Consider the following 118569-nt stretch of genomic DNA (forward strand, 5'->3'; position numbering starts at 1 on the left):
GCCGGTCACCGGCCGGACCACCAGTCTCTCAACCGGGGGCTTCGCTGGCGCGCTGGGGCCGCTTTGCCAAAGGGTGCGAGCCACGTGCAAACGTTTTCATCCACACGGGGGCGGGGTTCATCTGACACACCTGACCGCTTCCCTTCACTCTTCTCAAACTCAGGGGAGCAGAAGAATTTAGAAAATCTGAAGCAGTTAACAGTAGGCAGAAATCTGCTGCAACTAAGCAGCCCCAAAACGACTTTTAAACTAGTAAATACACCGGCAGGGGGAAGGGCCACACTAATCAAGGGACAGAGGTATAGAGATAAAGCTACCTGTTTCTCATTTAAGGGGGCACCTGGGTGGCTCAGTCGGTTAGGTATCCGACCTTGGCTCAGGTCATGATTTCACTGTTTGTGAGTTCAAGCCCCGCATCGGGATCTATTCTGATCGCTCAGAGCCTGGAGCCTGCTTCAGATTCTGTCTTCCTCGCTCTCTGCCCCTGCCGTGTTCACACTGTCTCTCTCTCTCACAAAAATAAACTCAAAAAAAAAAATTTTTTTTAAGAGGAAAAAAACCCACATGGGCACATGACGGGGTAGGTTAAGCCTGGGAAACTTAAGCTATTACCTAGTTAGATCAGCAATTGTTAAGACAGTGGCGGAGCCAGAAAGACCGAGAAATTTCATGAAAATGGGGCTCTGTTTTTTCTCTTCAACACCTTGGCCAGTATAGTTCTGTTATGTTTATTTCTTTTGGTTTTTAATTTTCTTTACTGTGAGATAATCATACATAGAGAAAAAAGTATAAAACATATATACAGTGTCATGAGCAAGCTATAAAGATACAAACACGAGTTGTGTTTTTCCACAATGTCAGCTTTATTCAGTCATAAAACAAGATTAACATAATTATAAAACAAGTTCAGGATTCTGAACTCAATGACATTTCACCACGTGATTAACTGGGGTTTACAAGTCACACAACAAAAGATAACACAGCCAGTAGGAAGTTAACAAACCAAACCAGAAGTCTGTGGGTGTGCAGTTGAGATAAAGCCTCAGTCTTGTTGGGTCACCTCTTAGCATTTACATATTATGTTCAAGCACTGAAGGATCTCAGTTTTGTTCTGAGATCCATCAGGCAGAGCCTTCAGCAGCAGCTGCCTTTTTGAAGTGTTCACAGAGGGGTGTCTGAGGTGTCTTGACAGTTTGCTAAAATATCCTCCCTTTTTTTATTTAATGTTTTTATTTATTTTTGACAGACCAAGCATGAGTGGGGGAGGGGTAGAGGGAGGAAGACACAGAATCCCAAGCAGGTTCCAGGCTCTGACCTGTCAGCACAGAGCCGGACTTGGGGCTCAGACTCAGCCAAAGTCAGATGCTTAACCGACTGAGCCATGCGGATGCCCCTTTTTAATTTTTTAAAAATGTTTATTTTTGCGAGTGCACAAGCAGGGGAGGGGCAGAGAGAGAAGGACAGAGGGTCCAAAGCGAGCTCCACACTGACAGCAGAGAGCCCCATCCAGGGCTGGAACTTGTGAACCACAGTATCATGACCTGAGCTGAAGTCAGATGCTTAACCAACCGAGCCACCCAGGTGGCCCAATCCTCCCTTTTTTAAAGGAATTTAATCAGTCTTCGGCTCCTGCAGAGCTCCTCTGCTTCTGCTTGTTATCAGACTTGTACTGGGGTACAGTCAGCAGGTGCTGGTCTCCTCAAATATCTGATTGCTGCAGTACCCTTAACTGCTTGGTTATTGCTGGACATAAGTGACTCGCTCTCTACAAGTTTAAAGAATCATTATAAAATGAACAGCTGGGTGACTACCACCAGATCAGTGAGCACAGGATGGACCCATTCACCATTCACCTAGCCACCATTCATCATCCCCCTAGGTAAATACTATTCTGGCTTTTATGAGAATCATTTCCTTGCTTTGCTGTTTCTACCATGCAAATATGTGCCCCTAAACCAAGTAGTTTATTTTTCCTGTTTGTAAGCTTTTCACAAATGGAGTAACATGAATTTTATTACACTTCTTTTGTTCAACATCAATCATGTCCAAGTTCCAGGTTGTAGGGTTTCCAGGTTGTATGATATATATCCTTATGCCAATGTGCAAGAGAGTCAGTAGGGCATACCGTTAAGAATAGGGGGGCGCATAGGTGGCTCAGCTGGTTAAGCATCTGACTCTTGATTTTGGCTCAGGTCATGATTTCACAGTTTATGAGTATGGCTGGTGAGTTTGAGCCCCGCTCTGCACACACTCTCTCAAAATAAATAAGGTATACCTTTCTTTAAATTTAATGACAAACTTGGGGAGTCTGGGTGGCTCAGTTAGTTAAGCATCCGACTCTTGATTTTGGCTCAGGTCATGATTTCACAGTTTATGAGTATGGCTGGTGAGTTTGAGCCCCGCTCTGCACACACTCTCTCAAAATAAATAAGGTATACCTTTCTTTAAATTTAATGACAAACTTGGGGAGTCTGGGTGGCTCAGTTAGTTAAGCATCCGACTCTTGATTTTGGCTCAGGTCATGATCTTGGGGTTTGTGAGTTCAAGCTCCACCTCTGCTGTCAGTGCAGAGCCCACTTGGGATTCTCTCTCTCCCTAACCCACTCATGTATGTGTACATACTCTCTCTCAAAAATAAATAAGCTTAAAAAATTAAAAAAAAAAAATTCACTGGGGCACCTGGATGGCTCAGTTAAGCTTCTGACTTTGGCTGAGGTCACGATCTCACGGTTCATGAGATTGAGCCCCGCATCAGGCTCTGTGCTGACAGCTCAGAACCTGGAGCCTGCTTTGGATTCTGTGTCTTCCTCCCTCTCTGCTCCTCCCCCACTCGTGCTCTAGGTCTCTCAAAACATAAATAAACATTAAAAAAAATTTACTGACAAACTTTTTAAAACTTTTCTCAAAATGTATCAGCAGTTTGGTTTTTCTGTTGCTCTATGTTCGTTCTAATGCTTAGAATTGTGAGAATTTCTTTTCTGGCCAATCTTCTAGGTAAGCGATTGTATGATGGGTCTATTTTGTATGTATCTCATTATTTTACTGATGATACTGAGCACTTCCCCCATGTTTAATATTTGGAGTTTATCCTTTGCAAAGAAACTGTTCAGGTCTTTAGCCAATTTTTCTTTTGCCCTTTTTCTTATTGGCCTGTACATGTTGCTTAATATTCTACATACTAGTTTGGTGTCAATTATGTGTTGTCATTTTCTAATATTTTCACTGTATAGAGACTTTGATAAATATAAATTCTTACTGTTCTTGTAGTTGAATTTATGGTTTATGCTTTACTGTCTTAAGAAATCCTCCCCACCTCAAGGTCATGAAGAGTTACATAGCTTTTAAGAGTTACATAGCTTCATCTTTCATGTTTAGGCCTGTTGTTGCACCAGAATTGATTTTAGTGAATGGTGTGAAACAGGATCAAATTTCACTTTTTCCTTATGTGTAGACAACTATTCCATTATCCTTTCACCACTGATCTTCCATGCCCCCTCTATTATTAGTGTGCATGTAATTATACATCAGTTCCTAGGCCAGAGTCTTTTTCATTTTCAAAACCACTCTATGAGGATAGAATTAGCTCCATTTTGCAGATGAAACTAAACTCTGAAAGGTTAAATAGCTTGCCTCTCTTTTCAGAGAACTAAGGGACAGAACCAGAATTTGAGCCAATACAAATTGGCTTGATTTTCATATATCAAGATACAGGAAGTTTTTAGTGTTCCGAGGAGTCTAAAACTCATTACAAGTCTAACCCCTTCTATCTTGCTATTAAATATTGAAATATGACTGACTTGGTTCATTTTTCTTCTCTCCAAGTGATGGGTAAAGAAGGAAGTATTTGTATTCTAAGTGCATTTGAGAAAGCATATAAAATTAAGTATTTATTTTATAGAACCATGAAAACAAAGGAAAAGAGCTTTATTTCCTAGGTTGCTTTTCCCCCAGGGACTTTATAGGTGACAAGTAGGAAAGATATTTAATTCAGCAATAGACCAGTTTTATTTAAAGCAAGCAAATAAATTCTCCCTTTGAGATAGATATTCTTAAGCTCCAAAATATACATTTGCTGGGTATTCTAGTCCCCTTGTGTTGAAAAGAATTGGAATTTAGTGTCCATGTTTAAAATTTTTTTTTTAATTTATTTTTGAGACAGAGAGAGACAGAGCATGAGCGGGGAAGGGACAGAGAGAGAGGGAGACACAGAATCGGAAGCAGGCTCCAGGCTCCGAGCTGTCAGCACAGAGCCCGACATGGGGCTTGAACTCACAGACTGCAAGATCATGACCTGAGCTGAAGTCGGACGCTCAACTGACTGAGCCACCCAGGCGCCCCTAGTGTCTATGTTTAAACTAAATTAACAGGATTAAAGTAGAATATTAATCTATTCTAAGCCCTTGATTTACTAAAGCTAACAATCTAGGTTTTTAAGCTTACTAATATCATCATATAACAAAAATACTATTTTTTAAAAGCTCATCACTGGGCACCTGGGTGGCTCAGTTGCTTGAGCATCCAACTTCGGCTCAGGCCATGATCTCATGGTTCGTGAGTTCGAGCCCCATGTTGGGCTCTGCATGGACAGCCCAGAGACTGCCCATCTCCCTCTCTCTCTGCCCCATTCCCGCTGATGCATGCACACACATTCTCTCTCAAAAATACATATTTTTAAAAAATAATAAAAATTTAAAAAATTAAAAAGCTCATCACATACTGAAGTATAGCAGTGAAATTAGATGACATCTAGAATTTGCTTTAAAACATCTCAGGCAAAGGAGAAAAAGAATATTGAAAATATTGCAGCAAAATCTTCCATTACATATGGGTGATGGGTATATTACATATGGGTGATGAGTATATATATATATACAGGAGTTTACTGTTCTACTTTTGTGTCTTTTTTTTTTTTTTTTTTGAGAGAGAGAGAGAGAGCGAGCGAGCAGGGGAGAGGAGCAGAGGGAAAAAGGGAGAGAATCTTAAGCAGTCTCCATGCCCAGTGCAGAGTCCGACAGGGATTGATCCCACAACCCTTGGATCACGACCTAAACCGAAATCAAGAGCCGGATGCTCAACTGACCGAGCCACTCCAGCACCCCTTTTGTGTCTTTTTTTATATGTGATATACCCTAATATTTTCCACTCTTTTCCTTTAAAGGCAAAGCTGGTTGTAACCTATTAAAATTGCTTTCATGTGCCAGTATTGGGAATCATGGTCTGTAATCCATGGTCTCTAATACTTCCTTGTATGTTTCTTTTAACTATACTAAACTATTTTTGCTGTTGCCTATACATTTCTTTTCCTTTTCCCATTTGTTGTACCCTCTATCTAGATTTGTCTACAATTTATGCAATTCTACCCAGTCTTTACCAGACTTTAATAAGATACCTTCTCCAAAAAGCCTTTTCTTTCCCTGCCAAAAGAATGGTTTCCATTTTTGTGCTACAGAAGTATTTATATACAGCTTTACAACATTATCAACATTTCACTTGTTACTACCTGAAAAAATGCTGGGCAACCCTGAACTTAATTAGTAATCAGGATTAATAATTGACATACTAAGGTCTAACAGTAGAAAACAATTTATTTAATAAAAAACTTCAAGTAATTTTTAAGGAACATGTGAGGTGAGGTAGAAGCAACAATTTTAACACATTTAACATTCATTAAAAAAAAAAAAATACAACCTTGAGAGAGATATCCTCCCACAGAAGATGGATACAGTAAAGTTAAAATTGATCACCATTTACTTAACTTAAGCATTTTGAGGCAATTATTTTACAAAAATATCTTTATTCCCAAGAAAAAAAAGAGAGAGAGAGAAAGAGAGAGAGAGAGAGAGAAACTAAGTAGTGTTTCAAAACAAAGGGTCATATGAACAATAGGTGAAAATAAACTTTTTATCATCAATTCAGCAAACAAAACTTCTCAAAAGAATTATTTTCTTTTATATCAAAATCTACTGAAAATAACAAGTGGGAGATTAAGGGGCAATCAGGAATTAGGGAGAAATAATAAATTTATAATTAATAGTTTAAAAGACTAGATTTAAAGTAAAAATATACCTTATACCAAAAAGCAATAGTCAGGGGAAAAATCCTGAAAAATGGTCTTTGGATCAGAGATCTCAAAACACAGAAAAGAATCACACCTGTGTCCTCATCATCATAAGGATGTGCTTAGGTAATAAAAACAAATAATTTTCTTTCCCTAATCTCTTAAAGAATGAGCAAAATATGATAAAAACCTATAAAATCAAATGAGTATTGAAATTTTAGTCTTAAAGTTTCTCAGATCCTAGAGTTAATCCATCAATAAAGCTGGTAAAAATTTGTCAAACTCTTTCTAGGTCACACAAAAACATACTTATAGTACGTATAAACATACTTTTCAGTTTTGGGTACACTTATACTGAAACAATACTGTGTTAAATTCTGCATAGTGATAGAACTTTATGTTTAAAAGATTATACCAAACAAATAAATAAATAAACAAAAAACTGGAACTCTGAGCAGAGTACATTTTACATTATTTCATATCCTTGGGATAAAAGTGATCTTCACAGTCTAACCAGACACTTTTCACAGCATATCCAAATTACAAATAACAGGTAATATTTAGAGAAGATCACTATGCCAGTGAAAGAAAAGCAAGGAAAACAGTGCTTTATCTTCTTTGAAAACCACCTAATACATGACAAAGACTTTCATGTTCCTCTGATGGAAGATCCATGATGTAAAATAAATTAAGGAAGATATACTTAACACAAAATGGAATTGCAGGAAGACATTTATGACATTATTCAACATTTTGTAATTTGGTTTAAAGAAGTGCTAAATGGATAATAATGTACCTAAGCAATAAGGTTTATATATCATAGCCTAAGACCTTCATATAATTTTTTAAAAGATGATTTATCTTAATAACCCATAATATGACTAGGAATAATTCTCCATTTTTTAATTCTTTTAATTTAATTTTTCCACACGAGAGCACGAGCAGGGGAGGGGCAAAAAGAGGGGACTGACTCAGAGCTCAGTCTCACAGATTGGATCTCATAATCGTGAGATCATGAACTAAGTCAAAATCAAGAATCCAGATGCTTAACTGACTGAGCCATGCAGGCACCCCTTTTTGTTTATATTAATGTTCTGTTCCAGATTAAAGAAAAATAATTATAAATTATTGTGAGAGGATCCAGAAGGGATAAGAAACATGCATTCTGCTCCTAGGGCAGCAGATCAAGTCCCTTTTCTTCCCTTTCTCCCTTCACAAATCATCCTTCTCCATCACCTTCATTATTTCAGTTTTTGCTTAAAATTACTTCCTGTGACAGGGCACCTGGGTGGCTCAATTAAGTGTCCAAACCTGATCTGAACTCAGGTCTTGATCTCAGGGTTGTGAGTTCAAGCCCCATGTTGGAGTCCACACTGGGCATGGAGCCTACTTAAAAAAATGATAAAGTAAAATAAAATAGGGGTGCCTGGGTGGCTCAGTCAGTTAAGCCTCTGATTCATGGTTTCGGCTCAGGTTACGATCTCACAGTTTGTGAGTTTGAACATCACGTTGGGCTCTGTTGGGCTCTGTGTGCATGGACAGTGCAGACCCTGCTTGGGATTCTTTCTCTCTGTCTCTGCACCCTCCCTGCTCCCTCTCTCTGTCTCTCTCTCAAAATAAATAAACTAAACTAAACTAAACTAAAATAAAATAAAATAAATAAAAATAAAATAAAAATAAAATAAAATAAAATAATAAAGTAAAATAAAATAACTTCCTGACAATTGTTTTCTCTCTTTCCTTTGTAAAATCAGGTCTTTGAAATATGCCCATAGAAAACACAGGACACTAAGTTTTAATTATACAAGTACATAAAATACTCACAAAGCACAAATGTGACCATATACAAAACAAAAAGGATATTAATTTTTCTGAGTTTAGATGATGAAGTAACTTCCCCAAAGGAGGATAGCGGTTTAGTGAGGGTACACATCCCAGAAGAATCAGTTTATGTTTGGCTCTGGTTATAGCAACATTAAGACGTCGCCAATCTCTCAGGAGTTCACCAAGCTGAAAGAAGTAATTTTCAATTTATTTGAGTTTTCTTATATATTTAAGTTTGTTATAGCAAAGAACAGTTTGTTGTGAACTATTTTCCTACTTTAAGCATATAGTGCAGAAAAGATTCACCAACACATTTAAAATTCTATAGGCAGTTGGAAAAACTTGTTCACAACACCAACTTACAAATATTTTATCTTGGGTGCAATATCCTAGCTATAATTTAAGGAACTGAAGCTATATCCACTCATTATAACATTGTTGGTTACAGCAATAAAAACTTGTAATAGCAGAAGACTCAGAGGAATGATTAAACTGACTGGGTAGCTTCGTCGGTTAAGGATCCAACTTCAGCTCAGGTCATGATCTTGTGGTTCGTAAGTTCAAGCCCTGCATCTGGCTGTCTGCTTTTTCCACAGTGGCTACACCAGTTTGCATTCCTACCAACAGTGCATGAGGGTTCCTTTTTCCCCACATTCTCACCAACACCTGTTGTTCCTTGTGTTTTTGATTTTAGCCATTCTGACAGGTGTGAGGTGATAACTCATTGTGATTTTGATTTTGATTTCCTTGATAATTAATGTTCTTTTCATGTGTCTATTGGCCATCTGCATGTCTTTGGAGAAATGTCTATTCCTGTTTTCTGCCCATTTTTTAGTTGGATTGGTTTTTTTGGTGTTGAGTTGTATACAATTTGGGTTTTTTTTTGGTAACCTATAATTCCTTTATGCAAACAGATATGAATCAGTATTCATATTTCCTTTTTTTTACACAGAAGGTAATGTATATACTCTAATGGACTTTCCTTTGTTCACTTAAAAAATAGCTTACAGATCTTTCCATGTCGATACACAGAAAGAGACTTCATTCTGTTCTTACAATTGCATAGTTTCTTATTGTATATAAGTGTCATGGTTTGTGTGTATGTGTATATCTATCAAAATATCTATCTATATAGATATATGTATATGTTTTCATGTATATGTGTTTTTAGTGTTTATTTTTGAGAGAGGGAGAGAGAGAGAGCATGAGTAGGGGAGGGGCAGAGAGAGGGGGCAGACAGAGGATCCGAATCAGTCTCTGTGCTCACCAGAATGGAGGTTCCTCAAAAAATTAAAAATAGAATTACCATATGATCCAGTAATTTCACTACTTACTAGGTATTTAACCAAAGAATACAAAAACACTAATTTGTATGTACCCTAATGATTATTAAGCATTATTTACAACAGCCAAATTATGGAAACAGCCCAAGTACCCACTGATAGATCAATGGATTGGTATATATACATATGGAATACTTGTGAGCCATAAAAAAGAAAGAAATCTTGCCATTTGCAACAGCATGGATGGATCTACAGGGTCTAATGTCAAGTGAAATAAGTCACAGAAAGACAAATACTATATTATTTCACTCATATGTGGAATTTAAGAAACAAAACAAATATACAAAGAAATAAGACAAACAAAAAACCAGACTGTTAACTCTTAAAAAACAAACTGGTGGTTACCAGAGGGGAGGTGGGTAGAGGGATATATGAAATAGGTAAAGGGAAGTAGGAGTACATGATCACCATGGGCACTGAGTAATGTATAGAATTGTTGAATCACTGTATCACAAACGTGAAACTAATATAACACTGTATGTTAACTATACTGAAATTAAAATTAAAAAATAAAAAACAGGGGCACTTGGGTGGCTCGGCTGGTTGAGCATCTGACTTCAGCTTGGGTCCATGATCTCATGGTTCATGGGTCCAAGCTCCATATCAGGCTCTGCGCTCACAGCATGGAGGTTGTTTGGGATTCTCTCTCTCTGCCCTTCCCCAACCACCACACATGTGCATGCATGCTCTCTATCTCTCTCTCAAAATAAATAAACAAACATTAAAAAAAATTCTGATTATCTGTAAAGGTGAGAACTGAGTGGAAGAGGAACTGGTAGAAAGGAGACTTTTTACTACATATATTTTTAGAACCTTATGAAGGTATCTCATATAATCTAGAAACAGGAATCAAAAGAGGTAAAAATGCAAAAAACAAAACAAAACAAACAAACAAACCCTGGAATTATATATAAAATTAAGAGTATATCGAAGGAAGCCTCTATGTTTAAAATGCCCCAAACACAACAGCCAAAAGATGGAAGCAACCCAAATATTCACTGATGGATGAGCAGACAAACAAAAGGTGCCCTTTCCATGCAATGCAATATTATTCAGCCTTAAAAAGGGACAAACTTCTGACATACTACAGTGGATGAACCTCGAAAATACCACACCGAATGAAACAAGCCAAGTACAAAAGGACAAATACTGTACAAGTCCACTTAAATGAGGTGACTATGGCAGTCAAATTCAGAGACAGAAAGCAGAATGATGGTTACCAGAGACTGGAGGGACAAAGAATTGGAAGGGTATTATTCATGGGTATAGAGTTTCAATTTCTCAAAATGAAAAAGTTCTGGAGATCTGTTGCAAAACACTATGAATAAACTTAACACCACTGAACTATATATTGAAAAATGGTGATGATTTAAAATTTTACATTACATTTTTACCACAACCTAAAAAAAAGAAAAGAAAAAAATGTCCCAAACAAATCAGAAGAAAATACAATGAACTCACAGGTCCATCTTTATTACTTCTAACAAAAGTTACTAGAATGATACTTTTGTCTCTTCCTTGGTATTTGTCTACGGTGTTAACTTCAACCATTCCAATAGAAGAATGGGACAATAAATCATTGATGATCTTTAACTGCTGCCTGTATGGTGCAATAATACCAATATCAGAGGGTTTACATCCAGCCTAAACAGAAAAAAAACACAATGAAAATGAAAATCCTGATTTCTGTTAAAGCTTTACTAAACTTATTAAATGTGTGCCCAATTAATGTTTATAACAGATCCTCTTGTTGCAAGGAGTAAATACAATTGCTAAATTTGCTCTAAATCTATATCTGTATTTCCTGAGATTAAATAATTTCCTCAGGGCGCCTGGGTGGTTCAGTCGGTTAAAGGATCCAACTTCGGCTCAGGTCATGATCTCACAGTTCATGTGAGTTTGAGCCCCACATTGGGTTCTGTGCTGACAGCTCAGAGCCTGGAGGCTGCTTCAGATTCTGTCTCCCTCTTTCCCTGCCTCACCCCTGCTTGTGCTCTGTGTCTCTTAATGAATAAACATTAAACAAAATTTTTAAGTAATTTCCTCAAACATGGCTCCCTTGATTTTTATTGATTCATGGCAGTATAATGGTTTGCATGCCACTACAACAGTGCTGCCATTTAAAAAAAAAGTACAAAAAATACATTACACCCTGCTATCCCTTACATTGAAGTTTCCAATCCCCAACCATACTGATCATACTGACTACAACCCTACATGACACAATCAGAATTATCTGATGTTACAAAAAATTAACCTAAATGGAAACCCAAATTACCATTATAAAAAATTATATCCTAGATAGTTTTCTCAAAACAGAACAAAAGCAATCAGGCTGCATCTTAATGAACAAGGATTAACGTTAATTCTTACGTTCCTTGCATTCTAACATTATACTGCATTTCACTTTAATATTAATTAGCCCTCAAAATTAAAATTTAAATTACCTTAATAAACATTGAGGTCAGGAAAACTATTAGTTTGGCTTCTGTTATATTGCTCACACCACCCTTTTCAACTTGTTCTGGTGCTGGAACCTAAAAAGAAAAATAGGTTAAGAGTACTGTCAGTACACAGGTAGCCATAGAGACTAAGCAACCAGTTGTGGAGACCAGTGAAAAATATTGTCATTTTAAAAACTGAAGGTAAAAGATGGGGTGCTTGGGTAGCTCAGTTGGTTAAGCACCCAACTCTTGATTTCAGCTCAGGTCATGATGCCAGGGGTCCTGGGATTGAGACTCATGCTCAGCATGGAGCCTGTTTGGGATTCTCTCTCCTTCTCCCCCTCTCCCCCACTCACTCTAGCTCTCTAAAAAAAATTAAAAATAAAAGTTGAAGGTAAAAGAATAACAATGAATGACATTAGCCACTTTCAGAAAGTCACCCAGAGGCAGCCCATCTTAAACATCCTACAGTTCAGATTAAAATCTCTGTGAAAGCTGACCACACATTGGGCTTCACATAACTTCCTTTGTTATCTCCCAGTTTGTAAGCATCAGAAGCTAGAAAAGATAAGTAACTTGCCCAAGACTTCACAATAAATCATAGCACTAGGATTCAAACCTAGATCTGACCCTAATATCTGTTCTCTTTCCATATTCTTGTTGCCTTTTATTTTTTACTTTTATAATTTACTTATTTTTAAATTTACATCCAAATTAGTTAGCATATAGTGCAACAATGATTTCAGGAGTAGATTCCTTAGTGCCCTTACCCATTTAGCCCATCCCTCCTCCCACAACCCCTCCAACAACCCTGTTTCTTCTCTATATTTAAGACTCTCTTATGTTTTGCCCCCCTCCCTGTTTTTATATTCTTTTTGCTTCCCTTCCCTTATGTTCATCTGTTTTGTATCTTACAGTCCTCATATGGGTGAAGTCATATGATATTTGCCTTTCTCCAACTGACTAATTTCGCTTTGCATAATACCCTCTAGTTCCATTCACGTAGTGGCAAATGGCAAGAGTTCATTCTTTCTGATTGCCGAGTAACACTCCATTGTATATAGATATACACCACATCTTCTTTATCCATTCATGAGATGACGGACATTTGGGCTTTTTCCATACTTTGGCTATTGTTGATAGTGCTGCTATAAACACTGGGGTGTGCATGCCCCTTTGAAACAGCGTACCTGCATCTCTTGGATAAATACCTAGTAGTGCAATTGCTGGGTTGTAGGGTAGTTCTATTTTTAATTTTTTGAGGAACCTCCATACTGTTTTCCAGAGTGGCGGCACCAGCTTGCATTCCCACCAGCAATGCAAAAGAGATCCTCTTTCTCCGCATCCTCGCCAGCATCTGTTGTTGCCTGAGTTGTTAATGTTAACCATTCTGACAGGGGTGAGGTGATATCTCACTGTGGTTTTGATTTGTATTTTCCTGATGATGAGTGATGTGGAGCATCTTCTCATGTCAGCTGGCCATCTGGATGTCTTCTTTGGAGAAGTGTCTATTCATGTATTTTGCCCATTTCTTCACTGGATTATTTGTTTTTTGGGGTGTTGAGTTTGGGAAGTTCTTTACAGATTTTGGATACTAACCCTTTATTGGATAATGTTATTTGTAAATATCTTCTCCCATTCCGTCGCTTGTCTTTTAGTTTTGCTGATTGTTTCCCTCGCTGTGTAGGAGCTTTTTATTTTGATGAGGTCCCAGTAGTTCATTTTTGCTTTTGTTTCCCTTGCCTCCAGAGACGTGCTGAGTAAGAAGTTTCTGCGGCCGAGGTCAAAGAGGTTTTTGCCTGAATTTTCCTCTAGGATTTTGATGGCTTCCTGTCTTACATTTAGGTCTTTCATCCTTTTTTGAGTTTATTTTTGTGTATGGTGTAACAAAGTGGTCCAGGTCCATTTTTCTGCATATCACTGTCTAGTTTTCCCAGTACCATTTGCTGGAGACCGTCTTTATTCCATTGGATATTCTTTCCTGCTTTGTCAAAGATTAGTTGGCCATACATTTATGGGTGCATTTCTGGGTTCTCTATTCTGTTCCATTGATCTGAGTGTCTATTTTTGTACCATCTTGTTGCCTTTTATACAAATAATGAAGCCCATCGTTCCCCAGGTTCTACCATCCCTGGTAAAACTCTCCAAGGACTATTTTGTTCCTACATAATTCTTAAGTAATCTTGATGACGTTGATTATACATTATTATTATTATTATTATTATTATTATTAATTACAGTAGGCCCCATTGCCCAACACGGGGCTTGAACTTAGGACCCTGAGATCAAAAGTTACATGCTCAGGGCACCTGGGTGGCTTAGTCAGTTGATCATCCAACTTCAGCTCAGGTCATGATCTCATGGTTCCTCAGTTTGAGCCCCTCATGGGGCTCACTGCTGTCAGTACAGAGCCTACTTTGGATCCTCTGTCTCCTTCTCTCTCTGCCCCTCCCTGGCTTGTACTCTCTCTCTCAAAAGTAAATAAACCTTAAAAAAAAAAAAAAAAAAGAGTTACATGCTGTGCTGACTAAGTCAGCCAGGCAACCAAATCTTGATTATTTTTTACTTACTTTTTTGCATTTTTTTAAAAGTTTATTTGAGAGAGAGAGAGAGAGAGAAGAAAGCATGCATACACATGGGGGGAGGGGCAGAGAGAGAGGGAAGAGAGAGAATTCTGCACTGACAATGTACAGCCCGATGCTGGGCTCAAACCCACAAACCATGAGATCATGACCTGAGGTGAAGTCGGATGCTTAATGGACTGAGAGACCCAAATGCCCCAATCTTGATTATTTTTAATACATTTTATTTGGATTCTTGATGCTAAGAAAGAAAAAAACTGAGTAGCAAAAACAAAAAATGATTGGTGAGGAAAATAATTGTAAATTATAACTAAAAAATTGGAATTGAGGTTTCTAAATGTAATCATTTGTGAAATCAGTTTACTGAAAAAATTTCCCAGAGCCCACTTGCCCCTATTTATTACTCCTTGAACCTGAAATGTTAAGGGCAATATCCAAGAGAATGAAAATTCCATCATGGTACACAGTGGGGTCCTATTTTTATTCTTATTTATTAAAAAAAATTTTTTTTTAATGTTTATTTCTTTTTCAGACAGAGAGACAGAGAGAGAGATAGAGCACGAACAGGGGAGGAGCAGAGAGAGAGGGAGACACAGAATCTGAAACAGGCTCCAGGCTCTGAGCTGTCAGCACAGAGCCTGATGCGGGGCTCGAATTCACAAACCATGAGATGACCTGAGCCGAAGCTAGACGCTCAACCGACTGAGCCACCCAGGCGCCCCTCTTACTTACTTACTTACTTATTTTTAAAGTAAACTCTATGCCCAATGTGGGGCTCAAACTCATGACCCTGAGATCAAGGGCTGCATGCTCTACAGACTGAGACAGCCAGGCTCCCCTGCAAGAGGGGCCCTATTTTTAACAAAGCTGACTCCACTGATCATAATAACAAAAGATACAATTATTTTATACTATATGCATACATACAATTGATAACTATTCTTATCTGAAGTCATATAAAGACTTCCAAATCAAGTGCTGAGAAGCACTACATAAAACACACTATTGAAGTACAAGGTTAAAACTTTTTCTTAGTCCCTAGAAGTAAGAATCAAGTCATTTAAAGTCCTTGTGAAGATTTTCGTTTAATGACAAGTTTGTAAAGAGGTATTTATGTGCATATGTGGAGGCAAGAGGTGGTATTTGGGAAATATCTGTACTGTCAAGCTCAATTTTGCTGTGAACCCAAAACTCCTCTAAAAAAATAAAGTCTCCATTTGTAAACCCAGCCCTTTGATAACATCAATGCCAATTTCTTTTCTAAGAAATGTAATTATACACTTGAGTTCACTTTCTTTTTTCTTTCTTTCTTTTTTTTTTCTTTTCTTTTTTTTTTTGGTTAACTTTCTAGCTTTCCTACTTTAAAAGTCAATTTTGACATCTATTAATTCCCAGAATAAAGTGCCTTCCAAAGATACTGGGTCAATAGAAAGAAGATTCTTTTGTGTTGAAGTAAAAGAAATACACTAGTTTTAACTGGTAAGTTCTATTAAAGCATTCACTATTAAAAACTCAAGAATTTAAATAACAGGACTTGAGGTGCCTGAGTGGCTCTGTCAGGTAAGCGTCATACTTCAGCTCAGGTCATGATCTTACAGCTCATGGGTTTAAGCCCTGTATTAGGGTCTGTGCGGACAGCTCAGAGCCTGGAGCCTGCTTCCCATTCTGTGTCTCCCTCTCTCTCTGTCCCTCCCCCCACTGATTCTCCGTTTCTCTCAAAAATACATAAAACGTTAAAAACAGTTTTTTAATGTTATAAACAAACAAACAATAGGACAAAAGGAGAAAAACCAAAGAAAATACTTAGGTTTTGTTGTTGTTTTTACCTTATCTGTATTAAGAAAACAAACAGGATTGTTTGGCTCAAATACTCCAATCATCCAAGGATTTTCAGAATAATCAGCATAAAATTCCAGTTCCAGCTTTACAGCTTTAAAGTTAGGTAGGTTTATCACTGCATTGGCCACTTTGTCTGATCCACACTCCAGCTTTCCTTCATATGTCAGTTTATTACTTAAGGACATAATTTTACTAAGGGAATTACAAAAATAATTTTAGTCCTGGTAGATGAACACGAACATAAAAATCACTCATAGCTGACACTCTTAGAAATACCTGTTCATTCTGTACTGCACAGTTAATTGTACAACAGCATTCTTATTCTGTTCCAGCCTCTTGAATAAGCTTTCACTCATGCCAAGAGCTCTGTCAACAAATCAAATTCAGGCTTATCAGTATACTGAAATGGTTCCTTAGGAAGAATCTAATTTAAAATTAAAATGTCAATGTCTGCTTACCTTGCTTCATGGTTTAGCACCAAGGGAGGAAGCTGCTGATGATCCCCCACCAACACAAATCTTTGCGAAAAAAAAAGTGGCCCTAGGCAGACTGGTTGGCTAATTTGAGAGGCTTCATCCACAATACAAAAATCAAAAGTTTTACGAGAAAATATTGGATGGTTTATTCCCATACATGTTGTTGCAACTATACGCTAAAAACAAAGAAAATAGATCAGTTATCTAATATATATAAGAAACATAACTTGCTTTTCCCATTTTTTAAATTTTTTTTTTTTCAACGTTTACTTATTTTTGGGACAGAGAGAGACAGAGCATGAATGGGGGAGGGGCAGAGAGAGAGGGAGACACAGAATCGGAAGCAGGCTCCAGGCTCCGAGCCATCAGCCCAGAGCCTGACGCGGGGCTCGAACTCACGGAGCGTGAGATCGTGACCTGGCTGAAGTCGGACGCTTAAACGACTGCGCCACCCAGGCGCCCCTCCCATTTTTTAAATTAAAGGCTCAAAAAGAAGATTTTTGTCCCAAACAACAGGAATCCCGCAATATTATTTAATTCTGAAACATTTACAGTATGCAAGAAAAATTTAATTTTTTACTACAAATTGAAAAATCAAGTAAATTTTCTGGACACTATAACAGTGCTCAAATTGGCATATTTCCCAACGAAAATCTGAAACATTCAAGAGGCAGTAAGTTCATTTTTTTAAAGTTTTTATTTATTTAGTTAAGTAATCTCTACACCCAATGTGGGGGGCTCTAACTCACAACTCAAAGATCAAGAGTTGCATGCTCTTCCAACTGAGCCAGGCAGGCACCCTGATAATTTTTTTAAATGTGAACCAGGAGTTCACTTCTGGGAAGCTGGAGTACTTTTCCTCCGTCCTCCCACAAAGCACACAACTAAAAATTCTAAAACATTATATATAAAACAAACATAAGGACTCTGAAAGGTGGAGTAAAGGTAGACCAGTTGGACACCTTGGGACCCAAGGAACAGCACAGAAGTTTGTTCCCTGGATTTTCTTTTGGCCTCACATATCCCAGCTTTGGAGCTGAAGAAGCTAGTGACCCAGGAGCGCCAATGGGTGCAGACAAAAAAACCTCAAACAAAAGCCAAAGGAACAGGAAAGACAAAGCCATGTATGCAGAAAACTCGTATACAGCCACTCTATCCTAGCCAAATACCACAGAAAACACTGTGATCTTACATAACCCCCACCGATGCCAGCAAAGGCACCCCAATATCCTACTGAGGTAGTAACAGAGAAGCCAAGCAGAGAGACGGGACTTTCATCCCTGCTAGTTGATAATAAGTGCTCACCATAAAATGTCAGTGGAGACCATGTGGGGAACCTAGACATCCACCCCATCCAGCAGGAACGAGGAGCCCCCACCCCATGTGTTAATAGAGGCTGAATGGTAACCTGCATTTCAGCTCTCACCTGGCAGCAATGAGGTGGCATACACTCCTGCCCTATCAGAGTAGTGTCAGAGGAAAGTCAGCTTAAACAGAAGTTTTAAATAATATAATATAAAAGTGTTCTGGTTTCATCAAAACTAGGAAATCTAGGAAAATCTCAAACTGAATGAAAAAAAGACAGTTAATAGATGCCAACTCCAAGGATGAAACAGATGTTAGAATTGTATAACAAAGATTTTTTTAAATTTTTTAATGTTTTTTTATTTTTATTTTTTATGTTTATTTATTTTTGAGAGTGAGAGAGACAGAGCACAAGCAGGGGAGGGGGAGAGAGACAGGGAGACACAGAATCTGAAGCAGGCTCCAGGCTCTGAGCTGTCAGCACGAAGCCCTACACAGGGCTCAAACCCGGAACCGTAAGATCATGACCTGCACCGAAACCTGACGCTTAACCAACTGAGTCACCCAGGTGCTCCAAAAGTTTCTTTTTTTAAGTTTATTTTCAAATTTTTTAGTAATCTCTACACCCAATGTGGGGCTTGAAATCACGACCCCAACCAAGATCAAGAGTATATGACAAGGATTTTAAAGCAGCCATGATAAAAATGTTTCACTGAAAAGCTATGAACATACTTGAATCAAATAAAAAAATACAAAGTCTCAACAAAGAAATAGAAGATGAAAGCAAAAGCAAATGGAAATTTTAGAACTAAAAACACAATAACTGAAATTTTAAAATCATGGGGTGCCTGGGGTTCAGTCGATTAAGCGTCTGACTTTTGATTTCAGCTCAGGTCACGATCTCATGGTTCTTGAGTTCAAGCCCAATATAGGGCTTCAAGCTGCCTATGTGGCGCCTGCTTGGAATTCTCTCTCTCTCTCTCTCTCTCTCTCTCTCTCCCCATCTCTCTCTGTCCCTTCCCTGCTCGCTCGCTCTCTCTCTCAAAATAAATAAACTTTAAAAAAAATTTAAAAATCATGGAATAGACTCAATAGCAGGGGACAGGGGAAAAATACAGTGAACCAAGAGACAGAAAAACAGAAATTATACAGGCCAAATAACAGAAAGAAAACAGACTGAGGGAAAAAAAATGAATCTAGTGGAACTATCAAAAAATCCAACATTTGTGTCTTCACAGTCCTACAGGGAGAAAATAAAAAGGAAAGAGCTGAAAAGCACTAGAAGAAATCATGGCTGAAAAAGCAATCCTGTCTGAAAATGTCCCAAGTTTGACAAGAGACATTAAATCTATATTAAATCTATAGGTTCAATAAGCTGCGAAAACGTCAAACGTGATAAATAGAAAAGAAAAAACACTACAGTACACACCATTATTAAAATTCTAAAAACTAAAAGAAAAAAATCTGGAAAGGAGTCCAAAAAAATAACAACTTGCTATAGGGGAAAATATTCTAATTCAAATGTCAGCATATTTCTCATTAGAAATCACAGAATACTTAAAAAAAAAAAATCATGGAATCCTTAAAAAAGTGGTAGAATATTTTTCCAGTACTAAAGAAAACAAATTATTTACCCAGAATCCTATAAGTAGCAAAATAATCCTTCAGAGATGAAGACATTCTCACAAGGAAGGAAAACTAAGAGAATTTGTTGCCAATAGACCCACTACCCTAAAAGAATGGATAAAGGAAGATCTTTTTTTTTTTTTTAATTTTTTTTTTCAACGTTTTATTTATTTTTGGGACAGAGAGAGACAGAGCATGAACGGGGGAGGGGCAGAGAGAGAGGGAGACACAGAATCGGAAACAGCCTCCAGGCTCTGAGCCATCAGCCCAGAGCCTGACGCGGGGCTCGAACTCCCGGACCGCGAGATCGTGACCTGGCTGGAGTCGGACGCTTAACCGACTGCGCCACCCAGGCGCCCCAAGGAAGATCTTTAAACAGAAAGGAAATAATAAAAGAATGCAAATTTGGAGGGAACATCAGGAGAGAAGAACATAGTAAACAAAAATATGGATAAATACAATAGGTTTTTCATTTCTTCCAAATTATGTTTCATGGTTGAAGCAAAAATTAGAACACAGTCTGACACAGTCTATGTAGGAGGAATATTTTTTTTTAATTTTTTTTTTCAATGTTTATTTATTTTTGGGACAGAGAGAGACAGAGCATGAACGGGGGAGGGGCAGAGAGGGAGGGAGACACAGAATCGGAAACAGGCTCCAGGCTCTGAGCCATCAGCCCAGAGCCCGACGCGGGGCTCGAACTCACGGACCGCGAGATCGTGACCTGGCTGAAGTCGGACGCTTAACCGACTGCGCCACCCAGGCGCCCCTGTAGGAGGAATATTTAAGACAATCATAAACAGGAGAAGGTAAGGGACATAAATGGAAGTAAGGTTTCAAACTTCACTAGCACTAGTAAAATGACATAATCAATGGACTGACTATACGTTATGTATATACAATGTAATGCTTAGATCAACAGAGCATCCACTAAAAGCTATTCAAAGTGATACACACAAAAACACTATAGAGAAATCAAAATAGAATTCTAAAAAGTGTTCAAGTAACCCATAAGGCAGGAAAAACAAAACAGAATCAAAAAAGAGAGAGAAGCACCCAGCTGGCTCAGTCAGTAGAGTGTGTGACTCTTAATTTCTGGGTTATGAGTTCAAGCCCCATGTTGGGCAAAAGGATTACTTAAAAACAAAAACAGAAACAAAAACAAACCACTAAACATACAACTACCAAATGATCCAGAAATTGCACTCCTGGGCATTTATCCAATAGACTTAGGTTCACACAAAACCCTGTACGTGATTGTCTCCAGCAGTTTTATTCATAATAGCCAAAAACTATCCAGATGTTTTCAGTGATTGAATGGTTAAACAAACTGTGGTACATCCATACAATGGAACAATACTCCCCAGTAAAAAAACCCAACTATTGACACATTCAACAATCTGAATCTCCAGGGCATTAGACTAAGTGAAAAACACCAACCCCAGAAGATTACATATTATACGATCTCATTTATATAACATTCTTGAAATGACAAAATTGCAGAAATGGAGAAGAGACAAGTGGTTATTAGGGGTTAAGGAGGGGGTGGGGCAAAAACGAAATGGGTGTAGTTGTAAAAGTGCAACACAAGTAATCCTTGTGGTAAAGGAGCTATTCTGAAGGAGCTATTCTGTATCCAGACAGTATCAATGTCAATACCCTAGTTCTTTACTAGTTTTGTAAAATGGTGCCATTGGGCAAAGGATATACATGATGTCTATTATTTCTTACTACTGCATGCAAATCTATAGTTATCTCAAATACTAAGTTTAACTTTTAAAAAGTCAATCAGATATACATCTTAGCCACTTCAAAATTTTTCAATAACTGCTATAGACATTTGAAAAAGGACTTGAAGGAACAGTCTATTACATTTACTTTAAGAGATTTTTTTTCAGACAAAAATATCAGTTAATTCCAGAGGGGCACCTGGCTGGCTCAGTAAATAAAGCATGTGACTCTTGATCATGGGGGTTGAGTTCGAGCCCCATCTTAGGGGTGGAGATTACTTAAAAATAAAATCTTTAAAAAAAAACAAAAAACAGGGGCGCCTGGGTGGCGCAGTCGGTTAAGCGTCCGACTTCAGCCAGGTCACGATCTCGCCGTCCGTGAGTTCGAGCCCCGTGTCAGGCTCTGGGCTGATGGCTCAGAGCCTGGAGCCTGTTTCCGATTCTGTGTCTCCCTCTCTCTCTGCCCCTCCCCCGTTCATGCTCTGTCTCTCTCTGTCCCAAAAATAAATAAACGTTGAAAAAAAAAATTAAAAAAAAAAAAAACAAAAAACAAAAAACAAAAACACTTCCCAGAAAAATATATACAAAACATTAAATAATAAAATAAAAGCTAGGTTCTATATCAAAGTCTGGAAATACCTATAACAAGTCTGTTCATGTACCATTGCTTTGAATTTGAACTTGCTAAAAAATCCCGATTATTAGTAATACAACAACATGTAATATAATAATGTGTTTGGTGTTCCTCTGGGTTTCTGGCACAGAGCTCCTAAAACCCTTGGAATTTCCTGAGTGCAAGGAGTGAGAGGAATATCTTTTGTTATTCATAATAAATCCCTTTCAACCACACCTCAGTTTATGCTAATGAGGTGGGAGTTGGTTGCCAGAGGAAGAAACCTAGAGATTAAAGAGTCAAAACTTTCAGCTCCACCCCCTCCCCTCTACCTCAGGGAAGGGGAGAGGGGTGGGGATTGAGCTAATCACCAACCACCAATGATTTAATCAATCAAGCCTACATGATGGAATCTTCATAAAAACCCTAAACAAAGGGGTTTGAAGAGCTTTTGGTTTGATGAACACCTGGTGTTGGGAAGGTGGTTCATCTGCAGAGGGCATAGAGCTCCATGCCCCTCTCCACATTCCTTACCCTATGCATCTCTTACATCTGGCTGTTCCTGAATTGTACCCTACATAATACATCCAGTAATATAGTAAGTAAAGCACTTACTTGAACTCTGTGAGCCATTCTAGCAAATTCTCGACCCAAGGAGGGGGTCATGGGAACCGCAATTTATGCCTGGTTATGCAGATAACACAGAAGGCCCAGATTTACAACTGAGAACTGAAAGGGGTAGTACAATCTTATTGGGACTGAGCCCTAACCTGTGGAATATGCACTAACTCCAGGTAGTTAGTGTCAGAAGTGTTTTTGAGTAGAGAGCAACAAGTTTTCCTTTATTAGGATATTTTAATCTAGAAGATGGGAGCCCTGAATAAGAAACCAGAAACCTCGTCTCAGTTCAAAAGCAAACAGTAAATTATAAATTAATAAATTGGTCAATGTGACTGAATTTCCCAGAATGCCATTACTCCAATCACTCTAGCTGCAAAAATTACTGTTGGCATTATCATGCAATAATTGTACTTACATGACTATTGTAGAGTTCTTCTAGAAGAGCTAAGGATGTAATGGACTTGGATCGGCAAACTTCCTCCTCTGTGAATTTCTGGATGTCTAGATGTACCTTCTGAGTCTGACCCAAACGCAAAAATCCTATTTTAAACTTTGCTAACTTCAAAAGAATATTGTCAACAGCAGAGTGTGTATAGCTGGTCAACAAAACACTAAAACCACAGGCATAGAGAATTCTTACCTAATAGTGAATAAAAGAAAGGAAAATAGCATTATTTTTAATTCCAGATAATTTTTAACATGCTTATATTTTTCAAACAGAATCAGAAAATTTAATAGTTAGGAAGCATATCTTAAGAGCTGAGACAAGGTAACTTTTTATTAAGTTAAAGTGTTTTATGACAAACAATCACATGGCATTATTGTTATTAAGGATATGTTAATAACATATTATTAGTGATAATAAAATTGAATACATATGAACTTTGAATAGTGCCTTGCACACAGTATTAATCGATAAATATTTGTTGCCATCATTTTGGTTATTCTAAGATTAGCACAGAAATTTACTGACATGGAGGGAGAATACCAGAAAAATCTATTTCAACCACTTCTATATAATTTATCATTTTTATTTACTTTATTGTTTAATGTTTATTATTAAATATTTATATTTATATATTTATATATATTCTATAAATAATTATATTTATATAAATATTAGATTTATAAATATTTTATATTTACACATATATTTTAAAATTTTTAAATTTTTTTTTTTCAACGTTTATTTATTTTTGGGACAGAGAGAGACAGAGCATGAACGGGGGAGGGGCAGAGAGGGAGGGAGACACAGAATTGGAAACAGGCTCCAGGCTCTGAGCCATCAGCCCAGAGCCCGACACGGGGCTCGAACTCACGGACCGCGAGATCGTGACCTGGCTGAAGTCGGACGCTTAACCGACTGCGCCACCCAGGCACCCCAAAATTTTTAAATATTTTTAAAAATTTAAAAATATTTAAAAATGTATAAATATAACATTATATTTATAATATATAAACATATATAATATTTAAATATATATAAATATTTATATTTATATATATTAAATATTTATTATTTTTGAGAGACAGGAAAAAAGTGTGCACACATGCACGCACATGCAAGCAAGGGAGAGGCAGAGATAGGGAGACAGAGGATCTGAAGCAGTCTCTGTGCTGACAGCAGAGAGCCTGATGTGAAGCTTGAACTCACAAACCACGAGATCATGACCTGGGCCCAAGTCAGATGCTTAGCCGACTGAGCCACCAGGCATTTTTTAAAGGGAAGGAAAACATACAATGACATACATGCCATCAACAGAAAGAGATCTCAGACAATCCTAAATGCAGGAAACCTACAACATGATTACAATTTTTTGTGACTTAGTTTTTCTATTTCTCCTGTCATTCTAAAAGGTTAATTTGAAATGAAGACTTGATTTAAAATTCAGCCCTTTTGATAGCAGACATCACACTGTCTGAACTGAGAAGCTGATTTAAATACTTAGTTTCTAAGCAGAAGAATAATAACCTTACGAGAGTACATATGGTAGTTGTTTTTCCTGTTCCAGGCATGCCCACGATGAGTGTGTAGTCTTTTGAAAGAAGTACCTTTTTCATTGCTTGCCTCTGAGGTTTATTCAAACCTGCATTTAAATTTTAAAATAATGGGAAAAAGAATGTTGGATTTCAGTGAGCAAATTAACTAGAAGAAAAGTAGCCTTGGGGTGACTGGGTGGCTCAATCCATTAAGCCCCGTCTACGGCTTAGGTCATAATCTCACAGTTTATGAGTTCAAGCCCCACATCGGGCTCTGTGCTGACAGTGCAGCCTGGAGCCTGCTTCAGATTCTGTGTCTCCCTCTCTCTGCCTCTGCCCTGCTCACACTCTGTGTGTCTCTCTCTCTCTCTCTCTCTCTCTCTCTCAGAAAAGAAAGCAGCCTCTATTCAAGTCTGTTCTTGAATACATCTGTTTGTCTGTCTTTCTTTCTTTCTTTCTTTCTTTCTTTCTTTCTTTCTTTCTCTTTCTTTTCTTTCTTCCCTCCCTCCTTCCTTCCTTCCTTCCTTCCTTTGTTCCTTCCTTCCTTCCTTCCTTCCTTCCTTCCTTCCTTTTTTATTTTTTTTTTTTCAACTTTTTTTTTTTTTTTTATTTATTTTGGGGACAGAGAGAGACAGAGCATGAACGGGGGAGGGGCAGAGAGAGAGGGAGACACAGAATCGGAAACAGGCTCCAGGCTCCGAGCCATCAGCCCAGAGCCTGACGCGGGGCTCGAACTCACGGACCGCGAGATCGTGACCTGGCTGAAGTCGGCCGCTTAACCGACTGCGCCACCCAGGCGCCCCCTTCCTTCCTTTTTTAAATGTTTATGCATTTTTGAGAGAGAGATATAAAGCACAAAGAGAGGAAGGGCAGAGAGAAAGGGAGACACAGAATCTGAAGCAGGCTCCAGGCTCTAAGCTGTCAGCACAGAGCCCTATGAGGGGCTTTAACTCAGGAACTGTGAGATCATGACCTGAGCTGAAGGTAGATGCTTAACCGACTGAGCCACCTAGGCGCCCCTAATAGGTCTTTTCAAAATAAGAAAATGTGACAGTGATGTTAAAGTGTATATGTAAACTGTTTCCTAAGAGAATCTGTCCAAAAATTATAACTGCAAGTTAAATAAATAACACGACAGACTGTGACATACATTACATTATAAATACAACCAAGAACAATGGTAGAAGACATGCTCATTATCACATACCTTTCAGAATGCAGGCAACTGTATCCTTTGCATCATGTGGAAGAACAGAACTGAGGTAGGATATAAACTGAGGTTCACGAAAGTCAATGATCAAATCTCGAAGTTTCTGACTGACAAGGAAAAAAAATGCTTTTAGTAATATTCCTTAGGAAAGTGGGGTAAATTTCAGATTTATTCATTGTTACAAACCTGACACGAGTATTTTCCATCAATTTAGAAAGATTTCCTAATGGGGTATCTATATCACAATTCTTTTCTTCCTGGTCCAATCTGAACAAAGTTGATTCTGGGAGTACTGACAAGTTCCTACAACAGCAAAACACATGTACGTAAATGTTTTTCATTTAACACGGTCAGTCTATGTAAGAAATACACTGCTGTTTGCTAAGAGTAAATGGGCCAGAATAGCTATTAAAAATGGCTACTAGGCCCTAAAATTCATACTTGCCAATCAAAGACAATAGAAGAAGGGTGGACTGGCAGGAAAAGAGAGAAAAGTAGGGTACAAGACACTAAGGTCAAAGCAGTTAATCAGGAACCTACATCTGCTGAAATTCACTAGGCCTTGGTTTACAGTCTAGCCTGGGCTCACCACCCCCAGAAGGATCCTGAACACATGGCCCCTCTCTCTCTTCTAGCCTGGAGCACAGGTCTCTTTCCTGATGCCTTCTCCCACTCTTCCTCCAGCTCCTCAAACCCTAGGGTTCCTTCCATGGTCCTGTATACTGCTCTTCCTTGGAATTTCCCTTTGGTTCCAAGCCCTTATGTGGCTCTGACCTCATATTCCTCTTCCAACTGGTTGCTCACCCAAGCTTCAGGTTTGGATATCCAGCAGGCAGCAGTATCTTTCCACGTGGCCAAACCAAGGCTATGAAACTGAATATATTCAAAACTGAACAAATCTTCATCCCTGCTGAACCTGATCCTCATTCTGTGGTTCTGATCCCAGTTAATAGCACTTGCTTCTATACCACTGCTTTATTCTTCCCTCTCCCTTAACCTCACCCTCTTCCCAACCTGCATATTCAACCAGCATACATTGTAAAAGGAGATAATGAAATGGTGAGAGCTCAGAATAAGCTTCATAGCTGACAAAGGGGGTCTAGCCTGCCTGCCATTCATGTGGTTGTGAGAACTAGATCAGATTATGTCCACATAAGCATTATAAAACAGAACATGCTAGATAAATGTTTGGCAGTTTGGTAGCTCCTCAAAATATTAAACTCAAAATAGTGCATAGCCCAGCAATACCACTGGTAGGTACCTACAAAGGAAGATAAAAAATATATTCACATATGGGGCGCCTGGGTGGCTCAGTCAGTTGAGCATCCGACTAGCTCAGATCATGATCTCACGGTTTGTGAGTTCAGGCCCTTCATCGGGCTCTGTGCTGACAGCTCAGAGTCTGGAGCCTGCTTCAGATTCTGTGTCTCCCTCTTTCTCTCTGCCCCTCAAAAATAAAGAAAACTAATAAAAAAATATTTAAAATATATATATATTCACATAAAAATTTGTATGTGTATATTTATAGCAACACTAGCTATAACACCCAAAATGTGAAAACAAGTCAAATGTCAATCAGCTGATAAATGGAGGAGCAAAATGTGGCCTATCCACATAACAGAATATTATTCAGACATACAGAAATAAGGTACTGGTAAATGCCAAAACTTAGATGAACCTCATAAACATTATACCAAGTAAAAGAAGCTAGGCAATAAATAACAACAACACATATTTTGATTCTATTTATATGAAATATCCAGACTAGATGCATCCATAGAGACAGAAAACAGAATAGTTGTTGCCAGGAACTGAGGGGAGATAGACTGTTTAATGGGAATGTTTCCTTTCAGGGTGATGAAAATACTAGATAGAAGTGACAGTTACACAATATACTGTGAATGTATTAAAGGTCACTGAACTGTATGTTTTTAAATGGCTAGTGGTTAATTTTGTGTTATGTGAATTTTACATTTTTTTTAAGAAAAGGGAATGAAGTGGGGCACCTGGCTGGGTCAGTCGGCGGAGCATGCAACTCTTGACCTAGAGGTGGAGAGTTCAAGCCCTAGGTTGGGCATAGGGATTAGTTAAAAAAAAAAAAAAAGGAAGGAGTTGGAGAATGAAGTATTGACATGTGTTACTCCATGAAGATGAATCTCAGTAACAGTATGCTACGTGAAAAATGCCAGTCACAAAAGACCACATATTGCATAATCCCATTTATAGGAAATGTTCAGAACAGGCACATTTAGAGAGACAGAAAAGAAACTGGTGACTCCCTAGTGTAGGGGGTGTGAATACCAAAGGGTACAAGGGTTCTTTCTGGAGTAATGAAAATATGCTAAAACTGACTTTGGTGATGGCTGCACAACTCTAAGGATATACTAAAAGCCATGGAATTGTATACTTTAAACGAATGACTAGTATAGTATGTAATTTACATATCAATAAAGCTGTTACCCACCCCCTCCAACGGAACTTTTCATTACCTGTCTAATAAACAGGTTACTGATGTCATGTTAATCTCCTTCACATATCCCCTAGACAAAGCAAACAGTGTTCTCTCTTCTCCACTTAAAATAACTCTATCACCTGCCATTAGATTTGTGATAGGCATGGCACCATTTTTACGTTGAAAATTATGTAAATATTGCCCATCACAAACTGTCTTTACACGTTCTGTTCTAATCAGGTTTCCAATGCAGTTGCCACTCTCTTCCCTATGAAACAGAGAGAAAGAGAAAAAGCTTCCATTTACATCATATATATAAATACTGTATTTGCATTTTTCCACAATTTACTTGTTCCTCTGACCCCTGGAAGTTATAATGGTAACAATGAGTCCATCATTTTTACATTTTCTACAATCTACATTGAAGTGTTAGAAATGCTAAGGAAACATTCTGTTAGTTTTAAAATAATCTCTCACCAAACCATCCCTAGACAAGTGCTAGGAAGCACATCCCTTGTTGTACCCACAGGCTGGTTTCTCTGAACAACATGTATCAGCACTTTGAACTCTGAACAATACCTCAACTTCATATGCTGATACATGTAACATTACAGAAAGCAAATGGTAATAACGTTTCCTGAACCTGATGTGAAGAAAATAGTGCCTATTTCTTTAGTATTTATAAAAGGATTTGTAATTATTCTTATTAAAATAATGGCAAGCAAACTGATAATTCCACTGTTTCTAAGAGATAAGTATTAAGCATTTACAATCTCTCAGGCACTACTATTAAATACTATACAACTTCAGAAGCTTGTTGGCATGTACACTTGACACATTCACTATACTTATGGAGTCTATCAAAAGCTACTTACACTTTATCCACTGTAATGACTCCTTGTGTTAAAATTTACTATTAAGAAAATGATTCAATTATTTCTAAAGTCACATTAAAATCAATATTCATTCTCAAAAGTTATAAACAAGTAGATCAAAAGCAACTAAATACTAAAGAAAAATACTATGTAAAGATAACAAAATTACTTATTTATAAGCAACTTGTAAAAAAAATAGATATCACAAAATGACTAACCAACTTTAGAAAATTTGAATCCATATTTATAAGCAACTTGTAAAAAAACAGATCTCACAAAATGAAAGATGGACCAACTTTAGAAAATTTGAATCTGTATCAGAACTTACTAAATATATAAACTTTATAAAATACTAAGTGAAACTTCATTAACTTGTACTCTACTAGGATGCTAAAATTCACCTTATGATATATTAAACTTTATACTCTTTTCAATGATAAACAAGGACTTACCAATAATTTTTAAAATAAGATTTCTCAAGTCATATTTAACCTACTAAAAGTAACAATTGTGCTCTACTTAGAAATAATTCCTTCATAGCCATCTAGAGTTGGCATGAATATATGAAACTGCACATCTCTGAAATGTTATTACATATCCTGACATTTTTCCAAATGTCATCCCATTAGCTAATATAAGTTACTGACGTTTTACTGTATTAAATGGACCACTCACATTTCTGAAGCAGGCATTAACCATATATGTTGGTGATTCTTTTTATTATCCTTTGATTGTGACTCCAGGGTTAACATTAGACACCAAAGGCTGAAATACTCCAAGTGTGAAAGCTTCAGATGTTGGGTTTCTTCTTTTATTTTGGGCAGCATGCCAATTGGGACTGAACTGTCATCCATCTGTTGTTCAACTGCTCTAAAGATATAGCTCCAAGTCAGAGATGTATATAAAATATTAGACTGGCTAGCTATAAAAATGAGGCTATTTCTAAAATAAGCACATGTATATGATGATCACCATAGCTTATAACCAAAGCTCCTAATTTTCGTTAAAAATCATTTCAACATGTTATAAGCAAAATGGCTTTTTATAAAACAAAATGCATAAGAAACCCAGTACTGCATTATTTTGCTTTTAAGGACTATCACCCTAACTTAAGTTTGGGATACTCTAGTTTTCATTCCTATATGTAGCAAATCTTGGCTTTTTATACAATTGCATTTCTCAAAATCACAATATTGTACATCCAGCTCTGTATCATAAGAATGTCAACATAAAAACATGGAGAATTGTATGGAATATAAATTCTGCTTAATACTAATTTTGGGATTATTGTATAGAAATAAATGTTATAGAGGCATAAAAAACATAAAGAATAAAATAAGATTTCTTCTGCCTTTAAGAGATCATTTATTTGATAAAATACTTTTAAAAGTCCTTTATGGGGACCTGGGTGGCTCAGCTGGTTAAGTGTCTGACTTCAGCTCAGGTCATGATCTCAAGGTTCGTGGGCAGCCTGGAGCCTACCTCTGATCTGTGTTTCCCTCTCTCTGCCCCTCCCCCGCTCACACTCCGTCTCTCCCTCTCAAAAATAATAATAATAAACATTAAAAAAATTAAAAAGTAAATAAATAAAAGTGCTTTATGTGGGAACGCTTGGGTGGCTCGGTTGTGTCCAACTTCGGCTTAGGTCATGATCTCATGGTTCGTGGGTTCGAGCCCTGCAAACAGTTCTGTGCTGACAGCTCAGAGCCAAGAGCCTGCTTTGGATTCTGTGTCTCCCTCTCTCTGGCCCTCCCCTGGTCACGCTCTGTGTCTCTCTCAAAAATAAATAAACATTAAAAAAATAAGTCCTTTATGTGAATAGACTGAATTAGAACTTTGGACTTAAACAAAAGAACTTTGGTCTTGCTTTGATATTGTTTCCTACTCTGTATTTACATCTAACTACTTTTTTGTGTCCTTCAAGATTTCCACTGGCCTACGAAGGTCCATAAGACACCTAATAAACTCCCCATACATAGAAAAATACACATATAGGCACCTGGCTAGCTTAGTCAGTAAAGCATGCAACTCTTTATCTCAAGACTGGAAGTTAGAGCCCCATGCTGGGTATAGAGATCACCTAAAAAAAAAAAAAAAAATCTTAAAAAAAGAAAAGAAAAATAGACATCTATAAACAAAACAAGTCTGTTGAATCATACTAAAAGAAACAATTTCCCTGTTTTTAACTAGACAAGGCATGAAATTAAAATAGCAACTAAGAACTGGAAGATTTCTTAAATATCATTTAAGAAAAGTTACTTAGAATTCCTATACTAATTCCCTTTTTCTCTTTTTAAGATTTTTTTTTTTTATTTATTTATTTATTTATTTTTTTCAACGTTTATTTATTTTTGGGACAGAGAGAGACAGAGCATGAACGGGGGAGGGGCAGAGAGAGAGGGAGACACAGAATCGGAAACAGGCTCCAGGCTCTGAGCCATCAGCCCAGAGCCCGACGCGGGGCTCGAACTCACGGACCGCGAGATCGTGACCTGGCTGAAGTCGGACGCTTAACCGACTGCGCCACCCAGGCGCCCCTAAGATTTTTTATTTTGGGGTACCTGGGTGGCTCAGTCGGTTGAGCGTCTGACTTCGGCTCAGGTCATGATCTCACGGTTCGTGAGTTTGAGCCCTGCATTGGGCTCTGTGCTGACAGCTCAGAACCTGGAGCCTGCTTCAAATGCTGTGTCTCCCTCTCTCTCTCCCCCTCCACTGCTTGCACTCTCTCTCTCTCAAAAATAAATAAACATTAAATTTTTTTTTTAATTTTTTAAATTTAAATTATTATTTTTTTTAATGTTTATTTGAGAAAAAGAGAGAGAAAGAGAGAGGACATCAGTAGGGGAGGGGCAGAGAGAGAGGGAGAAAGAGAATCCCAAGGAGGCTCCACTGTCAGTGCAAAGCCCGATGTAGGGCTCAACTCCACCAACAATGAGATCATGACCTGAGATGAAATCAAGAGTCAGACGCCCAACCAACTGAGCCGCCCACGTGCTCCAAAGATTTTTTATTTTTAAGTAATCTCTACACTCTACATGGGGTTCAAACTTACAACTCCGAGATCAATTCGCATGTTGAGCCAGCCAGACCAGTTGAGCCAGCCAGACGTCCCTTAACCAGATTCCATTAAGTCCTAAAATTATTTCATTTCCCCAGAAACTATTTGCAGCAAAAATAAGTAACCACTTTTGGAAAAAGCTTAGAATGCATTCTATTATTCCCCAAGGAAAAAGGCTGCTTACAAAATATGAACTGTACTTTTATTCCCCCTACTCTCTTCATTTTAGGAATACTACCCACAAAGAAAAATAACTAAAATGAAATCATCAATGCCAGACCATACAACAAAGTTAAATCCTTTTAACTGGAACGAATACTTTTGGAAGGCAATGTTTTTACCTGCTATAAAGAGCACAGTTGCCAACATGTGAACAGTATTTACAAGTTTGCTCTTCCTCAATTATTTGTGGCAAAGGAGCAAGGTTTGTCTTCTCCTTTCCAACAGAAGATTTGCTAATACGGTTAGACAAAGAGAATGCCATCTGGTTTCTTAGCCTTAATAATTCTATGGGGGAAAAAGGGGGGTAGTTTAAGAATTAAGTAAAGCTTATTACATATCCTTCTCACATAAAGCTTTCAGATTTAAAAACATAAAATAAACAACATTCGTATTTCCCATTACACTAGAATAACCACTGTTAACAAATTGGCATATATTTCCTTCAACTGTTGCTCACTTGATAAGTTCTTTTAAACAACCATATATCTCATAAACAGTAAATATTGTGAAGTTGGTATTTATAATTAAATTTTAAGGATGAATACAGCTATCTAGAATGTCTCAAATATAAGACAGGAAGCTTAAAATAAATTTTTGAATAATAAAACTTTAAAAGGTTAATGTTTTCATCTATACAGTATATTGTTCAAATTCTTTTAAAAATATACCACAATCAATCAATCAATCAATCAATCCACAACTACACATTACAACCTGTATTAGGCCTAGCAAATATAGTGGATACTGCCAGGTATATACACAGATTGCCAAAGGTTAAAGGAAAAAAACAAACAAACAAAACCCAGGGAAGTGAATTGAGAGAGAACAGCTCAACCTCTTTTATCAAGATGTTTGGCGGGCACAGGGTACATGTGGCCAGTCTTGAGGTAAAGGAGCAGACCGGCCTCTGGATCAGCTCTCCTCTCTTGACTTAGCAGTGTGTACAGAACAAGCTGTGAAAAAACATTGTACATTTTGTCAAATAAAACTTGAGCTCTCATATTTCCATGCATGTTTAGCAATCAACACATATTGTAATTTTAAAATCAAAAGGTCAATGAAGTTATTTCCATTTTGAAAACAATACAAGGCAAATTAGTAGAGGTAACAGGATAATTCAATGACAAATATTTAATTTCCACAACATGACCACTGTTTATACTTCTCAGTTTTACACCAAAAAGAGATACATAGAATTTTTCTTAGTAAATATTTAGATTTCCAATAAATTAAAGAGGGAAATTAACCAAACTATATTTCACATTCTGAAGTTAACAGACTTTAGACACTATTTTCCCTGTTTAAAATAAGTGAACTAAATAAAATAAAATAAGTGAACTAAACACAAAAATGCGTGTTACTTATGTCATAGTTACTGGGACAACTAAGTGAGACTAACTCTACAGCGTTCACTGCTTTTTGCAGAGCATGAGTCATTATTAACTGCGTTAAATTTATGTGGTGCTCTCCTGGGAAACCATCTAAGACAAGTTAGAAACAGCTAGTTTACAGTTCGTGAAAACACCTTAGCAGTAATGGCAAGTCATTCAGTCACAGACACCCTACTAACAAGTTAGCTTGTTTTCCAAGAGATTTCCAAGATGAAAATGTTGAATGATTTGTCTTTAAATCATTCTAAAATACCAACACCAGTCATTGTAATTAACATGCCTACATACGTCAAATTATAATTACATTCTTGTTTTCTAAGCTATATTTAAAATATAATGGGGCACCTGGCTGGCTCAGTCAGTAGAGCATAAGACTCTTGATCTTGGGCTTGAGTTGGAGCCCCCCATTGCATGCAAAGATTACTTAAAAATAAAATATATTATTTTAAATTTTATTTATTTTGACAGAGAGAGCATGCACACAAAAGCTGGGGAGGGGCAGAGAAACAGAGAGAGAGAGAAAGAGAGAGAGAGAGAGAGAGAGAGAGAGAATCCCAAGCAGGCTCCTGGCTGTCAACACAGAACCTGATGTGGTGCTTGATCCCAAATCAAGATGCCCTTACATAATATCCTGATGAAGGGCTGTTGCTTCAATATTTGAGCCTATGAAGCATGTTTTGGGAGGCAGTTTTACAAACATACTACTCGTGTTCGTGTTCCCTGATACAGCATAGGTACCAAATAAAACTTTTGAAAAACTTTTTTAAATTAAAATGAATCCATAAGTGACAGGGTAGAGCCTTGGGGCTGTAGACCAAGGGAGTCATCTGAAATTGTTTCTTTCTGTGCTATTTTTCCCTCCAAAGGAACTGAGGCAGAAGGAAGGAATATAAAGAACTCTGATGCTGGAACTTATTAGAAGGGAAAAGTATCTGAAATGACATTTTCTTATATTGTAACAAAAGGAAATTGGGTTGAAATTTTACAGTATTATTATAATTCAACTGTATCACAAGTTAAACAGGTTCTTTTTTTTTTGGTTTAGATATCATAGCTCCATATAATATTTTTCCTTTAAAAAATGTGTTTTGGGTGCCTGGGTGGCTCAGTCAGTTAGGCATCTGACTTTGGCTCAGGTCATGATCTCATGGTTTGTGAGTTTGAGCCCTGCATCAGGCTCTGTGTGGACAGCTCAGAGCCTGGAGCCTGCTTTGGATTCTATGTCTTCTCTCTCTTATGCCCGCCCCCCCACCTTGCCCCCATTCATGCTCTGTCTCCATCTCTCTCTCAAAAATAAATAAACATTACAAACATTTTTTTTTTAAATGTGTTTTAGGGGTGCCTGGCTGGCTCAGTCAGCAGAGCATGTGACTCTTCATGTCAAGGTTGGGAATTCAAACCCCATGCTGAGAGCTTACTTTAAAAAAATAACAAAATTGGGGCTCCTGGATGGCTAAGTTGGTTAAGCATCTGACTGGCTCAGGCCATGATCTCATGATTCATGGGTTTGAGTCTCACATCAGACTCTGCACTGTCAGCACAAAGCCTGTGTGGGATTCTCTCTCTCCTTCTTTCTCTGCCCCTTCCCTGCTCTTTCTCTCTCTCAAATAAATAAACTTAAAAAAAAAAAAAGACAAAAAAATAACAAAATTTAGGGGGGGCCTGGGGAGCTCAGTTGTTTGAGCATCTGACTCTTGATTTCTGCTCAGGTCATGATCTCATGGTCCATGAGATCAACCCCACGTGGGGCTCCGTGCTGAGTGTGAAGCCTTCTTGGGATTCTCTTTTCCCTCTCTCTCTGCCCCTTCCCCACGTGCTCTCTCCTGCTCTCAATAAACAAACAGAAAAAAAAAAGAAAAAAGACATGAGTTTTGGTAACATTATCCATTTATAAAGACATTCCTTAAATTAAGTTAGTCTATAACATGAGCTTTTTCTGCATTACCAAAGTGAAACAGTCAGATCTTCTAAGAAGGGATATATATGTCTTTCCTCATCCCCAATACCTATATAACTCAATGGTTTACTGTAATTTCTTCAATGTCTCTTTTTTACGTTTTGTTGTTGTTGTTAATTTTAGAGAGAGAGAGAGGGAGAGAGAGAGAGAACGCACACGCATGACTAGGGGAAAGTGGCAGAGGGAGAGAGAATCATAAGCAGGCTCCATCTTCTACCTAGAGCCCAACCTGGGGCTCAATCCCACGACCCTGGGGTCATGACCTGAGCGGAAATTAAGAGTCAGATTCTCAACCCACTGGGCCACCCAGGTGCCCCTCCTTCATTCTTGAATAGTGAATATGCAATATAAATTCCAATATTTAAAAAAAAAAAATTTTTTTTTAATGTTTATTTATTTTTGAGACAGAGAGAGACAGAGCATGAATGGGGGAGGGTCAGAGAGAGGGAGACACAGAATCTGAAACAGGCTTCAGTCTCCGAGCTGTCAGCACAGAGCCCGACGCGGGGCTCGAACCCACAGACTGCGAGATCATGACCTGAGCCGAAGTCGGCCGCCCAACCGACTGAGCCACCCAGGCGCCCCATAAATTCCAATATTTTTGTTTGAGCCTTGCTCTAATCATTTTCCTCGTGTTTTAATACAAGAAATACTCTATTATTCTTAAAATTCTTCTTGTAGCTTCTCTTCTTGCAAAGATAAAAGTTTCAACTGACTAAAATTAATTACAATTAATATTCTTTGTATACAGTAATATTCTTGAAGGCAGAGTCAGAATGGCAACCTTAGAATGTCTTTGAATCTTGACAACTTTAGATGCTAAAATGCTTTTATATTTCTCTTTCTTTTAGCAATCAAAAGTGATTTCAATCAAACTTGTCATTAAAAAAATAAAATTTTCGGTCACATGTACATAGAACACTATTTTTCAAATCTTTGACTTCAAAAACAGCTTTTCTTATATCTTGGCATGATTTTCCTTCCTCAAGAGAGCTTTAATCTTTAATTAATTTAATCTTTAATTCATTATTTTAGCCATTCCTGTATTGCCAAAGTGAAAAGTTCAAGTCTTCTAATAGCAGAAATCTATTTTTTCCTCTACCTCCAATATCTGTAAAACCCAATAAGGGGTGAAACACCAATTCCCAAATGGAAAAGCTTGCATGGGAACATTTGGTGATGGGTATACAATTAAGAATGGTGAGACAGATTTAATGAGAAAAAGTCCCTTTAATTGCTAATTAAGTATTTTGAATCCGAACAGTACTTTATATAAAATCTGTTGAAACTAAAATAAATAAATAAATAAATAAATCTGCTGAAATATCATGTAAAATTCCAAGGGCAAAAGGAAATTTAAGTTATATTACAAATGCTATGTTATATTATTTATTCCCATAATATATATTATACCATAAAAATACAATAATAGTACTATCGTTTAGTTTTACCTTTGTTGGTATAAAACTGTCTAGAACATAAATAAACTTAAAAAAATATTTGGGGCATCTGGGCTCAGTCAGTTAAGCATCCAACTCTTGATTTTGGCTCGGGGCATCATCTTGCAGTTGGTGGGTTCAAGCCCCACATTGGGCTCTGCACTGATAGTATGGAGCCTGCCTAGGATTCTCTCTCCCCTTGTCTCTCTCTCTGCTCCTCCTCCACATGTGCGCTCTCTCTCTCTCAAAATAAATAAATAAGCTTAAAAAAAAAAAAAAAAAAAACAACTGTTTAGAATATGCCACAGACTTCCAATGTGGAGGTGGGCAGAGGGAATGAAAATAATGAGAAAATTGGGAGGGGGGGATGGGCTGAATAGGTAAGGGGCATTAAGGAATCTACTGAAATCACTGTTGTACTATATGACAACTAACTTGAATGTAAATTTTAAAAAATAAATTAAATGAAAAATAAAAAAATTTTTTAAAAGAAAATAATTAGAAAACAAAATAAAATTTCATGTTAATTGCTTTAAGTCATTATAAATAATATAAATTCCAGATCGTTTTGGAAGACAATAAAAGACTGTTAGGTTTATACATACCTAATACAAATCCATATTACTTTAAGATTTCTCAGAAACTTTAATACACTAACATGCATCATTACATCTTCAAATATACTTGGTTTCTGCAACTTTTATCACCAAAGAATTATTTTTTTAGGAGTATCTGTTTCATAGTTTGGCAGCATAAACTTGGCAACACTGGCCTACAAATTCAGCTATCATATTTCTTTGCTGGGGAAAACTTTCTGCTATAGCTATGTATACATTTATAAACAAATTGAGTACTCTGGGTACGTCCCAAATTGAAAAGGACTGAGGGGCTCCTGGCTGGCTCAGTTAGAAGAGCATATGACTCTTGATTTAGGAGTCATGAGTTTGAGCCCCATGTTGGGTGTAGAGATTATTTAAAAAAAAAAAAAAAAAGTACTATATGAAACTTAAATAACAATTATACAAATTGAACCAAAATATGTAAGCAGACCTACATTTTTTTCAGACCTATTTTTTTTTCATTGTTTTAATGTTTTATTTATTTTTGAGAGCGAGAAAGAGAGGGAGACAGAGTATGAGCGGGGAAGAGGCAGGGAGAGAGGGAGACACAAAATCCGAAGCAGGCTCGAGGTTCTGAACTGCCAACACAGGGCCCGCATGGGACTAGCACCCACAAACCATGAGATCATGACTTAAGCTAAAGTCAGACGCTTAACCGACTGAGCCACCCAGGCGCCCCAAATATATATATTTTTTAAATGTGTATTTATTTTGAGAGAGAGTGCAAGTGGAGAAGGGGTAGAGAGAAAGAATCTCAAGCACGACACACGACTTGATCTACAAACCATGAGATGACTTGAGCCAAAATCAAGAATCAGACACTTAACCAACTGACCCACCCAGAAACTCCCAATTTTCTTATTAAGACTTATACCCACCTGACTACGATGTTCAATAGAATTTAATTCTTTGCCAGTTTTAAGTTCCAAAGGCATTATCTTATATTTCGTTTTATATCCTCGATGTATTTTCACACCAACTGTGACATCTATTTTGCCTTTCAATCCAAACCTAGGGGACCAAATGCTTTCTTCAATATCCAATGAATTTATGACTTCAATATTACACGTTGAATTATTGTTACTACCATCACTTGGCCTAAAAAACAAAACACAAAAATACTTAATTAGAACACTTAGCTCGTTTCTCATATGCTGGCATTAACTTCATTTTACAACAGAGAATGTAGGGATGGGAAACCATCCACATACCTTTATAGCAGTGATTCTCAAAGTGTGGCTCCTAGACTGGCAGCATCAGCATCACCTGGGAACTTGTTATAAAAGCAAATTCTCAGGCTCCACTCCAGACCTACTCAATCAGAAACTCTCTGGGTGAAGCTGAGCAATTTGTTTCACAAACTCTGCAAGTGATCCTGATGCATGCTCAAGTTTGAGAACTGCTATCCTATAGCCTCTAACTAATGTAATTTAAATTTTCTTAATGTTTATCATCTATCCTTTTCAGTTCATTTCTACTACAATCTTCCTAACTTGGGCCTTTAAATTCCCCAGTCCTAGATTACTAGAGAAGTCTATTTAGACTATGGAAGCCACAATACCAATCTGAATATTCTGGTATACAATTATTACACTGATTAATATAAAATGGCTTGAATATGGTTGCACCCAGGGTAGCAAAGGTGTGTTCTTCATTAACACCATATTAAACTGTGTATGAGCTACCTTTCCCCATCACCTATGCAGTGTGTGTCTTGATTATCCAACACTTCACCGCTATACTCCCCACAACTATCTTCAAAAGGACCTCATGTGCTCCTACATTTCCTCATTGTTTTCTTTACTTAATCATTAAATGAATCCATCTCTGTCACTATCAATATTTAAAACTAAGTACTCAGCATTGTTGTTTGTATTACAAGAGGTTCTGAGTTTAATATCTTAACTGTTAAGAAAGCCAAGAGCACAGGAAGGAGGAAAAAAAAATCTATAAACATCAAAGGAATTAGGGGATGAAAATAACTTTCCAAGCCTCTTATACTTTTCTTAGATCTAAGATTTATTTTCAGAGCAGTAAGTTATTCTTCAGGAGAAAAGTCAGATAAGCACTAACTTTTATTAATCCTATTTCAGACTCAAAGCCAAATAAGATATTAAATCTAATGGAAATCTTACATGAAAAGGAAAATTTTTCTAGTAATAAAATGTAGTTTAAGGGCACCTGGGTGACTCAATCAGTTAAGCAGTCTTAATTTCGGCTTGGGTCATGATCTCACGGTTCGTGGGTTTGGGTCCCACATGTGGCTCTGCAATGATGGTGCAGAGCCTGCTTGGCATTCTCTCTCTCCCTCTCTCTCTGCCCCTTCCTGGTTCACAGGCTCACTCTCTCTCAAAAAAAAAAATTTTTTTTTAAGTATTTTATGACATATAAAAATTGAGATTTATTATAACCATCAGAATACATGATTTAGTTGACTCTGGTTTACTAATTTTATGTTATTTATTTATATCAGCAGCTATTTCTTTTTTTAAATTTTTTTTTTTTCAACGTTTTTTTATTTATTTTTGGGACAGACAGAGACAGAGCATGAACGGGGGAGGGGCAGAGAGAGAGGGAGACACAGAATCGGAAACAGGCTCCAGGCTCCGAGCCATCAGCCCAGAGCCTGACGCGGGGCTCGAACTCACGGACCGCGAGATAGTGACCTGGCTGAAGTCGGACGCTTAACCGACTGCGCCACCCAGGCGCCCCTATCAGCAGCTATTTCTTAACAAATGAGAATATTTTTTAAGAGAAAAATTGCCACCTTCAGTCACTTTTTTTTTTTAATTTTTTTTAACGTTTATTTTTGAGACAGAGAGAGACAGAGAATGAACAGGGGAGGAGCAGAGAGAGAGGGAGACACAGAATCCGAAACAGGCTCCAGACTCAGCTGTCAGCACAGAGCCCGACGCGGGGCTCGAACTCACGGAACGTGAGACCTTGACCTGAGCCGAAGTCGGATGCTTAACCAACCGAGCCACCCAGGCGCCCCCTTCAGTCACTTTTTTAGCTGTTTCAGGATGCTTCAAATATAATCTTCAGGTATGTATGAAATTCAAGAAAGCTACAACTTATCTGAAATTTCTTAAATATTATTGTTTTCTCTATCCAAATGTTATCTAATTGTGTTATATATTCAAATATGCAGTGAAATAACACAAACTTTATTATTCACAAAATGTTACATATATACTTAATAGAAGATAGGTAATGAAACTGTTAATGTTGCTAATAAAATTCATTCCCCTAGAAAAAAGAGTAATGTGATTTTACACCTAGATCTGTGGAATAAATGACAGTATTTGAATTCAACTACTATGATTTTAATCAACATAATGCTATAAAACTCCTTCAAGAAGGACCTGATGGAGAATAGATTATCATGAAAATGAAGAAAATATACATTTACCACCAATTGATGAGAAAGTTGTCTCTTTAAAAGGCTTTTAAAGGTCTCATTCTTGGGATGCCTGGGTGACTTAGTTGGTTAAGCATCTGACTTTGGCACAGGTCATGATCTCACGGCTTGTGAGTTTGAGCCCTGCATTGGGTTCTGTACTGATAGCTCAGAGCCTGGAGCCTGATTCAGATTCTGTGTCTCTTTCTCTCTCTGCTCCTCCCCCGCTCACAGTCTCTCTCTCTCTCTCTTTCTCAAAATAAAGATTAAAAAATTAAAAAATAAATAAAGGACGCATTCTCTGTGCTATATACTAAATTTTTTGTTGTCGTTGGTTTTGTTTTGTTTTGTTTTTTTAAAGACTGGCTATAAACTGCTGGGAAAAGGGCACAAGCTAAAATACAGAGGAGCGCCTTCTTCCCAGACATATAAGATTCCATTAGAAATAACTGAGACAAAGAAAAATCTTATACCAAAACACAGAGATGAGAACACTGAGCTGGGAATCTTGGTTCCTACTATAGACTCAACTCCATCACTGTTTTCATATAAAACCTAAACAAGTCACACTACATTTCAAGTCAAAAACAACTCTGAATCCCACCTTTTCCCCAGCTTCCTGATATACTTCTTCCAGCCTACCAAATCCCTTATTGATCCATCCTAATCCCTCAGCCTCCTTTGATGGAGTCTACTCATCTCCCCCTCTGTCCTTACATAGCACACCCTTACCTCCCAGAGTTCTGTGCCTCTTCTGTTGCCCTGCATGTTTTCTTTGAGCAATGCCCTCCACTCCTATGTTTTCAACTACCAGCAACAGAGTTTTTGGAGAGAATTAGTCTCCCTGTAACACTAGTACCTAGCATAATCCTGAGCACAGACACAGCATATGGAATACATGTTTGCTGAATAGGTTAAGTCCATGAGTCTATGAGAAAATGCAGCTTATGACTGCAAAAACAATAAGTTTTAACCAAAAGAAAAAACATGGAGACAAAATGCTAAAACAATTAAAGAGTAAAAGAAAAGCTAATATCTGAAACAACCATGAAAATGGATATTCACTACAATTTTAACTTTCAAGCAAATTTAAAGAACTCCAAAATAAACAAGAAAGGAAAAGAAAGGCGTGTAGTGAGGGAGGGTAAATAAGGATAAAGAAACAATTAGGAACAAGAGAAATAAAAAATTCAGCTTGTAATTATTACAGAAAATCAATAGAGACCAGAATGACAGAAATACTACAAAACAATGCAAGGAATCAAGAAAAGAATGACTACTTAATAAACACTTAGTTGTTTATCACAATGAAGACTAAAGTACCAAGATCCATGCCCCATCCTAGACACAGGCAATCTGCTCCAAAGAAATAACAAAGAATGAAGCATTTATAAATTTATAAAAAACACTACAAGAGGCTGGGGGTTGGGTGGGGGACACCTGGGTGTTGGACTTTGGCTCAGGTCATGATCTCACGGTTCTCAAGTTCGAGTCTCACATCAGTCTCGCTGCTGTCAGCACAGAGCCCACTTTGGATCCTCTGTCCCCTTCTCTCTGCTGCTGCCCAGCTTGCATGCGCTCTCTTTCTCAAAAATAAATAAACATTGAAAAAAACCAAAACACTACAAGGGGGCACCTAGGTGGCTCAGTCAGTTAAGCATCCTACTCTTGATTTCAGCTCAGGTCATCATCCCAGGGTCGTGGGATTGAGCCCTGGAGTCTGCTTAAGATTTTCTCATTTCTTCTGCCCCCCTCCCTGCTCAAGTGTTCTCTCTCTCTAAAAAAAATTAAATTAAATTTAGTTTATTTTTAAAGTTTAATTTATAAATAAATATGTATTTCAAAATCAAAAAAATAATAAATAAAATAATATAAAAATCTAAATCCTGGCAAACTGATTGTGGTAATGGTGCACAACTCTACAAATATACTGAGAGTCACTGAACTGTAAATAATAATAATAAAATAAATAAAAATAATTAAAATCCTGCTGGCAGATATAGGATTTCTTAAATTATCATTTTTTTAAAGCTTATTTATTTATTTTTGAGAGACAAAGAAAGTGAGCAAGGGAGGGGGCAGAGAAAGGGAGGGAGAGAATCCCAAGCAGGCTCCAGCACAGAGCCCAATGCAGGGGGAAGAGCAGAGAGACAGAGAGGAAGAGAGAATCCCAAGAAACTTCTGCGCTGCCTGACTTGGGGCTGGATCTCACAACTGTGAGATCAAAACCTGAGCCAAAATCAAGAGTCTGACACTTAACCGACTGAGCCACCCAGGCACCCCAGACACAGGACATTAAACATTACTAGCAACCTTCTAAAATGATTACAAAATTCTCAGAGAATTCTAGCAATATGTAAAAGGTTGTAAAATTTCTAAATATCTTTGATGAAATAGTCCACTTCTGAGATTTCAATGCCAGGAAATAAGTGTTCTCATAGTCAACCCTTCCACTAGTGTACCCTCATTCCTTCTCCATACTCAAGACATAACTGAACTCTCCCATCTCTCAGGATGAATTCTGCCTTCTCTGTGGAACTCTCCCTGTCAGCATATGAACATGTCATACTTCCCATCTTCAAAACAACAGCAAATCTCTCTTAACCCCACATGAGCCTCTGCCTACCATTCCATAGAACAACCTCTCAGTATGGTTGTCTAACTCCCTGTCTCCAAATCCTCCTCTACCAGTCTCTCTTGATGCCCTTCTAAACACACCTGCTCCCCTAGAATCACTGCTGACTATTCTTTCCCTCTTACTCCACATCCAATCCAAAATCTATCAGTTCCACCTCTCAAGTCTGACCAAAATCCAACTGATTCTCATCACTTCCACAACTCTCACTGTGGTCTAAGCCACCGGCTTCTCTTACTTGGATTCTTGAAAGAGCCTCCAAATTGGTCTACCTCTGCCCTTATCCTACATCATAGTCCCAAAAAAGCAGCCAGAATGAGCCTTTTAAAAGTAAATCTGAGCAATGCATAAACTAGTACAGGGGTTAAATCACACAGCTAAATTGTGGCAAAACTGGGATTCACATCTGGTCTCAGTATCTCCTTTTTTCTTTATTAAAAAAAAAATTTTTTTTTAATGTTTATTTTTGAGAGATAGAGTGCAAGAGGGGGAGGGGCAGAGAGAGAAGGAGACACAGAATCTGAAGCAGGATCCAGGCTTAGAGCTGTCAGCAGTGCCTGATGCAGGGCTTGAATCCATAGAGATGCAAGATCATGATGTGAATCTAAGTCAGACACTTAACCAACTAAGCCAACCCAGTCACTGCTGTCCTTTGAACCAGGGAACCTCAGACAACAAATTGATCAAAGGAACTGATGGTTCCCAAGATTTCTGTTGCACAAGTCTTAAACAAGTTATTCAGATCACAAAATGTCCTGAGATAAAATACTAAGAATATTGAAAACAAATATTAAGAATATTAAGAAAAAGTTAAGAATATTTACATGAATGGAAGCCGTGCCTATTCAAAAAAAAAAAAGAAAAAGAAAATGTTGCTCATTTAAAAAAAAAAAAAAGTTAAATCAAAACCCTCTGTGCAAACTCTCCAGTGGCTTCTTATCTAATCAGAACAGCAGCCAAAGTCCTGACATGGCTTCTTCCAAGGCCCCAAGAAAGCTACTTCTGCTCCTTCCTGTCTCACTCTGCTCCGGCCACCCTGGCAAGTGTGCATCACCCAGGGCTTTTACCTGGAACGTTCTTCCTGGAGACAGCTGCACGGTTACCTCCTTGATTTCCTTCAGGCTTCACCTCAACACCAGCTTATTACAGAGGCCTTTCACAACCATTCAGTGGAAACATGTCCCACCACCACCACTACCAACTCCACTTTCCTTCTCACATTATTCCACACTGCATTTATCCAGTGCAATCCAGCCCCCTGTTATTTACTTGTTCAGTAGTCTAGAAGCACCTTGAAGTCAGCTGCTTTTTTTTCATATGATAATCCCAGCACATAGAACATCATTACTTGGCACATATTAAGCATTCAATAAATATTTCTTGAATGAGTAAATAATGAAAGAGAAAAAAAAAGTATTACCTATTATCAATGCTACTTTAAGGGGGAAAACAATAAAATCCCAATGCCAAACAGCATTAAATGGTTAAATGCAGGATTTAAACATAAAGCACAAATCCACAGGACAATCAACAGATGACATAGTCCATATATGATAGTAATAGAAATATATATGAAATTAGGACCCCCACAATATTTACAAATTGGCTATTTAAAAAACATACTGACATACAAAAATCAGAAGAGTTTATTATAGTGAAAATAGAATTTTTATTCACTAGATTATTTTTGGTTTTGGAAAGACACTCAGAACTGTAATTTATAAAATAAGCAAACAAAAGCTAGTTGTAATAACTTGACCTTTTAAAAAGCTTTAATTCAACATACAGAATAAAATCCTAATCTGAACATATGAACACCATATAAACAAAATGAGTTTCTTACAGAGAGAGCTGCATCTGAGGGAAGTCAGTTGAAATATATTTATGCATGAAATCTCCGGCCCATTTAGAAAATGAAGGAAGATACTCCTCTACTTCTTGTTTTATCTCATCTTGATTCAAATTTAAGCGATACCTGCCAAAATAAGAGATTAAACATGAAAGCATGAATATGAAAAAAGTAAGTAAGGACAAAAATATCCAAATAAGCAACTTAAGTTACTCAGCAACTAATTAACGGATATATAGCGCGGTGTATACATGGGGCACTTGGCTGGCTCAATCATAGAACATATAACTCTTGATCTCAGGGTCATGAGTTCAAGCCCCACATTGGGGATAGAGTTTACTTAAAAAATAAATAAATAAAATCTTCTGTGGGGGTGCCTGGATAGCTCGGTCAGTTAAGTGCCTGACTTCAGCTCAGGTCATGATCTCATGGTTGGTGGGTTCAAGCCCCATTCGGGGCTCGCTGCTGTTAGCACAGAGCCCGCTTCGGATCCTCTGTCCTCCCTGCTCTCTGCCCCTTCCCTGCTCATGCACTCTCTCTCAATAATAAACAGACATTTTTAAAAAAATCTTTTTTTTAATGTGGTACATATGTACAATGGAATATTATTCAACCTTAAAAATAAAGAGAGCAGAACCCTCTGAGCCCTCCAAAAGAACTGGTTCAGCAGGGAAGACAAAATTAGCAACCCTAGCTCTGCCAAGATTGTGTCTCCTGGGCATAGCAGCAACCTCAAGCTGAAAGAGAAGCTGAAATTCCTCAAGCCAGAGAGCAACTGCTAATACCAAAATACCCCAAATGATCATACATTCAGAATACCAGAGGCAAAGGTTATCCTTACAAAAGGCTGCTTCAAATCTGGCAACTTCCAGTTGATAAAAGAAGACGTAAGCGAGAATGCGGGAAAACAAGGATTCATGTAAACTAGTACAATGCCTATAGAGAACAATTTGGCAATAATTATCAAAAATGTTATTTATTTTTGGGGCGCCTGGGTGGCTCAGTCGGTTAAGCATCCAATTTCAGTTCAGGTCATGACCTCACAGCTCATGAGTTCAAGCCCCATATTGGGCTCTGTGCTGACAGTTCAGAGCCTGGAGCCTGCTTCAGATTCTGTGTCTCCGTCTCTCTCTGCCACTACCCTGCTCATGCTCTCTTTCCTTCAAAAATAAATATTTCAATAAATATTTTTTTAATGTTTATTTATTTAAATAATCTCTACACTCAACATGGGGCTCAAACTCACAACCCCAAGATCAAGAGTCACATGCTATTCCAACTGAGTCAGCCAACCTCAGTATTCAAAATACTAGATGTACCCAGACTAGATCCTGTCCTGGAGGGGAAAAGATGGTATGAAGGAAGGACATTATTGGACAAAAATGTGGACAGATCAGACAAAAGTATTTTACCAATATTAAATTTCCTGACGTTGAAACCATATTGTGATTACATAAAAGAAAAGCCTAATCTTAGGAAACACACACTATACATTATGATTTACTTCAGGGGCATAAGCCCTGAGCCCATCTAGCTCATCATTAGTGACAACGAGCCATGAGCAAAGTCCTTGGCTAGCAGCAAGCTGCCTCATCAAGCACTTAGGCCCCTCACCCAGCCATCAAACATCACCACGTGCCTGGCCCCAACCACAGAGAGTATGGGGAGTAAAGGCCTGAAGGCAAGGTGAGCAAGATCAGTTCTTCCCATTGCAGTAAGCATCCTGAGCCCACAGGGCACCCCAGAATGTCCAGGGCCCTGCTCAATCTGTTCTATGGCTAGCATCTTCATGGTATACAGCCCATTGTGTATACCAGATGTATACTACACAACCTTAGGGGAAAAAATCTATACACACGCACACACACATTTAGCAGATGAATCTGAGTAAACAGTACATGAGTGTTGACTGCACTAATCTTGCAACTTTTCTTTAAATTTGAAATTATTTCCAAATAAAAACATTTTTTAAATGTTTTAAGTGTACATATTCTGTGGCCCAACAATTCCACTTCTAAGTATTTAACCCAATATATGCCTCACAGGTGTGAAATAAAAGATGTATAAAGGTATTTCTTAGGGGCGCCTTACTTAGTACAGCATACAACTCTTGATCTCAGGGTCGTGAGTTCAAGCTCTGCATTGGGTATGGAGCCTACTTTAAAAAAAGTCTTGGGGCACCTTGGTTGAGCATCTGACTTTGGCTCAGAACCCACAGTTCATGGGTTCAAGTGCCATATCAGGTTTTGCGTTGACAGTACAGAGCCTGCTTCGGATTCTGTCTCCCTCTCTCTCTGCCCCTCACCTGTTCAAGCTCTCTCTCTCTCAGAAATAAACATTAAAGAAAATGTTTTTAAATCTTTAAAAAAAAAAGTTATCTCTTATAGGATTGCTAATAAAAGCAAAGATTGAAATGCCAAGGAGATACTTAAATAAATTACAGTACATCCATACAATGAAACATTATGTCATTATTAATTAAAAATGAGACAGCTTGATGAGTACTGATATGGAATGATCAGCAAGATTTAATCTTTTTTTTTTTTTAATTAACGTTTATTTATTTTTGAGACAGAGAGAGACTGAGCATGAATGGGGGAGGGGCAGAGAGAGAGGGAGACACAGAATCGGAAGCAGGCTCTAGGCTCTGAGCCATCAGCCCAGAGCCCGACGTGGGGCTCGAACTCACGGACCACGAGATCGTGACCTGAGCCGAAGTCGGACGCTTAACCGACTGAGCCACCCAGGCGCCCCAAGATTTAATCTTTAACGTGAACTTAAATCTTTAAGTGAACAATAATATACATGGTATTCTACAATTTACCTAATGAAAAATATATAGGTGTGTGTGTGTATATGTGTGTGTAGGTGTGGATGTGTGTATACACACACACACACACACACACACATATACACACACACATACATTGTCACACATAAATGTTTGAAATCTCTGTGAAAGGATATATAAGAAACTGATAGCAACGGTTGTCTTTAGGGAAAGGAACTAGGTAACAAGTAGGATACAGGGAGAAAGGACTTACTTTTTTACCATATACCTCCTTGTACTATTACAATATGGTAAACACAAATTTATAATCTGTTTAAAAATAATAACATTATTTAAAAAATACCTGCACAATTGGGTACTCATTTCCTTTTTTTATTATTAATTTTTTTAATCTTTATTTTTGAGAGAAAGAGAGAGAATACAAGTGAGGAAGGAGCAGAGAGAGAGGGAAACACAGAATCCAAAGCAGGCTCCAGTCTCAAGCTGTCAGCACAAAGCCCAATGTGGGGCTCACTCATGAACCATGAGATCATGACCTGAGCCAAAGTCAGATGCTTAACAGACTGAGCCACCCAGGCACCCTGGGTAATCTTTTCCTAAATAACTTTCTCTAACCATCATGGAGCCATTCTTTACTGTCATAATCTCCTTAGGCAGATTCTTCCAAGTGTTTTATTTCTTACAGAGCAGGACTCTATTTAAAATCTCCAAACCAGTTCATACTCATTATTTAATGTCTTCTGCATTTAAATTCTCCCTTTATACCAAAAACCATAAAATACCTAGGAATAAACCTAACCAAAGAGATGAAAAACTATTCACTGAAAACTACAGAAAGCTTATGAAAGAAATTGAAGAAAACACAAAAAAAATGGAAAAACAGTCCATGCTCGTGGATTAGAAGAACAAATACTGTTCAAATGTCAATACTACCCAAACCAATCTACATATTCAATGCAATCCCTTTCAAAATAACACTGGCATTCTTCACAGAGATAGAACAAACTATCCTGTATGGAACCAGAAAAGACCCTGAGTAAGCCAAAACAATCCTGAAAAAGAAAACCACAAAGCCAGAGGCATCACAATTCCGCACTTCAAGCCGTATTACAAAGCTATAGTCATCAAGACAGTATGGTACTGGCACATGAACAGACACATAGATCAAGGGAACAGAATAGAGAACCCAGAAATAGACCACAAACATATGGCCAACTAATCTTTGACAAAGCAGGACAGAATATCCAATGGAAAAAAGACAGTCTCGGTACACCTGGGTGGCTCAGTTGGTTAAGCTTCCGACTTCAGCTCAGGTCATGATCTCACGGTTTGTGAGTTCGAGCCCTATGTCGGACTCTGTGCTGACAGCTCAGAGCCTGGAGCCTGCTTTGGATTCTGTGTCTCATTCTCTGTCTGCCCCTCCCCAACTTGTGCTCTGTGTCTCTATATCTCTCAAAAATAAATGTAAAAAAAAAAAATTTTTTTTTAAAAGTCTCTTCAGCAAATGTTGTTGGGAAAACTGGACAGCGACATGCAGAAGAATGAACCTGGACCACTTTCTTACACCATACACAAAAATAAACTCAAAATGGATGAAAGACCTAAACATAAAACAGGAAGCCATCAAACTCCTATAGGAGAAAACAGGCAACAACAACAACCTCTTTGACCTCAGCTGCAGCAACTTCTTACTTGACATGTCTCTAGAGGTAAGGGCAACAAAACAAAAATGAACTACTGGGACCTCATCAACATAAAAACCTTCTGGGGGTCCCTGGGTGGCTTAGTCGGTTAAGCTTCCAACTTTGGCTTAGGTCATGATCTCACGGTTTGTGGGTTTAAGACCCGCTTCGGGCTCTGTACTGACAGCTCAGAGCCTGGAGCCTGCTTCAGATATTCTCTCTCTCAAAAATAAACTTAAAAAGAAGTTTACTAAGAAACTTTAAAGAAAATTAAACATCAAAAGCTTCTGCACAGCAAAGGAAACAATCAGCAAAACTAAAAGGCAACTGATGGAATGGGAGAACATATTTGCAAATAACATATCAGATAAAGTGTTAGGACCCAAAATCTATAAAGAACTTACCAACTCAATACCCAAAATACAAATAATCCAGTGAAGAAATGGGCAAAAGACATGAATAGACACGTTCCCAAAGAGGACATCCGGATGGCTAACAGACACATGAAAAGATGCTCAACATCACTCATCACCAGGGACATACAAAAAAAAAAAAAAAAAAAGGCACTATGGTTTCCTGCTTGCTCACTTCCTTAAACGATTTAATCTGAAGTAGCACCTGCCATGTTGTGAGAACACATTAGACAGCGCTACAGAGAGGCTCACGTGGCAACAAAATGAGGCCTCATGACTACAACAGCCAGCTAGGAATTCAGGCCTCATGACAACAGCCATGTGAATGCATCATCATGGAAGCAGATCCTCCCTTCTAATGACCAGCTCCACAAGGGAGACCCCATGGGAGACCCTGAGCCGGTACCTTCCAGCTAAACCACCTCTGAATTCCTAACCTAACATAGTTTGCTAACAGAAACTATGAGGTAATAGATTAGACACGAGTCATTTAAAGCTACTAAGTTTTGATGTGATTTATTTCGGGGGAATAATCAATACAACATGCAACAGATAAGGCATCACTGTATGTTGACTAGGATATGACCAAAAAAAAGTTAAAACTCTGAAATGCAAAAAACAAGTGTTGGCAAAGATGTGGAAAAACAAAAAACAAAAAAAAACCCCAAAAAACCCCTCTGTTGCACTGTTGGTGGGAATGCAAACTGGTACAGCCACTGTGGAAAACAGTATGGAGGTTCCTTTAAAAATTAAAAATAGAACTACTCTTTGATCCAGTAATCACACTACTGGGTATTTACCCCAAGAATACAAAAACACTAATTTGAAAGGATTTATGCACTGCCTATGTTTATAGCAGCATTATTTACAATAGCCAAATTATAGAAGCAGTCCAAGTGTCCATCGATAGATGAATGGATAAAGAAGATGTGATACACACACATACACACATGCGCACACATCCATGTATAATGGAATATTACTCAGCCATAAAAAAGAATGAAATCTTGCCATTTGCAACAACATGGATGGTTCTAGAGAGTATAATACTAAGTAAAATAAGTCTGTTAGAGAAAGACAAACACCATATGATTTCATGCATATGTGGAATTTAAGAAACAAACCAAATGAACAAAAAACAAAGAAAAGAGACAAACCAAAAAAGACTCTTAACTATAGACAACAGAGGGTTACCAATGGAGGTGAGTGGTGGAATGGTGAAATAGGTGAAAGGGATTAAGTGGTACACTTATGATGAGCACAGAGTAATATACAGAATTGCTGAATCACTATACTGTACACCTGAAACTAATATAACACTGTATGTTAACTATAGTGGAATTAAAATTTTAAACTTAATTTAAAAAATAAGTTTCTAATTCTAAAAAATTTTCAAATTTCTAATTACAAAAAAGAAAAATGGGGTGCTGTGTGGCTCAGTTAACTGTCCCACTGTGGATTTCGGCTCAGGTCATGATCTCAGTTTGTGAGTTAGAAACTTGATCAGATTCTGCATTGAGAGCATAGAACCTGCTTGGGATTCTCAGTCTCTCTCTCCCTGCCCCTCCCCTGCTCATGCACACACACATGCTCTCTCCCTCTCAAAATAAATGAATAAACTTTAAAAAATAAAAATAAAAAGGCAAAATGTAAATAACAGCTGTGTTTTACTGAAATGCAAAGTGGCAAATAAGGCAATAAGTAGAACTCTTTAAAGCAAAAGCTTTATGAAATCTACTCATATTCTGAATGTCATGCTATGTAGTCATGACCAAAGGACAGCTTCTGTGTGTTTCAGTTTCTTTCGGTTGCTATGAGATTATATAAGATGTCTAAAAGCACTGAACACAATGCCTGACACATGTCAGGGATCTAAAATGTTTTTAGGACAATAGGTCATATGACATTAGTAAATAAGTTGTGTGGCATTTTGGAACACACTTTTTCCATATAAACAGCGAAACAGAATTACATCTGGGAAAAGCAGATTTATGTCAACTAGTCTGGAAATCAAAATTACCACTAATAAAAATACTTCTGTGAAAAAAAGACAGTCTGCAATAGGAGTGATGACAGAACAGCAGATTATGCCAACCCCTCTGCATGTAGTCACTCACAAAATGCCAACAATTAGGGGCGCCTGGGTGGCTCAGTCAGTTAAGCACTGACTTTGGCTCAGGTCACGGTCTCATGGTTTGTGAGTTCAAGCTCCACGTCAAGCTCTGTGCTGTCAGCTCAGAGCCTGGAGCCTGCTTCTGATTCTGTGTCTCTCTCTCTCTGCCCTTTCCCCACTTGCACTCTGTCACTCTCTCTCTCAAATATAAATAAAACATTAAAAAAATAAAAATAAAATAATAAAATAAAATAAAAAATGCCAACAATTAGCCATTTGTGGGTTTGTATGTATTTTCTCCACTGTCACAAAAGTCTGCAAAATAGGATTTATTGCCTTTTTCAAAACCTTTCAAAAATAGTAACCTGTTCAATCCTAAAACTAGCAAAGCTAGAATATAAAACCAAGTCCATCTGATTCCCAAACCCATAAAATTTTCAGTATGTCACATAACTACAAGTAAGGCAAAACAGTTTTTACACTGAGAACAGCTGAAGAATCTATTGCACACATGTACAGAATATTCAGATATTTTTAGCTCAAGAGTTTCTATTCTGCAATTTCAGAAGCTCTTCACAGAACTGCAGTGGGGTACTACAACCCTGGAATCTATATTCTAGTATTACTCTGATTTATATTTAATAGTCTAATAGCCAAATACCTTCTGGATACCAGGAATAGATTTTATAATAGAATTGTACCTACAGCATGTCTTGTACTACTTACATTTCCTTCAGATGTTTTATTTCTTGAATAGTTTGAAAAGCATATTCTTGTAGTTTTTCTGGGGCAAAGCTATTGCTTATTGCTTTTTGAAATACTTCATGAAGAACTGTACCAATCAGCATTCGACGTGTGGCTGGATTACAGCTCTATTTAAAAAAAAAAAATCATATATTTTATTCCACACTATTAGCACACATGATCTCATATTTATTACCAATTTTAACTACCATAGCCAAACTGCACTAGTGAGACAAATGCTAAAATATTAAACAATTTTTATTCTAGTAAGTAGAATTACAGATGACTTTCACTTTCTTCTATTCAGAACTATCCGAATTAAAGACTATACTTTCAGGGATCATTTCTATAGTTTGTTATTAGAGAAGTTTCTCTGAACGTAAAGAATTACCCAAATTATTTTACAAGCATGTTATTTTTTTTTTTAATTTTTTTTTCAACGTTTATTTATTTTTGGGACAGAGAGAGACAGAGCATGAACGGGGGAGGGGCAGAGAGAGAGGGAGACACAGAATCGGACACAGGCTCCAGGCTCTGAGCCATCGGCCCAGAGCCCGATGCGGGGCTCGAACTCACGGACCGCGAGATCGTGACCTGGCTGAAGTCGGACGCTTAACCGACTGCGCCACCCAGGTGCCCCCAAGCATGTTATTTTTAATGAAAATCAGTAATTTCTACTTTGAAAATATTAAAAATAACCTATATGAAAAATTTCAATGTATTTTCAATACTTAATATATTCTTTTCTAATTTCACTTTATAATCTACCGAAATAAAATGCAATAAAGCCATGGCTCATAAACTCATGTAAGTAAAAGACATTATTCAAACATAAAATTTAAATTTACAGCACAGATTTTTGACAAGTTCTCTCCACTCAAAAAGAAACAGTATTTAAAAAAAGAAAAGGGTGCCTAGGTGGCTCAGTCTGTTGAGTATCTGACTTCTGCTCAAGTCATGATCTCACAGATCGTGGGTTCAAGCCTTGCATCGGGCTCTGTGCTGACAGCTCAGAGCTGAAGCTTGCTTCAGATTCTGTGTGTCTCTCTTTCTTTGTCCCTCCCGCGCTTATGCTCTGTCTCTGCCTCTCAAAAATAAACATTATAAGAAATTTTTAAAGAAAAAAAAAAAGGCATATTATTTCTCAATTAACCCTTTTCTTAGCCTAGACATTCCCCTTAAAGCTATCAAAAAACTAGATAAAGTCCACCAAAACATGCTTCAGGAATTTAAAAAATTAATTTACAGAGGGATTCTCTGTACTATTCATGCAAGTTCTTAACAAGTCTAAAAGAACTACGAAGTAAAAAGTTTCTAAAACAATTTTGGTTTTCTACATAGATATAAATTGTATAATTTTTAAAATACACTGAAAGGAAGAGGAAACTCTTAATAAAAACCCAGGTTCTTCAGTAAATGGAACTGAAACAAAGAGGGTAAGAATAGGTAGAATATAGATTAAAAAAAACTTAGGAGACCTATCAAAACATAAATCAAAGACTCTGGGGGTGCCTGGCTGCCTCAGTTGGTAAAGCATCTGACTCTTGATCTCAGGGTTGTGGGTTCGAGCCCCACACTGGGTATAGATATTACTTAAAAATAAAATCTTAAAAAAAAAAAACAAAAAACAAAACCTTGTTTGAATTCTGACAAACCAACTGAAGAAAAAACTACTTTCTATTAAAGACATTACAGAGAAATAATGGGACATTATCTATCTGGGCATTATATTAATGAAAGGAAATACTTTTAATTTTATGGTGTATGATAAAGGTATCATATTTATATTTTTAAAAGATCCACCTTCATTTACATGCAAAATAATATAATGTTTGAGAACAGCAAAATGGGTATATGGGAAATTATTCGAATCATCTATTTATGTATGTTTGAAATTTTCCAGAATATTTTTTTATGAGAGACAGTCACATTTATTTTTAGTTTATTGGAAATCACATGAAGCCAAGTTTGGAAATTCCTAGAAGCATTAAAAAATATCATCACTCACATTACTTTTATCATTAGAATTAATTATTTATTAAGCACTGATCAAGATTCAAAGGATTCAGTCACCTGGTCTTGAGTCCTAGCACTGCCACTTATTAGCTACAGTAACTCTCAGCAAGTCATTTAACATTTAACCTCTCTGAGCCTGATTTTCCTCATCTGTAAAATGCAGCTGATTATTACCATCTACCTCACAGGGATTTGTGACGACTAAATGAAATAAGAGTATAAAAGTGCTCTGTAAACTCTAAGACCCTGCAGAAACATTAGCTGTTAATATTATTCACCCTAAAAGTTTCACTTAGGACAGCTCTTCTCATACATCGAATACTACTGGCTATGCTTGTGCCAGAAATCAGTATGTCTGGATATAGAATCAAATATCCAAAATCTTCATCTATTATCCAAGTATCAGATATGCAGTCTCCCTCCAAATGAATGATGTCCCCCGGCTCCACTGGTAAAGAGCACCTAAAAATAAAGCAAAATATACATAGTTTAGGTTCCTATATTTAAACATGTTAAGGAAGCTTCAAAAAGCAAATGAGTACTTTATCTGAAGGAATAGTATTTGTAAATTTCTGGGTCTTTCAAAATAATTTAATACTAGGATGCAGTCTTCAGAATCAACTCCTACTCATTCTACTCCTTTCTACCTTTGAAATACAACTGAGAACACTCAGGGGTCTTCCTTAAATACCAAAAAGGAAAACTGCTTAGTGTTAGCATCATTTACTGCAAAAGCTATCAAATCTTTAATAGCGTCAATACACAGCTCCACTTATGGATTAGCTTATTTCAATAATAATTCTCTCATTCTTAAGATTTCTAGCATTTCTACAGTTTCTGTAAGTCTTGAGACATGAAGACAAACCCAATGTGTTAAGAAGAAAAACATACTGGGGCACCTGGGTGGCACAGTTGGTTAAATGTCCAACCTTGATTTTGGTTCAATCTCATGAACCATGAGATTGAGCCCTGATTTGGGGCTCCAGCATGGAGCCTGCTTGGGATTCTCTCTCCTCTTTCTCTGTTCTTCCCCCAAGCTAATGTGCACACACAACCTCTCTCTCTCACTCTCTCTGAAAATAATGAATAAATGCTAAAAAAGAAAAAAAAAAGAACAAAATCGTATTTATCATTCTTATCTAGACAAAGAGCCTAAATAGACAAAATTAGACCTCCACTTTCTCTGAATTTGCCCTTTACCCCTCACATACCATACTTTGCTTGTGTAGAGAAACCTAGGGTTTCAGAATGTTCTTATGCTGTAATTAATTTTGCTTTTAGTGAAAATAATTACGAGTTTTAAGCTGCAATCTTAAAAAGTATTGGGAAGGGGCGCCTGGGTGGCTCAGTCGGTTAAGCGGCCGACTTCGGCTCAGGTCATGATCTCGCGGTCAGTGAGTTCAAGCCCCGTGTCGGGCTTTGTGCTGACAGCTCAGGGCCTGGAGCCTGTTTCAGATTCTGTGTCTCCCTGTCTCTGACCCTCCCCCCATTCATGCTCTGTCTCTCTCTGTCTCAAAAATAAATAAACGTTAAAAAAAAAATTTTTTTTTAAGTACTGGGAAACTTTGGAAGTAGTCATCTAATAAGGCCCTTTGTTTGGGTTTGGGCCCCGCGTCGGGCTCTGTGCTGACAGCTCAGAGCCTGGAGCCTGCTTCGGATTCTGTGTCTCCCTCTCTCTCTGCCCCTCCCCTGCTCATGCTCTGTCTCTGTCTTAAAAATAAATAAAAACATTAAAAAAAATTAATAAGGCCCTTTGTAGTTAATTTTCTTTTTTTATGCTTACGTTTTTGGGTTTTTTTTAAATGTTTATTTATTTTTGAGAGAGAAAGTGAACAAGAGAGGAGCAGAGAGACGAACCCACAAACCATGAGATCATGACCTGAGCTGAAGTCAGACGCTTAACCAACTGAGCCACCCAGGTGCCCATATGTTTATTTTTGAATGAGAGAGACAGAGCATGAGTACGGGAGGGGCAGAGAGAGAGAGAGAGAGAGAGAGAGAGACAGAATCTGAAGCAGCCTCCAGGCTGAGCTGCAGCACAGAGCCTGACATGGGGCTTGAACTCACAAGCTGTGAGATCATGACCTGGGCCTAAGTTGGACACTTAACTGACTGAGCCACCCAGGTACCCCGTACTTAATTTTCAAATGACAATAAAGATCAAGTTTCAGAATAAGGGCTTTGAGATGCTGAGGTAATAAGCAAAATGTTTACATGGAATTAATTCAGGTTCATATCTGCTCCCTTAAGACTCTTAAGCCAGATCAGTGCTCAAAGTCACACAAAAATTACCAGTCATTCCTAAGGATACACAGTTCTTTATATTCTAGTGACTGAGAAGCAGTGATGATTAGGTGCTTTTCATGGTTTCCTTCTTCATTCTGTACAGTATTGACTGCTAATACCAGGTACCGGTTATCCATTCCTCGGCTCAGAACTGTTTTAGAAAAGGAAGCTTCCTCTTTCTTCTGAAATCTGAAGCATACACAAACAGAACTACTGTAGCATGAAATAAGCCATCCAATTTCCTTTATCTACAAACCAGCCTTCTAGTTTTCTAGGTTTGTTTCTTCTAGAAAGCTTATCACAATGACCATTAGCTAAAATACGTAAAAATTAAGAGAGCAAGGGCATAGCAGAATTCCGATTATAAAACTTCCCAAAAGTAATGCCATTTAAAACATGCTTGTGATACGAGTTTTTCCAAATACTGTACAGGTTCTCAAGAGCTCTGTGAAACATCCATGATTATGAGGATTAAGGATAAATTGAGAAATATCAAATAACAAATTCCTACCACTGGTGCAAATCCTCCCAAAGTACAAATAAAAGCAAATGTCTTGTACACCATCTTTTTTGTAAATGAAAGGTATTGTTAAGGAAAACCATAGTGGAGGTGGTTTGCTGAAATACTACCTTGAGCCACAGTATTGTATCAATCTTTAGGAGCCTACTTAGAAATTATCTAGCCGTACCTACTATTTAATGAAGAAAATCTTTCTGTAAAATCTCAGTATGAATCAACTAGCACCTACTTCCTAGAGAAAAGCAAGCTTAATACCTGTCACATTAGTTCATTCATACAGTGACTCAACTCAGAAATTTCTCATTTATAATGGGCAAGTCAACTGCACAATACTTTTATCCATTGATCCTAGCCGCCTGAAAACTATGCAGGACTGCTCTAACCGCTCTAGAAAATACTAAGTCCCTCTTTAGTCCTTCCAGTTTGATTGCAGTCTTTATCAGTGCCAGTACAAGAGTCCACAGTCATTACCTCTCTAATTATAATACCAAATGCCTTCCTATTATCCTCAAACTATCTTTGTCACCCAACCCTAGACTCTTACTACTTTGTAATCACCTCATTCACCTACTCCTGGGCTGCGAAATTCCCAAAGGTCAGTTGGGACACCTTAAGGATCTCGCAAAGGTATTGCTGATCAAAACCCAAAACGCAAAGATCCGTCAACAATAATTATCATTATTATTAATTGAAAATAATTCCACATTATGCTGGTCAAGTTGCCCTGACCATTTAGTCCAAGTTGAGGATGCAGAGTTCTCCGTGGGATAAGTTTCTCCAACTACATAAGGAGAAAAGCATCTAGCAGTTGCAATTTCCTTTTATGAAGGCTAGTTTAAGGTGACTGGCACTCCCCGAATACGGGCAGGAATGAACGGTTGAGTAAGCAGTTTTCGAGCTCTGGCCCAAGTGCGGACCCAAAGAGAACCCTATGAAACAGATCCCAGCTCGGGAAACTCGTCCGGCACCCTGGGACCCGAGCGGGATCATTTTATCCCAAGCCTGGCTTCCCGGAGGCGTGGGTGCCGCCTCTCCCGCTTTCTTTCAAATCTCCCGCCTTGCTCCCAAACCCTCCCTCCGCTCCGCTCACAGCTCCGCCGGCGGACCAGCCTCTTCCCCGAGACTCTTCTTCAACAGCTCCAGTTCTTCCAGCTGCAACATCCCGGGGGAAGACACTGCAAACACACGCCAGTTAAAACCAGGGAAACGGAGAACCTCAGAGAAGGAAAAGAAGCGCGAGTCCGCGAGGCGCCGCACGCATGCGCATGTCCGCCTGCCCACCGCAGTCCCAAGTGACCTGCGCGAAGCAGCCCCTCCCAGCCCGGCATGCTCCACGTGGAGAGCGGCGCTTGGGCGGAGATTTTAAGAGATCCTTGCTCCCTTGCTTATGCGTTAGGAAAATTGGGGGTGTTCTTAATCTGGCCCAGACAAATATTCTCGCATTTTCTCTAGACACGCCAACGCATGCTCAACACACGCTCTTAGAACAGAACCAATTACCCAAACCCAGGCGTCCCTTGTTAGCATGCAGAATTTTCTATTCTTTTGGGAGAAAACCTCGCCTTTTTTTTCCGGAAAATTGAGAAAATAGAAGACATCAGGTAGGAATTTCCTCATGATACCACGACTTTCTACAAAAGTACTAATATCCGTGCTTGTCTTATATCCTCTTTCCACTTTTTCAACAGTGGACAAAGTCCACTGATCAATGAACAATCCTATTTGTACTCATTCAAGGGCCTTTTTTTCTTCAGCTACTCCGTCATTCTCTTGTATCATCAATGTGGACCTCACTAGTAGGTTCCTCCCAGACTTGTAATGTGGCCCAGTGTCTCCCACCTTTGAAAGATGTTACCTTGGGGAGCCTCGGTGGCTCCCTTGGTTGAGTGTCTGAATTTGACTAAGGTCCTGATCTTGCTGTTGGTGAGTTGGAGGCCCTGCATTGAACTCTCTGCTATCCTGGAAGAACCTGCTTTGGATCATCTGTCCCCCTTACTCTCTGCCCCTTCCCTGCTGGTTCCATCGCAAAATAAATAAACTTTAAAAAATAAATAAAACAAAACAAAATAAAATAAAAGATGTTGCCTTGATGGATTTACTCCATCTCTCTCTTGGCCATCCTGAGAGCAAAACTTTATTTTTTTTATTTTTTCAGTAATCTCTACACCTAACATGGGGCTTGAAGTCACCATTTGAAAGAGTCACTGGCTCCACTGACTGACCCAGCCAAGTGCCCCTATCCTCCCATTTAAAAATAATCTTTATGGGGCAGCTGGGTAGCTCACTGGGTTAACCATCTGATTCTTGATTTGGGGTCAGGTCATGCTATCATAGTTCTTGAGTTTGAGCCCTTCATGGGGCTCCCAGCTGACAGCATGGAGCCCGCTTGGGATTCTCTCTTTCTCTCCCTCTCTCTCTGCCCCTACCCTACTCTTAATTTTAAAAAATCAAAATAATCGTTATTAAAAGTTGTCTTTTATATTCGTGTTTATTCATACAAAATTATGAGAAATTTCTTGGGGGGAAAAAAAGCCTTGCCTGTAATAGATACAGATTTTCTTCCTTTCTTTCGTTTTCTTTCTTTCTTTCTTTCTTTCTTTCTTTCTTTCTTTCTTTCTTTCTTTCATGTCTATTTTTGACACAGAGAGAAAGAGAGAGAGCAAGCACGTGTGGGGTAGGGGCAGAGAGAGAGAGGGAGACACAAAATCCAAAGCAGGCTCCAGGCTCTGAGCTGTCAGTACAGAGCCCCATGCAGGGCTCAAACACATGAACCATGAGATCATAACCTGAGCCAAAGTCAGAGGGTTAACGGATAGAGCCACCCAGGCGGCCCAATACTTACAGATTTTCCACCTGTGACACCACACGCATCTGGTTTTCCCCCAACCTCACAGGCCCTCTTCAATCTCCTGCATTGTTTCTTCATTTTCTGCCCAATCTCTAAATGTTGGAAGTCCTCAGAGTTCAGTTTCTGGACATATTTTTCTATCTACTGGTTCCCTAGGTTTTTTCAGACATTGTCATGGCTTAATTTTATTATTATTTTTTTATTCTCGTGGCTTTAAATACCATCTCTATCCTGCCAATTCTCACATTCATGTGTATAGGCAAGGCTTTTCCTCTGAATTCAAAAACACAACTACTGCTTGATATCTACACTTAGCAATATGGGGGGGGGGGCGGGGTCTTTAATTATAACATGGCCAAAATGGAATTTTTATTTTCTTGACAGACCTATTATTCTTCTTAGTAATAGCACTATCGACCCAGAAGACAAGGCTAGAAATTCAGAAGTCATCCTGATTCTTTTCTGTTACTACTCACATCCAATCCATAGGCAGACACATAGATTCAACTTCTAAAACTATCTTAAATCTCTTCATTCGTTTCCATCTCCACTGTCACTACCCTATCATTGTCTCTAACCTAGAAAACTGCAACACACTGTTTTGTTCTAAGTTTATTTATTTATTTTGAGAGAGAGGGAATGCATGCATGTAAGCAGGGGAGGGGCAGAGATTTTATTTTATTTATTTATTTATTTTTTTTAATTTTTTTCAACGTTTATTTATTTTTGGGACAGAGAGAGACAGAGCATGAACGGGGGAGGGGCAGAGAGAGAGGGAGACACAGAATCGGAAACAGGCTCCAGGCTCCGAGCCATCAGCCCAGAGCCCGACGCGGGGCTCGAACTCACAGACCGCGAGATCGTGACCTGGCTGAAGTCGGACGCTTAACCGACTGCGCCACCCAGGCGCCCCGAGATTTTATTTTTAAGTAATCTCTAAACCCAACGTGGTGCTGGAATTTACAACCTGAGATCAAGAGTCACTCTGTCTTCTGACTCAGACAGCCAAGTGCCCCGGTCTCTTCTGTTCTAATGTGATTGTTTTTTGTTTTTGTTTTTATTTTTACTTTGAGAGAGAGAGAGAGTGTGTGTTTGAGTGGACGGTGCGGGGGGGGGGTGCAGTGGGAGAGTGAGAGAGAGAATCCCAAGCAGGCTCCACACTCAGCACGGGGCCAGAAGTGGGGCATGATCCCACAACCGTGGGACAAAGACCTGAGCCAAAATCAAGAGGCAAGTGATCAACTAACTGAGTCACACAGGCACCCCTAAAGTGATTAGTTTTTATAATGAATCAATGGTGAATTTTGCTAAGTACTTTTTCTGCATCTATTGAAGGATCATGTGCATTTTCTCCTTTATTCTGTTATTATTGAAAATTACTGACTTTATTAAACAATTTGGCAATCCTAGGATAAACTCGGATGTATCTCTGGGTTTGATTTGCTAATGTGTTGACTACTTTATTTTTTATTTATTTTATTTTTAATTTTTTTTAATGTGTATTTATTTTTGAGAGCAGGAGACAGAGAGTGACTGGAGAGGGACAGAGAGAGGGAAACAAAGAATCCAAAGCAGGTTCTAGGCTCTGAGCTGTCAGCACAGAGTCCAACATGGGGCTGGAACTCACAAACCACGAGATCATGACCTGAGAGGAAGTCTACACTTAAACGACTGAGCCACCCAGGAGCCCCTATTTTCTTTTTTTAAAGTAATCTCTACACCCAACTCATGACCCTGAGATCAAGAGTCACATACTCTACTGGCTGAGTCAACCAGGTGCCCCAATTTGATTATACGTTGTTAAGGATTTTCCAATCTTTGCTTTTGAAAGATACTGGTCTATAATTTTCTTATAACAACTTTGTCAGGTTTGGATATCAAAGTTATGCTGGCATCATAACATGAGTTGGGAAGTGTTCTTTGTCTTTTAATTTCTGAAAGTTTATAGATTCTTTCTTTCTCAGATGTTCATTAGAATTCACATCTGAGTCTGGAGTTCCTTTTTTTTTTTTTTTCCTTTTTTAAAGATTTTATTTTATTTTATTTTTTAAAGTTATTTACACCCAGAATAGGGCTTGAACCCACAAACCCAAGATCAACAGTTGCACACTCCACTGACTGAGCCAGTCAGGGACCTGGAGTCTGGAGTTTCCTTCTGGAAGAATTTTTGATGAATTCAATTTTTTAAATTGGCTGTGAAGATTTTTTTCACCTATGGTAGTTTCTATGGTGTGATTTTCAAGGCATCTGTCCATTTCATCTAAATTGTTACATTCCTTGGCAAAGAGTTATTTAGGAATGCCTTGTTATCTTTTTAATATTCATAGGATCCACGGGCGCCTGGGTGGCTCAGTCGGTTGAGTGTCCGACTTCAGCTCAGGTCACGATCTCGCAGTTCATGAGTTCAAGCCCCACATCAACTTCTGAGCCATCAGCCCAGAGCCTGGAGCCTGCTTCCGATTCTGTGTCTCCCTCTCTCTCTGCCCCTCCCCCGTTCATGCTGTCTCTCTCTGTCTCAAAAATAAATAAACGTTAAAAAAAATTTAAAGAAAGTATTTGTAGGATCCCTAGTGATGTCCTCTTTTTAATTCTTTTTTAAAATTTTTAATGTTTATTTTTTTTAATTTTTTTAAATGTTTATTTTTGAAGGAGAGAGAGAGTGTGAGTGGGGGAGGGGCAGAGAGAGAGAGAGAGAGAGAGGGAGAGAGAGAGAGGCACAGAATCTGAAGTAGGCTCCAGGCTCTGAGCTATCAGCACAGAGCCCGAAGTGGGACTCAAATGCACAAACCATGAGATCATGACCTGGGCCGAAGTTGGACACTCAACTGACTGAGCCACCCAGGTTCCCCTTCTGATTTCTGTTTTAACTGCAAACTTTGTGGACAAAGTAGAGTGATCTTTGTAAAAACATAATCAGACAGTTTTATTCCCCTGCTGAAAACCTTCAAGCATTTCCCATTGTATTTAGGATAAAAAACAAAATTATTACCATATCCTTTAGAGCCCTCAGTGGTCTGGCCTTTGTCTATTTCTCCAACCCCATTTGTTGCTACTCATTCACTCACAAAGTTTCATTCACAGTGGACTTTTGACAATTCCTATGCAAGCCAAGCTGTTTCCTGTTTGAGGCTATTCTCTTCACCTGAGGCCATTCTGCCCCCACAATTCTGCATAGTTATTTCCTTTTTATCCTCCATGTGTCAGCTTAAAGTATAGCATATTAAAGAAACTTTTCCCTGATGATTCTAAAGTAGTTCTCTGATCCTTACACCCAACAATTATTCTCTATAATGTGGCCTATTTACTTAATAAGCATTTTCCATAAACTATCATAATTTTATTGATTAGTTTATGTTTATTGACATGTTCCAAATTTATTTGACGTTAGAGTGTCATCTAAATAGGATATTACTGGGGCGCCTGGGTGGCTCAGTCGGTTAAGCATCCAACTTCCACTCAGGTCGTGATCTCCCAGTTCATGGGTTTGAGCCCCACATCAGGCTCTGTGCTGACATGTCAGCTCAGAGCCTGGAGCCTGCTTCAGATTCTGTGTCTCCTTCTCTCTCTACCTCTCCCCCGCTTGTGCTCTCTCTCTCTCAAAAATAAACATAAAAAATGTTTTTAAATAGGATACTACTGTGTTGAAGTATAGCATCATGGCTAGCAGAGTAGGCTGTAGATTCACTGGCTGAATTTGAATCCTAGATCCACCACTAACTGTGTGAATTTGGGCAAGTTATTTGATCTCCCTGGGCCTCCGTTATTCCATGTGTAAAAAAGGGATATCAGATAGTACCTATCTTATAGTTGTTGTAGAGATAGAGTTAAGGCATTGAAAGCGCATAAAACAAAACCTGGAATATAGTAGGTCCTCAGGAAATATGCATGACTTATTTGTCATCAATTTCTAGGGCCTAACGGTGTCTGTTTTTCAAAGAATTGATGTGAGGAATTGTGTAAAGTGTTCAGTTCTTATCCAAGTATGTCAGGTATCATTGGCCCAACTCCTCAAGGCAATGCATTATTCACATAATATAGGTTTTATTATTTGCCATTCATCTTTGCTCAAATTAGCAACAAGACATTTCCTTCCTTCCTTTCTCTTTTTCTTTTTCTTTCTTTCTTTGTTTCTTTCTTTCTTCAAGACAGAGACAGCATGAGCAGGGGGAAAAGCGAGAATCCCAGCACAGAGCCCAATGTGGGCCTCAGACTCATGAAACTGTGAGATCATGACCTGAGCCGAAACCAAGAGCTGGATACTTAATTGGAGGAGCAACCCAGGCGCCCCAGTAACAAGACATTTCTATGAAACAAAACAAATGAATTTCTTAATTGTTCTTCCCATGGTCTAATTGTGCCTTATTTCTGCCTACTGAACATAAGGTCTCCAAAAACGGGGACTGAGCCTTCCTTTTTCCCATCAGTATACATCACTGAGCACCTATTATGGTGCCACATCCTGTGCTCCTTATAGGAAATGAAGGCATGGCTCTGCTTTGGAGAGAACCAGTTCAGGGGACACAGGTAAAAAGGTAATTACCATAAAGTGTGGTACATACTGTATTAGAAAGATACCTGGTGTTAGATGCTACTGAACATTCAAATCAGACTATAAGTACAGCTAACAGATCTCCCAAGGTAAGCCCCCCATTATGCTGATACAATGCCTGACACACAATGGATGTTGAATACCCAAGGGGAGAATAGTGTAAGATATTAGTATATATACCCATTAAACTTTCTTTTTTTTTAAGTTTTATTTATTTAATGTTTATTTATTTTTGAGAGAGAGAGCGTGAGCCGGAGAGGGGCAGAGAGAGAGAGGGAGCCAGAGGATCCGAAGCAGGTACCAGGCTCTGCACTGACAGCAAAGAGACCAATGTGGGGCTTGACTTCACGAACCTCAAGATCATGACCTGAGCCAAAATCGGACACTTAACTGAGCCACTCGGGCGCCCCTACCCATTAACCATTCTAACTCCATACCCTTGAAAACTAGGAGTGGTACCTCACTTACTGCCTAGACCAGACCACTGTCCCATTCTATAGATCAAAGGGGTATTCTCAAAAAAGGCAGTAAAAGAGTAACAATGGAAATCAAAACAAATAGTCAATCTTCAGTGGAAGATAACCTGGCAAGATACACTTTGGGTCATCAATCTGAAATAAATCAAATATAACTATAGTCATTATTTTAAATATTCTTGCATTCTAACTATTGATGTTTATCATTTGTGCTTTAATAATGTGAATAGTTAAAAAAGAGAAATAGGGGCGCCTGGGTGGCGCAGTCGGTTAAGCGTCCGACTTCAGCCAGGTCACGATCTCGCGGTCCATGAGTTCGAGCCCCGCGTCGGGCTCTGGGCTGATGGCTCAGAGCCTGGAGCCTGCTTCCGATTCTGTGTCTCCCTCTCTCTCTGCCCCTCCCCCGTTCATGCTCTGTCTCTCTCTGTCCCAAAAATAAATAAACGTTGAAAAAAAAAATTTTAAAAAAGAGAAATAATGGTCCAAATATGAATAAAATTCTGTAACATAGAATGCAAATTTTTATTTAAAAAAATATTTGCAGTCCTCTTTTATTGATAACATAACTGAGATATTTATTTCATACATTTAAATTATCTTGTGACTTGATAACAATATTTAGCTACAGTATAGCCCAGAAATGAAAATATACAAAATACTTTCAAGAACACACGTATTTCTACCTGTGGGGTACACTTACAAATCATACAAAGACACATATTTACTTTAAAATAAAGACTTTGAAAATGAAACCAGTTCATCTAATTTTTACCAAAGTATGACAAGAAATCTTTTATGCAAACAAAATTAAAATTGAAGCAGAAGTAACACTTTTCGACTTAGTTTTCTAATGTCCTAAAAATCACATCAATTAGATGGTAACTAGACTATTGTGGTGATTGTTTTGCAGTAAATACAAATATTGAATCATTACATTGTGCACCTGAAACTAGTATATTGTTATATGTCAATTTTACCTCAATAAAAAAAATTATAAAGTTAGAGCAGTTAAAATAGTTTGCATTGATCAAAAAAAATCACATCAATTCTACAAATTGCTATGTCTGAGGACAGAACTGTATTTGTTCCCTTTCTACTTCTGTCATGCTTACAGTAAAAGATAGAAAGTACTCTAAACACAATAAATGGAATTCTTATATTTTAAGCCATTTTGATATAAAGGATAGCAAATCAAATCAGTTTTATGTTTCTACTTAAGTTTATATTGCACTAAAATTATTTTACATGGAAGAACTAGTTGATGTATCATGACAAAATACCTTAGAAACTTCTTTGACATTCACATCTATATTAATAGATATTTCACAGTTCACTTAAATAAGTTTTCTAGTATATACCAAATCATCTAACAAAAACAAATCTATAATGCTAATCTGTTTTGAGAGCAAAGATATTCAGTATTTATCATTACTGCCTTTGGGAAATATATTGACTTTTAAAAACAAATTTAAGTCAGTCATAGTACCTAGTAATAACATTTGAGCAACACCTGAAAATTCTTCATTTATTGTTGAGCTTCTACAAGGCTAATTTTTAAATACAGCATTTATTTTATTTAAAAACAAAGAGAAAAAGTGTCAGTCCTTTTATGCAGTGGAGCAGAATTATGAGAAGAGAGATACTAAGAATACTGTTCAATGCTGGCTTCTAAACTACTTCCCTCCCACCCCCCCCCCCTGCCGCCCCAGTAATCTCTACACCTAACATGGGGTTGGAATTTATGACTCCGAGATTAAGAGTCTTAATCTCAGCTCTTCTGGCTGAGCCAGCCAGGTGCCCCCTAAGCTACATTTTATAAACATAAAAATTCAGTTCTCATCATTCTGCTGCAATATAACCAAGCCTGTTTATTACAATAATAATAACCAATGTTAGAGTCTTTGAAAATCATGATTATACTTAAAGCTTGGAATTAAAGCATGATAAAGCCTAATGGCAACCTCTTGAATCCCATTTTAAGTTAGTGCTACTCCCAAGAAACATTTTAAAACAGTTTCAAATAACCTAACTGATTAGCCAGCATCAGCTTAGGAATTTTTTTCAATGTTCTCAGTTATAACTTTTGGCATCAAAAAGCACGGTAAGCACTTTTGATTTGTTATGAATAAAAAAATCAAGTACTAAAATACCAGTGGTTCCTGTGACTAGGGAAATAGCCCCCTTCAAGTAATGTTCCCCTCAAAATTAAAAGAACATTTATGTCTCCCTGTGAGAGTTTACTCAGGAAAAGAAATCACGATTTTCTTCAGTTGAGGTGAAAAAACTGCTTCATAAGTTCGTATGTTGTAAAAGCCACTGCTTGAGAGGGAATACAGCGAATGTAATTAAGAGATAAGCCACGATATAATCCTCTTCGAATTCCATGGTGTCCATAGACGTACTTCATAGTCTCCCACATGGTACTGAAAGACAATAGTTAAATGATGACACCTTTATGCCCACTGATGAGATATTTTCAGGATCCATAATAGCATTTTTAAAAGAAGTCAAAATGTCAAGGGCACCTGGGTGGCTCAGTCAGTTGAACATCTGACTTTAGCTCAAGTTATGATCTCACAGGTTCGTGACTAAGATCCCCACATAGCTCCCTGTGCTGACAGTGAGGAGCTGCTTGGGATTCTCTCTCCTTCTCTCTCTGCCCCTCCTCTACTCACCAGATCTTCTGTCTCCCTCTCAGCCCCTCCCACACACCCTCTTTCCCTTTCCTTCAAAAATAAATAAACATTTAAAAATAAAAAAGCCAAAATGTCATCTTGAATAGCTTTTGGAAAGCAAGTGTTAAAACAAGGTGAAAATGCACCATAAAACAGCAATTCATTCCAAACAAGTACAAGCATTATACACAGAATTGCTGGCTCATTAATACAATTTACTTTGTTTGGACTATGTAAAATTTACTGGCAACACTATATCATAAAAATATTTGAAATATTTATGTATTCTTTTTGAGGGATGTATGCTCAGTTGCCCATCAAGCTTCCATTTCAACTCAAGTTTTATACTACAACTAGCAGATGGTTATAGAACTAATGGTTAAAGGACTATCAGATATAGGCAATAAAGACTTTCTAGTTTCAGTGTTCCTTCCTTTCAAACCAACATTTTGGCTTTTGCCTTTCTCTTTTGATAGGCAATCTGGACTAAAATCTTCAAAAAACCTTTTAGGCAATTCAAAGGCAATTCAAAGTCCTGAGCAAATGTTCTGCTCTTCCCCTGAGGAACAACACACCACCCAGAAAACAGAATGATTCTAAATCTCTACAGATTATAGAAAACTCTAGAGCTGTGCTGGGTAATGATGGTAGCCACTAGGCATACATGGTTAGTGAGCACTTAAAATGTGGCAAGTCCAGGGGCGCCTGGGTGGCGCAGTCGGTTAAGCGTCCGACTTCAGCCAGGTCACGATCTCGCGGTCCGTGAGTTCGAGCCCCGCGTCGGGCTCTGGGCTGATGGCTCAGAGCCTGGAGCCTGTTTCCCATTCTGTGTCTCCCTCTCTCTCTGCCCCTCCCCCGTTCATGCTCTGTCTCTCTCTGTCCCAAAAATAAATAAAAACGTTGAAAAAAAAAATTAAAAAAAAAAAAAATGTGGCAAGTCCAAATTGAAATGTGCTATCAGTATTAAATACACCCTGGATTTCAAACACTTAGTTTCTTTATTTTTTTAATGTTTTTAAATGTTTATTTGTTTTTGAGAGAGAGAGAGAGAGAGAGAGAGAGCGAGCCAAGAAGGGGCAGCGAGAAAGAAGGAGACACAGAATCTGAAGCAGCCTCCAGGCTCTGAGCTGTCAGCACGGAGCCGGATGTGGGGCTCGAACCCATGAACTGTGAGGTCATGACTTGAGCCAAAGTCTGGGCTTAACTGACTGAGCCACCCAGGTGCCCCTCAAACACTTAGTATTAAAAAAAGGATGCAAAGTCTTGAGATGTTGAAGTGATAATATTTTTGACATATTAGGTTAAATTAAAATATTTAACTTTTTTTTAAGTTTATTTATTTAAGTAATCTCTACACCCAACATGGGGCTCGGACTCACAACCCCAAAATCAAGAGTTGCATACTCCTCACAATGAGCCAGCCGGATGCCCCTAAATTAAAATATTTTAAAACAGTCATCTGTTTTTTTATACTTTTTTTTAATGTGGCTACCAGAAAAGTTTAAATTATAGAAGTGGCTCACATTATATTTCTATTTAACCAAGCTGCTCTAAAGTGATTTTTTAAATTTTTTTTTTTTTTTGAGAGAGAATGAGAAAGAATGCGCACGAGCACATGTGCAAGTGAGTGAGGGTGGGACAGAGACAGAGGGAGAGAGAGAATCCCAAGTGGGCTCAGAGCTGTCAGCGCAGAGTCTGACTCAGAGCTCAGTCTCCCAAACCATGAAATCATGACCTGAGCCAAAATCAAGAGTCTGACACTTGACCAACTGAGCCACCCAGGTGCCCCTAATGTGAATTTTTAACAAACTTTTAAATAATCTTTACACCCAACATGAGGCTCAAATTCAGAACCTCAAGATCAAGAGTTGCACACTCTTCCAACTGAGCCAGCCAGGTGCCCCTAAAGTGAAATTTTTAATAGGGATTGGGACTTGGGGTGCCTGGGTAGTTCAGTCAGGTAAGCGTTGGACTTCAGCTCAGGTCATTATCACACGGTTCGTGAGTTCAAGCCCCGTGTCAGGCTCTGTGCTGACAGCTTGGAGCCTGGAGCCTGCTTCGAATTCTGTGTCCCCCTCTCTCTCTGCCCCACCCCTGCTTGTGCTCTGTCTCTCTGTCTTTCAAAAATGAATAAATATTGGGGCGCCTGGGTGACTCAGTTGGTTAAGCATCCGACTTCGGCTCAGGTCACGATCTCACGGTCCGTGAGTTCAAGCCCCGCGTCCGGCTCTGGGCTGATGGCTCGGAGCCTGGAGCCTGCTTCGGATTCTGTGTCTCCCTCTCTCTCTGCCCCTCCCCCGTTCATGCTCTGTCTCTCTCTGTCTCAAAAATAAATAAATGTTAAAAAAAATTTAAAAAGAATGAATAAACATTAAATATATATATATATATACACCTATATATATTCTATATATATATATATATATATATATATATATATATATATATATATATTGAAGTGATAATATATATATATGGATTGGGACTAGATTGAAAGTTTGTAAATTTACCAAAGGATACTATGGAAGATCTGAACTACTGGTAAGACCACAGTCCTATCTCTATACCTACTTTAAACATTACATTTCCTAAAGAAAATGAACAATGACAAATGGAAAACTTACAGGCACTTTTCAAATTCTGGAAGAACAGTTCCTAATTGCATTCGCCGACGAGTTACATCAAACGGGTAGCTAAAAGAAGAAAAAGGCAGAAGGATACAAAAATGATTTCTAGCATTCTACTCAACAATTATTGAATACAAAGTCCTACATGTTATTTCCCTAGGAAATAATGTGTTCTTATACCTTTATTGTTTTGTCTAATTTAGGAGTCAGGACATAAGCACATGAATACAATCAAACAGCAATAAAGAGGTCTTGCCTTTGTTTATGTGGTTCTATTGGGTTAGATGATTCTCTCTCATCACCACAATATAGAGTTCATTCCTCAAGGCCAAATTCAGTGCCACTTTCTGAAGAAACGAACTGGGTATTTTTCATTGTTGGAACCCTAGGACAGGGTTTCTCAACTTTGGCACTATTGACATTTTAGGTTAGATAATTCTTAATTGTGAGGATCTATCCTATTCAATGTAGGATGTTTAAGCACATCCCTGGCCTCTACCCACTCCATGCCAATAGCATAACCCCAGCTGTGACAGCCAAAATTGTCTCCAGATATTAATAAATGTCCACTGGAGGCAAAATCACCTCTAGTTAAGAACCACTACTCTAAAAATATTCAGTAAGCCCCCTTGTATACAGTAGACCAACAAAAAATTTTCCTTAAAGGCAAAAATTAACAATACAGATACTGCATTTAGAGAACAGAGAAAATTCTGTTAAAAAAAAATTTGCCCGAGGGGCACCTGGGTGTCTCAGTTGGTTGAGAGTCCAATTCTTGGTTTCAGTTCAGGTCATGATCTCACAGTTCGTGAGCCTGAGCCCCACATTGGGCTCTGTGCTGACAGTGTGGGGCCTGCTTGGGATTCTCTCTCTCTGCCCCTCCCCTGCTCATGCTCTGTTTCTCTCTCAAATTAGGTACACTTAACTAAAATTAAATTAAATTAAATTAAATTAAATTAAATTAAATTAAATTAAAATGCCTGAAATGAAATATACAAAAGGAATCTCTCTTAAGAGTGGGACCCCAGGTGATTTTTTTAAATTACTTTTATTTTGCTAATATTGACTACTTGTCAATGTAGTTAAACAATTTATGTAATTTATCTCATTCCATCTTCATAATTGCATGAAATAGGTATTGTTATCCCAACATTAAGAAAATTGAATCTTACATTCTCAAGTGTCACAAAGCTGCTTTTTACTTTCCTATTCAAAGATCTCCATGGTACCTAATATATACTTAAGTGATATATGACAAAAATAATGATATATTTGTATAATTATATATATATATACACACACACACACACACACACACACATATATATATATTTTGTGTGTGTGTGTGCAAAAAGGTGATTTTATCAAAGCATGGGGACAGGACCCGTGGGCAGGAAGAGCTGCCTATATTTATATTCATAATGAAATGTTATAATTAAAAAAACATGTGGGGCTCCTGGGGGGCTCAGTCAGTTGAGTGTCCAACTTCGGCTCAGGTCAGGATCTCATGGTTTGTGAGTTCGAGCCCTGTGTCGGGCTCTGTGCTGACAACTCGGAGCCTGGAGCCTGCTTAGGATTCTGTCTCCTTCTCTCTCTGCCCCTCCCCCATTTGTGCTCTCTCTCTGCCTCTCAGTAAAAAAAATTTTTTTAATAATTAAAAAACATGTTTTTTTAACCAAACAGCTTAAGAAATAGCATTACCAATAATTGAAGTTCTGTATGCATTTCAATAGCATCTCCAGGAATTATTTTTTAATGGGGTAGTGAGAAGAAGAAATTTTATGGGAATCAAGGGAACAAAAACCTCAGTCTGAAGGATTCAGTTTCCAAGCCGGAAAAGACATATGTGAGTAGAAGGAATTGGTTAGTAGAAGGGAGAGAATGTAAGAAGACAAGGTACAAGGATTAGAATACAGGAAAGAACAATGGGAAAGAAAGAAAATATCATTCTAGGCAATGTTCTACAGCAACAAACAGTAAGACATAGTATTTGGATACGTACAATGTGAAAAATGGTTTCAAGGTATTATTAGGGCTAGAAGATTAATGGTTATCAATAACAAATAAGAAAGCTGGGAGCTGAGGATTGTCACCAAGAGGAAAAAAGGAATTAATATCTGAACTATGGAGTTTGCACTGATGGCAGAAGTCCAAGCAGAAATATCTAAGAGCTTGCTATACAGAAGTAATGGAGAGGAAGTAATGGAGAATTAAATAAAATTTGTTATCTGTGCAGAGGTGACCACTGAAACCATAAAGATAGATGAGCTATTCTACACATTTATGGGAAGAGCATAGGACTAAAGCCAGGCTGCGCCTTAAAATATCAGCATGGATAGGAAGAAAGAGGAAGATATGAATCAGTAAGATACTTGAAAAGGTGGGGGTGGGTGGGTTGGGAAGGCAGATGGCCAAGGAGAGGTACTGTTACAAAACTGAAGGAACTAGGGGCGCCTTGGGTGGCTCAGTCGGTTGAGTGTCCAACTTGGGCTCAGGTCATGATCTCGCGGTCTGTGAGTTCAAGCCCTGCGTCCAGCTCTGTGCTGACAGCTCAGAGCCTGCAGTCGGCTTCAGATTCTGTGTCTCCCTAGCTCTCTGCCCCTCCCCCACTCGCACTCTGTTTCTCTCTCAAAAATAAACATTAAAAAAAATTTACAAAAACGAAGGAACTAGAACAATTGGAAGGAAGCAAAAGAACTAAGAGGGAGTCTTTGGATCTGGTAAGAGTCAATGGGTATAGAATACAGTTTAAGAAAAGAAATGAGAAAGAAAAGATTTTAAGGATCTAGATTGGAAGTGAGTAGTAGTAAAGAAAAAGGTAGGAGCAAGAAGAGAATCAAAATAACTAGAGGTGATCATGTTTCTACAAATGCGCAAGGTTCCACAGCCAGACTGCCAAAAGTAAACCACCACCTTTTTTTCTTTACCTTCAACCTAGTATGATCTGCTTCCACACACAAGTATACGGAATCTGCTTTCACACAAGTAATCCTTGACTGTAAAATCCAATGAACACCTTACTTTTCAGTACTTATATTACTTTGATTTTTCTTTTCCATTGGATACTCTTTTTCGTCTTTGTGACAATACTACATCCTGTTTTTCAGGATACTCCTCAGTCACAGAAAGCTTTTCTTCTTCTTCCTGAAAAATTCCTGCTTCTTAGTGTTCCAGCCTCTTTTTATCTCATCTACACAATCTCTCTTGGACTAGGGAAATCCTTTGAAGCTACTTTTTTCAATTACAATACAGCAATCCCTTTATCTATATTCAGCAAATGTCCCAAAACCTAGTACATTGTCTGACGCAAAGGTCTTCAAGATTTAATGCAAGAGAAGTGACTGGGTCGCTCAGTCAGTTGGGTATCTGACTTCGGCTCAGGTCATGATCTCAGGGTTCATGAGTTCGAACTGCATCAGGCTCTCTGCTGACAGCCCAGAGCCCACTTTGGATCTTCTGTCATTTTCTCTCTCTACCCCTCCCCCACTCGTTCCCTCTCTCCCTCTCTCTCTCTCCCTCTCTCTCTTCTCTCTCTCTCTCACAAAAATAAATAAACATTAAATATATATATATACATGAGAGGGAGCAGGGATGGGCTAAATGGGTAAGGGGCATTAAAAATCTACTCCTGAAATCATTGCTTCACTATATGCTAACTAATTTGGATGTAAATTTTAAAAAATAAAAAATAGGGGCGCCTGGGTGGCTCAGTCGGTTAAGCGGCCGACTTCAGCTCAGGTCACGATCTCGCGGTGCATGGGTTCGAGCCCCGCGTCGGGCCCTGGGCTGATGGCTCAGAGCCTGGAGCCTGCTTCTGATTCTGTGTCTCCCTCTCTCTCTGCCCCTCCCCTGTTCATGCTCTGTCTCTCTCTATCTCAAAAATAGATGAACGTTAAAAAAATTAAAAAAAAAACAAAAACAAAACAAAAATAAATAAATAAAAAATAAAGTTAAAAAAGAAAAAGATCTGCAAAGTGGTAAATATATATATATAATAAAAAATAAAATGAATAATGCTGAAAATCAAGATTGAAAAACTGCAATTTGATTGGATTTAGTTAATGAAGAAACTTACGATATTGTTTGTGCTATTGCTCCAGCAACACCACCACAAAGTAAGTTTATGTGGGTTTTCAAAACTAAGACATTAGGATTGTCTGATGAAGGTCTGCCAAGAAGGGCAGGGGCATGGGAAAGCCCAACACTCTTTAAGGTACCAAAAGTAAAAAATGAAACACCTGAAAAACAAAACATAAATTCACCATGATGCTTAAGATTACATGAACCATGAAAAGATACCATTCTTTATAATAACCAATTAACTCAAAGAACAAACTATACATTTCCTGATTTCTGAAAGAAAAAGGCTTAATTAATGTTTATAAGTAACCTAAAGATAACAAGATACCTATAACAATTATCGCTATGGTTTTCATACACTTATACTTCAATTTACTGAATAAAGGCAGTAGTTGGGTATAAATGCCAACTTATATATTAATAGGATTAAGTAGTTTTCCAAGGTTTCACATCAGTAAAAGTTAAATTCATGATTAATAATTACAAGTAAATACTACAACTTAAATTCACAATAACAATGATGGTGATAAGATACAAACAAAACATTCAGAAGTGACAAAAAATTGTTATTTTAACCCAGTGCCTAATTTTGTCTCCAAGGAAGAGTGGTAACCATGAGATAAATGTTCATATTGAATCACAAAACACATGAAATCTAGTAAATATTAAATTATCAATAATATGTACTTAGTGCTTGCTGAACATTTATGATTGCATAATAGACCCATTAAAGTCTTACATTAAAGGGGCGCCTGGGTGGCGCAGTCGGTTAAGCGTCCGACTTCAGCCAGGTCACGATCTCGCGGTCTGGGAGTTCGAGCCCCGCGTCAGGCTCTGGGCTGATGGCTCAGAGCCTGGAGCCTGTTTCCGATTCTGTGTCTCCCTCTCTCTCTGCCCCTCCCCCGTTCGTGCTCTGTCTCTCTCTGTCCCAAAAATAAATAAACGTTGAAAAAAAAAAATTAAAAAAAAAAAAAAAGCATAGAGAGGCACCTGGGTGGCTCAATTAGTTAGGTGTCCCACTTTGGCTCAGGTCATGATCTCAGTTAGTGGATTCGAGCACCACATCCGGCTCTGGGCGGACAGCCTGGAGCCTGCTTCAGATTCTGTTTCTCCCTCTCTCTCTGCCCCTTCCCCACTCGTGCTCTGTCTCTCTCTCAAAAATAAATAAAACATTTAAAAAATAAAATAAAAAAACTAAAAAGCATAGAGAGCTGAATACTGAGATACTGGGGAGTTACTTTAAAACAATTTGGAATGAGGGGCACCTGGGTGGCTCAGTCGGTTAACCGTCCAACTTCAACTCAGGTCACAATCTCGCGGTCCGTGAGTTCGAGCCCCCGTCGGGCTCTGGGCTGATGGCTCAGAGCCTGGAGCCTGGTTCAGATTCTGTGTCTCCCTCTCTCTCTGCCCCTCCCCCGTTCATGCTCTGTCTCTCTCTGTCCCAAAAATAAATAAACGTTAAAAAAAAAATTAAAAAAAAAAACAAAACAATTTGGAATGAGAGTGGAGGGAGTATTTAAGGGCACAGATGAAACAAGATTGGTCCTGAGTTGATCACTTTTGAAGATAGGTCATAGGTGCATGGTGGCTCATTATACTATTGTCTACTTTTGTATACATTTCAAAATTTCCAAATTTTAAGAACAAACAATAAAATAATAAACTCATGGGATGCAGCTGAAGCATGATGGCGGGGCGGGGGGGGGGGGGTGGGTAGGAAGCCCACATTAGGAATAAAAAAACCCAAAGGTTGAAAATGAAACAGGTAAGCATCCAACTGAAGAATAAACATTACGAAGAAGGAGATGATTAAGAAATGAACAAGAATCAATGAAAGGTAAAATAAAGGTAGACTAGAGAAAAACACAAGCCAAAATTGATTCTTTGCAAAATCAAATAACTGATCAAAAAAAAAAAAAGTGAAAAAAGGAGCATGGCAATAGAGTAGATGTCAAAATGATACGAAGAAATAAGGGAAATCTTTTGCTAAAAAATTGAAAATTAATCCAAAAAGGTCAAATTCAAAATGGTAAAGAAAGGCATGAATTACCAAAAATGGTTCACAGAAGATAAAAAATCTGAATGGTCCTACAACCATTTAAGAAGTTAAACCAGTATTAAAAAAATCACCCACAGGGGCGCCTGGGTGGCGCAGTCGGTTAAGCGTCCGACTTCAGCCAGGTCACGATCTCGCGGTCTGGGAGTTCGAGCCCCGCGTCAGGCTCTGGGCTGATGGCTCAGAGCCTGGAGCCTGTTTCCGATTCTGTGTCTCCCTCTCTCTCTGCCCCTCCCCCGTTCATGCTCTGTCTCTCTCTGTCCCAAAAATAAATAAACGTTGAAAAAAAAAATCACCCACAAAGAAAACTTTCAAGAAACAGATAATTCTAATCATCTTATAGAGATGGAAGATGAAGAAATACTCTACAACTCATTTATGAGACTTATATAACCTTGATACCCAAACCACACTTCTCCTTTTTTTTTAATGTTTATTTTTGAGAGAGAGAGAAACAACGTGCCAGCAGGGGAGGGGCAGAGAAAGGGAGACACAGAATCCGAAGCAGGCTCCAGGTTCCAAGCTGTCAGCACTTAGGCCAAAGCTGGAACTCATGAACAGGGAGATCATGATCTGAGCCGAAGTCAGATGCTTAACCAACTGAGCCACCCAGGTGCCCCTAGATGTATAACTTCTAAAGACAATTAGCAAACTTAATCCAACAGGATATAAAAAAGTCATTATGTCATAGCCAATTTGACTTGATCTTAGAACATCTATTAATATCATTTATCATAATAACATATTAAAGGAGAAAGCTATATGATTACCTCCATAAATGCAGGCGAGGGTGTCTGATAAAATTCAACACCAAATCAGATAAAAATTCTTAGCAAAACTTCCTTAACATCATAAATGAACATTAAACTAAATGAAGAAGTATTACAAACAGTCCCTTTAAAATAATTAATGAGCCAAAATGCCTACTATCATCATTTCTATTCACTGCTGCACTGTAGGTCCTTAGCATAGTACAGTAAGTGAAGATAAACATAAATAAATAAGGAAATAAGGATTAGAATGTAAATAAGAAAAAGACACCATGTGGACAGGATACGATTGCCCACATAGGAAACCCAAAACATCTGCAAGTAACACAGTGGCTGGCTATGATACCAACAAGTAGGATAATGTCTAGCTATAAAATCATAAAATCAAATCAAGTAATAAACTAAAAATGTAATTTTCTAAAAGACACAACACAGCTTACATGGTATCTATAAATATATCTAACAAAAATGTCCCGGAACTGTATAAAATTTCATTCAAAATCCCAACAAGTGTTTTTGTGCAACTTCAAAATGGATTTTAAAATGTGCAGGAAACAGAATATCTATAGTTCCTACATTCCTGGGGAAAAAAAAAGCATAAGGTAAAGGGACTTGTCCTACCAAATATAAAGAGTGCATAAAACTGCACTTTATTCTTATTTTTAGAAGTAGCACTGTAAAAAAAAAAAAAAAGCAGTAGCACTGTAGATCACTGGGGAAAGGAGGGATTATGGTGCTGGGTCAAATGCTTATCCTTAGGGAGGAAAGAAATAATTTCTGAAGGAATTGGGGCTTAAATACAAAATGCTACAATTTAAAAATCATTCTTAGAAAAAAATGAAAGATCAAGATTCTGCCAAATTTGAAAATACCTGCATATGGAGCCATTCCTAATATAGTGGGCATCAGGCCTCTGTAAAATCCAAGGAAACCACCTTCCTTTTGAATGAAGAAAAAGTAGAAGTGAGATTACATTGTGTTTATTATGATAAACATCAAAAAGCAAAAGCATACATTACAACGAAAAAATTATTCTGGGACCCAACTTGAAACACAAATGTGTCACAATCATTATTAACATCAATAACTATAAATAAAATAGCTTATATAACTTTCAAAATATTTTTCTAAATATATAAGGACACATTATAAGGGCACCTGATTGGCTCAGTCAGTAGACCTTGTGACTCTTGGTCTTCGAGTCATGAGTTCAAGCCCCATGTTGGGCATAAAACTCACATTATTAAAAAAAAAAAAAAAGACAATATAAACAAGAAAAGTAAATGTGAAATACCTTTGCATAAATTGTTTTGAATGCATGAATAATTCCTGTATAAGTGTGTTCCCCTTTCACCTGGAATGCTAGGCGTACTCTAACCATATCAAGTGGGTAAGTACAGATAACTGCTGTCATACCTGAAAAAAAAAAGGAGAAACTTAAAAATGTAATAGAAAATATATATCTCTTTCCGATCATTAGTAGTGCTCTCAAAATATACTTATGATGAAAACCCAATGCAATCGAAAGTGATATTACTTATAGAATTAAATCATAATATTATCAGTTGAAAAACAACCTTGCAAGCAAAGGGTCAGTTTGTAAACTCTTTCGAAATTCTTCCCACTGTGAAGTTATATTATTAACACCAAAACAGTGCAGTGCAGGTGTATGATGAGTATTTTTTTTTAATTCTATTTCTTGTCTATTTCCAGGAAAGATACCAGAAAGGAAAAACTATCTCCTAGCACTAGGCAAGATATTTGACTTTTTATGTATTATCTCTAATCCTAAAATGAAGAGATGTTTACCTATCAAAGGAATTTTTTTAAGTTTATTTTTTATTTATTTTGAAAGAGAGAGATACACAAGTACTTTGGATTATAAGCATGTTTCCAGAAGGAATTATGCTTACAAACCAAGGTTGTGTGTGTGTGTGTGTGTGTGTTATCGTCTTCTTTATCCATTCATCTATTGATGGACACTTGGGCTGCTCCCCTAAGTTGGCTATTGTAAATAATGCTGTAATAAACGTAGGGGTGCATCGTCCTTTCAAATTAATGTCTTTGTATTGTTAGGGTAAATATGCAATAGTGGAATTACTGGATCATATTTCTATTTTTAATTTTATCAGGAACCTCCATGAGGTCTGCAACAGTGGCTGCACCAGTTTTCATTCCCATCAACAGTGCATAAGGGTTCCTTTTTCTCCACATCCCTGCCAATATTGTTTTTGTTTGTTTGTTTGTTTTTGAGAGAGAGCAATAGAAAGAGAATGTGTGCACGTGTCAGGGAGGGGCAGAGAGAAAGGGAGATAGAATCCCAAGCAGGCTCTGCACTGTCAGCGTACAGCCTGATGTGGGGCTTGAATTCAAGAACCCACGAACCATGAGATCATTACCTGCCGAAGTCAAGAGTTGAACTTTTTTTTTTAATATTTGTTTATTTTTGAGAGAGGAAGAAAGACAAAGCATGAGTGGGGAAGGGGCAGAGAGAGAAGGAGATACAGAATCCAAAGCAGGCTCCAGACTCTGCACTGAGAGCAGAGAGCCTGATGCAGGGCTTGAACTCACGAACCATGATCATGACCTGAGCCGAAGTCAGATGCTTAACCGACTGAGCCACCCAGGCGCCCCAAGAGTTGAACTCTTAACCAGTGACTGAGCCACCCAGGTGCCACTCTTGAGTTTTTTATTTTAGCCATTCTGACAAATGTGAGGTGATATCTCATTGTGGTTTTGATTAGCATTTCCCTGATGATGAATGATGTTGAGCATCTTTTCATGTGTCCATTGGCCATCTGTATGTCTTCTTCCAAGAAATGTCTGTTCATGTCTTCTGTCCATTTTTTAATTAGATTATTTGGTGTGTTTTTTGTGTTGAGTTGTATCGGTTCTTTATGTATTTTGGATACTAACCCTTTATTGGATATATCATTTGCAAATATCTTCTCCCATTCAGTAGGTTGTCTTAGTTTTGTTGATAGTTTCCTTTACTGTGCAGAAGCTTTTTATTTTTTGTTTTTAATTTTATTTTTAAGTGATCTCCACACCCAACATGGAGCTCAAACTCACAATCCCAAGATCAAGAGTCACAGGCTCTATGGACTGTGCCAGCTAGGTGCCCCCAAAAGCTTTTTATTTTGATGTACTCTCAATAGTTTATTTTTGATTTTGTAAGAATCTTCTATTTTTGTAAAATACCAAAGAAATGTATGTTCAATGTAGAAAAATTTTTAAAAATAGATAATAAAAATTAAACATATACATATTCATCCACCAGTAATAACCACCTACATATATAATATCCCAAACCCTTATACATGTGCATTTACACATGTAAACACACGCCCACATATATATTATGATAATAGTATAATTCTGGGATAGCTGGCTGGCTCATTCAGGAGAGCATTTGACTCTTGATCTTCAGGTCATGAGTTTAAGTCCCACTTTGGGTGTAGAGATTACTAAAAAATAAAAAAAGTAAATTTAAAAAATAATTTTAATATGTAATTCTATTTTGTAGTCAATTTTTCTACTGTATGTTATATTATGAACATCTTCCCATGTGAGAAAAACATCACCTGGGTGTATCAAAATTTATTAAAACAATCCTCTTAGACATTTACGTTGTCTAACCTAATTTGATATATGCTCCATTATTTGTTATATGATATTGTAATAGTGAACAAGGTTTTGGTAAATGATTTTGTAACTAAATATTTTTGTGCATCCTTATCCTTTCCATTATGGATAAATTCCTAAATTAGAATTATTAGGTCAAAGAGTAAGGCTTTTTTTTTTTTTTTTTTTCCCAAATTCTACTAGTTAACATACGGTAAAATTGGTTTCAGGTGTAAAAGAGTAAGGCTTTTAACAGAAAAATTGTCTTCCAGAAAGATTGTTTCAATTTATAATGTCAGTCATTGGAATAAAAGTCCTATTTTCCTGACTTCTCAGAGTATTAGATAATTATTAGACAATCAGAATATTCAATTATTGGATAATTTCCCCAACATTTCATGGACAAAAAGCATTCTGTGTTATTTTGCCTTCTTTCTCATTTGACTTTTTATCTCTTTTTTTTTTCCTTGAGGTTTTATGACTTTATTTGACACTCAGTTGTCAGTTCTCATCCACATTTTTGTTTGGATAGATTTTTTAAAAGTGGTGACAGATTTTTGAAAGTGGTTACCTGCTTGTTACATAGGTAACCAACACCTATAGCTTCTTTGATGAATCTTCATCCTCATTACAGCTTCTGAACAACCTCACTTGAATACAGTGTGAGGGACATTCCTTATTCTTTTGGCCCAGACAGTTTTGTTGGGCCTAATGTCAATGTGTACATCTGGAGTTCCCATTTCCTTCAGGGAAAATTTCTGGATCTCTATGAGTACATGAGGCACATGCTTCCTGAAGACTACTCCATGGATGTACTTGTGGATGGTAAGGTGTGTTCTCTGGTCACTACCTTGTAGTCAGCAGAACAGCCTTATTTTCACCATCCCTCTTTGCAGAGCCATTCTGGGCCCAGGTTGGGAAGGGAGAGTGCAAGGTATTGTCATGACTTCCTTTTCCTACATAGGCTTTTTTTTTTTTTTTTTAAGATTTTATTTTTAAGTAATCTCTACACCCAATTTGGGGCTCAAGCTTAACAATTCTGAGATCAAGGGTCATACATTCCACCAACTGAGCCAGCCAGGCACGCCCAGGCTTTTAATACTACCTTTTAAATAAGATAAGTTCATCTTTTTTTTTTTTTTTTAAATTTTTTTTTTTCAACGTTTATTTATTTTTGGGACAGAGAGAGACAGAGCATGAATGGGGGAGGGGCAGAGAGAGAGGGAGACACAGAATCGGAAACAGGCTCCAGGCTCTGAGCCATCAGCCCAGAGCCTGACGCGGGGCTCGAACTCCTGGACCGCGAGATCGTGACCTGGCTGAAGTCGGACGCTTAACCGACTGCGCCACCCAGGCGCCCCGATAAGTTCATCTTTTTATTAGTCTTAACAAATAAAAATAAAACTTTTATGCCACAACTTTGACTCAGATTAGCCAACAATGTAAAAGTGATTTTATTTAATTTCCATTTTCTTGCCCTAATTTAACTTAAAATTTTTTTTAATGTTTATTTGTTTTTGATAGAACATAAGGGGGGAGGAGAAGAGAGAGAGAGGGAGACACAGAATCTGAAGCAGGCTCCAGGCTCTGAGCTGTTAGCACAGAGCCAGACACAGGGCTCGAACCCACAGACCACAAGATCATGAGCTGAACTGCAGTCGGTTGCCCAACTGACTGAGCCACCCAGGCGTCCCACCCTAATTTAACTTTCTAGTTTTAAATTATTTTTTAGTATCTGTTTAATATTATTTAATAGACCTATATATCTTACCCCATTTACTTAGCAAATGCTACTGTAATTTTGCATCCATTTTTTATCAGCGCACACCTAAATCTATACTAACTTTCAAAGCTTCCACTGCTCTCTAAAAAAAAATCTACATCAGTTTGCCATCCTTATACAGGAGTTGGAAAAGAGTGTTCTTACGTTATTATCTAGGTAACTTTCATAGCATTTCTACCTAGATGATTAAAACATTACCTGAGCTAAAAACCTACACAGCTAATATACAGGTAATATTTCAATGCAAACACACGCAACCCTTAGTTCTCTCTTGAGAATGACAAAAATTAAATTCCTTTAGACAATGAAGGGAAAGTCAATTTGAATAATATGTGAAGTAATGGAATTTAATTTATAATTTGAGAGAGAGAGAGTACGCGAGCGAGCAGGGAGAGGGGCAGAGAGAGAGAATCTTAAGTAGGCTTCATGCTCAGCTCAGAACCCAACAAGAGGCTTGATCCCACAACTCTGGGATCATGACCCGAGCCAAAATCAAGAGAAAGACACTCAACCAATGGAGCCACCCAGGTGCCTCTGGAATTTAATTTAAACACAAGCAGTATTTTGGATCAAGATTAGCCTAATGATGGTCTGAACAGGTTAGACTCAAACAAGAAAGGTTGATCTATTTTTTTTAATTTTTTTTAATGGTTATTTATTTTGAGAGTGAGAGAGCATGAGTGGGGAAGGGGCAGAGAGAGAGGGAGACACAGAATATGAAGCAGGCTCCAAGCTCTGATCTGTCAGCACAGAGCCCAAGGTGGGGTCTGAACCCACAAACTGTGAGATCATGACCTGAGCCAAAGTCGGACGCTTAACTGACTAAGCCACCCAGGTGCCCCAGGCTGATCTATTTTTTTAAAGTTTATTTATTTATTTATTATTTTTTTAATATGAAATTTATTGTCAAATTGGTTTCCATACAACACCCAATGCTCCTCCCAACAGGTGTCCTCCTCAATGCCCATCACCCACTTTCCCCTCCCTCTCACCCCCCCATCAACCCTCAGTTTATTCTCAGTTTTCTTTTTTTTTTTAATTTTTTTTTTCAACGTTTATTTATTTTTGGGACAGAGAGAGACAGAGCATGAACGGGGGAGGGTCAGAGAGAGAGGGAGACACAGAATCGGAAACAGGCTCCAGGCTCTGAGCCATCAGCCCAGAGCCCGACGCGGGGCTCGAACTCCCGGACCGCGAGATCGTGACCTGGCTGAAGTCGGACGCCCAACCGACTGCGCCACCCAGGCGCCCCTATTCTCAGTTTTCAAGAGTCTCTTATGGTTTGCCTCCTTCCCTCTCTGTAACTTTTTTTCCCCCTTCCGCTCCCCCATGGTCTTCTGTTACGTTTCTCAGGATCCACATAAGAGTGAAAACATATGTCTTTCTCTGTATGACTTATTTCACTTAGCATAACACTCTCCAGTTCCATCCACGTTGCTACATAAAGCCATATTTCATTCTTTCTCATTGCCAAGTAGTATTACATCGTGTATATAAACCACAATTTCTTTATCTGTTCATCAGTTGATGGACATTTAGGCTCTTTCCATAATTTGGCTATTGTTGAAAGTGCTGCTATAAACATTGGAGTACAAGTGCCCCCATGCATCAGCACTCCTATATCCCTTGGGTAAATTCCTAGCAGTGCTACTGCTGGGTCATAGGGTGAATCTATTTTTAATTTTTTGAGGAACCTCCACACTGTTTTCCAGAGCAGCTGCACCAGTTTGCATTCCCACCAACAGTGCAGGAGGGTTCTCATTTCTCCACATCCTCTCCAGCACCTATAGTCTCCTGATTTGTTCATTTTAGCCACTCTGACTGGCATGAGGTGATATCTCAGTGTGGTTTTGATTTGTATTTCCCTGATGAGGAGTGACGTTGAGCATCGTTTCATGTGCCTGTTGGCCATCTGGATGTCTTCTTTAAAGAAGCGTCTATTCATGTCTTCTGCCCATTTTTTCACTGGATTATTTGTGTTTCGGGTGTGGAGTTTGGTGAGTTCTTTATGGATTTTGGATACTAGCCCTTTGTCCGATAGGTCATTTGCAAATGTCTTTTCCCATTCCGTTGGTTGCCTTTTAGTTTTGTTGATTGTTTCCTTTGCTGTGCAGAAGCTTTTTATCTTCATGAGGTCCCAATAGTTCATTTTTTCTTTTAATTCCCTTGCCTTTGGAGATGTGTCAAGTAAGAAATTGCTGCGGCTGAGGTCAAAGAGGTTTTTTCCTGCTTTCTCCTCTAGGGTTTTGATGGTTTCCAGTCTCATATTCAGGTCCTTTATCCATTTTGAGTTTATTTTTGTGAATGGTGAAAGAAAGTGGTCTAGTTTCATTCTTCTGCATGTTGCTGTCCAGTTCTCCCAGCACCATTTGTTAAAGAGACTGTCTTTTTTCCATTGGATATTCTTTCCTGCTTTGTCAAAGATGAGTTGGCCATACTTTTGTGGGTCCAATTCTGGAGTCTCTATTCTATTCCATTGGTCTGTGTGTCTGTTTTTGTGCCAATACCATGCTGTCTTGGTGATTACAGCTTTGTAATAGAGGCTAAAGTCTGGGATTGTGATGCCTCCCACTTTGGTTTTCTTCAAAATTACTTTGGCTATTCAGGGTCTTTTGTGGTTCCATACAAATTTTAGGATTGCTTGTTTTAGCGTCGAGAAGAATGCTGGTGCAATTTTGATTGGGATTGCATTGAATGTGTAGATTGCTTTGGGTAGTATTGACATTAACAATATTTATTCTTCCAATCCATGAGCACGGAATGTTTTTCCATTTCTTTGTATCTTCTTCAATTTCCTTCATAAGCGTTCTATAGTTTTCAGCATACAGATCTTTTACATCTTTGGTTAGGTTTATTCCCAGGTATTTTATGATTCTTGGTGCAATTGTGAATGGGATCAGTTTCTTTATTTGTCTTTCTGTTGCTTCATTATTAGTGTATAAGAATGCAACTGATTTCTGTACATTAATTTTGTATCCTGTGACTTTGCTGAATTCATGTATCAGTTCTAGCAGACTTTTGGTGGAATCTATCAGGTTTTCCATGTATAATATCATGTCATCTGCCAAAAGTGAAAGCTTGACTTCATCTTTGCCAATTTTGGTGCTTTTGATTTCCTTTTGTTGTCTGACTGCTGATGCTAGCACTTCCAACACTATGTTAAACAACAGCAGTGAGAGTGGACATCCCTGTCGTGTTCCTGATCTCAGGGGGAAAGCTCTCAGTTTTTCCCCATTGAGGATGATATTAGCTGTGGGCTTTTCATAAATGGCTTTTATGATGTTTAAGTATGTTCCTTCTTTTTTTTAAATTTATTTTTAAACTTTATTTTTTATGTTTTAAAATTTACATCCAAATTAGTTAGTATATAGTGAAGCAATGATTTCAGTAGATTCCTTGATGCCCCTTACCCACTTATCCCATCCCCCTTCCCATAACCCCTCCAGCAACCCTCAGTTTGTTTTCCATACTAATGAGTCTCTTTTGTTTTGTCCCCCTCCCTGTTTTTATATATTTTTTTGTTTTCCTTCCCTTATGTTCATCTGTTTTGTCTCTTAAAGTCCTCATATGAGTGAAGTCATATGATTTTTGTCTTTCTCTGACTAATTTCACTTAGCATAATACCCTCCAGTTCCATCCATGTAGTTGCAAATGGCAAGATTTCATTCTTTTTGATTGCCGAGTAATACTCCATTGTATATAAATACTACATCTTCTTTATCCATTCATCCATTAATGGACGTTTGGGCTCTTTCCATTAAGTATGTTCCTTCTATCCCGACTTTCTCAAGGGTTTTTATTAAGAAAGGATGCTTATTTATTTATTTTGAGAGAGAGTTAGAGTGTGCACAAGCAGGGGAGAGGCAGAGCAAAAGGGAAAGTGGGAGAGAGAGGATCCCAAGCAGGCTCCACACTGACAGCTCGGACACAAGGCTCAAACCCATAAACCCTGAGATCGTGACCTGAGCAGAAATCTAGAGACACTTAACAGACCTAGTTACCCAGGTGCCCCAAGAAAGGCTGATTTATGATTACCATATCTGTAGTTTAGCTATAAGTGATATTTTATTTTTTTTATTTTTTATTTTTTTAAAGAAATTTTTTTTTTTTCAACGTTTATTTATTTTTGGGACAGAGAGAGACAGAGCATGAACGGGGGAGGGGCAGAGAGAGAGGGAGACACAGAATCTGAAACAGGCTCCAGGCTCTGAGCCATCAGCCCAGAGCCTGACGCGGGGCTCGAACTCACGGACCACGAGATCGTGACCTGGCTGAAGTCGGACGCTTAACCAACTGCGCCACCCAGGCGCCCCTATAAGTGATATTTTAAACCTTCCTTTCTTTAGTTTGCCCATAGCAATAAAAACTAGCCACTATGTGCCAAGCACACCATACCAGGCTCTCTATAAATACCACCTCTAATCCTCACATGCCAAACACCACCAACAATCCTACCAGGTAGAAGATGGATATTATTATTACTGCTTTGCAAATGAAAAAATTGAGGTTCAAAGTAGTTAAGTAACTTGACAAAATTCATATAGTTTCTGTATCACAGAGTAGGATTTGAAACAAAGTTTTCTGACTCACATCATGACATATGTTGCTTCTTGTAATTTTGTTTTCTTGTTAAACATTTGCTTAGTAATTTCTATACTTAACTTTTTATTCAGAAATTCCACCAGTCCAGTGATTAGAACTGTCAATTCCCCACTGTAGCAGTTTGATTTGTGAGCTCTTTCTTTATCTGTGCTATTTGTTTCAAGCCATTCATTTTCAAACTGTGTAACATATTTATATGTTACCTATCGCTATTCAAGTCAGCCACCTAGGCCTGGCAAGGCAGTGACTTTCCTAAATGGTGTCTTTTAAGCTGCATCTAAATTAATATAGTACAAAGGTGATGTTCCTGAGACAAGGTTTGGCAGTAACATTAAAGTCACAACAAATACCTTATTATCCAGATATTTATAAAACTATATGTTTTTGCAAGTTGGCTTAATTTTTTTTACAGCTTGTGATAAAGATTTTGCAAGGGAAATTTTTAGAAAATAAAATTAGGAGAGATTCTCTATAAACTAGTTCCATCTTTATTGGTATATTTCATATTAAGAAGTTTTAACAAAGAAGAGAATCAAAGGGCTGACCATTTTAAGGCTTGATTGTGCTGACATAACACAACCTGGCTAAACATCAGATTTTGCTAAGATTTTCCCAATTCATCAGTATCCATTTTATTTTTACCACTTCTATTAATTTTTACAACTTTTTTTTCCTCTTCCCTAATTGGTATCACTTTGGTCTTGCCTCTCCAATTTGCTCTGTGACTCCATTTATTTCTTCTTTCCTTCTCACAATGTTCCAAATCTTTTAGTTGTATTCTTACTGGCTTTGGGTGGCTTAACATAAAATAACTGTGAATTAACAAAGTGGCAAAATGATGATTTGGTAAAAAAATGCGTATATTCAGAAATCTGTAAAAGGTAAACAAGGCATCAGCCTAAAAGTTGCAAGACTATGAGTCACACAGGAACTGGCATAACCTAATTGTACATAATCATTGGCAAAAAATGATGCCAATGATTATTGGAAGGCTAAACTCATTATCTAGTTTCACAATTTTTTTTTAGCCAGTTTATTTTACCATACTTTTATATGGTATAGTTCTTTTAAATTTGAACAATCAATCAAATCTTCCTAAAGAAAAACAAATCTGTTAACAAATGTTAAAAAGAAATAACAGATTTATAGGGCACCTAGGTGGCTGACTTTGGCTCAGGTCATGATCTCCCAATCTGTGGGTTCAAGCCCTGCATTGGGCTCTGTGCTGACAGCTCAGAGCCTGGAGCCTGCTTTGAATTCTGTGTCTCCCTGTCTCTCTGCCCTTCCTCTGTTTGCACTCTCTCTTAAAGATAAATAAACATTAAGAAAAAATTTTTTAAGGAAATAGCAGATTTAGAAACAAAAAAGAAGGCCCAAAATGGAGCCACTTGTGCTAAGTCCATGTCACCAAACCAGGTCTTAATACTTAACCTAACTGCAGTTTCAACCTTCTCCAGGAATGTGCCCACTATTTCTTTATCCCTTTCCCCTTCTGCCTGTAGAAGCCTTCCATTTTGTACACCTCCTCAGAGCTCCTTTCTACTTACTAGATGGGATGCTACCCAATGCAAGAATTGTTGAATAAAGCCAACATGATCCTCAAATTTTTTCAGTTGAATTTTGTTACTTAACATAAGGATACAAAAATCACCAAGGTTTGTTGCTGGTTTTTAATATTCTTAAAAGCAACTTAATGATTTCAATATAATTTTAAACCCTGAAATATAAGCAGAGGATTCTTAATAATTTTGTACTCTGTAAATCTTGAAAACTCATTTATGACTTTAAATGTTTACTTATTTTTGGAATAAAGAGAAGTAAGAAATATTCCTCTGATAATCATATTTTACCCTTCACTCTAAATATAAAAGTATAAAGCCCTCTCACAGGGCTAGATGTAGATTTCTACAAACCCTAACTGCAGAAAAGATTACTATGTCTTGCATTGTTGAAACTAAAAATAATATTGCACTGTAAAATAAGTTTGAGGACATCTAAGTTCTGATTTTCCTCATGATGACTACATCAGTGCTTTTTAAAAATACCAAATGTCCCTGCTTGGCCGGAGACTTAGGCATGTATATAGTCTACCTGTCAAGTAATCCAGCACTAGATTTTCTTGGCTTGAACTTTTCTCATTTCAGCTAATTTATTTTTATATTATTTATTTCTGACTAATTTTGACTGTTGTGATCAAAATTGATCAAATGGTCAAAAAACTTATGAGTATGGACCCAAGAGTGAGCCTGTTTGCATTCAAATCAGGTTCTACCACTAACTGGCTGTGTGATCTTGAGCAACTTACTTAACCTGGGTGTCAGCTTCAGAATCTATAAAATGGACATCATAATAAGTCATTACCCAAATCAGGGTTTTATGAAGTTTAAGTGAGTTAATACATGTAAATGCTTAAAATAATTCTCAACATATAGTAAATATTATATCTAAGTGTTAGCTATTATTACTCTCCCAATATGTTCTTTTTCAAGCCATTCGTTTTTTGACCTTTTCTTTTGTGAGCCAAATCATTTGTCTCCTCTTTTGACCCAAATTCCTCCATTCTCAATCTCTTCCTGCACTTTAAGACTTCAAATAAAAAGGAAAAAAAATCAAAAAAGAACAGTAAAAAAAATAAGAGAAAGAAAAAAGAACAGAAGATTACTGAAGAAGAATATGCAACTGAGTGGGAAATTAACTTGACTGCTAGTAATCAGACTGACATATATATCCAAATGGTGACTGGGATTTTCAATTCATAAACCTAGTGTCTCCCGTTCTGGCCTTTTTTCTATACTCACATATCTCTTCCTTACTATTCTAACTAGCCCTGCTTTACAGAGAGGTCAAAAAAGTCCTCCAAGGGCAAATAAGGGAAATCAGAAAATACCTACTTCAAATAGTAGTGTGATAGTTTTCCTATTCCCCCACTTTACAACCACAATCTAATACAGAGAGCAGTGTATCTTCACCTACTAGGAAGCAATGAGACTCAAGTTGAGACATGTTTGCAATCTTTGTTTATGTGCAAACTTCTCTTTTTCTCCCTTAATCAAGAAACTGAGGACTTAATGATGAATCCAAACTGACTAAGACTGTTTCTTCCCTAAATGCTAATCTTATTATTATCTCTATAGTCTAGAATCCAGGAATTGTGGTAAACCAAGGACATACTTTAGTCAGCAATTAGATTTTGCTGATTTGCAAAGCTTCAAAGAGCTCAACACTACCTCATAATCACTGTATAAAAAACAAAAATCCTCTGATTGCAAATTCGATTTGTAACCACGATACCAAAGACAGATCCTTGGTCATTAAAACTTTGGAGATCATATTCTGAAAATATGGAAAATATGAATTTTTTATTCTGCTCCAGCAAGAAGCATAAAGAACTTCTTACCAGAGGAAGTAACACTGTACAAGGAGGAGGCAGTAGAAGGAAGATGAAGGAGGACTTCAACTGCCTCCATTTTGACCTCATCTATACTTTCTAATTGCTTAAGTTTGTCTTTCCAACTTATCTCTTAACTCAGGCAAAAGACCAGCAAGCATCCTTGACGGGAACTGAAACTACCCCCTCAAGCAATGATGACTGCTACATGCCAACAGGACCCTGTGTGAATGACACCAAGACAATGGTTGACCTGACCTTTACTGTCCACCGACCTTTGTCCCACATTTTCCTTATATAAACCTAGAAGTATTTTCAGCACTTTAGAGACAGTCTTTGAGACATTAGTCTACTGTCTTCCAGGTGTTGGCCTCACTGAAACAAATTTCGTTTTATTTCACTAACCACTCAGTCTCTGCCTTTGGATTTTGTCAGTAGCGAGTGGCCAAACCTGGTCTGCTTGGGACCCCTAGAACCAGGTGCTCTTGTACCCCAGTTACAAAGAACAGAATAGGTATTAGAAATTAGATGGGGCGCCTGGGTGGCTCAGTCGGCTGAGCATCCGACTTCGGCTCAGGTCATGATCTCACAGTTCGTGAGTTCGAGCCCCGCGTCGGGCTCTGTGCTGACAGCTCGGAGCCTGGAGCCTGCTTCGGATTCTGTGTCTCCCTCTCTCTCTCTGCCCCTCCCCCGCTCATGCTCTGTCTCTCTCTCTCTCTCTGTCAAAAATAAATAAAAAATTAAAAAAAAAAAAAAAGAAATTAGATAATACAGGGTTGAAGCAAAGGAGCATATCCAAGCCGTCATCAATTAAACTCCTTCCTCTCTAACTTCTCAATGAATATGTAAGTAGATTTCAGTTTTCAGAGATGGCTTCCCTCCTCGCTCATTACCTTCCTTCCCATCTGAGGCTACATGTAGGAGCAGCATCCAGACTTCATATACACATCCAAAGAGATTAAAGTTCAATGAAAAAAACGAATGCATTTGAAATAAACACTTTAGACAAAGGAAGGGCTCCATGCATCATAGATACAAAAGATAAGCTGGAAAGCTAAGGAAATTGGTCTAGAGTAGATATCCAAGAAAGTTCAATTCTACTATATCCTGTCTTTTGGAACCACATCACTACATCAAGCCTGATGATTAAAAAAATATCAACTGTAAAGAACTAATAATCTGTCTACAGTTATGTGCAACCTCTAATTCAAATATGACATTCGGGAGCCACACTTGAAATCATTATTACTCAAAAGAATAACTGTGTGTGACTGGATGCCTTTAGTATAGTAGTTTCATGTGGAAATCAGATGTTTCAATAACTGCATGACATTAAGTCAAAGAGCCAAAGGGCTAGAGAGCAGAGATCTGAACATCATGCCCATCCCACATTCAAATCAGGCCTCAAATCTATTAACTAAAGAAAGTAAGTTCTGAAATCAAGAGTTATACTACTAGCTCAGAAGAGTAATTTCTCCAAAAATATAGGAAGCTTATTGCATCTAGATTCTGGATCAGGGCTCAAGGGAGAATAGCATTCTCTTTTAAATATTAAATTCTCTGGGGCGCCTGGGTGGCTCAGTCGGCTGACCGTCCGACTTCAGCTCAGGTCACGATCTCGAGGTTCGTGAGTTCGAGCCCCGTGTCGGGCTCTGGGCTGATGGCTCAGAGCCTGGAGCCTGCTTCCGATTCTGTGTCTCCCTCTCTCTCTGCCCCTCCCCCATTCATGCTCTGTCTCTCTCTGTCTCAAAAATAAATAAACGTTAAAAAAAATTTAAAAAAAAATATTAAATTCTCTGGGAAATGTGCCTCTACGCCTCTTTGAGAGTCTCAAAAGAGCAGTTTGTTCTAACAATCAACCTGTTCTGATAATAATCTAATAATAGCACTGTAAAGCCATTCTCACTGCTGACATCCAGCGTAACCTGCTTGGTTGCTATACATGCTATACTGATTGTTAAATATTTTTAATATCACCTTTATTTGTTTGTTTATTCATTTATTTTTTGAGCAGCAGGCAAAAGTTTATTAGAGTATAATATCAGAAAGTAAGAATAGTATGAGAGTTCTCTTTACAGAGGGGGGCATTGGAAAGTGAATGCCTCCAATATCACCTTTATTTAAACTAAAATTTTCCCTGTGTTACAAATGAGACAGAAAGAGGAATAAGGAATTTAGATGGCTGGCTCAAGAGCATGTAATAAGTCTCTTGAGCTGGCATGGAAGGTTTAATAATATTCCCTCATATTTAAGGAGGACCTCAGATCTTTCAAAATATTTTCATAGCAGTTCTTTGACTTTCAGAACAACTCAGAAAGACAGGGAGTGGGGCAAACACAAACTCCACTTTAACAAATGAAGAGTGAATTACAGAAGGCTTAAATGATCTGCCCATGGTCAATGTAATATAATGGAGGTCAGCCAGGATCCAGGAAGTGTTCAGTACATTTGACCTCCCAGCCTTGAGCCAAAACACCAAAGTGGAGTAGACCAGAGCAAGCAAAGCTTGAGATAAGCAAGCAAAATTCAGCTTATCACTTCTAGTTTCTAACTCTTCTCTCTTTTTCCTGTCACTGTTCATTCCATAAGAACTGTCAGAACAAGACTGATTTCAAACAATTGAAACAGAAGGAAAGAAGAGGAAGACCTCTGTAAATATACAAACCTTGATTCTCAGTCACTAGTTTTTCCTTTTTCTGGCTGACTGAGGTTCCACATGTACTGGATTGTAGTTATAGGATGAGGGAAAAGTTTGAAATTCAGAAAAACTTTAAAATAAGCTCTGTTGAAATGACTGTGAAAAACACACCAGTTTTTATTTTGGCAGATATAGAAATTTCCAAACATACTTTCAAAGGCCACCTAAGGTACAGGAGCAAAGATACCTAATACAAATAAAATTAACTAGAACACTCATTTCAATGATTTATAATCACAGAAGCAAAATGTAAATTACAATACTTAAACATGGTAATAAAAATAGAAATACTGAATAATGGAGGCACTAGTCTTATCTGTAATTGCTAGAATTTTTAAACACTTTTTTCTTTAAAACTTAAAATTTATGGGGCACCTGGGTGGCTCAGTTGGTTAAGCGTCCGACTCTTAGGTTTCTGCTCAGGTCATGATGTCGTGGTTTCATGACTTGGAGCCCAGAGTAGGGCCCTGCACTGACAGTGTGGAGTCTACTTGGGATTCTCTCTCCCTCTCTCTTTGCCACTCCCCTGCTCCAGCTGTCTCTGTCTCTCTTGAAGTAAATAAACTTAAAAAAAAATTTTAAATTAAAGTTCCTACTGGTTATTATTATTTTCTAATATGTACTGAAAACTAGATGTTAACATGTCTTTCATTTCAGAAAAATGAAACTAGAAATTGCATTTGAATGAATAATGCTATTCAATAATACCAAGTGCTGTGAAAAGGAAATAAAGTCTCCATGATTTAACACATGTTCACAATCCAACTTAATCTTTCTTATAACCTTCAAAGAAAGGATTTTGATCAGTCATTTGTAAAGTTAAATTTATTTATTTATTTATTTTAATGATTATTTGTTTGTTTATTTATTTTAAATTTTTTAACGCTTATTTATCATTGAGAGACAGAGAGACACAGAGCGTGAGCAGGGGAGGGGCAGAGAGAGGGGGAAGGACAGAATCTGAAGCAGGCTCCAGGCTCTGAGCTGTCAGCACAGACCCTGACGCGGGGCTCGAACTCACAAACCACTAGACCATGACCTGAGCCGAAGTCGGGCGCCCAACCGACTGAGCCAGCCAGGTGCTTCTTAATGTTTGTTTTTGTGAGAGAGACAGAGACAGACAGAGACAGAGACAGAGTGTGAGCAGGCAAGGGATAGAGAGAGAGGGACACACAGAATCTGAAGCAGGCTCCAGGCTCTGAGCTGTCAGCACAGAGCCTGACACGAGGCTCGAACTCACGGACCATGAGATCATGACCTGAGCCGAAGTCGGAGGCTTAACCAGGCGGCCTTGTAAGGTTAAATTTAAAAGATACAGGGCGCCTGGTGGCTCAGTTGGTTAAGCATCTGACTTTGGCTGAGGTCATGATCCCACAGTTCCTGAGTTTGAGCCCCATGTCAGGCTCTGGACTGACAGCTCTCTCCCTGCCCCTCCTCCATTCACAATCTGCCTCTCTCTCAAATATAACTAAACATTAAAATGAAAAAATTAAATATTAAAAGACAGTGGGGTACCTGGGTGGCTTAGTCAGTTAAGTGTCCAACTTAGGCTCAGGTCATGATCTCACAGTTTGTGAACTGATGTCTCTGCATCAGCACAGAGCCTGCTTTGGATCCTCTGTCTCCCTCTCTCTCTGCCCCTCCCCTGCTTGTGCTCTCTCTCTCTCTCTCTCTCCCGCTCTAAAAAATAAATAAGCATTAAATTTTTTTTTTAATTTAAAAGACAGAAAATTCATTCATTCATTCATTCATTCATTCATTACTTATTTTTATTTTAGGTGTTTTTATTACAGCACAGGGATGGGACCCATGGGCAGAAAGAACTGCCTAAAAGAAAATTTAAACAGTAATGTACAAAATCATACATTTTATAATCTGGAATCTTTACTAAAATTTCTTTTCTATAAAAATGAAGATAATCATGGCATTTTCCACATAGTATTTTTCTGTAGACTACATAGTAAGTGCCTGAGGATTACATGTCAAGTGCTCAGGTCTATATATGGTACATAGCAAATAATCAATACTTGTTAGCTTATGTTAGCTAACCAGCACTGTCATACCAGTGCAACATACTGAAATATTTCGATACCAGTTGGCAAACAGCTGTTGCTCCAACTCCCTAAGATCCCTACCATGGCTCTGGTACCCCTCTTAACCCACCAGAACTCCCACCACCACTACTACCACATGCTATCTCATGCTACAGACACTAACAAGTTAATTGGAGGCTTTCACAACCTGTGCTATTTATTAGTACCTCTATAGTTGTGTTGCTAAATATTTTGAATATTACTCCTGATCATTTTTACTACTTATTGAAATTGGATCAGCCAACCAGGAGTCAAGAAGAGCTAAACAGGGGTGCCTGGGTGGTTCAAGTCAGTTAAGCGTCCCACTTTAGCTCAGGTCATGATCTCATGGTTTGTGGGTTGGAGCCTTGTATCAGGCTCTGTGCTGACAGCTCAGAGCCTCCTGCTTCGGAATCTGTCTCTCCCTCTCTCTCTCTCAAAAATAAATAAACATTTTTTTAAAAAGAGCTAAATAGGGGCGCCTGGGTGGCGCAGTCGGTTAAGCGTCCGACTTCAGCCAGGTCACGATCTCGCGGTCCGGGAGTTCGAGCCCTGCATCAGGCTCTGGGCTGATGGCTCAGAGCCTGGAGCCTGTTTCCGATTCTGTGTCTCCCTCTCTCTCTGCCCCTCCCCCGTTCATGCTCTGTCTCTCTCTGTCTTAAAAATAAATAAACGTTGGAAAAAAAAAATTAAAAAAAAAAAAAGAGCTAAATAAACACTGGATAAGGCAGAACCATAAAAAAAAGACTATATATTTAGGTGGAAAGGTAAGGCTGAGTGTCCTTGGTTTCAGAGTGTGATATTCTACCTGGAAAGTCCCTGAGACCTGTCATCCAAGAGCAAGCCTGTCGTCCCAACCAGGAAGATAGATGATTATCTATAGTCATGGTGTCTCCAACATCTATCCAGATTTTTGTTGTCTTTTGAGGCCTACATACTCAACACATCTGTCCCCATTCCTCTCCACATCATACCACATATGCAGATCTCAAAGGCTTTAGATATTCTGATATGTGGAATTTTTTTTACCACTCTTTTATAGCTACATATTTAAATAACTGTTGAGGGGTGCCTGGGTGGCTCAGTCGGTTAAATGTTGGACTTCAGCTCAGATCATGATCTCATGGTCATAGGTTCAGGCCCTGCATCGGGCTCTGTGCGGACAGCCCAGAGCCTGCAGCCTGCTTCAGATTCTGGGTCTCCTTCCTTCTCTGCCCCTCCCCCACTTGCTCGCGCGCGCGCTCTCTCTCTCTCTCTCTCTCTCTCTCAAAAATAAATAAACATTAAAAATGTGTTTTAGGGGCGCCTGGATGGCTCAGTCGGTTAGGCGGCCGACTTCAGCTCAGGTCATGATCTCGCGGTCCGTGAGTTTGAGCCCAGCGTCGGGCTCTGTGCTGACAGCTCAGAGCCTGGAGCCTGTTTCAGATTTTGTGTCTCCCTCTCTCTGACCCTCCCCTGTTCATGCTCTGTCTCTCCCTGTCTCAAAAATAAATAAAATGTTAAAAAAAATTTTTTTAAAGTGTGTTTTAATTAAAAAATAAAAAAATAGGGTGGGAGGGAGAGGAGGGTGGGTGATGGGTATTGAGGAGGGCACCTTTTGGGATGAGCACTGGGTGTTGTATGGAAACCAATTTGACAATAAATTTCATATGTTGAATAAATAAATAAATAAATAAATAATAAAAAATAAAAAAATAACTTGATATGATAAAACTGCAGTGAACATCTCTGTTGTTAAATATGTCACTGTATACATCTTTACTTCCTCTCTTAAATAAAATCACTGAATTTAGTATATGATACAGATGGGGCTTAAAATCAGAAAAAAGCATGTTATAAAGTAAATAATGTTGGCATAAGTAGCTAGTCATTTGGAAAAAATTTTTATTTAATCCTTACTTCATTTTTTACATAAAAACAAACACTAGGGATGACTGGGTGGCTCAGTCAGTTAAGCATCAGACTCTTGATTTCGGCTCTGGTCATGATCACATGGTCATGGGATAGAGCCCCAAGTCAGGCTCTGCACTGAGCATGGAGCCTACTTGGGATTCCCTCTCTTGCTCTGTCTCTGCCCCTCCCCTGTTCACACACACATGCATTCATGTATGTGCTGTCTCTCTCAAAATAAATAAACTTAAAAAAAAAGTTATCAGTGCCTTAAAATAAATAAATAAAATATGAAAAAAAATCAACATAAAAATCATCAATATAAAAAACATTTTAGTAGAAAACATGATCAAATGTTTTTATCTTAGAATAGAGAAGGCATTTCTAAACACCACAAAAAATTTTGAAGCCAAAGAGGAAAAGAGTAACCAACTGGCATGTAAAACTTATGGGTGTGTGGGGTATATATATTTGTGTGTATGTGTAAGAGAGAGAGAATTGTGGAGGATTATTCTTTTTTGTTGTTGTTTTTACATTGTACTTTATTTCTCTCTCTCTCTCTCTCCCTCTTTTTAATAATTTCTATTTAGGGGCCCCTGGGTGGCTGAGTTGGTTAAGTGTCTGACTTCAGCTCCGGTAATGATCTTGCAGTTTGTGGGTTCAAGCCCTACATTGAGCTTTTTCTGCTGTTAGCACAGAGCCTGCTTCAGATCCTCTCTACCCCCCAGCCCACCCCTCCCTTGCTGATGCACACATTCTCTCTCTCTCAAAATAATAATAATAATAATAATAATTTCTATTTAAAATTTAGTTGGTTAACATACAGTGCAATATTGGTTTCAGAAGTGGATGATTTTTCTTAAAAAAATCACAAATAAGGTTAAAAGAAAATCTAAAACCGAGAAAGAAACTATTAGCAATACTTGACAGAAAAAAAAATAATGTCCTAATTCCCAAACTTATAAACATAATTTTTCCTAGTTGTTTTAAGCAAAAATGAATATTTAAAAAATAGATGCAACTCAGGTTGCAAGTAAAAGAAATATGAATGGTCAATAAACATTAGAAAGCTGATCAACCTTACTCATAATTAATTGCCAAATATTGGGGCGCCTGCGTGGCTCAGTTGGTTAAGTGTCCAACTTCAGCTCAGGTCATGTCTCGTGGTTCGTGGGTTTGAGCCCCGCATTGGGCTCTTTGCTGACAGCTCAGAGTCTAGAGCCTGCTTCGGATTCTGTGTCTCCCTCTCTCTCTGCCCCTCCCCCCCCCACTCTCTCTCTGACAAGAATAAATAAACATTAAAAATAATAATAATAATTGCCAAATATTAAAAATCTAATAAGACCCACTGTTGGTATGGTATAGTAGGAGGAAAAGCCATTAAAAGCATTATGAAGATCAGTTTGACAATGCTTATCATAATTTAAATACACATATCCTTTGATAAAGTAATTTTCCTTCTCAAAATTTATTCTACAGATATAATAATACAAGTATAATGGTTATTTGTGAAACAAAAACTGAAAATATTCCAAAGACCAATCAATAGGGGACTGGATTAAATAAAGCATGATATATTCAGGGGCACCTGGATGGCTCAGCTGGTTAAGCATCCAACTCTCGATTTCAGCTCAGGTAGTGATCTCTCAGTTCGTGGGTTTGGGACCCACATGGCAGTGCGGAGCCTACTTGGGATTCTCTCTCTCTCTCTCTCTCTCTCTCTCTCCCTTTCTCTGTCCTTCCCCCACTTGTTCTCTCCCTCTCTCTCAAAATAAATAAACAAAAACTTAAAAAAGAAAAAGCATGGTACATTCATACATTAGAATATAACACAGGTCCTTTAAAAAAAATAAGAAAGATCTATGTATTGATATAGAAAACAGTCTTGAGATAACGGTAAAAGAAAGGTTCCAATCTTATAGAATAGTACTGGAAAAAGCATATGGGGCACCTGGGTGGCTCAGTCAGTTAAGTGTATGACTCTCAATTTCAGCTCAGGTCATGATCTCTTGGTTTGTGGGTTCAAGCCCCATGTCAGGCTCTGTGCTAACAGTGTGCAGCCTGTTTGGGATTCTCTCTCTCTGGCCCTACCATTTGTGCTCTCTCTCTCTCAAAATAAATAAATAAACTTAAAAAAAAAAAGCATACATAAGAAACAGCTAATAGTGATTAGTGATTGTTTTTAGGGAGTGGAAATATTTGCACTGTATAAGAGTTTGTATTATTATAGTCATTATAATATTTTTAATGTTTTTTTAACATTTATTCATTAAAAAAAATTTTTTTTTAACATTTATTCATCTTTGAGAAACAGAGAGAGACAGAGCATGAGCGGGGAAGGGGCAGAGAGTGAGACACAGAATCCAAAGCAGTCTCCAGGCTCCGAGCTGTCAGCACAGAGTGCGACACGGGCTTGAACTCGTGAACCACAAGATCGTGACCTGAGCCGAAGTCGGACGCCCAACCGACTGAGCCACCCAGGCACCCCAATATTTTCGAGAGACAGAGACAGAGTGCAAACAGGGGAGGGGCAGAGAGAGAGAGGGAGAGACAGAATCTAAAGCAGGATCCAGGCCCTGAGCTAACAGCACAGAGCCTGATGCAGGACACAAACCCACAAACGGTGAGATCATGACCCGAGCCAAAGTCAGACACTTAACTGACTGAGCCACCCAGGCATTCAAATGTTTGTTTCTTTTTTTTTTTTTAATTTTTTTTTAATGTTTATTTATTTCTGAGGCAGAGAGAGACAGAGCATGAGTGGGGGAGGGTCAGAGAGAGAGGGAGACACAGAATCAGAAGCAGGCTCCAGGCTCTGCGCTGGCAGCACAGAGCCCGACGCGGGGCTTGAACTCACAAACTGTGAGATCATGACCTGAGCCAAAGTCAGTGGCTCAACTGACTGAGCCACCCAGGCGCCCCTCAAATGTTTGTTTCTTTATAAAGGTGCAGTGGCCTCTTGTTTTTTCCAACATTTTAAAAAAATATTTGAAAGAAAAAAACAATTTCCAGAAGTAGAATTGTTAAAGGGAATGTATGTTATTCATAATTGTACATTTAGACCATTCCTTACCTTTTCCTACTGTAAAATACTTTTTTTTTGAGTTGGGATATTAATGATTTCTTATATAACTGAGTGTACAAAGATGAAAAATTTATGTTACTTAATCAATGTCATAATATTATCTAAACCAAATTAAGTATTTTAGTAGAAAATTAATTTGTCAGAAATGAAATATACCCACTCCTCTTACCTGCCATGGATCCAGCCATTAATCTGTGCACATGACCAGAAACTCCCAGTTTTGTAGTAATTACCTAGAAACCAAAATACCAAATTAAATGGAATATTTTAAAAATACGTCTCATTTCACTGTTTAATAATGAAGAAATTTCAAAAAAGAGTTACACAACTAGTAAAAAGAAAATTAGTAAATGAAGTGACCACAATTGTAACACATCATAAGGTCAGGTATTTCCTACGTAGCTTTTATGCCAATTCTGCTCTTTTACAATCTAACTTAGAATTGTCAAATATACTATATTGTACATTCCTGACCACATATACTTAAAGTGTGAGTGGCAGTAGTACAAATAAAATGCCACTACAATGAAGTCTTGACATACTGATGACACCAATTCTGACTGATTAGCTTGGAATGTTGTTCTCATCTCTATTGCTTACTTTTCCTTTTAAGACACCCTATGAAATTTAGCATACTTAACCATTCTGTGTCACTTTCACTCCCACAGAAAAGAGAACGTCAATCAATGAGTAGGATGGGAAAAGTTGTTAATTGATTGCATTACTCAAAAACAGACTTTCACAATATGATGTCACTATTTTATTTGTAAGAAATCCAAAGCTACAATGTTCCTTTCCTAAAACTGAGAAACAAAAAGCACATTAAAAAGCTATTAATATTTTCTGTATTTATTATTACCTATTTGAAGTATATTTTGGCTCTTCTTCGTAAATGTATACATAAACAATTTGCTCAAAAATGACTAACAACTGGGGCGGCTGGGTGGCTCAGTCAGTTGAGCATCTGACTTCGGCTCAGGTCATGATCTCACGGTTCGTGAGTTTGAGCCCTGCGTTGGGCTCTGTGCTGACAGCTCAGAGCCTGGAGCCTGCTTCGGATTCTGTGGCTCGCTCTCTCTCTGCCTCTCCTTTGCTCATGCTCTGTCTCTCTCTCTCAAAAATAAATAAAACATTAAAAAAAAATTTTTTTTTTAAATGACTAACAATGCTGGACTAGATAACTCCAAAACCAAGTTACATTTAAAAATTTAGGGGAGCCTGGGTGGCTTAGTCAGTTAAGTGTCTGACTTTGGCTCAGATCATGATCTCACTGTTCATGGGTTCGAGCCCCACATGGGGCTCTGTGCTGACAGCTCAGAGCCTGGAGCCTACTTCTGATTCTGTGTCTCCCTCTCTCTCTTGCTCCTCCCCCACTTATGCTCTGTCTCTCTCTCTCAAAAATAAGTAAACATTAAAAAAAAAATTTAAACTATCACAAGTCTTCTTCCTTCAAAAAGGCATTACTTTACCCATTCATCCAAAGTAATTTTAAAGGCCAAAGCAAATGCCTGTCAACTAAGTATGATATTCAAACACAAAAGGAAAACAAGATAAAAGTTCAAATACCGTTTTATAATGCTCAAATGCCATAAACTGGATTGCACCATAGGGAAAGATTCGAATCATCATTGCACCATTCCCTTTATACAATCCAAGGTATCCTTCCTTTTGGGGAACAGCACGCAATGCAGAAAATACTCCTATTTTTAGAAAAATGTTTAGAAGAAAAATACTATTAAAACAGAGAAAACTAAACTCAAATTTTCATGACAATCACAGAAAAGATTACTATATCATCATTCATGATACAATTTTGCATGAGGAATTAAATGAGTTGTAATTTATGTTTAATAGTTAAACCTACTTAAAATATATAAGTCCAAATTACATAAACATACCTCATAAAAACATATTATACCAAAAACAGCTATAAATTGTAGTAAAGTAGATTATAATTATCACAAATTATATTATTTTACAGCAATTTAGAAAATCTAACAGAAATATATTCAATGACCAGATATTACACTGCAGGTGGTTGACTCTGAAAGGATGAAAGAAGGTTTCCCATACTGACCTAGATACATGTGTGGTTTGTTTATATAAGGAAACTGCTAAATAAAAGAAAAAAATTTCAAAACTACCTATTATAACTATTTAAATTTGGGGGGAATTTTCATTGTTAGAACACTTTAATTAGGAAGAGTGATAAACAAAGGCCTGAGTTCTGATCCTGTACATTTATATAAATATATATATATATATATATATATATAATTTACTCTATTAATGTCAATACTAGTCCTATTTGCTGCACAGACTTCTCATAAACACATCACTCCTTGTATTATTAAACTATTTAAATTCAGGTTCTTTTCCAAATTTTTCAAACAAAAATTTGATCAAATATAAAAATAAATCATTTTGAATTTTTAGAATGCAAATAACCCTTTGATCTCTTCCTGCAAATTAAAGTTGTAGGTACTTATTAACATTAAAAAAGGATGTCCTAAAAGCATTTTTTAATAAGTAGATATCTAAATGAACTAATAGTTTATTAAAAAGAATTCTATATTATATATATTATACATACCTATATATATGTATAATATATAATATGTATGTAAAATTCTTCCCAAACACATGAAATATTAAACTATACTTCCCCACACCCAAAAAAATTGTTCTTAAAGACGCCCTCTTGCCAAAAGAAGGGGCAAAGGTTAAGCCCTGTTTAATTTGTTTCGAATGTGTTCGTAACAGTTTAAGGATAATCAAATTTAGAACAATAGCTACCTTGTAGAGACAGGAAGGCTGTTGATGAGGGAGAAGTAGAGGTTTCAAATGTACCAGTAATGTTTATTTCTGAATCTCTGTGTGGGTCCACATATGTTTTCTACATTAGTCTTCAAAACTCTTTAATTACCACAAATAGTGTGTTAAAACAGATTTTAACAGAAACTACTAGTAGAAGTGAAATAGATATAGCAATTTCAAAAAACGAAATCCAGAAAACAAAGTGGGGGAGGTTGCTGGGGAGGATGGAATACAAGAAAACGCAATAAACAAAACATTATGATGGTGAGTGAAAAAAATCAGTGATCACAAAAAAAAACCCAAAACAAAAAATAACAGAAATACAGAAATTCCACTATTAAAAGCCAAAGATCCTCAAATTCTGTTAAAAGTCCATATCTAACATATGCTTTTTACAAAACTCTTACCTAAAACAAAATAACAGAGAAAGGAAGAGCGAGAATGAATGTTGTATGTTTTCAAATGGCTTTTAAATATACACTGAGATGATTATAGTGTTGTTTTTCTCCTTTAACCTATAGTCTGTACTATTTTTACTTTGGCATATTTTTACTTTATGGTATAACACTGGACCAATTCTTACAAATTTACAAGCATGTTTGGAAAGACTATTCTCTGTAGGGGGGTACAAAGTTCTCTGTGTATCTTTTATATCAAGCTTGTGTTATTTAAATCCTTCCCTGCATCTTTACCTATTTTATCAAGCTAGGATTAGAAGGAACTAACATTTGGTAAAATATAGCATATGCTTGTGTATATATACATTAGTTCTGAAAGGAAATGGAAGTAACTGGTAAAAATGTTAATTCCAAGGAAGAAATAAGGGAGGGAACAAGATGTGTTTTTATACATGTTGAATTATAAACTTGTGAAAACATCACACATTCAAAAAACTAAAAATAAAAATTTTAAAAGCAATGAAATTAAAAGTAAAAATTTTTAAAGAATCCTATTATGACTCATCTACCTAGTTTTATTTTTTATAAATAAATAAATAAATAAATAACAATTATCAGAGAATACTATGAAAAATTATATGCCAACAAACTGGACAACCTGGAAGAAATGGACAAATTCCTAGACACCCACACATTACCAAAACTCAAACAGGAAGAAACAGAAAATTTGAATAGACCCATAACTAGTGAAGAATTGAATCAATTATCAAAAATCTCCCAACAAATAAGAGTCTTGGGCCAGATGACTTCCCAGGGGAATCCTACCAGACGTTTAAAACAGAGTTAATAGTTATCCTTCTCAAGCGGTCTCAAAAAATAGAAATAGAAGGAAAGCTTCCGGACTCATTCTATGAAGCCAGCATTACCTTCATTCCCAAACCAGACAAAGATCCCACAAAAAAGGAGAATTACAGGCCAATATCCCCGATGAACATGGATGCAAACATTCTCAACAAGATACTAGCAAATCAAATTCAACAGCATATAAAACGAATTATTCACCATGATCAAGTGGGATTCACTCCTGGGCTGCAGGGCTGGTTCAATATTTGCAAATCAACCAATGTGATACATCACATTAATAAAAGAAAGGTGAGAACCATATAATCCTGTCAATAGATACAGAAAAAGCATTTGGCAGTATGCTTTCTTAATAAAAACCCTCAAGAAAGTCAGGATAGAAAGAACATACTTAAACATTATAAAAGCCATTTATGAAAAGCCCACAGCTAATATCATCCTCAATGGGAAAAAACTGAGAGCTTTCCCCCTAAGATCAGGAACACGACAGGGATGTCCACTCTCACCACTGTTGTTTAACATAGTGTTGGAAGTCCTAGTATCAGCAATCAGACAAAATGAAATAAAAGACATCAAAATTGGCAAAGAAGTCAAACTTTCACTCTTCACAGATGACATGATACTCTACATGGAAAACGTGAAAGACTCCACCAAAAAGCTGCTAGAACTGATACATGAATTCAGCAAAGTCACAGGATACAAAATCAATGTACAGAAACCAGTTGCACTTCCATACACCAATAATGAAGCAAAAGAAAGAGAATTCAAGAAATCGATCCCATTTACAACTGCAACCAGAACCATAAAATACCTAAACCTATCCAAAGATGTAAAACCAATGCTGAAAACTATAGAAAGCTTATGAACGAACTTGAAGAAGATACAAAGAAATGGAAAAACATTCCAGGCTCATGGATTGGAAGAATAAATATTGTTAAAATGTCAATACTACCCAAAGCTATCTACACATTCAGTGCAATCCCAATCAAAATTGCACCAGCTTTCTTTTAGAACTACAATCCTAAAATTTGTATAGAACCACAGAAGACACCGAAGACACCGAATAGCCAAAGTAATACTGAAGAAAAAGACCAAAGTGGGAGGCATCACAATCCCAGACTTTAGCCTCTACTACAAAGCTGTAATCATCAAGACAGCATGGTATTGGCATAAAAACAGACACACAGACCCAGTGGAACAGAATAGAGACTCCAAAATTAGACCCACAAAAGTATGGCCAACTAATCTTTGACAAAGCAGGAAAGAATATCCAATGGAAAAAAGACAGTCTCTTTAACAAATGATGCTGGGAGGGGCACCTGGGTGGCTCAGGAGGTTGAGCGTCCGACTTTGGCTCAGGTCATTATCTCACGGTCCGTGGGTTCAAGCCCCACGTCGGGCTCTGTGCTGACAGCTCAGAGCCTGGAGCCTGCTTTGGATTCTGTGTCTCCCTCTCTCTCTCTGCCCCTCCCCTGCTCAAGCTCTGTCTCAGTCTCTCTCAAAAATAAATAAACATTAAAAAAAAAAATAAAAAAATAAAAAAACAAATGATGCTGGGAGAACTGGACAGCAACATGCAGAAGGATGAAATTAGACCACTTCTTACACCATACGCAAAAATAAACTCAAAATGGATGAACGACCTAAATGTGAGACAGGAAACCATCGAAACCCGAGAGGAGAAAACAGGCAACAACCTCTTTGACCTCAGCCGCAGCAATTTCTTGTTCGACACATCTCCAAAGTCAAGGGAATTAAAAGCAAAAATGAACTGGGACCTCATCAAGATAAAAAGCTGCAAAGGAAACAACAAAACTAAAAGGCAACCGATGGAATAGGAAAAGATATTTGCAAATGACATATCAGATAAAGGGTTAGTATCCAAAATCTATAAAGAATTTACCAAACTCAACACCCAAAAACCAGATAGTCCAGTGAACAAAAGGGCAGAAGACATGAATAGACACTTTTCCAAAGGAGACATCCAGATGGCCAACAGACACATGAAAAGATGCTCAACGTGACTCATCATCAGGGAAATACAAATCGAAACCACACTGAGATACCACCTCACACTGGCCAGAGTGACTAAAATTAAACAACTCAGGAAACAACAGATGCTGGCGTGGTTATGGAGAAACGGGAACCCGCTTGCACTGTTGGTGGGAATGCAAACTAGTGCAGCCGCTCTGGAAAACAGTGTGGAGGTTCCTCAAAAAATTAAAAATAGAACTACCCTACGACCCAGAAATAGTACTACTCAGAATTTATCCAAAGGATACAGGAGTGCTATTTCATAGGGCACATGTACCCCAATGTTTATAGCAGCACTTTCACCAACAGCCAAATTATGGAAGGGGCCTAAATGTCCATCAACTAATGAATGGATAAAGAAGATGTGGTTTATATATAGAGTGGAATACTACTTGGCAAGGAGAAAGAATAAAATCATGCCATTTGCAGCAACATGGATGGAACTGGAGGGTATTATCCTAAGTGAAATAAGTCAGTCAGAGAAGATAGATATCATATGTTTTCACTCATATGTGGAGCTTGAGAAACTTAACAGAAGATCATGGGGTAAGGGAAGGGAAAAAAATAGTTACAAATAGAGAGGGAGGGAGGCAAACCATAAGAGACTCTTAAATACAGAGAACAAACTGAGAGTTGATGGAGGGTGAGGAAGAGGGGAAAATGGTGATGGGCACCGAGGAGAGCACTGTTGGGATGAGCACTGGGTGTTGTATGTAGGCAATGAATCAAGGGACTCTACCCCCAAAACCGAGAGCACACTGTGCACACACTGTATGTTAGCCAATTTGACAATAAATTATATTAAAAAATAAAGATAAATAAATTAAAATAAAATGAAAGGAAGGTGATGGGTATTGAAGGGGCATCTTTTGGGATGAGCACTGGGTGTTATATGGAAACCAATTTGACAATAAATTTCATATATTAAAAAAAGAAAAAAAAGAGAGGAGAAGTCAATAAAAATAAATAAAATAAGTAGAAATTCCTTTTGCAAAAAAATAAAAGCAGTAAAATTAAAAGTAAAAATTTTTAAAGAATCCTATTATGACTCATCTACCTTTATTTATTTATTTACTTACTTATTTATTTTCAAATATTTGTTTTTGAGAGACAGAGCACGAGCAGGGGAGGGTCAGAGAGAGAGGGAGACACAGAATCTAAAGCAGACTCCAGGCTCTGAGTTGTTAGCACAGAGCCCAATGCGGGGCTAAAACTCACCAACCCTGAGATGATGACCTGAGCTGAAGTCGGACGCTTAACTAACTGAGCCATTGATTTCGGATTCTTGATTTCGACTCAGGTCATGACCTCAGAGTTTGTAGGGTCAAGCCCCATGTCAAGCTTGGCACTGGCAGTATGGAGCCTGCTTGGGATTCTCCCTCACTCCCTCTCTCTCTGCCCCTTCCCTGCTGCTCACATGCTCTGTTTCTCTCCCTCTCTCTCAAAATAAGTAAACTTAAAAAAACAAAAAGAAAATGAGCTATAGTTTATATACAACATAAATATCCATTACCCCTTTTAAGAAAAATCACATTTTAAAAACACAATTGGAAAAACAATTTATTCTCTTTTTTATGTTTGTTTATTTATTTATTTATTTATTTGAGAGAAAGAGACAGAATCTCGCACTGTTAGTGCACAGCCTGACGCAGAGCTTGAACCCATGAATCCCAAGATCATGACATGAACTAAAATCAAGAGTTGGATGCTAACCAACTGGGGCCACCCAGGCATCCCGATTCTTTTTTTTTTTTAATTGAAGACAGTTGACACAATGTTACATTAGTTTAGGTTTACAACTGTGATTTGATAACTCTATATGTTATGGAAAAAACAACAGACTCATTCACTCGGTAGAACACGTTAGAACACGTTCCTTGTACACTAATGCTGCATAAGTCATACAGAGCACACATCATTCCTATCTACCAAAGCATGAATCTATAAAGCATGAAGTGGTATGAGTTAGTTGCCTCGACCTAATTTCTTTCTTGGTCTCTGTCCACATTAATTCTTTTTCTTTTAAGTCTTTTCCCCTCTACTTGAAAAAGTAATATATGTTCAACATGTATTAATATTAGCTTAGGGGAAAAAATTTCCTTAAAATTTCACCAAAGTATTTATTAAATAAATTAATAAATAAGAAAATTAACCAGTTAATGTTTTAGTTCTAGCCTTTGTCTAAGAATATATTTATATAAAATGCAATATGATTAAACCATTTTGTAATGTGTTCTTTTTTTAAATTTTTAAAAATGTTTATTTATTTTTGAAAGACAGAGAGACAAAGCACAAGTGGGGGAGGAGCAGAGAGAGAAAGGGAGACCGAATCCGAAGCAGGGTCCAGGCTCTGAGTTGTCAGCACAGAGCCTAACGTGGGCTTGAACCCACAAACTGAGATCATGACCTAAGCTAAAGTTAGATGTTTAACCACTGAGCCACCCAGGAGCCCCTGTAATATGTTTTCATTTATCTAATACATTATGAACATTGTTCCTAGACAATATATAGATATATAGAGATAGAGATAGAGATAGAGATAGAGATATACATATACATATACATATACATATACATATACATATACATATACATATAGTTTTTTTTTTTTTTAAGGAAGCTCTAGGGATGCCTGGCTGGCTCAATCAGAAGAGCATGCATTCTTGATCTTGGGCTGAGTTCAAGCCCTATGTGGTGTAGAGATTACTTAAATTAAAAAAATAAATAAAATAAAATAACATAAAATAACATAAAATAAAATAAAATAAAATAAAATAAAATAAAATAAAATAAAATAAAATAAAATAAAATAAATAAAATAACAACTTCATATAAAAAATAAAAATAAAACATAAAGTTAAGCTCTAAGCCCAATGTGAGGCTGGAACTCACAACCTTGAAATCAAGAGTCACATGCTTATGGCACCTGGCTGGCTCAGCCTGTAGGGCATGCCACGCTTGATCTTGGGTTGTGAGCTCCAGTACCACGTTGGACATAGAGTTTACTTAAAAAAAAAAAAAAAAAAAAAAAAAAAGAAGAGCCAGCCAGGTACCCCCAATTAATATTCTTTTTACAGTTTTTGTGTGATTGGAAAATAGTCTACAATATGAATTTATTTATTTAAATAACACTTATTTAAACTTAACCAATTCCCTATTATTGAACATTTTGGGGTTTGTTTTTTGTTTTACTAACATAAATAATGTTTTCATCCTTGTATATATGTCTTTGAGCACGTTTCTTTTTTTTTTTTTTTAATGTTTATTTATTTTCAAGAGAGAGGGTGAGAGCATGAGCAGGGTAGGGGCAGAAAGAGAGGAGGGCAGAGGATCCAAAGAGGGCTCTGTGCTGACAGCAGAGAACATAATGCAGGACTCAAACTCATGAACCCTGAGGTCATGACCTGAGCCGAAGTCGGACACTTAACTGACTGAGCCACCCAGGTGCCTCATATTTCCTTCTTAAAAAAATTTTTTTTTATTTTATTTGAGAGAGAGTATGAGCGCACACAAGCAGGAGAAAAGCAGAGGGAGAGAGAGAATCTTAAGCAGGCTCCATGCTCAGCACAGAGCCTGACAGATGGCTCAATCCCACCAACTTAGGATCGTGACCTGAGCCGAAATCAAGACTCTAGCACTCAACCCACTGCATCACCCAGGTGTCCCACATCTTTGAGCATATTTTTCTTTTTTTTTAACATTTATTTTTGAGAGAGAGACAGAGTGCAAGTGGAGGAGGGGCAGAGAGACAGGGGAGACACAGAATCCAAAGCAGATTTGAGGCTCTGAGCTGTCAGCACAGAGCCCGACATGGGGCTCAAAACCACAAACCATGAGATCATGACCCAAGCTGAAGCAGGACGCCCAACCAACTGAGCCACCCAGGTGCCCCTGAGTATATTTCTGATTAGTTTCTGACAATAACTTCCTAGAACTAGAATTGCACGGTGAAAGAATATGTATCTTTTCAAGATTTTTGATGCATATTACCAAAACACCTTCCAAAAAGGCTATAAAAAAATTCCTACTCCCACCAATGGTATATTATTAGAGTATCCATGTTAATTAAATGGCTGATTTTTATATTTGTAAGGAACAAACAAGAGCTTGATATTCTTTAACAATTGAAGTTTATCCATACTAACTGCATTGAATTTTATTTGCACTAAGATTTCTTTTTTTTTTTTTTTTTTTAATTTTTTTTTTTCAACGTTTATTTATTTTTGGGACAGAGAGAGACAGAGCATGAACGGGGGAGGGGCAGAGAGAAAGGGAGACACAGAATCGGAAACAGGCTCCAGGCTCCGAGCCATCCGCCCAGAGCCCGACGCGGGGCTCGAACTCACGGACCGCGAGATCGTGACCTGGCTGAAGTCGGACGCTTAACCGACTGCGCCACCCGGGCGCCCCTGCACTAAGATTTCTAGGAGCTTGGTTTGTTTGTTTGTTTGTTTTTAACGTTTATTTATTTTTGGGACAGAGAGAGACAGAGCATGAACGGGGGAGGGGCAGAGAGAGAGGGAGACACAGAAACGGAAACAGGCTCCAGGCTCTGAGCCATCAGCCCAGAGCCCGACGCGGGGCTCGAACTCACAGACCGTGAGATGGTGACCTGAGCTGAAGTCGGATGCTTAACCGACTGAGCCACCCAGGCGCCCCTCTAGGAGCTTGTTTAACTGGGTGTTTAAAGGAATATGGTTGCCTCTCTGACTCAGTCAGTACAGCCTGCAACTCTTAATCTTGAGGTTATGAGTTCAAGTCCCACATTGGGTGTAGATTACTTTAAAATAAAAAATAATAAATAAAGGAATAAACTTTACCTCCATCAATAATTGGATATTTTTTTTAAAAATCAGGTTGAGGGTCACCTGGGTGGCTCAGCCTCTGACTCTTGGTTTTGGCTCAGGTTATGATCACAGGGCTGTGGGATCAAGCCCACATTGTACTCTGCACTAAGCATGGAGCCTGCTTAAGATTCTCTCTCCCTCTCTCTCTCTGCCTCTCTCCCCCACTCACTCTTGCTCTCCCTCTAAAATGAAAAAAAAAATCATGTTGAAAAAAATAATAATAAAAATAAAAATCAGATCGAGCAGTTACATGTGTCTGGAAAAGATGTGACTTGTTAATCCCAATAAACAAATAGTACTTACTTCCAGGATTCTAAGATTTTGCTTTACAGAATATCAGTACCCTTAAATTGATAATATATATAACCACTAATTGCAAGTGAAAAGTTTAAAGTAGGTAAGAGATAAATCTCATGCAAAATTTGCTCCCAAACTTGAATTCCCTTTTGCGTCCTCTTTCCACTAATTCACAAATGGAAACCAACCCAGTAGATGGATAATGTTTTCATTCATTTTTTATCTTTAGCATCCATTAACTCACCTAAATGTTTGTAATGGTGATTGTGAGCTTGTAACAAAACCTTTACTCGATCCAAAGGAGCAACTGTTGTTTTGGCACAGCATCCAGCAATACCTGAAAAATTTTTAAACAGGATGAAATTGCACACTATTTCTTTCCACATGGAAATCGTTATTTATTCAGCCAGCACACCTCCTGATTTCTAATTTGGTCTCCATGGGTAGAACTGCCCAGTTGCAGGGATATGCAGATGATTGGCCCCCATTCCCTGTAACTTAATAATTGAGCATGTCAGACTTAAAAATAAATTCGGAGAGTGTAAATCTTCCCTCTAATACCTGATGAACACTAGGAATCTTGCTAACTGTAGTTAAGGAGACAGACACTTGAAGGTATTTACCCAACTGTGAGGCTCTATTTCAAGTAACCTCTACTTCTAGATGACTCTTTCGTTGAAACAACCAACTTTTACCCATAAAATTCAGTTATTCATTTATATATCTAGCAATTATGTATTTGGTCCCTAACACATGCCCCTGTGGAGACATATGGATGACACTAATGTGTATACATGGGCTTTAGTGTAGGTCAGAATCCAGGGCAGCCCTACCTCCTTGCATGCTTATAAGATGATAATATATAAAGACTCTTTACTATAGATTGTTCATATGTTGAAAACTAATTCCCAATGTGATAGTATTTAGAGGTGGGGGTTTTAGGAATTGATCAGGTCCGGAGGGTAGAGCCCTCGTGAATGAGATTAATACCCTTATAAAAGCCCAGAGAGGGGCGCCTGGGTGGCTCAGTCGGTTGAGCGACCGACTTCGGCTCAGGTCATGATCTCACAGTCTGTGAGTTCGAGCCCCGTGTCGGGCTCTGTGCTGACAGCTCAGAGCCCGGGGCCTGTTTCGGATTCTGTGTCTCCCTCTCTCTGACCCTCCCCCATTCATGCTCTGTCTCTCTCTGTCTCAAAAATAAATAAAAAACGTTAAACAAAATTTTTAAAAAATAAAAAAAATAAAAGCCCAGAGAAATCCCTGGCCCCTTCCAGCAGGTGAAAACACAGTGAGAAGTTGCCCTCTATGAGGAAGCAGGTCCTTAACAGACACCAAATCTGCTGATACCATGATTTGGCTTTCCTGGCTTCCAGAACTATGAGAAATAAATGTCTGAAGCTTCCAGGTTGATGGGAAGGAAGGAAGGAAGGAAGGAAGGAAGGAAGGAAGGAAGGAAGGAAGGAAGGAAGGAAGAAGGAAGGAAGGAAGAAAAAATGTTGTTTATAAGCCAACTATCTAAATTATGGTATTTTTGGTATAGTAGCCCAAATAGACAATTTTGTAAAGTACCTTACATGTTGTAAACACTTGATAAAATAGGCTGTTATCATTATAAAATGATGGATTAAAACTCTTTGGTATCTTTTTGTGACTACTTTAAGCTCTTCACCATTGCATATTTGATCCAGAAGGTACAAAAAGACTGGGATTTTGTGGGTCTCCTTTACAACTATATCCCCAAAGACCAGTACAGGGCCTGGCACATAATAGGCACCCAAAAGATGTTTGTTTAATGAATGAACATAGACTCTTACTTTACAAACTTTTTAAAATGTAAGATAAAATCACTCATATTTATTTAATAGCCTAGCATGTAACTAATATTAAAATCCATACTCTGAGATATCTAAAAATAAAATGCCTATCGTATTCAAATTCACATATAAGCTTTATATATTAGAAGCTTCTCTTATCTTAACTAATGAAAATAATAGTCATGGCTGCCTCAAATTGAGGATAAATGAAAAATATTTTGCATTTGGGTATATTTGGTTTCAGAATATTTTGTTATATTATCTTTTCAATCATTATTATAAAATTTGGAATGCGTGCAATAAGTAGTTTTCTTTGATAGTATCTTAACTCATTTTGTCACATTACTTTATAGCTCAGTTGATCATCACAACAATCCATTGAGTTAGGTCATGAAGCTTTTATCTTCCTTTTGTGCAAATGAAGTTATTTGTCCAACACTGCTGCTAATCAACAATAACAGTTAACAAGTATTGAATGTTTACTTTATACCAGGTACTAGGCTAAGAGATTTAACTGAGGGCATTATGCCAAAGCTTTTATGGGTACTATCTCATTTAATCATTACAATCTTCTGAGGTAGGTACTATCCTTTTCCCACTTAAAAGATGTGGCAACAGGGGCACCTGGGTGGCTCAGTCAGTTGAGTGTCCGACTTCGGCTCAGGTCATGATCTCATGGCCCGTGAATTCGAGCCCCGCTTCGGGCTCTGTGCTGACAGTCAGAGCCTGGAGCCTGCTTTGGATTCTGTGTCTCCCTCTCTCTCTGCTACTAACCCACTCGCATTCTGTCTCTGTCTCTCTCAAAAATAAATAAGTATTAAAAAAAAAGATTATAAAGTACTTTAAAAAATAATAAAAAGATGTGGAAACTGAGGCACAGGGAGGCTAAATAACTTGCCCAATGGTATTTTTTTCTTATCACTTGAACCAAGAATTCCTATACAATCTTCAAAGTTATTCACACTTACCAAAAATTTGAAGCAGCGCTTTACCAAATAAGAGACCAAAGAATATGAAAAGATATTCAGCATCATACGTTATCAGGCAAATGCAAATTAAAACTACAATTAGATACCATTAAACACCTATTTAAAGGGAAAGCACACACACACACACATACACAAACACAGAGGACACAAACTCTGATAATACCAATACACTTTAGAAAACAGTTTGGCAGTTCCTACTTCACTCCAAGTAAAAGTCGGAATCTTTTTTTTTTTTTAATGTTTACTCATTTTTGAGAGACAGAGAGACAAAGCACGAGAGGGAAGAGGCAGAGAGAGGGAGACACAGAAACCAAAGCAGGCTCCAAGCCCCAAGCTGTGAGCACAGAGCCCAACGTGGGGCTTGAACCCACCGACGGTGAGATCATGACCTGAGCTGAAGTCGGACGCCCAACCGACTGAGCCACCCAGGCACCCCTAAAAGTCAGAATGTTTACAATTGCTTGCAAAGCTCTTCATTCTGCCTCCCCATTACCTCTAACCTCCTTCCCCCATCAACACCACTTGGCTCCAGCTACATGGCTTTCCTTCTGGCCTGAAATGCTCCTCTTCAGACATCAACTTGCTCAACTCTCTCACTTCAAGTCCGCTCAAGTGTCATTCTCTCCAAGAGACTTATGACCGTCCTATTTAACACTGCATCCACTCAGCTTTGCGTTCCCTTGCCCCATTCTCCTTTTACTTCTCCCCATTGCATTCATCACCTTCTCACATACTATGTAACTTACTTTCTCCCCTCAAATCCCCAATCAACGTAAACTCCAGGAGCTTTGTTTTGTTCCATGGTATACACTGACCATGTAGCAGGCACTCATATTCCTGGTATAAATGAATGAATGTCGTTTTTATCAGAAGAACAAAATAATTAAATTATTAATACTACTGCTGCCTACAGATATTCTTTCCACAAGCCCTCATAACGTGGAATTTTTTAAATTCCCAGCCTTAACAAGTGATTAAGTGTTGACAACCCGGACAATCAAATAAGAGAAGGCAGTGACTGAAAGACTTCTTTATGGTAAGGCAGAGGAAATTTCTGAGAGACAATTATGAACTTTCTGGCCTCACAGTAACAGAGATAGAAGGGCTGCACCAGCTACCTATCATGTAACTATAGAGCAGTTTACTAGAATCACTGGAAGCAGTTTTGGTTGTAGACAGTTTTACACAATTTCCCTCATCATCTTTAAAAAGCTGACCTCCAGTATTTGTTTTCTTTAAAGCAAACAGCAAAATCCAACTCTACAATGGGTCATTTATGGTCTTTGCAAAAGAAAAGGGTGCCCAACATGTCTCACTGAAACCCTGGCACTCCACTCTTTCCCCTACTTTCCCACCCGGAAGAATGGGTGCTTGGTTCGGGCCGTCCACATCCCCAGCCGCTCCCAGACCGCTCGAGGCCCTTCTTCCCCAGGATCCTGTTGTCACTAGTCAAGTGGTTATCAGAAAGAGTTACAACAGGTCAGTGCAAACAACCGACCGGGCACTGAAGCAGCCAGAGTCCAAGAATGTCATCGCGGCCGCAAACACCGGATCTGCCCAGGATCCCGCCCTGCCACCCGAGCGCGCCGGCTCCTCTCGCTGACACCCACCTCCGGCCAGAAAGGAGCGCAGCCAGTAGAAGTCCCGGCGGGCGGTGGGCCCTCCGGCTCCCGCCGCTTGCGGCATCGCGGGAGGGGGATCGGCCGCTGCCAGGGCCGCCGCCGCCGCCATCAGGACCAGGGCCGCGACGGGAAGTCGGGTCGCCAATTTACAAGCCACTGGCTGGAGACATGACCAGAGCGGGCGGTGACAGAGCACCGACCGCCGCGCGGGCGGGACGGAATAACACCAAGCGGCGCGGCGCGGGCTGATGGCGTACACCAGGGGCGGGGCCTGGGCTCGCGCCACGAGTGGGAGTCACCCACGCTCGCCACCTCCCCCGTACAGCATCACCCAAGACCCTCCTCCCGGCCTCGCTTACCAGGCCTCTTCTGTTCTGATGGAAGAAGGAAAGCGTGGCCAGGGAGAAGGTCCCACCAAAACCCACCTCAGAAAGCTCTCCCCGTCCATTGACTTGTAATTGCCCTAGCTCAGATGAATCCTTTCCAGAAACAACCTTTGGTTCCTCACTGCTCTTTCCAGGAACCTCTGAAATTGCACCATCTCCCGCCAAATCAGTTCTGCCTTCTCAGAGCTTCCCACTGAACCTCGGTTTCTACTCTCCCTAACCACCTATTAAGCTTCCACTCCACCCCATCACCTCTGTCAAAGAAATATTGCTAAAGCAGATTGCTCTTTCTTTGGGGCCCTACAAATTACACAATTACTATGCTTGTCCAGCGTTTCTGAATCTATGCCTCTGCTTAACCGAACTCTGCTCCCCACCAGCCCAGTCTCTGCCATAAAATCTTAGGAACTTTCCAGTTGCTTCTCTGCGCCCGCACCGTACTCCAAGACTTCTACTTAACTACTCCTTAGGGGCACTATTTCTCTCTCTCTCTCTTTTTTTACAGATTTTTTAATGTCTATTTTGACAGGGAGAGAAAGAATACGAGTAGGGGAGGGGCAGAGAGAGAGGGAGATACAGAATCCGAAGCAGGCTCGGAGCAGCACAGAGCCCGACGCGGGGGGCTTGCGATCAGGACCTGGGCTGAAGTCGGGCGCTTAACCTGCTGAGCCACCCAGGTGAAGGGCACTATTCTCTTACTGTAAGCCCCTCATCACTTCCAGGCTGGGCAAAATTCATTCCTATTCTTTATGACCAAAGTTGTTCTGAACTTGTTTTGTCTCTTTCAGAAACGATATTAGAACTTTCTTCAATAGTTATTCCAACCTTTCTCATTATTGGCACCGGTCTCCTCTTTCTCTTTCTATGGATATGCTTCTGCAAGGTCTTTCTAGACACATGTAGTCACTAGTAATGAGTCCAGATTTATAATTTATTTTCCTCCAGGTTCCCAATTTTCAGTTTCTGCCAGAAAATACAGACCTATATAATAATATCATTATTTATATGTTACATGTCTAATGTGTAGAAACTAAAGCTCCCCAAATGGAATGGTTGCACTGTAAATGTAATTAATGCTACTGAATTGTACAATTAAAAATGGTTAAGGGGCGCCTGGGTGGCTCAGTTGGTTGAACAACCGACTTTGTCTCAGGATGTGATCTCATG

At 38.2% G+C, this 118569-nt stretch overlaps 2 protein-coding genes and 1 pseudogene across 2 annotated transcripts; 1 reads left to right on the forward strand and 2 right to left on the reverse strand.

Annotated features, from left to right (window-relative positions):
- Nucleotides 1-5622: 5622 nt before the first annotated feature.
- Nucleotides 5623-59304, reverse strand: DNA2 (DNA replication helicase/nuclease 2). Its single transcript, XM_047071902.1, has 21 exons — nt 59205-59304; nt 57601-57783; nt 55587-55770; nt 53275-53420; nt 45544-45675; nt 38544-38763; nt 33094-33211; nt 32378-32543; nt 29654-29848; nt 28141-28371; nt 25838-25954; nt 25649-25758; nt 24439-24548; nt 22877-23101; nt 16549-16742; nt 16367-16456; nt 16078-16282; nt 11673-11762; nt 10687-10869; nt 7922-8068; nt 5623-6736 (listed from the first exon to the last, which is right to left on the reverse strand). Exons 1-21 carry the CDS (start codon nt 59273-59275, stop codon nt 6668-6670), a joined length of 3186 nt encoding a protein of 1061 aa, XP_046927858.1. The 5' UTR covers nt 59276-59304; the 3' UTR covers nt 5623-6667.
- LOC124507318 (uncharacterized) lies at nt 53614-53691 on the forward strand (annotated as a pseudogene).
- Nucleotides 59305-66485: 7181 nt separating the features above from the next.
- Nucleotides 66486-117209, reverse strand: SLC25A16 (solute carrier family 25 member 16). Its single transcript, XM_047072860.1, has 9 exons — nt 117005-117209; nt 112836-112928; nt 102904-103037; nt 101507-101570; nt 79490-79611; nt 79068-79134; nt 75365-75527; nt 71287-71355; nt 66486-68438 (listed from the first exon to the last, which is right to left on the reverse strand). The coding sequence occupies exons 1-9, from the start codon at nt 117123-117125 to the stop codon at nt 68333-68335; spliced, it is 939 nt and encodes a 312-aa protein (XP_046928816.1). The 5' UTR covers nt 117126-117209; the 3' UTR covers nt 66486-68332.
- Nucleotides 117210-118569: the final 1360 nt, after the last annotated feature.

Source organism: Lynx rufus, unplaced genomic scaffold, assembly GCF_022079265.1.
Source record: "Lynx rufus isolate CCGP_SWC_20201006 ecotype Redwood Valley unplaced genomic scaffold, mLynRuf1.p SCAF_11, whole genome shotgun sequence".
Classification (NCBI taxonomy): Eukaryota; Metazoa; Chordata; class Mammalia; order Carnivora; family Felidae; genus Lynx; species Lynx rufus.

Excerpts from the sequence above, each read along its gene's own strand:
- DNA2 (XM_047071902.1), bottom strand. The coding sequence starts at position 59,275 with ATGTTGCAGCTGGAAGAACTGGAGCTGTTGAAGAAGAGTCTCGGGGAA. Across the intron at positions 57,784-59,204 it reads GCTGGTCCGCCGGCGGAGCT|ATTTCAGAAGAAAGAGGAAG; the intron begins GTGAGCGGAGCG and ends TGTATGCTTCAG. Across the intron at positions 23,102-24,438 it reads CAACTACCATATGTACTCTC|GTAAGAATTCTCTATGCCTG; the intron begins GTAAGGTTATTA and ends ATTCACTATTAG.
- SLC25A16 (XM_047072860.1), bottom strand. The coding sequence starts at position 117,125 with ATGGCGGCGGCGGCGGCCCTGGCAGCGGCCGATCCCCCTCCCGCGATG. Across the intron at positions 112,929-117,004 it reads GCGCTCCTTTCTGGCCGGAG|GTATTGCTGGATGCTGTGCC; the intron begins GTGGGTGTCAGC and ends AAAATTTTTCAG. Across the intron at positions 103,038-112,835 it reads TCACCATTACAAACATTTAG|GAGTATTTTCTGCATTGCGT; the intron begins GTGAGTTAATGG and ends TTCTAAAAATAG.